Raw genomic sequence first — 125,789 nt, 5'->3', positions numbered from 1 at the left:
GCTGGCCGCCCGGCCAAACTGAGCAATCGGGGAGAAGGGCCTTTGTCAGGGAGGTGACCAAGAACCCAATGGTCATTTTGATAGAGCTCCAGAGTTCCTCTGTGGAGATGTGAGAACCTTCCAGAAGGTCAACCATCTCTGCAGCACTCCACCAATCAGGCCTTTATGGTAGAATGGCCAGACGGAATCCACTCCTCAGTAAAAGGCACATGACAGCCCACTTGGAGTTTGCCAAAAGGCACCTAAAGGTCTCTTAGACCATGAGAAACAAGATTATCTGGTCTGATGAAACCAAGATTGAACTCTTTGGCCTGAATGCCAAGCGTCATGTCTGGAGGAAACCTGGCACCATCCCTACGGTGATGCATGGTGGTGGCAGCACCATGCTGTGGGGATGTTTTTCAGCTGCAGGGACTGGGAGGCTAGTCAGGATCGAGGGAAAGTCGAGTAAAGTACAGAGAGATCTTTGATGAAAACCTGGTCTAGAGCGCTCAGGACCTCAGACTGGTGCGAAGGTTCACCTTCCAGCAGGACCCTAAGCACACAGCCAAGACAACTCAAGAGTGGCTTCGGGACAAGTCTCTGAATGTTCTTGAGTGGCCCAGCCAGAGCCAGGACTTGGACCCGATCGAACATCTCTGAAAAGACCTGAAAATAGCTGTGCAGCGACGCTCCCCATCCAACCTGGCAGAGCTTGAGAGGATCTGCAGAGAAAATAATAATAAAATATAAATTAGCAAACATTTCTACAAACCTGTTTTTGCCTTGTCATTATGGGGCATTGTGTGTAGATTGATGAGGGGAAAAAACGATTTAATACATTTTAGAATAAGGCTGTAACGTAACAAATTCTGTAAAAAGTCAAGGGGCTGAATACTTTCCATTGTTTTTGTCAAAATTGCTCAGTAAATTTGTTTGGGAGTCATTGATGGAAAGCAATATTCAAACCTTGTCTTTGATTTTCAAGCAGATATAAGTCAAGACTGAGACTGGACCATTCAGGAAGACTCAATACCTATTGGAAAGCCGTTGTGATGTGTCTTTGGCATAACATTTTTTGTTATCTCGCCGCTGAAAAATAAAACGCTATCCCAGGTTTAGGTATTCAGAAGACTGATGCAGGGTTTCATCTAACTTTTTTATCTGAGCTTTGCTCCTTTCATATTTTTGGGGATCCTAACAAACTCCCCAGTCCCTACCAGTGACAAGCATACCCAGAACATGATGCTTCCTTTACAATACTTGAAAATACAGAGGATCAACAACATTGCATTCACTCCACATTGCAGACCTGTATGACAAAGTGAAAAGAATGAAGCCTGTTTTACAAAATCCTCTCAAAATCATCAATTCTGATTGCGTCAAGGCCGTTAAGTAATATTGCAAGACAACGCGGGTAAGACATTTACTTTTTGACCTAAATTAAAAACTACAGGCTTGGGTCAAATCCAATACAACACAAAAGACTGAAACCTTCTGTATTTTAAGTATTGTGGTGGCAGCATCATGTTATGGGTATGCTTGTCACCAGCAGGGACTGGGGAGTTTGTCAGGATAAAACAAAAACATGAAAGGAGCAAAGCCCAGGTAAAAAGTAACAGATAACCTGCTTCAGTCTTCTGAAAACCTTACCCTGGCATAGAGTTTTATTTTTCAGAGGAACAATTGCACAATTTTTTATGTCAAAGACACACCGAATGGCTTTCCAAGAGGTTGAATGTTCCCGAGTGGTCCAGCCTTAGTCCTGACTTAAATTAGTTGAAAATCAGAGACAAGGTTTGAATATTGCTCTCCATCAATGACTCCCACCGTAATCTACTGAGCTTGGGCAATTTTATATTGCGCAATAAAGACATCTGAATATTTTCTGTAATTTTTCTTTAACTTTTATAATGTGGAGTAGTTTGTTAAGATACAGTTGAAGTCGTGTCACGATCGTCTATGGGTGAGAGAGAGGACCAAGGCGCAGCGTGTGAGAAATACATCTTCTTTTATTTAGAAGAGGGAAAAAACACGAAACGAACACTATACACCAATTAACAAAATGACGACCGTGAAGCTATATAAACAAATGGTGCTGACACTGACCACTACACAATGACATAGACAATTACCCACAAACACCTAAAGCCTATGGCTGCCTTAAATATGGCTCCCAATCAGAGACAACAACAAACAGCTGTCTCTAATTGAGAACCAATTCAGGCAACCATAGACTTTCCTAGACACCTACACTGAACACTACCCCATACCTACTACAAAAACCTCCTAAACAATACACACACCCTAAACTAGACAACACCCACAAACATTCCCCATGTCACACTTTTTTACTCCACCATTTTTTTACTCCATCAGTAGCTATCACAAATTCGACCAAATAAAAATATAAATAGCCACTAACCAAGAAACAACTTCATCAGATGACAGTCTGATAACATATTTATTGTATAGCATATGTTTTGTTGGAAAAATGTGCATATTTCAGGTATAAATCATAGTTTACCATTGCAGCCACTATCACAACTCTCACCAAAGCGACTAGAATAACTACAGAGACCATCGTGTATTAGCTAATTTCTCATCATAAATCATTTCTTAAAAATGCACAGCGTACAGCAGATGAAAGGCACAGATCTTGTGAATCCAGACAATATTTCAGATTTTCTAAGTGTTTTACAGCGAAAACACAATATAGCGTTATATTAGCTTACCACAATAGCAAACACCACAACAGCATTGATTCAAGGCAAAAATAGCGATAACGTATAAACCACCAAAATATATTAATTTTTTCACTAACCTTCTCAGAATTCTTCAGATGACAGTCCTATAACATCATATTACACAATGCATATAGAGTTTGTTCGAAAATGTGCATATTTAGCGGCACAAATCGTGCTTATACAATGTGATTAGTGTCCAAAACCTCAAGCAATCTGTCCGGCGCCATCTTGGAGAGGCACCTATTCTAATCGAAAACTATTCATAAACTTGACTAAAAAAATACAGGTTGGACAGCAATTGAAAGACAAATTAGTTCTTAATGCAATCGCTGGGTTACATTTTTAAAATGAACGTTACTTCAAGCATACAGCGTGCGCTAAAGCGAGACGCACCGAAATTCATGGCGGAATTATTATTTGACATTTGTCAACAGAACAACGAATTATCAGCATAAATAGTTTTACTTTTTGATGAACTCTCATCGGAATCTTGGGAAAGGTGTCCTTTGTCCAAAAGAATCGTTGCTAGGTTGGAGAACGTCCTCTTCAACGTTGCAATTAGCAGTAAACAATAGCATGAGAGAGTGAGATACCCAACCCCCTAGAACGCCAGGAAATGAAATATCCAAAAATCGCAATATACTGACATAAACGGATATAATTCGGTTTAAAATAACAAGATTATGATGTCTTTTAAGCCTATATCGAATAAAAACACAGCCGGAAATGTCTAAGATCTATAACCGATGCTTCTAGTACAATGTGCCAAGGTCCTCAGTGCGTCAGAGCGAAGTGGAAAAAGAACGATACACGTCTTTGCCAAGTCATTTATAACCTTTGAGATCTACGTAGAGACTCCATTTCAAGTCTCCCTATTCGCTAACAACCAGGGGAAGGCGTATGCAGTGCATCTCAACCAATAGAAGACAGGCATAGTTATACACAGGTCTCAGAGCAGCTTGGAAAATTTGGCATTCTCACATCCACATAGGAAAATTGATCTAAGTCCAGTTCTGTTTCACTCACAGATATAATTCAAACGGTTTTAGAAACTAGAACTAGTGTTTTCTATCCAATAGTAATAATAATATGCATATTGTACGAGTAAGAATTGAGTACGAGGCAGTTTAATTTGGGAACGTCATAATTACAAAGCGCTAACAGCTCCCCCTATTGACAAGAAGTTAATTAAAGCTCATTTTTCAACCACTCCACAAATTTCTTGCTAACAAACTATAGTTTTGACAAGTCGGTTAGGACATCTACTTTGTGCGTGACACAAGTAATTATTCCAAGAATTGTTTACAGACAGATTATTTCACTTATAATTCACTGTATCACAATTCCAGTGGGTCAGAAGTGTACATACACTAAGTTGACTGTGCCTTTAAACAGCTTGGACAATTCCAGAAAATGATGTCATGGCTTAAGAAGCTTCTGATAGGCTAATTGACATCATTTGAGTCAATTGGAGGTGTACATGTGGATGTATTTCAAGGCCTTCCTTCAAACTCAGTGCCTCTTTGCTTGACATCATGGGAAAATCAAAAGAAATTAGCCAAGACCTCAGAAAAAAAATTGTAGACCTCCACAAGTCTGGTTCATCCTTGGGAGCAATTTCCAAACGCCTGAAGGTACCACGTTCATCTGTACAAACAATAGTACGGTGTCACGCTCTGACCGTAGATTGCTTTCTATGTTTCTATTTTTTGTTTGGTCAGGGTGTGATGTGGGTGGGCATTCTATGTTTGTATGTCTAGGTTTTGTATTTCTATGTTTTGGCGGGTATGGTTCTTGTTACACTCGATGAGGATAAAGGTAAGGAGTCAGGCGCAGAGAGCAAAGGTAACGGGGAAAATCACTTTTTAATGTCCAACCAGAAATACAACTGGTAACGTCAAAAACATTGGCGATAAACTCCAACTTGAATAAAGTCCAAAACTGGAAAGTAAATCCAGTCTGTGCAAAAACCCCAATGAAAATAGCAACCTCAGAATACAAACAGAGAAACAAGCCCGCACAAACATAAACGGGCTAAACGAACTTAAATAACACCACCCTAACAACCAAACAATAAACAGGTGAAAACAATTAGACAAAACCAAACGAAAAGGAAAAAAGGATCGGTGGCAGCTAGTAGACCGGCGACGACGACCGCCGAGCGCCACTCGAACAGGAAGGAAGGCCACCTTCGGTAATACTCGTTACAGTACCCCCCTCCTGACGCGCAGCTCCCGCAGCGCGCCGACGCCGGCCTCGAGGACAACCCGGGGGCCGAGGCGCAGGGCGATCCGGATGGAGGCGATGGAACTCTCTCAGCATAGATGGATCCAATATATCCCCCACCGGGACCCAGCACCTCTCCTCCGGACCGTACCCCTCCCAGTCCACGAGGTACTGCAGGCCCCTCACCCGACGTCTGGAATCCAGAATAGACTTTATCCTGTACGCCGGGGACCCCTCTATATCCAGAGGGGGTGGAGGGACCTCCGGCACCTCACCTTCCTGCATGGGACCAGCTACCACCGGCCTGAGGAGAGACACATGAAATGAGGGGTTAATACGATAATAAGAAGGAAGTAACAATCGGTAACACACCTCATTTATTCTCCTCAGGACTTTAAAGGGCCCTACACACTGCGGACCCAGCTTCCGGCAGGGCAAGCGGAGGGGCAGGTTTCGGGTCGAGAGCCAGACCCTATCCCCCGGTGCAAACACGGGGGCCTCACTGCGGTGACGGTCAGCGCTCTTCTTCTGCCGTCTACTCGCCTGACGCAGAGACTCCTGGACGGCTCTCCAAGTCTCCTTAGAGCGCTGTACCCACTCCTCCACCGCAGGAGCCTCGGTCTGACTCTGATGCCATGGTGCCAGAACCGGCTGATACCCCAACACACACTCAAATGGTGACATGTTGGTAGAGGAGTGGCTTAGTGAGTTCTGAGCAATTTCTGCCCAAGGGATGTATCTTGACCATTCCCCTGGCCGGTCCAGGCAATACGACCGCAGAAACCTACCCACCTCCTGGTTCACTCTCTCCACCTGCCCATTACTCTCCGGGTGATACCCCGATGTAAGGCTGACCGAGACCCCCAAATGCTCCATAAACGCCTTCCATACTCTGGAAGTGAACTGGGGACCCCGATCAGAAACAATATCCTCGGGCACCCCGTAGTGCCGGAAGACATGGGTAAATAATGCCTCCGCAGTCTGCAGGGCCGTAGGGAGACCGGGCAACGGGATAAGACGGCAGGACTTAGAGAACCGATCCACAACGACCAGGATTGTAGTGTTCCCCTGAGATGGAGGTAAGTCAGTCAGAAAATCTACCGAAAGATGGGACCACGGCCGTTGTGGAACGGGGAGGGGTTGTAACTTCCCTCGAGGCAGGTGCCTAGGAGCCTTACTCTGAGCGCACACCGAACAGGAAGAGACATAGAATCGCACATCCCTCTCCAAGGTGGGCCACCAGTACTTCCCCCTAAGACCTCGCACTGTCCTCGAAATACCCGGGTGACCCGACGAGAGTATACCATGAGCCCATCGAATCAATTGATCACGAACAGCGAGCGGTACATACCTACGCCCCTCCGGGCACTGTGGAGGCGCAGGTTCCTCCCTTAACGCCCGCTCGATGTCCGCGTCCACCTCCCATACTATCGGTGCCACCAACTTGGCCGCCGGAATGATGGGAGTAGGATCGATGGACCGCTCCTCTGAGTCATAGAGGCGGGACAGCGCGTCGGCCTTAGTATTAAGGGAACCTGGTCGATACGAGATAGTAAAACGAAATCTTGTCAAATACATGGCCCACCTTGCCTGACGCGGATTCTCTTAGCTGATCGGATATACTCCAGGTTACGGTGGTCAGTCCAGATGAGGAAAGGGTGCTTAGCCCCCTCAAGCCAGTGTCTCCACACCTTCAAGGCCTTAACCATAGCCAACAACTCCCTATCCCCCACATCATAATTCCGCTCCGCTGGCCCAAGTTTTTTCGAAAAAAAGCACAAGGGCGGAGTTTTGGTGGCACACCCGAGCGCTGTGAGAGCACCGCTCCAACCCCAGCCTCGGATGCGTCCACCTCTACTATAAACGCCAAAGAAGGGTCCGGATGCGCCAACACTGGAGCCTCGGTAAACAGCACCTTCAACCTACAGAAGGCCCTGTCTGCCTCTGCCGACCACTGCAAACGCACCGGCCCCCCCTTCAGGAGTTAGGTAATAGGGGCTGCTACCTGACCAAAACCCCGGATAAACCTCCGGTAGTAATTGGCAAACCCTAAGAACCGCTGCACCTCTTTTACCGTGGTCGGAGTCGGCCAATTACGCACGGCTTTTACGCGGTCACCACCTATATCCACCCCCGAGCTGGAAATGCGGTAACCCAGGAAGGAAACGGCTTGTTTAGAAAACTCACATTTCTCCGCCTTCACGTACAAGTCATGCTCCAGCAATCGCCCAAGAACCTTGCGCACCAGAGACACATGCGCGGCGCGTGTAGCGGAGTAGATCAAAATATCGTCAATATACACCACCACACCCTGTCCGTGCAGGTCTCTGAGAATCTCGTCAACAAAGGATTGAAAGACAGCTGGAGCATTCTTTAACCCGTACGGCATGACGAGGTACTCATAATGGCCCGATGTAGTACTAAACGCGGTTTTCCACTCATCTCCCTCCCGAATACGCACCAGATTATACGCGCTCCTAAGATCCAGTTTCGTGAAGAACCGTGCTCCGTGGAATGATTCCATCGCCGTAGCGATGAGAGGTAGTGGGTAACTAAAACCCACCGTGATAGAATTTAGACCTCGATAATCAATACACGGACGCAACCCACCATCCTTTTTCTTCACAAAAAGAAACTCGAGGAGACGGGTGACATGGAGGGCCGAATGAATCCCTGTCCCAGAGCTTCCGTAACATATGTCTCCATAGCCAACGTCTCCTCCTGGGACAAAGGATACACATGACTCCTGGGAAGTGCAGCGTTTACCTGGAGGTTTATCACGCAATCCCCCTGTCGATGGGGAGGTAATTGGGTCGCCTTCTTTTTACTGAAAGCGATAGCCAAATCGGCATACTCAGCGGGAATGCGCACGGTGGAAACCTGGTCTGGACTCTCCACCGTGGTCGCACCGATGGAAACTCCTACACACCTGCCTGAACACTCCTCAGACCACCCCTGTAGAGCTCCCTGTTTCCACGAAATCGTCGGATTGTGAATAGCCAGCCAAGGAATCCCCAGCACCACCGGAAACGCAGGTGAATCGATAAGAAACAAACTAATCCATTCCTTATGATTCCCCTGCGTAATCATCTCCAAAGGAATTGTGGACTCCCTGACCAGCCCTGACCCTAACGGTCGACTATCTAAAGAGTGCACAGGAAAAGGGGGGTCTACCTTAACTAACGGAATCCTCAACCTCTGAGCGAGTCCGCGATCTATAAAATTCCCAGCTGCGCCTGAATCGACTAGCGCCTTATGCTGGAGAGAGGGAAAAAATTTAAGGAAACATATTAACAAAAACATGTGACCAACAGGAAGCTCTGGGAGAGTGTGGTGCTGACTCACCTGAGGTGACCGAGGAGTGTTCTGCCTGCCCTCTCGATTCCCAGATCGAGAGAACTCCTCCAGCACCGACCGGAAGTGTGCCCTCTTCGGCCACAACTGGTACAGGAGGAGCCTCCTCCGATCTCCCTAGATGCTGCCCCTCCTAGCTCCATCGGGATGGGAGCAGGAGGGTCAGGAGATGGAACGGACAGGACCCTTTCAGAACGTCCGCGAGCAGCTAGCAGATTGTCTAACCGGATAGACATGTCTATTAGTTCATCCAAACTTAGCGTAGTGTCCCGACAAGCCAGCTCTCTGCGGACGTCCTCTCTCAGGCTACACCTGTAATGGTCTATCAGGGCCCTGTCGTTCCACCCTGCTCCAGCAGCCAAGGTCCGGAAATCCAGCGCGAAGTCCTGCGCGCTCCTCGTCCCCTGTCGTAGATAGAACAATCTCTCACCCCTCGTCCCCTGTCGTAGATAGAACAATCTCTCACCCCCTCTCACCCCTCGCTGAGTCGGCCCCGTTCCAGACCGCATTGGCCCACTCTAGGGCTCTACCCGTCAGGCAGGAGACGAGGACACTCACGCTCTCTTCATCCGAGGAAGCTGGTCGGACGGTGGCCAGGTACAGGTCTAATTGTAGCAGGAATCACTGGCACCCCGCCGCCGCTCCATCGTACGGGCTTGGAGGCGTAATACGCAACGCGCTGGTACCGGGTCCCGCTGGAGGAGATGGTATAGTTGCTGGAGGGAGGGTAGGTGGGTTAGTAGGGAGACCACTCCTCTCCCAACGATCCATCCTCTCCATCATAAGATCCATAGCTGATCCGATGCGATGAAGGATGGACGTATGATGAAGGACTCTCTCCTCCATCGTGGGGAGAGGGGTGGTCGCTGCTCCTGCTGGCTCCATTGGAAGGTGCGGGCTTCTGTTACACTCGATGAGGATAAAGGTAAGGAGTCAGGCGCAGAGAGCAAAGGTAACGGGGAAAATCACTTTTTAATGTCCAACCAGAAATACAACTGGTAACGTCAAAAACATTGGCGATAAACTCCAACTTGAATAAAGTCCAAAACTGGAAAGTAAATCCAGTCTGTGCAAAAACCCCAATGAAAATAGCAACCTCAGAATACAAACAGAGAAACAAGCCCGCACAAACATAAACGGGCTAAACGAACTTAAATAACACCACCCTAACAACCAAACAATAAACAGGTGAAAACAATTAGACAAAACCAAACGAAAAGGAAAAAAGGATCGGTGGCAGCTAGTAGACCGGCGACGACGACCGCCGAGCGCCACTCGAACAGGAAGGAAGGCCACCTTCGGTAATACTCGTTACAGTTCTTAATCAGGGACAGCTGTCTTTCGTTGTCTCTCATTGAGAACCATACTTAGGTAGCCTGTTTCCCACTGTTAGTTGTGGGTGGTTATTTTCTGTTTAGTGTTGGTTGCACCTTGCAGAACTGTTTCGGCTATTATTTTGTTATTTTGTATTCAGTGTTCAGTCAGTTAAACAAATAAAGATGAACACGTACCCCGCTGCATTTTGGTCTGACGATTCCTCTTCTTCTTCCGATGAATGCCGTGACAGAACCACCCACCACAAACGGACCAAGCAGCGGGGTAACAGGGAGCAGAGGTTGATGGACTCATGGACATGGGAGGAGATATTGGATGACAAGGGACCCTGGAGACAGGCTGGGGAATATCGCCGCCACAAAGAAGAACTGGAGGCAGCTAAAGCTGGGGCGGCGGCGATATGAGGCAAGGCAGTGCAACAGGCACGAGAGGCAGCCCCCCAAATTTTTCTTTGGGGGGGGGGGGCACACGGGGAGATTGGCGGAGTCAGGCGAGAGACCTGAGCCAACTCCCTGTGCTTACCGGAAGCAGCGTGGTACTGGTCAGACACCGTGTTATGCGATGAAGCGCACGGTGTCGCCAGTCCCCCGCAAGTGCCATGCGAGAGTGGGCATCCAGCAAGGGCAGATTGTGCCAGCTCAGCGCGTTTGGTCTCCGGTGCGCCGGTTCCGTCCAGGGTATCCTGCGCCGGCTCTGCGTACTGTGTCTCCGGGGCGTTGGGAGGGTGCAGTTCGCCTTATGCCTGCGCTCTGCCCGTGCCGGGCGAATGTGGGCATTGAGCCTAAGGGAGAGGTGTGAGTGATATGCACCAGATCTCCAGTGCTCCCCCACAGCCTGGTTCGACCTGTGCCTGCACTCTGGAGGGTCCGGGCTAAAGTGGTCATTCAGCCTGGAGGAGTGGTGCCAAGGCTGTGCACCAGAGCTCCAGTGCTCCCCCACAGCCCGGTCCATCCGGTGCCTCCTCCATGCACCAGGCCTCCTGTAGGTCTCCCCAGCCTGGTGGGCCCTGTGGCAGCACCACGCACCAGGCTGTCTCTCCGTCTCCTCCCTCCAGGTTCTCCTTCCTGTCCGGAGCTGCCAGAGCCACCCTCCTGTCCGGAGCTGCCAGAGCCGCCCTCCTGTCCGGAGCTGCCAGAGCCGCCCTCCTGTCCGGAGGCGCCAGAGCCGCCCGTCAGTCCAGAGGCGCCACTCACTCCAAACTCGACCATCAGTCCAGTGGCGTCCTCTAGTCCGGAGCTGCCAGAGCCGCCCTCCTGTCCGGAGCAGCCAGAGCCGCCCTCCTGTCCGGAGCAGCCAGAGCCGCCCGTCAGTCCGGAGCTGCCAAAGCCGCCCGTCAGTCCAGAGGTGCCAGAGCCGCCTGTCAGTCCAGAGGCGCCAGAGCCGCCCGTCAGTCCAGAGGCGCCACTCACTCCAGACTCGACCATCAGTCCAGTGGCGTTCTCTAGTCCGGGGTCGGCGGTGAGGGTTCCCGCTCCAGAGGCATTACTAAAGTGGGCCGAGCCAGAAGTGGAGCGGTGTCCACGTCCCTCTCCAGAACCGCCACCGTGGAGTAATGCCCAGCCAGACCCTCCCCTATAGGTTCAGGTTTTGCGGCCGGAGTCCGCACCTTTGTGGAGGGGGGGAGGGGGGGGTACTGTCACGCCCTGACCGTAGATTGCTTTGTATGTTTCTATTTTTTGTTTGGTCAGGGTGTGATGTGGGTGGGCATTCTATGTTTGTATGTCTAGGTTTTGTATTTCTATGTTTTGGCCGGGTATGGTTCTTAATCAGGAACAGCTGTCTTTCGTTGTCTCTGATTGAGAACCATACTTAGGTAGCCTCTTTTCCCACTGTTAGTTGTGAGTGGTTATTTTCTGTTTAGTGTTGGGGTTTTTTAAATATTTTTTTTATTTCACCTTTATTTAACCAGGTAGGCTAGTTGAGAACATGTTCTCGTTTACAACTGCGACCTGGCCAAGATAAAGCAAAGCATGTGAACAGACAGCAACACAGAGTTACACATGGAGTAAACAATAAACAAGTCAATAACACAGTAGGAAAAAAAGAGTCTATATACATTGTGTGCAAAAGGCATGAGGTGGTAGGCAATAAATAGGCCATAGGAGCGAATAATTACAATTTAGCAGATTAACACTGGAGTGATAAATCATCAGATGATCATGTGCAAGTAGAGATACTGGTGTGCAAAAGAGAAGGAAAGTAAATAAATAAAAACAGTATGGGGATGAGGTAGGTAAATTGGTTGAGCTATTTACAGATGGACTATGTACAGCTGCAGCGATCGGTTAGCTGCTCAGATAGCAGATGTTTAAAGTTGGTGAGGGAAATAAAAGTCTCCAACTTCAGCGATTTTTGCAATTTGTTCCAGTCACAGGCAGCAGAGAACTGGAAGGAAAGGCGGCCAAATGAGGTGTTGGCTTTGGGGATGATCAGTGAGATATACCTGCTGGAGCGCGTGCTACGGGTGGGTGTTGTTATCGTGACCAGTGAACTGAGATAAGGCGGAGCTTTACCTAGCATGGACTTATAGATGACCTGGAGCCAGTGGGTCTGGCGACGAATATGTAGCGAGGGCCAGCCGACTAGAGCATACAGGTCGCAGTGGTGGGTGGTATAAGGTGATTTAGTAACAAAATGGATGACACTATGATAAACTGCATCTAGTTTGCTGAGTAGAGTATTGGAAGCTATTTTGTAGATGACATCGCCGAAGTCGAGGATCGGTAGGATGGTCAGTTTTACTAGGGTAAGTTTGGTGGCGTGAGTGAAGGAGGCTCTGTAACAGTTTGGGTCCAGGGTGTCTCCTCCTTTGAAGAGGGGGATGACCGAGGCAGCTTTCCAATCCTTGGGGATCTCAGACGATATGAAAGAGAGGTTGAACAGGCTGGTAATAGGGGTTGCGACAATGGCGGCGGATCATTTCAGAAATAGAGGGTCCAGATTGTCAAGCCCAGCTGATTTGTATGGGTCCAGGTTGCACCTTGCAGAACTGTTTCGGCTATTCTTTTTGTTATTTAGTATTCAGTGTTCAGTCAGTTAAGCGAATAAAGATGAACACGTACCTCGCTGCATTTTGGTCTGACGATTCCTCTTCTTCTTCCGATGAATGCCGTGACATACGGAAGTATAAACACCATGGGATCACGCAGCCATCATACCACTCAGGAAGGAGACGCGTTCTGTCTCCTAGTGATGAACGTACTTTGGTGCGAAAAGTGCAAATCAATCGCAGAACAACAGCAAAGGACTTTGTGAAGATGCTGGAGGAAACATGTACAAAAGTATCTATATCCACAGTAAAACGAGTCCTATATTGACATAACCTGAAAGGCCGCTCAGCAAGGAAGAAGCCACTGCTCCAAAGCCGCCATAAAAGGCCAGATTATGGTTTGCAACTGCACATGGGGACAAAGATTGTACTTTTTGAAGAAATGTCCTCTGGTCTGATGAAACAAAAATAGAACTGTTTGGTGATAATGACCATCGTTATGTTAGGAGGAAAAAGGGGCAGGCTTGCAAGCCGAAGAACACCATCCCATCCGTGAAGCACGGGGGTGGCAGCATCATGTTGTGGGGTGCTCTGCTGCAGGGGGGACTGGTGCACTTCACAAAATATATGGCATCATGAGGTAGGAAAATTATGTGGATATACTGAAGCAACATCTCAAGACATCAGTCAGGAAGTTAAAGCTTGGTCGCAAATGGGTCTTCCAAATGGACAATGACCCCAAGCATACTTCCAAAGTTGGGGCAAATGGCTTAACGACAACAAAGTCAAGGTATTGGAGTGGCCATCACAAAGCCCTGACCTCAATCCTATAGAAAATTTGTGGGCAGAACTGAAAAAGCGTGTGCGAACAAGGAGGTCTACAAACCTGACTCAGTTACACCAGCTCTGTCAGGAGGAATTAGAACACAATTCACCCAACTTATTGTGGGAAGCTTGTGGAAGGCTACCTGAAATGTTTGACCCAAGTTGAACAATTTAAAGGCAATGCTACCAAATACTAATTGAGTGTATGTTAACTTCTGACCCACTGGGAATGTGATGAAAGAAATAAAAGCTGAAATAAATATTTCTCTCTACTATTACTCTGACATTTCACATTCTTAAAATGAAGTGGTGATCCTAACTGACCTAAGGCAAGGAATTTTTACTCTGATTAAATGTCAGTTATTGTGAAAACCTGAGTGTAAATGTAATTTGCTAAGGTGTATGTAAACTTCCGACTTCAACTGTAGGTAGGAAAAGAATCCAATGTATTCCTTTTTGAGATTTAATTTTAAGGTAGCAAAATGTGAAGACCGTGAATGTTCAGGTGGGCATTTGCGCTTCAGCAAACAAAGGAAAGGAGGGGTGCTGTGAAAGGGCTGTGTAGACTTGTACTAGGGACTGAATGTCTGTTTGAACAAGTAGAGATGGTTTATTTCTGAGAACTCCAGTGGGAAAGTATGCTATCTAATTGCACGCTACAGCATTCTGCTTTCCCACATTATCCAAACACATTTCGTATGGCAGTATGCCTACTTGATAACTGTAGGCTATTTATTACTTTGCTGTTTAGTTTTTGTCACAGTCCTCAGTTTATAATGTGGAGACCATGGCAACAAACTTGTAATCTCTTATTTAATAATATTTGCACTCAGTGTGTACATGGTCGCCAAAATACTCAGATGATCCATATGGTTTTATGCCTGGACTACAACATTGCGAATACCCAGGTCGCCTTGAAACTACAGTAGTGTGCACCGTCCGTTGCCATTTATGGTTTGAGAGGTTAGCTAGGGAGTGACGTTTGTTAGGGAGTGACGTTTACAGTGCCGAACGAGGTTCATTGATGTCTTGGTTGAAGTATATTTTCGACCTAGATTCATTGAAGTCAGCAACTCCAGTGAGGCGGCGGGGAGACCAAAACACGGTGAGTAACGATTATATCTGGCCATAACAACCGTTTTGGGCTAATCAATTCTCCAATATAGATATAGGTCGGTGAAAATTTTTGAAATGTGTCAGATGGCAAAGTAGGACAGCTAACTATGGTAGTTGCTCGCTAGTCACAGCGAAAGTCTAGGCCGGATGGGAGGCTAACGTTAGCGAGCTAAAGCAGCTAAGTTAGCTAAAGCAGTTAGTTACAACAGCTAGCATAACAAGCCGAAGGGAGTTGGCTGTAGCTAGTTCGCCTTAGCTAACTAGTTATTTTGGCTAATTGGCAATTGATGGACATACCATTTAACAAGTTAGCCATTACATTGTTGGCTTACCCAGATCGTGGACTGTTAGCTAGCTGTAACTTTAAATCGGTCCAGGATGGCAAACGTAGGGGTTAGCTTAGCTAAATTGCTAGGAAGGCAACTTCGACAGCTAACTAAATAGTAACTTGGCTAGCTAAGTTAGATGCAGATTGTTACACCAGATAATGCAATTTAACCAACGATTTTTGGTATCCAATACTGGGAGTTACAGGTTAGGTACTGTTTGGTGTGATACATAGAATTTCCTACCAAGTAAAGGAATAATCCACCCCAGAAATACAATCAATTTGTTGAAAGCCTATGTTCAGTGGGTAAAAAGATTATCTCCATGATTTAACTTGTAAGTGGTCTGTTTGAAATCTTGTAGGAACTTGTCATATATATTCTTAACAAAAATATAAACACAACATGTAAAGTGTTTTATCCATGTTTCTTGAGCTGAAATAAAATATCCCAGAAATGTTTCATACGCACAAAAAGCTTTCTCTCAAATGTTGTGCCCAAATTTGTTAGTGAGTATTTCTCCTTTTCCAAGATAATCCATCCATCTGACAGGTGTGGCATATCAAGAAGCTGATCAAACAGCATGATCATTACACAGTTCCACCTTGTGCTGGGGACAATAAAAGGCCACTAAAATGTGCCGTTTTGTGACACAACACAATTCCAATGATGTCTCAAGTTTTGAGTGAGCGTGCAATTGGCATGCTGATTGCAGGAATGTCCACCAGAGCTCTTGCCATAAGCCGCCTCCAATGTCGTTTTAGAGAATTTGGCAGTACGACCAACCGGCCTCACAACTGCAGACCCAGTGTAACCAAGCCAGCCCAGGACCTCCACATCCGGCTTCTTCACCTGCGGGATCATCTTGAGACCAGCCAGCCGGACAGCTGATGAAACTGAGGAGTATTTCTGCCTGTAATAAAGCCCTTTTTGTAGGGAAAACTAATTCTGATTGGCAGGGCCTGGCTCTCCAGTGGGTGGGCCTATGCCCACCCATGGCTGCGCCCCTGCCCAGTCATGTGAAATCCATAGAATAGGACCTAATTAATTAATTTCAATTGACTGATTTCCTTCTATAAACTGTAACTCAGTAAAATTGTTGTTTTATATTTTTATTCAGAATACATGGTTCTCGTCTAGCCCAAAGGCCAGCAGAGGGCGATATTGAGTCGTTCCCATCTTACCATCAAAACGCAATGGATGCAGCCGATAATATCCCCGTGGGCGGGTTCGTATCTAAAACATTCTCTATTCATGCTGCAAAGGCATCAATTTCCTCTTGAACTATAGTTAATGGTGAGAAGGTGAAAAAAGACAGGGACAATTTGTGCTCTTTATGAAACACCATTTTCTACCACCATGCAAAAGTGGCTAATGCCTAGGAATAATAGTCCTGGATGTTGCGTATTGCGTTCAGCCAATCAGGTTGCAGCAGTCTGTTCACCCCTGGCTGAATGCAGGGTGCAACATCAGTAAGTAGCATTAGCCACTTGCATGGCAGTGGAAAATTGTGTTTCAAAAAGAAAGTATGCATATTTCCCCCCTCTCCTTCTCGCCATTAAATCTACTTAAGGATGAAATTGACGCCTTAGCAGCCTGAATGGAGAATGTTTTTAGGTACGAACCATCAATAGTACTATCTGCCGGCCTTTAGGCTAGTTCTCGTCACTGGAGATAGGGGATAACACACTATCACATTTTAATAACGCTTTTAAAACAATTACCTGCTTTTCAGACCACCAAATCAGCCAATAAAATGGTATTGGCATACTTGTCTAGAACACATCCATCCACCTATATCGTCATGACAATGTATATATTACGTTTAGATGTGCTCAGTCTAAACAGTGTAGCAAATTATTCAACACAGTTTCTCCAAGTACCATCTTTCAATGCGCCCTGTATGTCTGGGAACAGGCTGTTGTTGCCATAACAACGTACTCTTGCACTCTGGGTGAGACTCCTAAATTGATAGTGCAGTTTGTTTAGGTGATTTTACAGCTAGCTAGCTAGCTACTTCATATGCAGATATTAACTGGTATTATTGTGCATAGTTAAGTGTGTTACTTAGCTAGCCAGCCAGCCCAGTGAGAGCATTGCATTGTGGGTTTAGTAGTTGACTTGAGCTGCAACAGATTTTCACATGCTGCTACTAAACTTATAACATTTGTTCACAAAAAAATGTGTGTTCACATATGACTGTTATTTAACACTGTTAATCATAGGAATTTGTGTTTTGTGGTGGAATTATCCATTTAACTTGGTGATGCAATCTTCGTCTCGATTTGGCCAGTTGCAGGTGGTGCATTTTGAATTTAGAAAATGCTCCGTTATTACACTGAAAAAAAATATAAATGCAACATGCAACAATTTCAAAGATTTTAGGGATGCATGATTATATCGGTGAACGTATCGGAATCGGACGATATTAGCTAAAAATGCCAACATCGGTATGATGCTAGCCACAATAAGGATTAGGCACAATAGTGGAATTTGCGGTTTGCCTTCAAAATCAAAGTATGTCATTGACAGTGAATGAATAGAATTATGGCATACTTTTATTTTGAATACTAACCGCAAAGTCCACTATTGTGGCTAATCTTTATTGTAGCTAGCTTCACATAGATGGGTCCAACCACCATTAATAAAATAAGAATTGTCTTTTATAAATTAGGGTTATTTTAGATGACACCTAGCTATATAGTTAGCTACTGAAACAGATTGTTCTTCCCCAAAAACATAGCAAAATGACATTGTTTAAATCCATGAGCTAGCTAGCTTGTTTTATGACCAGCACTGTAGCACTGCGCGACAACTTTACGAGCATCATAGCATACGTATTGACGAATCGTTGTGACCTATGAAATACGAGTGATAGCGTAATCAAATGTGTAATAACTATGAAAAAATGTATGAACGCGTTAAATTATTATGTGATGTGCAGTCATATTCAGGTCCTGATTGGTCGACAAGCTTATTTGACACGTTAAATAGTATATTTTTGGACACGCAAAGACCCAGACGGTGTTCCATAGAAATCCTGGTTGAGAATGAAACCACTGAACAACGAAACAGCACAGCAAGTAAGGGAAAGAAATAGGTTTTGATTATGTTTTACTGGTCATGGGGACATACGTAAATGCGAACATAATCATTTTATAGTCTGTGCATGTGTGTAATCTTTTATTTAACTAGGCAAGTCAGTTAAGAACAAATACTTAATTACAATGACGGCCTACCCCGGCCAAACCCGGACGACGCCGGGCCAATTGTGCGCCGTCCTATGGAACTCCCAATCACTGCCGGATGTGATACAGCCTGGATTTTAACCAGTGACTGTAGTGACACCTCATGCAGTGGCTTAAACCGCTGCATCCGTGTAACTATTTAACTGTACTAGAATGCTTAAAAGCCCGCAACATTTTTTATATCGGTTATCGTTGTTGTTTTTTTTGCAAGGAAAATATTGGATATCAGTATCGGCCAAAAATGTTATATCTGTGCATCACTAGTAAATCAGTCAATTGAAATGAATTCCTTAGGCCCTAATCTATGGATTTCACATGGCTGGGAATACAGATATGCATCTGTTAGTCACAGAAACCTTTAGAAAAAAAGATAGGGGTGTGGATCATTAAACCAGTCAGTATCTGGTGTGACCACCATAATCCTCATGCAGCACGACGCATCTCCTTCGCATAGAGTTGATCAGGCTGATTTTGGCCTGTGGACTCTTGTCCCACTCCACTTCAATGGCTGTGCGAAGTTGCTGGATATTGGCGGGAACTGGAACACGCTGTCGTACTCGTCGATCCAGAGCATCCCAAACATGCTCAATGGGTGACATGTCTGGTTAGAACTGGGACATTTTCGGCTCCCAGGAATTGTTCAGATCATGGGGCTGTGCATTGTCATGCTGAAACATGATTGTGGCAGATTAATTTGCATGATAATGAGCCTCAGGATCTAGTCACGGTATCTCCATACATTCAAACTGACACGGATAAAATGCAATTGTGTTCGTTGCCTGTAGCTTATGCCTGCCCATACCATAACACCAACGCCACCATGGGGTACTCTGTTCACAACATTGACATCAGCAAACCGCTCGCCAACACAACGCCATACACTGTCATCTGCCCACTACAGTTGAAACTGGGATTAATCTGTGAAGAGCACACTTCTCCAGCATGCCAGTGGCCATCGACGGTTAGCATTTGCCCACTGAAGTCGGTTATGATGCTGAACTGCAGTCAGGTCAAGACCCTGGTGAGGATGACAAGCACGCAGATGAGCTTCCCTGAGACGTTTGTGCAGAAATTCTTTGGTTGTGCAAACCCACAGTTTTATCAGCTATCCGGGTGGCTAGTGTCAGACATTCCGCAGGTGAAGAAGCCGGATGTTGAGGTCCTGGGCTGGCGTGGTTAAATGTGGTCTGCGGTTGTGAGGCCGGTTCGACGTACTGCCAGATTCTCTAAAATGGCGGAGATGGGTTATGGTAGAGAAATTAACATTAAATTCTTTGGCATCCGCTCTGGTGGACATTCCTACAGTCAGCATGCCAATTGTGCGCTCCCTCAACTTGAGAAGTCTGTCACATTTTTTTATGACAACAGCACATTTGAGTGGCCTTTTATTGTCCCCAGCACAATGTGCAGCTATGCGATGTTCATGTTGTTTAATCAGCTTATTGATATGGCACACCTGTCAGGTGGATGGATTATCTTGGCAAAGGAGAAATACTCACTAACAGGGATGTAAACAAATTTGTGCGAAAAAATTGAGAAATATTGTTTTTACATATGGAACATTTCTGTGATATTTTATTTCAGCTCATGAAACGTGTGACTTGTTTATATTTTTATTCAGTATACAGTAATTGTTTTGCAACATGAAGTAATCCAACAATGTGTATGCCGCTATCTTGTCTATTTCAAATCTTCTCTCATAGGTTATGATCGAACGTAGCAGGCATAGAAGGATCCCTGAGCGGAGTCCCTACTTGTTTTTTTTTTATGGGAAACTGAAGTTGGGTTGAAAATACTGTATCCCTGAAAACCAGAAACATCCGCTTTCTTCCGATTCCGTGGAGAGTGCATTGATCGAGACAGGTGAGTGTCATCATGACATGCTGCACTTTGGGGTGGAACCACCTGTCTCAATCAATGAGGGGGGGAAAAATTAAATGGAGAAGATGGCGACGTACACATTGTTTGATTACTTAATGGAGCAAAATATTTCTTTGTTTTAGTAACGAAGCCTTTTCTAAATTTAAATGCACTACCTGCAACTGGACACTGACATTTTAGAAGATGCATCTTTGGCAGAATCGAGAACAAAGCTAGTATCGCCAAGTAAAGGTTGGTAAAAATGTTGTGCTACACCAAACAGTACCTAACCTGTAACTCCCAGTCATGGATAGGGCTGTTACGGTGACCGTATTACCGCCACACCGGCGGTCACGGGTAATGATGGCATTCAAATTCCACGTGTCCGTTTAGTCACGGTAATTAGGCTTCTCCAACTCTGATGCTGCTGATGGTCATTAGTAGCCTACCAAACTTGCTAACTGCCTGGTACTCAGCACTCTATTGTCCCTCATCACTCTGACATCAATGCAAATGTAATCGAAAATCTAATCAAACACTTTGAGATTTCAACATTTCTATAGGCTATGCAATTTTGTGAGAAAACAGAGTGATGGCCTCTTAAAAAGAGGATCCCATCAGCTTTCTATAGACTAGGCCTACTATATTTATTTCTCAACTTTTCTAATTATTAAGCACATTGCTTCTTTACAACACGAATATAGCTTACCTGGCTGGCATGAAAATAAACCACCAATAAACCTCCATTCGCTTTTTAAGTGTATAGATATATTTTTTTCCACCGCTTCTGTTTATAGACAAGTGCATGATAATGGTCCATTCTAAATCCAAACAAATTTCACACATTATTTACATTCAGTAAATGTATTTAGTATATGTAAAGATTAGATTAAGTCAAGAATAGTCTGCTGGGTGACAATATTAGCCTTTCACTTGTGAATGATGGCTAGTTTAAGGCAAGAAACGGCGCATGCCTTTTTTTGGTGACTTTTTAAAATCATAGTCGCACACCTTATGTAGCCTAGCGCATAGGCTTATATGTTTTGTTAAGGTTTGTATCACAACTAAAGTTGCCAAATAACTTCTTAAAATGTAGCACATAATCTGCTTTACAACGGGTGTAGACCCTAAACTGGCATACATGCGCATTGCGAGTTTCATGTTTGGAGAAGATCATTTTCACCATATAAATGTACCTTTTTTATAATAAAATAATTGCATTTGTGGTAGCTTTTGCAAATTTTTTATTTATTTTTTATTTCACCAGGTAGGCTAGTTGAGAACAAGTTCTCATTTGCAACTGCGACTTGGCCAAGATAAAGCATAGCAATTCGACACATACAACAACAGAGTTACACATGGAATAAACAAAACATACAGTCAATAATACAGTAGAAAAATAAGTCTATATACAATGTGAGCAAATGAGGTGAGATTAGGGAGGTAAAGGCAAAAAAGGCCATGGTGGCGAGGTAAATACAATATAGCAAGTAAAACACTGGAATGGTAGATTTGCAGTGGAAGAATGTGCAAAATAGAAATAATGGGGTGAAAAGGAGCAAAATAAATAAATAAATACAGTAGAGGAAGAGGTAGTTGTTTGGGCTAAATTATAGATGGGCTATGTACAGGTGCAGTAATCTGTGAGCTGCTCTGACAGCTGGTGCTTAAAGCTAGTGAGGGAGAAGTGTTTCCAGCTTCAGAGATTTTTGTAGTTCGTTCCAGTCATTGGCAGCAGAGAACTGGAAGGAAAGACGACCAAAGGAGAAATTGGCTTTGGGGGTGACCAGTGAGATATACTTGCTGGAGCGCGTGCTACGAGTGGGTGCTGCTATGGTGACCAGTGAGCTGAGATAAGGCGGGGCTTTACCTAGCAGAGACTTGTAGATAACCTGTAGCCAGTGGGTTTGGCGACAAGTATGAAGCGAGGGCCAACCAACGAGAGCGTACAGGTCGCAATGGTGGGTAGTGTATGGGGCTTTGGTGACAAAACAGATGGCACTGTGATAGACTGTTGGAGGCTATTTTATAGATGACATCACCGAAGTCGAGGATCGGTAGGATGGTCAGTTTTACGCGGGTATGTTTGGCAGCATGAGTGAAGGATGCTTTGTTGCGTTCTAGGAAGCCGATTCTAGATTTAATTTTGGATTGGAGATGCTTAATGTGAGTCTGGAAGGAGAGTTTACAGTCTAACCAGACACCTAGGTATTTGTAGTTCTCCACGTATTCTAAGTCAGAGCCGTCCAGAGTAGTGATGCTGGACGGGCGAGCAGATGCGGGCAGTGATCGGTTGAATAGCATGCATTTAGTTTTACTAGCGTTTTAAGAGCAGTTGGAGGCCACGGAAGGAGAGTTGCGGTGTGTAACGGTGTGTTCATGCTAATGGAACATTTGCGCTTATAGCCTACTGCTATGTGCGGATTGCTGTGCTCTTAATGTGAAGAAATAGCCTAATAGTTTATCAACGTTTTAAGCTAGACGTTCTGATTAGTTGCGTCAGGCTCATTGCATTAAAACAGTTTTTTTGATGCTAGTGGTCTATTTCTTTCTCGAATAGAATAGGTCAACTTTTGAACTATGGGGGATAGTAGATTAATATAGCCTCGTTATTGTTATTTTATTGTGTTTTATAATTTTTTACTTTAGTTTATTTGGTAAATATTTTCTAAACTCTTTCTTGGTTAAGGGCTTGTAAGTAAGCATTTCACGATAAGTTCTACACTTGTTGTATTCGGTGCTTGTGACAAGAAGTTTGATTTGATTTTGGATAAGGACGCACGCTGTTGCGTCCCCGATGTCTGTCTTCACTTATAGCCTTAGATAAAGATCTGATCACGTGAAGAAGAGCCATGTGAGTGAGAGGTGCTTTGCCACGCAGCCCGAAGAAGGGAATTATAATTATTATATTTAGCCCAAGGGCACAACCGCCACTGGCTGCAAAAAGCATGGATTCTTTTAGGGGGCATTATGGCCACACGAAGGGGGTGCAGCCGGGAAATTCGAGGCTTTATCAAGTGCTCGTCAAATTGTGAATGAGAGACTGATGAAATGTGTACAGCCTGTGCAAAAAACAAAGCTGAGCTCATGCCTTTTCATGCGACTTTATTCAAATCAATAGTCGCATCATGCAGTGATAGAATGTATTGACAATCAAAACATATAACCCAACATTTGTATCACAACTAAAGTTACATAACTCTAAATTAAGCATATAGGAATACCTGTTTCTTTGTTAACCGCTCAACATAGAATAGCAGCATGTGCGTACTCCCTTAAATCGTTTGAAGAAAATATCCTTTCTATTTTATTCAGTTCAATTCTATTCTTAATACTATAAAATAATGTCATGGAATTCGATGCAAATCTTATCTGCTAAATGAACTAGTGTAGACCACAGCCTTATTGTATAGCCAGATCATAGGACAACTTAAGCTCAGTGACTTTCAGCGTGGCACCGTCATAGGATGCCACCTTTCCAACAAGTCAGTTCGTCAAATTTCTGCCTGCTAGAGCTGCCATGGTTAACTGTATGTGCTGTTATTGTCAAGTGGAAAGATCACTGTGTGCAATGCCAACCGTTGGCTGGAGTGATGTAAAGCTCGCCGCCATTTGACTGTGGAGCAGTGGAAACGCGTTCTTTGGAGTGATGATTCACCCTTTGGTAGTCCAACGGACAAATCTGGGTTTGGCGGTTGCCAGGAGAATGCTAGCTGCCCCAATGCCTAGTGGCAACTGTAAAGTTTGGTGGAGGAGGAATAATGGCCTGGGGCTGGTTTTCATGGTTTGGGCTAGGCCTCTTAGTTCCAGTGAAGGGGAATCTCAATGCTACAGCATACAATGGCATTCTAGGCGATTCTGTGCTTCCAACTTTATGGCAACAGTTTGGGGAAGGCCCTTTCCTGTTTCAGCATGACCATGCCCCTGTGCACAAAGCGAGGTCCATACAGAAATGTTTTGACGAGATCGGTCTGGAAGAACTTGACTGGCCTGCACCAAGCGCTGACCTCAACCCCATTGAACACCTTGAACACCAACGCCATATTAATGCCCATGATTTTGGAATGAGATGTTCGACGAGCATGTGTCCACATACTTTGCTGGCAAAGTAGTGTATGTAAATAGCTAGTGTTGTCTTTTGAGAATTATAATTGGATGCATGACATGCCATTCAGGAGAACACCCATGTGCAATAAAAGCAAATAATTAACCACATTCCCATCAGGTGGCCCTTTGTATGCATTTAAGATTGTCAAAAAGATGTGTTATAGTTAGAGAACTCTGACATGTTTAAAGTAGCAGATGTTTTATAATCTGCCAGAAACTCTCTCACTCAGAAGTCTGAAAGAAGCCAGGAATGATTTGGCTGTCTGACTGATAAGCAAAGTCAGCTTTTATGCAGTAAATTGCACCTCAATTTTGAACAGAAATCTGAGTAAACACAGATAACCTTATGTTGCCCATTCATTGGCACATTCTGCATGGGTTTCTTTTGTAGTTCTAACAATGGTCTGGTTTTCTTATCATTTAGGCCTTTTTCAAGTTTTTATCATTTTTTATCATATAGGCCTTTTTCAACTTCACTTTAAGTGAGGATTTTGAGACCATATTGATGGTGATGAGTAGATGATTCGGCCTAATGTACGCCTACCGTTTGACAAAATGTTTCCCACTCCCTCAAAGTGCAGGCCTAAGATTATTTTCAAAAAGTGAACTGCAACTTATAAATTTCTTCTGTCTTTTTCCTATCTTTGTGGGGATTCTCTGGCATAGCCTAAATCCTTTGGCTCCCACCACAGCCACCACACCTGTGTGTCCTGGGAACTGCTAGCCTTCCCTCACCAGATGTAGTGGGGAGTTGTCGTTTCCAGCCTTGTACACGGTAGGTTATGTCCTTAAAGTGGGTGTTTTTGCTGGAAAATGGGTTTGTGCAGATACTATGCTATTAGGCTATATGCTGCTTGGGAATGATCAACTCGCATAGCGTTAGTAAAAAGAACAACAAAAAGTTGTCTAGCTACAGGTTTTCAGTCCAGTTAACACAGTAGACAGCAGTTAACTGGATCTGAACCCTCAATGACTTGGAAGATATCAAGAGGCTAGTGTTCTCACTGCCAGTGGGCATGGTGGATGTGCCAACATCCTGTCAACATGGAAACACTCTCCATATCAGCTGTGCTTTGCAGGAATTCTAAGATTGGGATTGACCATGTGAAGTTCTACAAGCATTTATTTGCTTAAGTGCTACTCCAGATGTGTTATCTCTAATCAGAAAGAGGCTGTTAAAGGCTGTGGCCACGTCAGATATAAATTAAATGCCTTTTTGAAACGTTTTTGGTAGATGCTTTGTTTAGCATTCTTACTGTGTCTGTGGGTTCTAAGTATGCTTCTAGATTGGAGCTGATATCGGAATCAAACACACGCTGCCTTTCTTGGTCTGGTCATTATTTTACATCAGTGGTCATTCTCTTACTCTAATCTCTGTTCTGTTTTCTATATGCACAACATTTTCACAAAGGGGGGGTGTATTGCAATGGCCTGAGGATTGGATGGACCTTTGTAGCATCCCTCATACCGCCCATCTGTCCATTGTAGGCTTGTGGTGCTGCTGTCCTTTGCAATTTGTTAGATTTGCGTAGTGGGTTAGGATTGTTTCTCTGCACATAAAACCAACATTTTCTCATGGAGTAGCTTTTGCCATTACCTGGTGGTTATTCCTATTTGACATAAGACATGTTGATTTATTGGGGGAAAAGATGCACGTTAAACACGTTGTTTCCAATATGGTCCCCAATGGAATAAGCACAATGCAGACAAAACAAAAATAGGTTTTGTGGTGATAATATTCTGGGGGAAGAAGTGTCTCTCTTGGCAGGTGCCTCACATTTCCATGGCTGGCTCCAAGACAGAACAGGAAATGCGAATTGAATAGGTTTGTAATATCAAGTCATAAATGCCTGACTGTTTTAAGAGTTTTATAATGTTGTGCTAATTTTACAAGCCCTACTTATCACTGTGCCAAGCTGATGGAGGTGGCGACTCCTCGCCCCACACAGCCTGCTCCTAAGCATGCTAATGAGATTAAGCTATTTGTGGTACTGCGGCTATTACCCACCAACTCCATAGAGACTGAGCTGTGTGACAATTAGCATCAGCTCTCTGCCACTTACTCAAGTGTTAAAGATGTAGTGCATAATCCCGAGGGTGGAACAAATCTCTGGGTTATTTTGGCTCTTGTCTATTTGTTTCCTTCTTTTGAAAAGGGAACATGGCCTCCTCATGTCAGCTGATATCCCTGGGTAGTGGTGGGATGGAGGGATTCTTTTTTTGGCAGAGGGAGAGGAGTTTCAGTTCCTGAATATGTGTTGTCAAAGGGATACCACAAGCAGACCGTTATGTTCAGGCTGAGCTATGTATGAGTAGTTAGATAATGGGCAAGCTGAGGGGAATGAACAACTGCAAAATGTTACGTCTAGATCTGATGAAAGCTGAAAGACATTATTGGGTTCTCATCTGTGGCTGGCAATGTGTTAAATTTAAATACATAGTGACGTAAGTAGGCCTAAACAATGCTCTCTCTCTTGTCTCTCCTCTTGCAGACCTTTGTGCTGTCTAGTGAAGTAACCCCACCATGCGTGAATACAAGCTTGTGGTGTTAGGCTCCGGCGGTGTCGGCAAATCTGCACTGGTGAGTAGTGCCTTGCCTAGGTTTCTATTAAGGCATTCTGGGTGTAAGTGATTTGAGTGGGCATTTGCTTTTGAGAATTGATATCACTTTATGTTCTTCTTTCCTTGCTTATTCTCTTCCAGACTGTCCAATTTGTACAAGGTATTTTTGTGGAAAAATATGACCCCACAATAGAAGACTCCTACAGAAAGGTAAGCTGCCCTAAAGTTACTAAGAGCTCCATTGCCACCACTTAAGTGTCAAAATAGTACTAAACTTTACTCCCTCTCCCACAGCAAGTTGAAGTGGACGGGCAGCAATGCATGCTTGAAATCCTTGACACAGCTGGAACAGTAAGTAGAACATGTCCGCGTTAGCCATTGTAACAGATAGTATGACGGCAGTAAACGTTAGCCATGGTAACAGATTGTATGACGGCAGTAAACGTTAGCCATGGTAACAGATTGTATGACGGCAGTAAATATGACCAGTATGTCATGGAGTCTTTCATCTGCTGTTTTACAGGAGCAGTTCACAGCAATGAGGGACCTGTACATGAAGAACGGTCAAGGCTTCGCTCTTGTATACTCCATCACTGCACAGTCCACGTTTAACGACCTACAGGACCTGAGGGAACAGATCCTGAGAGTAAAGGACACTGAGGATGTGAGTATTGTTGTTATTCAGGGCTCAGTCACTGTCGTTGACACTGAGGATGTGAGTATTGTAGCTATTCAGGGCTCAGTCACTGTCTTTGACACTGACACATGACCCAAACCGGCTGTGCACATGCGCCATTGTGCATAAATGTATATTGTCCCCCTACACCAAACACGATCATGACACGCAGGTTAAAATATCAAAACAAACTCTGAACCAATTACATTAATTTGGGGACAGGTTGAAAAGCATTAAACATTTATGCCAATTTAGCTAGCTAGCTTGCATTTGCTAGCTAATTTGTCCTATTTAGCTAGCTTGCTGTTGCTAGCTAATTTGTCCTGGGATATAAACATTGAGTTGTTATTTTACCTGAAATGCACAAGGTCCTCTACACCGACAATTAATCCACACATAAAACAGTCAACCGAATAGTTTCTAGTCATCTCTCCTCCTTCCAGGCTTTTTCTTCTCCTGACTTTTTCTTCTCCTGACTTTATATTGCAATTGGCAACTTTCAGAAATTAGCTGCATTACCGCCACTGACCTCGTTCGTCTCTCAGTCACCCACGTGGGTATAACCAATGAGGAGATGGCATGTGGGTACCTGCTTCTATAAACCAATGAGGAGATGGGAGAGGCAGGACTTGCAGCGCGATCTGTGTCACAAATACAACTGACTTCTATTTTACCCCTTGGCAACGCAGACGCTCATTGGCGCAATAATTTAATAATATAGACTTCTACATTTATTTTGTAACGTGGGTATAACCACGTAATAGAAGTCAGTTCTATTTGTGACGCAGATCGCGCTGCAAGTCCTGCCTCTCCCATCTCCTCATTGGTGTAGTCAGCCTGGGAGGATGTGAGTATTGTAGCTATTCAGGGCTCCGTCACTGTTGTTGATGTGCTTCCAACACTTAGGCCTTGTTGTCAATGCATTTATTACAGCTGTTATGATCACTATGATTTGTATGCAGTTATGTTCTAAAGTGCCTTCATAAATTATTCACACCCGTTTACTTTTTCCCCACATTTTGTTGTTACAGCCTGAATTTAAAATGGATTAAATTGAGATTGTGTCACTGGCCTTCACACAATACCCCATAATGTCAAAGTGGAATTATGTTTTTAGAAATGTTTACATATTAATGTAAAATCTGAAATGTGTATTCAACCTCTTTGTTATGGCAAGCCAAAACATTAAAATAAATTTGAAAAAACAACAGCATTTGCTTAACAAGTCAGAAGTTGCATGGACTCTGTGTGCAATAAGTGTTTAACATGATTTTTGAATGACTATCTCATTTCTGTATCCCACACATACTATTCTGTAAGGTCCTTCATTCGAGCAGTGAATTTCAAATGACAGATTCAACCACAACGACATGGGATGTTTTCCAATGCCTTGCAAATAAGGGCGCCTATTGGTAGATGGGTACAAATAAAGAAAGCAGACATTGAATATCCCTTTGAGCGTGTTGACGTTATTAATTACACTTTGGATGGTGTATCAATTCACCAAGTCACTACAAAGTTACAGGCGTCCTTCCTCACTCAGTTGCCGCAGAGGAAGGAAACTGCTTAGGGATTTCACTGAGGTCAATGGGGACTTTAAAACAGTTAGAGTTTAATGGCTGAGATGGAGAACTGAGGATGGATCAACATTGTAGTTACCCCACAATCAAATCAAAGTTTATTTGTCACGCCGAATACAATAGGTGTAGACCTTACAGTGAAACGCTTACTTACAGGCTCTAACCAATAGTACAAAAAAGATATTAGGTGAACAATGGGTAAGTAAAGAAATAAGAACAACATTAAAAAGACAGTGTAAAATAACAGTAGCGAGGCTATATACAGTAGTGAGGCTATAAAAGTAGTGAGGCTACATAGACACCGGTTAGTCAGGCTGATTGAGGTAGTATGTACATGTAGATATGGTTAAAGTGACTATGTAGATATGGTAAACAGAGAGTAGCAGCAGCGTAAAAGAGGGGTTGGGGGATGCACACAGTGCAAATAGTCCGGGTAGCCATTTGATTACCTGTTCAGGAGTCTTATGGCTTGGGGATAAAAACTGTTGAAGCCTTTTTGTCCTAGACTTGGCACTCTGGTACCGCTTGCCATGAGGTAGCAGAGAGAACAGTCTATGACTTGGGTGGCTGGAGTCTTTGACAAGTTTTAGGGCCTTCCTCTGACACCGCCTGGTGTAGAGGTCCTGGATGGCAGGCAGCTTAGGCCCAGTGATGTTCTGGGCCGTACGCACTACCCTCTGTAGTGCCTTGCGGTCAGAGAGAGGCCGAGCAATTGCTGTACCAAGCAGTGATGCAACCAGTCAGGATGCTCTCGATGTTGCAGCTGTAGAACCTTTTGAGGATCTCAGGACCCAGGACCCATGAGGGGAAATAGGCTTTGTTGTGCCCTCTTCACGACTGTCTTGGTGTGCTTGGACCATTCTAGTTTGTTGGTGATGTGGACACCAAGGAATTTGAAGCTCTCAACCTGCTCCACTACAGCCCCGTCGATGAGAATGAAGGCGTGCTCGGTCCTCCTTTTCCTGTAGTCCACAATCATCTCCTTAGTCTTGCTTATGTTGAGGGATAGGTTGTTATTCTGGCACCACCCGGCCAGGTTTCTGACCTCCTCCCTATAGGCTGTCTCGTCGTTGTCGGTGATCAGGCCTACCACTGTTGTCGTCTGCAAACTTAATGATGGTGTTGGAGTCGTGCCTGGCCATGCAGTCATGGGTGTACAGGAGGGGACTGAGCACGCACCCCTGGGGGGCTCCAGTGTTGAGGATCAGCGTGACATGTGTTGCTACCTACCCTCACCACCTGGGGGCGGCCCGACAAAGTCCAGGATCTAGTTGCAGAGGGAGGTGTTAAATCCCAGGATCCTTAGCTTAGTGATGAGCTTTGAGGTGTTGAACGCTGAGCTGTAGTCAATGAATAGCATTCTCACATAGGTGTTCCTTTTGTCAAGGTGGAAAAGGGCAGTGTGGAGTGCAATAGAGATTGCATCATCTGTGGATCTGTTTGGGAGGTATGCAAATTGGAGTGGGTCTAGTGTTTCTGGGATAATGTTGTTGATGTGAGCCATTACCAGCCTTTCAAAGCATTGCATGGCTACGGACATGAGTGCTGGGTCTAGTCATTTAGGCAGGTTGCCTTTGTGTTCTTGGGCACAGGGACTATGGTGGTCTGCTTCAAACAACATGTTGGTATTAGACTCAATCTGTTGAAAATGTCAGTGAAGACACCTGCCAGTTGGTCAGCACATGCCCGGAGCACACGTCCTGGTAATCCATCTGACCATGTAGCCTTGTGTATGTTGACCTGTTTAAAAGTCTTACTCACGTCGGCTACGGAGAGCGTGTTCACACAGTCGTCCGGAACAGCTGATGCTCTCCTGCATGCCTCAGTGTTGCTAACCTAAATGACAGAGTGAGAAGAAGGAATCCTGTACAGACATTGGGGGAGCATGTCAGAGAAGATGGTGGCTTTGAGATAGAAATGTCATGGCTGATGTTTGCCAGTTTCAGCCATGCTCTTATTTCTGCCTCATGCAGAGTTTGTACATGATTGATTCATTGTCACATTATGGAGACTGATATGGCTTATATTTTTGTTTTGAAAAGAATGAGGAAAGAACTGTCAACATCCCTCTATTTCTCCCTATTTTGTATCAGGTCCCCATGATCCTGGTAGGCAACAAGTGTGACCTGGAGGATGAGCGTGTGGTGGGCAAAGAGCAGGGACAGAACCTGGCCAGACAGTGGAACAACTGTGCCTTTCTAGAGTCCTCCGCTAAATCAAAGATCAACGTTAATGAGGTAAGTCCCACTGCTTTCACATCGTCACCTGGACTGAATTAAAGTGTTTTATATCTCTTATTTGAAAGGAATTGCAACACAAAAAAAGTAATTATTGTCAAGTAAACAAGTGTGATTATCTGGAGCCTATGACAGAGTTAGTTAATGCATCTCTAACTACCAGCTCCTCTGCTCCTATTTAGATTTTCTATGACCTGGTCAGACAGATCAATAGGAAAACGCCGATAGAAAAGAAGAAAGCAAAGAAGAAGTCAAATTGCACACTGCTCTAAAGTTCTTACTTGCAGCAGCTCTGAGCCAGGTGAGATCCGGAACCTATATGTATTATGTTTTTGTACTGAGTCTAATTTGATCATAATCCCATGAGTATGTACTTGCATTGATATTTTTGCTTTCTATCAGAATAACCAGTCTCACGTTCTTCAGTCACGCATTCCATGTGCAATTGCTCTCACATGGAGTGTACTCTCCCCTACGTATTCATTTGGACAGTGAAGCTAAAACCTTTAATATGGCTCTATACTCCAGAATTTCGGATTTGAGGTCAAATGTATTAGGCGACATGAAAGAATGTCACCTGTTTATTTGAGGTTATTTTCATATCTGTTTTGCAGTTATGAAATTAATGCACTTTGTTTCTAGTGCCCCCCCATTTGAAAGTGTCATAAGTATTTGGACAAAGTCACTTAGTGTATTACATTTAGTGAAAAGTTTAGTATTTGTGCCCATATTTCTAGCACGCAATGACTACATCAAGCTTGTGACAAATTTTTTGGGGGGTATGATATTTATGTCTCTAATTTTCTCACTCGTCATTATTCACAATTCATTCATGATTATCTGTAATCATGGTAGCAATGCAGCCACATTTAATGTAGAACTGTTCAGAAACATTCTTATTTACATTGACTCAAGATGACAATACATTATTTACCATTCATTTCTATTGGGCACAACATAATCTGAAACACAACCAAAACAAACTGCAAATGCATCCAACAAGTCACATGCTTGATGTAGTCATTGCGTGTTAGGAATATGGGACCAAATACGAAACTTTTGACTATATTTAATACACTAAGTGAATTTCATGACACAAAACGCTAACCTGCAAATTAAAGGTGACATTCTGTATTGTCGCCACATAAAACATTTTCTCAAATCCAAAATACTGGCGTATGGAGCAGAAATTCTAAGTTTTAGCTTCACTGTCCAAATAAATACGTAAGGGTGTGTAAATCAAAGCACCTCTGGAATATCATTCCTCTGTGTCTCTATTACCTGTAGGAAACTGAATTACACAACTGTTGCCCATTTGGAAGGTGCCAGCATTCCAAGACCTTTCAACAACGTTTGGAGAAGTTTGATAAAGGCAGACAAGTAATTATCTTCCTCACCACTCTAATAATGGAGGATTCTTCTTCTTTGATACTCTTCTCTGCTTCTTAATGGTTACAGATCTTTTTGTCTTTTTAAAATGTTGTCAATGGGTCAGCCTTGTGAGGAAGAGTTTTGCCTTTCCCCTGTTTTGGAAATTATAATTTAAAAGAAGAGACCACCATGCAGATTTGGGGAATTAGGTTGTTTTGATTGCAAAATATTGTCAGATCTTCGGCACATTTCAAATGACAAAACGTTTGCAAAATAAATCATGGGAAATGTTGGCCTTTTTCATTACCATACCCTTCTGCACTAATTGTGTCAACAGTAATGCATCAATGTCCATATGTTTTCTTTCTCCTACTACTCTTAAGTACTTTTATTCATCAAATAACATATTTCCTAAGTGACTTTGTTTTAATGGAAGCTGTAAGGCTTTCATATTTCCCATAATATATTCTGATTACTTTTTTGCATAATGCTGTGGAAAATGTATATTTTATAGAATGGGGGAAATGAAGAGACTTGATTTGTTTGTCTTGAGGCTGAAAATATATTGTACTAAAAACCAACTCTAATATTGCTTCTTGTTACCCTGTCACAAAAGATTTTCCAGCTTTTATGAATGATAAAATTTTAGTACATTTTCATTATATTTTGTCAATGCCTTTTAATTCCTCTACACAATAGTAATTAAGTCAAAAGATCAATCTGAAATTAACATGCTCTCTCAATAAAAATACATGTACAAGTGTGTAACTGCGTTACCCAAACTCAGTCCTGGGGACCCCAATGTGTGCATGTTTTGTTTTTTCCCCTAGCACTATACAGCTGATTCAAATAATCAACTCATTATTAAGCTTTGATTATTTGAATCAGCCAGCTGTGCACTGCTATGGCAAAAAACAAAATGTGCACATGTTTGGGTCCCCAGGACTGAGTTTGGGAAACACTGGTTTAAACAGGTGTGTGGTGTGAAATGGATTGTGTTTTTCAGTGTTGTGGAGTCTGGTCTCGGGACTACAGTGTCTTTGTCTCGGATCCATTTTTACACGGTCTTGGACAATGAGAACATGTAATTTATTTCGAGAGCAGATGAGATCAGGGACCTAATAAGTTCTAAATGTATGTATGGGTAATTTCTGGAAGACTGTGCACGCACAAATATTGAGATTCATAAACTTGGCGCAAGCTATACATACGCATGTTTCCCGTTATAAATCAGACCTGTTATAAAACTGTGTGAATGAGCATTATAACCACCTGAAAAACACCCATCATTCACCTTTTTATGGTGATTATGGAGCCCCACAATGCAGGTGTCATAATACCCATAACCTAGCAGTCAAACCGAAATGGTTCCAATTGTCAAAACTTGCACAAGACAGTCCACAGAATTGTCAATTGAAAGAAATGTTGCCAATTTATTAGTTACTACATTTAGCTAACAGTTAATCCAGAGATTCTTACCTTTGTCTTCCAGATATTCATGCCGTTTGTGGTTCTTTATGATAACCACATACACAGCTAATTAGCATTTCATTTTGGGTGGGGGTAAATACAGGCCATTATATATTGATAAAAAAGCACCTTGTCCTAGAGAGATTTACACGGCTATCAAAAAAACTACATGAAACACAGACCTTATTTTAAGTGTTTCTAAAATCCCCTATGGGAAAAATGGATTGTGGAAAAACGATTGGAACCATTTCCCTGTTTGACCGCTAGGTATTACAGGTATTTTGACTCATACTGTGATACTCTATAACGCCCTTCTTTGCTGTATACTTTGGAAGTATTGGAATTAGGCTGAGACATCCTAAGGGAAATAGTAATGGCAAACTTGATCAAATGTCTTTGGAGGTTGCAGAATGTTTGCGTTGCAACTAAAGTTGCTGTATCTATCTCTGAAAAAAACAAACATTTACAAATAGTTTTGGACCTGTAAACAGATCGTTTGCGTTCAATAATGTTTTGCATTTACTTTTTCCCAAGCCTAAATATACTGCACTGCCCGCGAATTCTAAAACATTTTCTACTGGGAAAAAAATGTAAACTACTACTTGCAGTGGCAGCCTACACACTTCGTTGCAAAAGATCAACTGTCTGTTCACCTGTCAAATTATACTATAGGCATGTGTTATAAACCGCTCTCCCTTTCGGCTGCATAGAGCAAAAACAAATTATAATAGTTTATCTAATAGGCCCAATTAAATATGATGCGGATAGTAATTTGTTGTATGCTACTTCGTGAATATGAACTCATCATAGTCAGAAAAGGTGAGGAATTTATTCTGCAATGGTTATGTATATTTGTGTATTATGTTTATAATTAAACACTGTCTACTCGAGAAATGTGACATTACAGTATTCAGACAGCCTACAATAAAAAAGGTGAACCGTCTGTTCTACGGTTAAACTGCACATCGCATTGCGCAAAATACTTGAAATAGCTTATCTATTAAATGAGAGCTGGGAGGAATGGTCGCCTATCCAAACTTGTTTTATAGGCATTTAAACTATTTTGCGAGTATGAAAACATCACTTTCAGAAATGAGGAGGAATGTATTCTGCAATGAAGATGGAAATAATAGGAAATAGATGCCTATTTCTAATTATTTTAGAATCCAAAGATAAAATAAATAGGCCTAGATTTGTGCTCTTCTCATCAACAGGAAATGATTGCATATTATTATATTTAGCTACCTGTTTTTTTGTTATGAATAACAGTAAATCTTAGTGGAGCAAAAAAATATATGTTATCCAAGCCAGCAATGCCACGACACAACACAACACGGCACTAAACAATACATGAATTGCACTATAACGGTGACAAACAGTGCCCACAAACTGTCGTGTGCCTACAGTCGTGGCCAAAAGTTTTGAGAATGAAACAAATATTAATTTTCACAAAGTTTGCTGCTTCAGTGTCTTTAGATATTTTTGTCAGATGTTACTATGGAATACTGAAGTATAATTACAAGCATTTCATAAGTGTCAAAGGCTTTTATTGACAATTACATGAAGCTGATGCAAAGAGTCAATATTTGCAGTGTTGACCCTTCTTTTTCAAGACCTCTGCAATCCGTCCTGGCATGCTGTCAATTAACTTCTGGGCCACATCCTGACTGATGGCAGCCCATTCTTGCATAATCAATGTTTGGAGTTTGTCAGAATTTGTGGGTTTTTGTTTGTTCATCCGCCTCTTGAGGATTGACCACAAGTTCTCAATGGGATTAAGGTCTGGGGAGTTTCCTGGCCATGGACCAAAAATATCGATGTTTTGTGCCCCGAGCCACTTAGTTATCTTATGGCAAGGTGCTCCATCATGCTGGAAAAGGCATTGTTTGTCACCAAACTGTTCCTGGATGGTTGGGAGAAGTTGCTCTCGGAGGATGTGTTGGTACCATTCTTTATTCATGGCTGTGTTCTTAGGAAAAAATGTGAGTGAGCCCACTCCCTTGACTGAGAAGCAACCCCACACATGAATGGTCTCAGGATGCTTTACTGTTGGCATGACACAGGACTGATGGTAGTGCTCACCTTGTCTTCTCCGGACAAGCTTTTTTCCGGATGCCCCAAACAATCGGAAAGGGGATTCATCAGAGAAAATGACTTTACCCCATGGTTGACAGAGGAAGAACAATAATTCCAAGCACCACCCTCCTTTTGAAGCTTCCAGTCTGTTATTCGAACTCAATCAGCATGACAGAGTGATCTCCAGCCTTGTCATCGTCAACACTCACACCTGTGTTAACGAGAGAATCACTGACATGATGTCAGCTGGTCCTTTTGTGGCAGGGCTGAAATGCAGTGGAAATATTTTGGGGGGGATTCAGTTAATTTGCATGGCAAAGAGGGACTTTGCAATTGATTGCCATTCATCTGATCACTCTTCATAACATTCTGGAGTATATGCAAATTGCCATCATACAAACTGAGGCAGCAGACTTTGTGAAAATTTATATTTGTGTCATCCTCAACTTTTGGCCACGACTGTACATAAAGCTGTCCCATTAGCAGAGCTTTCTTTTCAGCACCATTGAGAGAATCCTTACCACCGCTACACCTGGCTATCAGCGGAGCCTTGTCTGGCAGCGAAACAGTTATTATCCCTCATTTACTGCCTTTTCTAAAAACATAGCTGATATGGCTGACTTGCTTAAACAAATGTGGCTTCTACTGACTACCTAAGATGGACGTAGTCAATATAACTATTTGTTTAGCACTTTTAAAATGTACAGCGATAGAATTCAGAACATGGACCATTCTTACAGTATTCTCTCTGTACACCAAGTCAGAACCGTAGGATAAATAAAGCAGACAATGAAAGCTCTTACAATATTTGATTATGACATTTCTCTAAAACAGACTATGGGTTACATGTGCACCACCACCAACTCATGATGTTATGAGGGGGAAAGGGACCAAATTATTAGGGTGAGGCACATGGGCTACTAACAGCTTACTACACAACATACACTTAGTATTACTTTCTCAGCTACAGTATACATATCTCCATGGCATATTGCATCATTTATGCAGCAGCATACAATACATTTTTGGACTCACCTTGTTGTGCTCTGCTCACTTGAACAGGAACGTGGTGCGACGGTCCTTCTTGTGGGCAAATTTTGTCATCAAAGTATAACGTGATTTGACATAATTGTATCTGTGACCAATGACCTTGAGTCTTCTTGGATGGGCACTTCTTTTTTTTTTCAATTTAAAGTTTTATTTAGTTTTCATGTTTTTCAATCAACCAACAAAACACATTCCACGTTCACAGATGTGACAGACTTTACTTTTTTTTTTTTAAATAACAATAATTAAAAAATATATATAATAATAAACAAAAAAAACTTGCAGCAGCACTATCAAGGTCCTTATTAGCTATTTACAACCTTAGCTGAGATGACAAGCAAATAATGAGTTTTTACAGCACCTTACACAACATGTATCTGCTCATTTGCCTAATCACCCCCTTCACTCTGTCCAATTTCAAATATAGTTGAGTAGTGGAGATCAGAGTCTATCAAACTTGGGCTGTCTCTTGCTGAGGTCATAAGTGAGCTTTCCAAGAGGAAGAAAGTCAACAATCTGGTCAATCCACATTTTAAATGTATGAGAAGTATTAGAAGCCAACAATAGAAGAATACATTTCTTAGCAAAGTATGTATTAGTCATAAACAAATTTTCTCTGTCGGGATCAAGAACAAAGTCCTGCTGGGCATTAAGAAGATAGTTACATGGGGTCATATCAAACTGTACCTCTAGTATTATCTGTGCAGCAGTATGTATAGATTGCCAAAATCTGGCAATCCCTCTACAACTCAAAAATATATGCATATAGGTTCCACTTTCAGAGGTACATATTTTACAGTTAGGAGAAATGTCTGTTTTCATTCTATGGAGTCTTACCAACCCCTACTCTGTGTATTTTCCGCTGGCTGCCCCACCACAACAGAAAGCACTGAGCTAGGCTGAAACACCTGCATTTTGGAGTTGCCTTATTCAAGAAAGCAAAGAAAAAAACATGTATGTATGCAACTTTATTAACTCATTGATTACTTATTTTTTTACATTGTTTGCAAACTGATATGTGACACTTATTAATTCCTAAAAAAAATGCAAAACAGCCCACACAAAAAATATATACAGTACCAGTCAAAAGTTTGGACACACCTACTCATTCAAGGGTTATTAAACCCAATACAATGTTGAAAAACAGAACGCTTCCCACCACTAGATCAAATAACTAGATGTGAGCTGGACGTGATCCCAGCACTGCCACCAGTGTAGCAGAAGAAAGTGAAAGCTGCAACAGGGAATCTAACCAGGGCTCATGCGTGGCAAAGTGAGCGGCCATTGCCATGAAAGCTTAATAGTCCTCTGGGCAGAGGCAGTAATGCTGGCATATGCCTTGTTACAATAGCCTAAGTATATAACATGATTGACACAACCGTAACAATCATCATGAAACGGCTATAAGTGTAACCCAACAAAATGTATTATTTTACGTTAACCTGTCTAACTCGACATAGTAGGGCCTCCCAGGAGGCGCAGTGGTCTAAGGCACTGCATCGCAGAGCTAGCTGTGCCACTAGAGATCCTGGTTCGAGTCCAGGCTCTGTCGCAGCCGGCGGCGACCCGGAGACCCATGAAGCAGCTCACAATTGGCCCAGCGTTGTTCTAGTTAGGGGAGGGTTTGTCCAGCCGGGATGTCCTTGTCCGATGGCGCTCTAGTGACTCCTGTGGCGGGCCAGGCACATGCACGCTGACACGGTCGTGCCAGGTGTATGGCGTTTCCTCCGACACATTGGTCTGGCTGGCTTCTGGGTTAAGAGGGCGTTGTGTCAAGAAGCAGTGTGGCTTTGCTGGGTTGTGTTTCGGTGGATGTGCCGCTCTCGACTTCTTCCGAGTCCGTATGGGAGTTGCAACGATGGGACAAGACTGTAACTACCAATTGGGGACAAAATGGGTTATAAAATAAAAAATGTAATCTGACATAGCACCAGTATCCCAAAATATTAATGGAAAACAAACATAGAAAACAGCATTGGCATTAATGAGGCTACTATTATATTATAAATATTTCGGTGGCAACCTGGTTGATTAACAATATTGGGTTGTTAACACGTTTGCTCAAAATGCATTTCTCTAATGACTTTCAAAAGATTGTTCTGAAGTTAGTCCAAACTTCAGAATTCCTATGAATGAAGTTGCACAAAAATGTGTATTTTCCTACGAATTAAGTAACACACACAAAAAAATAATTCATACGAATTAAGCCACATAAAAACGCACAAATCTGCTGAAATAGTTTTGTGAGATTGTGTTGAGATTGTGTTGCAACATCTTATAGCCTATTAAAACCTGGGCTTTCTACTTTAGTCATAACATTACTGTCCTTTATCGTGCACTCGCTTAGGGGAGACCGTGGGAAATTATAACCTATTTTGTATTTGTATCTAGGCTATTAGAGAGACCATGGTTAGTGATAATTTACAGAGTGGCTCTCTATTTGTCCTCAGAATATAATTTTTTTCACCATTCTGGATGACTAAAGATTTCTTCTGAAATATTGACAAAGAACTTCCCGCGTGTCTGAAATACAGCAATGTTTGCAACGTTAGTAATGCGCCAACTGCTGTCCCCAATTGTCACAGTTCCTCCTCCATGTAATTCAGGCCTATTATTCATGATGATTAGCTACATTTTGAGCTCTTATTACGGTGCCGATCTGAAAAAATAAATTGGACTCGCATTGTTCTGGTCTTAACTCGCCCCGTCCAGGTCTTGACTGGGTCACAACACTGGTGTCCCCCCCCTATCCCATGGCCAGGGAGCCTCTTGAGTTTAAGGCATTTAGTGCCTTGCTCAATGCAGAAGTTTCACCTAGTCGGCTCGGGGATTCGAACTAACAACCTTTGGGTTACTGGACTAATGCTCTACTTGATAGGCTATCTGTCCTCAATTTTGCATGTTGCAAATGCAATATGTCACGGTAACGTCTCTGTGGTGACGAGAGTAAACAGAACGAATCTCATAGAATTAGAATGAGACAGTTCGTTCTATTTCCATGGAATCGGCCCTCAGCCTAACATTTATCAACTTCCCGCGTGTCTGAAATACAGCAATGTTTGCAACGTTAGTAATGCGCTAACTGCTGTCCCCAATTGTCACAGTTCATCCTCCATCTAATTCAGGCCTATTATTCATGATTATTAGACGTTCCTTTTAATTAACTTCAAATGGCTTAAAAGCCAAACGATTATCCTAGAAAATGACCGACGCACCAGCCAAGCCCTATAACGTCGTCTGCAGGAATTGGAGAAATGCGACAGCAGCGGAACTTCGTGAGATGTGCCCACAGCAAAAGGCCCGTTATTTGGCTTATGAGGAACCACCTAAGGAGGCGCAGGGTGTGATGGCTGTAGCGCGGCAGAGGGTGTGTGCCAGGCTAACAGAGTGGAAAGGCAGACAGGCCACTGTGAATGCTGCGCAACAGTCAGAAAGAGCTAGGAGAGACACAATAATCGCTCAACTGAAGGCTGCAGAGGCGCGCAACAGGGTTCGCCTTGTGAGGCTGCATCACCAGAACATTAGGGTAAGACCATAAAAGTTGCATAGACGTTTTTTCAACTTACAACAAGCCACCGACATATATGTCACTCCCATAGTACGTTTTGTTTTCTTTGCTACAGTGTATGTTCCACTGATTACATTGAATGTGAAAATATAGGCCTATACAGTATCTTTCAGTCTTCTCTTTACCTCTACCTGCTTGTTTTATTATTGCTCTCAAGACCCAAGATATAAGTCTGATGATCGCCTGTCAGCCCACTGCTCAGAGGGCTGTACGGCTGGAGCTTTTACTGCCACAAGAAGAGACAGGAGTCAATGTTCAGGATCCTTTTGACAAACTCCAGGTTAGCAAAGCCATATCTAAAGACAACGTTAACATACTGAGCTAAAGCCTGACCTCATACTAACATGACTCTTCTGCAAGAACCAGGTAAGGCACTGTGGATATGACTGTCAGAGTAAAAATATAACGAGTATGTGAATCATGGAAATTGCAACAAATAAAACACTCACCTATTCATTCAGTTCTTTCTGTATATTTTTAGAGGAAGAGGGTTGAGCAGCTACTGGATAAGAGCTGGGGAACTCTGGAAAGAAGGTGGTGATGGGATGACAATCGGAGATGAACATGCTCTCTATATAAAAAATACCCACACTGAGCCTGTCCAAGCTAATCAACTTCATTGTTCTGTCTTGCTTTGTCTCATACATCCTCTCTGCAATTTTTTATACAATAATCTTAGCCCTACTGATGAACTTTTTAGATTTTTTACAACTTGTAATATTTGTGTTGTGGAGAAATAACAAGGCAGGAGACGGGAGTACAGTTAGTTTTCCTTTAGTCAAAACCTCCTCGTGCTCTACAGTTCTCGGGCACACTCGTGCGCATGTGCATTTCCTATTAGGTGTAGTAACGTAACACTGTCGTAATAATCACTGCTTAGTAACAGCATAGTAACTAATATAAACAGATGTAGATCCCAGATACTACACAACTCTGCTTCATATTTTCACCAGTAGGTGTCAGTATAATTAGAGACTGTACCAGGATCCATAGGCGCCTGCTTTTTGATAGCCCTATGTCTGTCACATCATCATATTAAGACATTTTAAAAGTACAGTATCTTTGTGGCACATGGATCATGTAGGCCTAAATTACACCAAGGAGGAACCAGCTTCTTTATAGCAAATTACTTGTATGAAACAAAGGACTGAATGCACTTGTAAATTGACTTAATATAATATATCTTAGCAGGAAAGATATTACATTTCATATACATATTCCAATCAAATTTGTTTTTATTTTTCCCAAGGGAAATGTTCAAACAAAAAAAGAAAAAACACACACATACAGCCTCCATATAATTAATTTCATAATAAATAGTAAATTGACATTTTAACATCTGATATGTGTTCTCATAACGGCCATCTCAGTATTGTTCGGTTCGGCACTGATGGAACGTCCAACTGTTTCGTCATGGCTCCCCTACCAGTGCAAATGCAGTATTTAATAAAACCGCACAATCATTAATCTTATGATCTAGCTTGCTAAAATTTCACACTTAATTTCCGTTATATGGTAGAGCTAAATCAATCACATTTTTTTATGAAATATCGTTTTCGCTTTCTCACCTCCCTTCGCCTTTTATTCCTCCCTTCCTTTCTCCCCCACACACGCATGCATTCACACACATACGCGACCCCCTCCTCCCTTCCATAATTTCCCCATCTCCCTTACCCACACTCTTCTCTACAACAACATGGCCGCTAAATCTGATGGTGCACCAGTCTCGTTGCGAAATGACATCCTGCCCGAGTGCCTGCCCGGTTCAGATCAACGTTCGCCTCAGTGCCACCCTGATGGGAAGCGCTACTCGCTCCACGACTGCAGTTGGACGCTATGTGCCCTTTTGGTGTTCTTTTCGGACGGGGCCTCAGACCTGTGGCTGGCAGCGGATTACTACCTCAGTCGGAACTACTGGTGGTTTGCATTGACACTGGTCTTCGTGATCGTCCCATCTGTGGTGGTTCAGGTGCTGAGTTTTAGGTGGTTCGCCTATGATTATTCGGATACCAACGACAGTAGCACAGCTGCAGCAGCGGTCGCAGCATCGGGCGCCGAGAGCCATTTCACCACCAAGAACAGCGATCAACCGGGCGCTGGCCGCGATGCGGAGTTCGGGAAATTGCCTACTACGGGCACTATGGGAGGAGCCCGGGGTTGCTGCAGAGTTTTTATGTGGCTCTTTCAATGCTTCATCCATATATTTCAGCTAGCACAGGTCTGGAGGTAAGATCACCCATTCTCTCTCATATACGGATACTGTACTGGCTTGAGCGTGTGTGTGACAGGGTTTTGCGAAGATTGTGATCAAAGCATTCTAAAAGCCCTAGTAGCCCTACTAGACTGCGATGTCTGGGTTTGTTTTAACAGCTCAATCTTGACCTAATTGTTAAACGATTTTAAAAACTCATCCAGAGAGAAGGCTACTGTATTCACAATATTGCCGATTCCGATTTAGGAATTTACGCCTATCCTACACACTTCTCAGTAATTCGTATTCAGATTTACACAAGGTCCACATAGCACGTTGGGGTGGATGAAACAATGACAACGTTCACATGCACACCAATATCCCGTTATTATTAGGGATACTCAAGTATTCTGTTTTGGAGTTGGCACATGAACATCATATCCCGTTTACAATAACCCGAAAAAGGCTCGTATCTCATTTGTGAGAAACCCGTATAAAATGCCTGGGATATGCTGATTTTAGACGGGATACTGTGGCATGTAAAAATCTTATCTCCTTTACTGGATTTTTTCTGGGTCTGCACAAGCTCAGTTTCGCATATCATTGGTGTTGTGTGATGATGTTTTCATCTGATTGTCAAACAAATCACTTCAAAAAGTAGGCTACCTGCACAGTTGGATCCACCATAATTCCATAATAATTTTATTTTCCTGATACTCCGTACTGGACAGTATAGCCCGCTGGCTACTTTCCCCCTTAATTCAGACAACTTTCTGCTTATAATTTCCGACATTTGGTAGGCCATTTGTTTGTCAACTATAGTTAGATACATGCAGCTTCTCGTTTGTCATAACTTCTTGCACCAGAAGACTAAATAAAGTAGTTCTCACCAGAATAATGTTTTACATTGATATAATTAATAGATTAGTAATGTAATTAACACCAGTAAAGTTGTATATTTCGTTTAGGGACTGGGGAGAAAACTCACTAACTCCAAAACAGTGGAAAGATTGGTCCTGTGCAAAATGTCATCAGTTTGAATGGTTTTAGGGAAATGAAAAGCTGAGAAAACAATTAAACATGTTTCTGGTAAGACTTCAGTTTGTTTTAGGTGCATATTTGGGGTTGAAATAGTGTCTGCTTGCATAACAGTGTCTAAGATAACACATTACACTTGCATTTTCTCAAGAGATGCTGAAATAAATTAATATTTCTCCACTCCTGTTCCCAAGACAAAATTAACATTTATTGTATAATTTCACTGCAAGAAATAAATAATTCTGCAGGAGTTAATATGATATTATGCTACATGTGAGGTTATAGGCCGACAGTCAGTTTCCATATTTCAGTTACTATTCCATTTAACCCATATGAATTTAATTGAGGAATATTCAGTTCATTCATTGATACAGGGATACTCCTGAGCGGGATATCAAAGGTAAATGGGTCACGAGATCCTCAAGAGGTTCTACAGCTGCAACATCGAGAGCATCCTGACTGGTTGCATCACTGCCTGGTACGGCAATTGCTCAGCCTCTGACCGCAAGGCACTACAGAGGGTAGTGGGTACGGCCCAGTACATCACTGGGACTTAGCTGCCTGCCATCCAGGACCTCTACACCAGATGGTGTCAGAGGAAGCCCCTAAAAATTGTCAAAGACCCCAGCCACCCCAGTCATAGACTGTTCTCTCTGCTACCGCATGGCAAGCGGCACCGGAGTGCCAAGTCTAGGACAAAAAGGCTTCTCAACAGTTTTTACCCCCAAGCCATAAGACTCCTGAACAGGTAATCAAAGGGCTACCTGGACTATTTGCATTGTGTGCCCCCCCAACCCCTCTTTTTACACTGCTGCTACTCTCTGTTTACCATATATGCATAGTCACTTTAACTATACATTTATGTACATACTACCTCAATTGGTCTGACCAACAAGTGCTCCCGCACATTGGCTAACTGGGCTATCTGCATTGTGTCCCGCCATCCCCTCTTTTACGCTACTGCTACTCTCTGTTCATCATATACGCATAGTCACTTTAACCAAATCTACATGTACATACTACCTCAATCAGCCTGAATAACCGGTGTCTGTATGTAGCCTCGCTACTTTTATAGCCTCACTACTGTATATAGCCTGTCTTTTTACTGTTGTTTTATTTCTATACTTACCTATTGTTCACCTAATACCTTTTTTGCACTATTGGTTAGAGCCTGTAAGTAAGCATTTCACTGTAAGGTGACCTGTTGTATTCGGCGCATGTGAGAAATAAACTTTGATTTGAAACAGCTTATCCCGAATAAGACCTTAAGTGGGATATGAGCCACTATCCGGAATAATGTGCGCATGTAAACGTGGTCATTGGAAGCCCATACATTTTTTATGAAGGAAGCAAAGTGGGCGGGAGACCATTGGACGATGCAAGCATGGGTGAGGGATGTGAAACGGCAGAACCAAAGTTGTGTCTCTGTACACATACAGATGGAAGCCTGGCTTCCCTTGGCATCCATGAATACACGCCACTGCATGTCCCAAATTATAGCACAACGTTAGTCTAATATGATCCACTAATAATAAGACCCTCAGGAACTGTTTAAACGGTATTGACAGAGGAAATAAATAGAAATGGAATAGAATGATGCAAAATGTAAGCTACTCATTGAAGAAAACTAACACCAAAGTGGCAGTTATAAATATATATGGGTATTACTTAGCTTGGATGTCAACATTTCATCCATGCAAATTATCTAATTAAATGTAATCAAAAATGTAATCTATGTAATCCCCAAAAGTAATTATTGATCATAAACAATAACTACTAATGCTGTATACTCAAAGAAAAGGTTAAAAATCTCACCTTTTTGGTAAAAATAGTTATAAATTGCTGAGGTTTAGTCACTATTGAGGACACAAGCTCAAGTACACAGTACAAATATGATAAAAATATGAAATATTTGATATGATGTATTTCCTATTCAACAAAATGTATGAATAAGGCTTGAAATGACTTATATACTTTCTAAATATAGCATAATCAAATTATAAAATGACTAACTATAAGATTTCACCTGCCTTATAAATGTAAATACATATTTGTATGTTTAGTGTTAGAGAAAATGTGCATATTTTCTAAAGGTCTCTCTTGATCAAAACTTCTGCCCCTATCTTTGTGAACATATCACAGAGCTCTAGGAACTCACCTTTCATCTCATGTTAGTATTGTCCGTCTGTGCCAAACAGAAAGGGTTTGTTTCAAATCAATTAATTATTTTTGATAAATGACTATAAATCGATCTCTGAATGTGCTATCATGATGAAACCACTCTCTCCTGCTGCACTACGACCTAATGCTTGCAGGCAATTGTCAGTGGCTGTGATGTAGGGTTCAGCCAGGAGTTGATGGACAGTCGGAGGAGCGAATTAAATGGTAGGAGGGACATCCCAGCTTCAAGTGGTTTCAGATTTCACATCATACGTCACACGGGCTCACAAAAAATACGACTGTGTACGTGGGAACCAGGGCTATCGCTCAATGCAAGCCATTTGTCACGGCTGTTGTAAGAACGGGACCAAGGCGTAGCGGATGTTGAGTTCCACATATTTAAATCAAAGAGAAACTTAAACAAAACAAAATATATCAATAAACGAACAACTAAACGTGACTACGTGGTGCACAAACACAAAACAATACCCAACAAACACAGGTGGGAAAAATAGCTACATAAATATGATCCCCAATTAGAGACAACGATACCAGCTTCCTCTAATTGGGAATCATACAAAACACAAACATAGAAAAAATAAACTAGAACACAACATAGAAATGATAAACTAGAATACCCCCTTAGTCACGCCCTGACCTACTACACCATAGAGAAACAAGGGCTCTCTATGGTCAGGGCGTGACACTATTTCGATATCCACTACGGTATCCACAGATCAATTTATAAGCAAAAATGTCAGACAGAACCGGTACCAGAACCACACAGGTCCGCTAAAAAGGGACCTTACATCTAAGAGGTTTTAAGAGGGCACACAATTAAAATTCGGAATAATGGCACGGCTCTAGACCGTATTCATGGTTTCCTCACACATACAGTTGAAGTTGGAAGTTTACATACACCTTAGCCAAATACATTTAAACTCAGTTTTTCCACAATTCCTGACATTCAATTCCTGGACTTTGCTGTCCTTAAGCCATTTTGCCACAACTTTGGAAGTATGCTTGGGGTCATTGTCCATTTGGAAGAGCTATTTACGACCAAGCTTTAACTTCCTGACTGACATCTTGAGATGTTACTTCAATATATCTACATAATCTCCCGCCTCATGATGCCATCTATTTTGTGAAGTGCACCAGTCCCTCCTGCAGCAAAGCACCTCCACAACATGATGCTGCCACCCCCGTGCTTCACGGTTGGGATGGTGTTCTTCGGCTTGCGAGCATCCCCCTTTTCCCTCCAAACATAACAGTGGTCATTATGGCCAAACAGTTCTATTTTTATTTCATCAGACCAGAGGACATTTCTCCAAAAAGTACGATCTTTCTCCCCATGTGCAGTTGTAAACCGTTGTCTGGCTTTTTTAATGGCGGTTTTGGAGCAATGGCTTCTTCCTTGCTGAGCGGCCTTTCAGGTTATGTCGATATAGATATAGATACTTTTGTACATGTTTCCTCCAGCATCTTCACAAGGTCCTTTGCTGCTGTTCTGGGATTGATTTGCACTTTTTTCACCAACGTACGTTCATCTCTAGGAGACAGAATGCGTCTCCTTCCTGAGCAGTATGACAGCTGCGTGGTCCCATGGTGTTTATACTTGCGTACTATTGTTTGTACAGATGAACGTGGTACCTTCAGGCGTTTGGAAATTGCTCTCAAGGATGAACCAGACTTGTGGAGGTCTACAAAATCTACAAAAGAGGTCTTGGCTGATATCTTTTGAATTTCCCATGATGTCAAGCAAAGAGGCACTGAGTTTGAAGGTAGGATTTGAAATACATCCACAGGTACACCTCCAATTGACTCAAATGTTGTCAATTAGCCTATCAGAAGCTTCTAAAGTCATGACATCATTTTCTGGAATTTTCCAAGCTTTTTAAAGGCACCGTCAACTTAGTGTATGTACACTTCTGACCCACTGGAATTGTGATAAAGTGAATTATAAGTGAAATATTGTTTGAAATTGTTGGAAAAATTACTTGTGTCATGCACAAAGTAGATGTCCTAACCGACTTGCCAAAACTATAGTTTTTTAATAAGAAATTTGTGGAGTGGTTGAAAAATGAGTTTTTATGACTCCAACCTAAGTGAATGTAAACTTCCGACTTCAACTGTAAATGTGGTGGAATTATTAGGGAGAAGTTGAAAATGTCAATAAGACACTTGCCAGTTGGTCCGAGCATGCTCCGAGTACACGTCCTGGAAATCCATCTGGCCCTGCGGCCTTGTGATGTTTAAAGGTCTTGCTCACAATGGCAATGGAGAGCGTGATCACACAGTCGCTCCAAACAGCTGGTGCTCTCATGCATGCTTCAGTGTTGCTTGCCTCGAAGCAAGCATAAAAAGGCATTTAGCTCATCTGGTAGCCTCGCGTCACTGGGCAGCTCCTGGCTGGGTTTCCCTTTGTAGTCCGTAATAGTTTGCAAGCCCTGCCACATCCGACGAGTGTCAGAGCCGGTGTAGTAGGATTCAATCTTAGTCTTGTATTGATGCTTTGCCTGTTTGATAGTTCATCTGAGGGCATAGCAGGATTTCTTATAAGCGTCCGGATTAGTGTCTCGCTCCTTGAAAGCGGCTGCTCTAGCCTTTAGTTCGGTGCGGATGATGCCTGTAATCCATGGCTTCTGGTTGGGATATGTACGTACGGTAGTGCAGTGGTACGTACATATTCCAGTCTGTGCTAGCAAAACAGTCCTGTTGCCTAGCATCCGCATCATCTGACCACTTCCGTATTGAGCAAGACACTGGTACTTCCTGCTTTAATTTTAGCTTGTAAGCAGGAATCAGGAGGATAGAATTATGGTCAGATTTGCCAAATGGAGGGTGAGGGAGAGCCTTGTATGTGTCTCTGTGTGTGGGGAAAAGGTGGTATAGAGTTTCTTTCCCCTCTGGTTGCACGTGACATGCTGGTAGAAATTAGGTAAATGGATTTAAGTATGCCTGCATTAAAGTCCCCGACCACTAGGAGTGCTGCTTCTGGATGAGCATTTTCTTGTTTGCTTATGGCCTTATACAGTTCGTTGAGTGTGGTCCGAGTGCCAGTATCGGTTTGTGGTGGTAAATAGGCGACTACGAATAATATAGATGAGAACTCTCTCGGTAGATAGTGTGGTCTACAGTTTATCATGAGGTACGCTACCTCAGACGAGCAACACCGAGACTTCTTTAATATTATACACCGCGCACCAGTAGTTATTGACAAATAGACACACCCCCGCCCCTCGTTTTACCAGACGTAGCTGCTCTGTCCTGCTGATGCACAGAAAACCCAGCCAGTTCTATTTTATCCGTGTCGTCGTTCAGCCACGACTCGTAAAACATAAGATATTACAGTTTTTAATGTCCCGTTGGTAGGATAGTCTTGATCATAGATCATCCAGTTTATTTTCCAGTGAAAACGTTGGCCAATAGGACAGATGGTAGTGGCGGTTTACCCACTTGCCAATTAATTCTCACAAGGCACCCCGACCTCCGCCCCCGGTATCTCAGTCTTTTCTTCACGCAAATGACAGGGATTTGGGCCTGGTCTCGGGAAAGAAGTATAACCTTCGCGTCGGACTCATTAAAGAAAAAATCTTCATCCAGTTCGAGGTGAGTAATCGCTGTTCTGATGTCCAGAAGCTCTTTTCGGGTGGCCTCCCGAGTGGTGCAGTGGTCTAAGGCACTGCGTCGCAGTGCTAGCTGTGCCACTAGAGCTCCTGGTTCGAGTCCAGGCTCTGTCACAGCCGGCCACGACCGGGAGACCCATGGGGCGGCGCACAATTGGCCCAGGGTCTTCTGGGTTAGGGGAGGGTTTGGCCGGCAGGGATGCTTTTTTCCCATTAGCGACTCCTGTGGCTGGCCGGGCGCAATGCATGCTGACACGGTCGCCAGGTGTACAGTGTTTCCTCCGATACATTGGTGCACCTGGCTTCCCGGTTAAGCGGGCGTCGTGTCAAGAAGCAGTGCAGCTTGGCTGGAAGGACGCACGGCTCTCGACCTTCGTCTCTCCCGAGTCCGTACGGGAGTTGCAGCGATGAGACAAGACTAACTACCAATTGGATACCCTGAAATTGGGGTGAAAAAGGGGTAAAAGTTAAATATATATAAAATAAAATAAATAAGCTATTTTTGGTCATAAGAGACGGTAGCAGCAACATTATGTACAAAATAAGTTTTAAAAAAAGAGCACAGTTGGTTAGGAGTCACAGAACAGGATGCTTTTGGATTACTTTGAATGAGCATAATCATCAGTGGGCAACTATAGCATGCAATTATGTGTGTACTGTGTGTATATGACATCCCCAGGCAGAGGAAACCAGAACAAAAAAGTGTTATACTAACTCCTTGTTCACTGGGCTCATTGAGATACTGTAGTGTAGAGCTCTCTTCTGTCCCATGATCCCATCATCCCTCTAGCCATCACAGAGAAACACTTCTCTTTCACAAAATCAGTCGGTGGTAATAAAGTGACAAAAACAGTCCCTGCATTTCACTACATTTAGAGAGGTCAAATGAGAAAGTATAATTTTATATTGTCAAAGCAATCACTTCTGTAGCCTGGAGAGGAAAGGATGAAGTGACCAGACCAGCTCAGTGGCACTCTACCAAGAGATGACATACCATTACCAGTTATTCTGTCTGGATGGAGTGACAGCTCCCAGGCTGTCTGGAGAGTTTGATGTTCAGTTGCTAGAATAAGGCTGAACTGAGGCTGCAATGAGCCATCTGTCTTGGGATGGTGCTGGCATGTGGATGAAACAGATTGATATGGAGCGTCTCTCGATAGCTGGAGATTCTTCTCTCGCACAAATGATGACATAATTCTAATATCATACTCATGCCTTTCCCTCTCTGTCCCCATCCCCCCCCTCCCCTTTGATGTTCCACAGGTATGTCCATGCCCTGTACTTGGGGGTGCAGAGTCGCTGGCGTGGGGACCACGAGAGACGTCACTTCTACTGGCGCATGATGTTTGAGAGTGCTGACATCAGCATGCTGCGTCTGCTGGAGTCGTTCCTGAAGAGCGCCCCCCAGCTGGTCCTGCAGCTAAGCATAATGGTCCAGGCCAGCCAGGTCCTCCCGTTGCAGGGTGAGTCACGGTCTGAACACAAATACTGACCTGAACCTTAATAATTACTAGTGACATCACCATCTCAAACTGCCCCATACAATCCACTGTGACTTTCACATTGATGGCAGGCATCGTAGCGGTTAAGAGCATTGGGCCATTACCCGAAAGGTCGCTGGTTTGAATCCGTGAGCCGACTAGGTGAAAAATGTGATGTGTCATTGAGCAAGGCACTTAACACCAATTGCTCCTGTTATTCCTTTACCTTTTCACTCACTAATGATATCACCCTCTCAAACTCCCCCATATAATGACCTCTGGCAGTCACAACTGCCAGATTTTCAATCCACGCAGTTAGTCACCATTCTTAATATAACAACAACAAAAAATCCCTTCACACAGAGCCACTAAGGATGAGTTCATATTTTTTGTGGCCCCCACCCCCATCAAAGTTGCCCATCCCTGCTCTAAAGAATTCATTAACCTACAATAGAGCCTTCTGATTCACACAGACTCAGCAGCGTTCTCATGATAGTCAGCACATTTTACCCTGCTCAATCTTAATTATTCTTTCTCCCTCCCTCTCCCCGTCTCTCTCCCTCTTTCTCCAGGCCTCTCAGCCTCTGCCTCGCTGGTGTCCCTGTCCTGGATGATCGCCTCCTACCAGAAGGTTCTAAGGGACTCCCGGGACGATAAGCTGCCCATGTCCTACAAGGCCGTCAGTGTGCAAATCCTGTGGCACCTGTTTACCATCGGAGCCCGTACGATTGCCTTCGCCCTGTTCGCCTCCGTATTCCAGCTCTACTTCGGTATCTTCATCGTGGCCCATTGGTGCATCATGACATTCTGGATCATTCAAGGCGAAACAGACTTCTGCATGTCCAAATGGGAGGAGGTCATCTATAACATGATGGTCGGCATAGTGTATGTTTTCTGTTGGTTCAGCGTGAGGGAGGGGCGCACACGCTGCCGTATGCTCATCTACAGTGTGGTTGTATTCATTGAGAATGTGGCACTCACCACATTCTGGTATGTGTACCGTGGACAACATACCTCTGACTTCAATGCCCTGATCATAGTGTGTATGGTGGCCAGTAGCTACGCTCTGGGCATCTTCTTTATGTTAGTCTACTACTGCCTGCTGCACCCTGACGGTCCTATCTCAGGGTGGGGATGGGGGGTACCAGAGGAGGTAGCAATGGAGTCCTGCCTTTCCCCAGCTTCCTCTCTCCCTCCAGATGTAGTAGCGAGCCCCCCCAGGACTCTGCAGAGGACTAAAGGGGGAGAACGTGAGCAGATGGGAGGGGCTAATGCAGACGTGTTTCTGGTACGAACACTTAAAAGAGGAGCCAAGCCAAATCTCCCACCCCTCGCCCCTAGGACAGAAGGGCCAGTCATCCGTATAGACTTGCCCAGGAAGAAGTACCCTGCCTGGGATGCCCACTTTATCGACCGCCGGCTGCGCAAAACCATCCTGGTGCTCGAGGGTGCTGCTCCGGTCACACCAAGGATCCAGTACCGCTGTATGGGCTCAGCCACAGAGGTGATGGAGTATGAGACCACAGTGTGAACCGCTTAGAGTACAGTTACTCAACTGGCTATCATCCAGCCGGCAAAGCCCCACAGTGGCACACAGCTGACTAACTCTCTCTGAGGATCAGTTCTGCTCTAGTCCCGCTCTGTGCTGTAAAGCATCAAGAATACACTGGCTGGGAGAGGGGGAGTGCGTGCAAAGGTTTTCACATCAAATGTCTGGGATAGAAAGACAATGTCTGATGTGGCCTAAGTAGGTGACTACTTGAGGTTTGTATTTTGGTGCCGTGTCAGTATCATTTCTCTGGTTAGGGGGATGGTACAGGGAGAGTTATGGGCCAGGGGTCAGAGGTTAGGGATCAGTGAAAGTGCAGAAGGACAGAAAGAGGAGCTGGATAGCTGTCAGAGGGAAACCATCCTCAATGAACGTGCTCCAAAATAATGTCCTCTCAAGCCAAGGCAAATACCATCAGAGACAATACCTAAACATTTATGAATACCTATGACAATATCTCTGTTAATTTATTATGATTATACACCATAACAGTAGATAAGTCACATGGTTAATACATACCCGTCTAATTGAGCTACTGGAACAGGACATTTTGACTTGAAGATGACAGTGGAAGATCTTACTGCTGTGTGTGATTTGTCATAGCTATTTATGCATGTTTAAGTAATCTCAAAGCCTTAATAAGTGGTCTAAAATCCATAGCACAATTTCTAAAGAGAGAGAAATTGAGAAGATGTATTGGGATGAATGTTCAATACACTTTGTTGTCATACAGTTAGTGTGGTATTATGACAACATTCGTGAAGTACAATAAACATGAGGCTGGATACTGAATGTGCAGGATTGCAGTACCATGGATTGCTGTATTATGTCTAACTTGTCTGGACTCGGGTTGCCCTGTAGAAAATAGTTTAGATATCTTTCAATCTTCATGATGATGATGCAGTGTGTGCTTTGTGTGTATCTAGGTGGTCATTGCTCCATAAAGAAATTTTCTATCTGTCTAACACTAAAAATGGAGAGCATTGTATCAACTTTAAATCCAGAAGAACAAGACAGAAACCTTATGTGGCTGAGAAGTGGAAACAAGGTTGAAACTGGGAGCATTTGTATATGAGGTGTGTTCATGCACATTTGTATGTTGTACATTGGGGTTCATATGATATTGTGTTGTAGAAATATGTTCTTAAATGCTGTCCAGGTAACTCAATTATCCCGCTAGCACTAAGATGAATACAATATCTCCACACAGAACCATCAACACAGCCACAGAACTATGAAGCCACGGCTCCACGTTGGTGCTAACTGTTGAGTCTGTTTATAAACACCACAACTTACCTTATACAGTGGTCTGGATTCATCCATCAAACCATACTGGTTTGGGTGGGCTGTAACTCAAATACACATACCAGAATGAAAGCCTTAAACTGGTCAAGCCAGACTGTTGCTGGTGACTGCAGGAAAAAAGAACAAAGACTTTCATTATGTTGTTGTTGGGAAAATAAAGAGCAATGTGTTTACCTTCTCCATGACCAATTCATTCTTTCAATGGGTGGTTTTCAGAAACCAAATGCAACCACAGTTATCCAAAATATGGCTAATTATCCAAAACATAAATCCAGATTTCAAGTCAGGTAAATGCAGTTATCCAAATACAATAGAATAGTTTAAATGTGAAGCAGACAATCAAACAGATAGGGAGAGACAGACAGATCGATCTAATCATTCTGCTAAAGTGACAGATTATTCTGATTAGACTGTCTCATATAGAAGTAGATCAGTGGATTATGAAACACCACCCCGCTGGCTGCTGGCACCTGAGCTCAGGCAGAGGTCATTGGGTCAGGTGAGGCTGTCTACACAAAAGTATTACATTTTTATCATCATAATTTTCAACTGAAAGTGGTTCACTTAACAGCCATTCCCATATCATATACACTCCCATCTGTATTAATTTGGACAGTGAAGCAAAAATGTGTACATTTGGTTCTAAACTCCAGCATTTTGTATTTGAAATAAAATGTTTCATATGAAGTGACAGTACGGAATGACACCTTTTATGTGAGGGTATTTTCATACACACCGGTTTTACTGTTTAGAAATGAAAGCACTTTATGTCTCTAGTCCCCCTCAAAAAATGCTAACCTCACCATTACCAATAACAGGGGAGGTTAGCATTTCTAACTCATCATTATTCAGGATTCATTCATGATTATCCATAATCATGGGAGCATCCACATTAATGTAGAAGTGTTCAGAAACATCTTCTATTCTTATTTCAAATAAAAGTGACTCCAAAATGACACAATACATTATTTACCATTCAGTTCCTACTGGGCAAGACATTATCCGAAACACAACCAAAACAAACTGCAAATGCTTCCAACAAGAGTTTGTAGAGTCACAAGCTTGACGTAGTCATTGCGTGCTAGGAATATGGGACCAAATACTCAATGACTATTTTAATATACTATAATTTCATTGTTCCAAATAAAACGTATTCAAAATGGGGGTCTAGATACATGAAGTGATATCTAAACAGTAAAACAGATATATGAAACATTTGATCTCATATCCAATATTCTGGAGTATAGGGCCAAATGTACACATTTTTGCTTATCTGCAGTACAATGTTATTCAATATAAATCACCAACCTTCTGGGTAAAGCAGGCTATTAAGAAACAGATCCCTATTCTATAAATTGGTGATTAGGCTGAAATTAGTAGGACCATAGTTAATAGAAAAATCTATTAAAATATGCCCAAAGTCTTGCTGATTAAATGCATAGGGTCGAATGTATTACAATACCTTGACTATTATGCATCTATTCGTTACAATGTATTATTATCCGTTGTTACATTGGTGGAGTTCGTTTTGCATGGCCCGGTGCCCCGGGTGGGTGGCTATTTCGCTTAAGGACCAATGGAATGGTTAACAACTCCGCTAACCAGGGGCACCAGGCCACGCAAAACGAACAGAACAATGTGTCTATCAGTTGTTACAATGCATCGCCATCAACTCACAGCCAATCCCCTAAAACCAAACCGTACTTATTTCAATAATGATACGTTTGAACCAATCAGCTTATGGTGGGCGTGGAGAGGTCCTCTCGCCGGCTAAATTCATTCCTCGTCGAGCACAATCGTTCTATTATACTAGAATGGCGACTGCTGTTTTCGGTCGTCAATGTACAACAGGCAGTATTACTGCAAAATCACACAAAGAACACCTGCGAAAAGGTAAGGATTCACGACGGAGACAGGCGGCTCTTTTGTTCCTCAACAACATATCTTTAGACGGAAGGCCTTTGTATCATCTCAGCAATGGAAACCACGGTCAAAGGGAGGCCGCCGAGCTCCGAAATCGAGACGCCACCGGGGCACAGGCGACTGGACACCCTCTTTTCTCATCGAGTATCTACGGAACTGTCTCCCTTGTGGCACCGTCCTTGGCCGGTGGCGCTGCTCCTACTGTGGCGGGGATCAGTGGACTGAGCCCAGTCCCTCCTAATTTGGGCATGTCTACAGACACGGGCTCAAGTACTGCTGTGCGGTGCAGTGAGGTGTTTTTTGAGGGTGTTGACCCCATGGTTCCACCAGATACCCCTCTGTGCCCCACCTCTGGACCTCAGACATTCAATCCAAGTGCCAAATCATCATTTGTGCTCCAGACTCAGAATTCCGTTCCGGGAGATACACAAAGGTGGGAAATATTATCTAGCTACTACGTTTGTATTATAGGGTGGTAAACAATAAGGGATTAATCTGTCATAATAACCATCAGTCACGACTAGGTGTTACTCACTCTGCTTTTGTATTCATTGTAACCAACATTGGCTGTTTCAAAGTTTGACAGAATAGGCCTGATTTATCAATGTGGTCTATTTACTTCCGCATATCTCATTTCAATATAGAAATCTACGGTAACTCAAATGGTCACAGTCTAGACCTTACGTCGAAATTGTAGTTATTTAAATCTATTTCTCAAAACAATCATTAGAACGTCTTAATTGTCAGCTGCCACATGGAAAAAAATCGTATTTCCCTGCAGTCCTTTAAAAAAAAACTCTGCAGCGACAAATGTAGCTGAGGAACGCTCAACTCTGTTCTAGTATAAAGGCGGAGTAGAGTTTTGATTCAATAAGTTGTGCAACACTTGTAGCTGAGGAACGCTTAGCTCCTTTTAGCAAAGCTAGTATCTTACACACTAGCAATGTTAGGAATTAGCTTGTATAAAAAAAGATAATAGCCCGTCAAAGGCGAGAAGTTAAATACAATTCAATTTCAATATACTCCGAGTCTGCCCTGCAGATTGTCCATAGGGTTGGTCCTCATGCAGGGGGAAATTGGTCGCGCGATTTACTAGCAACACCCTTTACCATCGGTCGATATGTACAAATGTCAATTCTGAAAACGCTTACCTGTACCCGTTTGTTATGTACAACCGCGTTCCTTCCGCGGGATCCGAAATTCACACGTTTTAATAAACCCGTATCAAATACAACCACCGACCTTTTCCTAATTTGTGTTGCTCAACTCAGCGCGAATGCGCATGTGCCAATTGTATCTTGGCTTACATCAAGGACGCTACGTGAGCAACACAAATGTGAGAAAAAGTAGGTATTGTTTAGGTTTTTATAAAATAAATAGGAATTTTAGCACAGCGCGGAAGGACCACGGTTGTACAGGACAAACATACGTACTGTAGGCCTACAGGTAAGCGTTTTCAGGATGGAACTTTTTTCAAGTCTTGACTGCTGGGAACTCAATGTTGTTACTATCAAATCGGCGCCCAGTTATAAACACTCAACCCTGCCTTGATAAAAGAGAACAGTTGGACGATCGCTTAGCTGCTTATAGCAACGCTAGTATTTACACACTGGGGTTGCTGGAAATTGGCTTGCAAAAAAACGGAATAGTCCGCCAGAAGTTAAAATATTCTGTCCATTGTCTGTATAGTTGGTCCTTATGCAGAGGGAAATTTGAGAAAAAAACACAATGGAACTTAAAATGAAACTTTCCACACCTGGGTCTGTTGTAGACCTATGAAGTTCCTCTCCTTACTCGTGTCAAAATAAAAGTCCCCTACAAGTTCTTGCTTTTTTTGTGCAGGTATGGCGCACGTGCTGGACTTTTATTTTGACATGAGGGTATCAGAGAGGAAGTAGGTCTAAAAAGATGTTTGAGAAATCTGTTTAATTTTTGTTCTATTAGATTTTTTTTCTTCTCAATTTCCCCCTGCATGAGGACCAACCCTATGGGCAATCGGCAGGGGAGACTCGGGAGTAGGTTGAAATTGAATTTTATTTAACCTCTCGCTTCTGAGGACTATTCGTTTTTTACAAGCTAATTCCTAGCAATGCTAGTGTGTAAGATACTAACAATCAAATTGTATTGGTCACATACGGGTATTTAGCAGATGTTTCTAAAAACAGCTAAGCCTTCCTCAGCTACAAGTGCTGCACAACTCATCACTAAATTAATCTACAGTTTCATACAATTATCTGATAGTTCTTACATATTTAGTTGATATTGGTTTGTTTATTTTAACATTCTTTGTAATGCTGTGCTTTGTGTAAACATTACATTAATTGTTGTCAGACCTTCTGTGTTATCATCTCACCTTCTCCTCCTGCCACCACATCTGTCTTGCTCTGCATCTTACCTCTCCGTCATTCTCTTTGAACATGTTTAGAAAAACAAACATATAACTTCAACTCCCTCTCACACAACATTGTGATTTTGGCATTATTATTCAGACATGTGTAACAGTATAACTTTAAACCGTCCCCTCGCCCCGACACGGGCGCGAACCAGGGACCCTCTGCACACATCAACAACAGTCACCCACGAAGCGTCGTTACCCGTCGCTCCACAAAAGCCGCGGCCCTTGCAGAGCAAGGGGCAACACTACATCTAGGTTTCAGAGCAAGTGACGTAACTGATTGAAACGCTACTAGCGCGTACCCGCTAACTAGCTAGCCATTTCACATCCGTTACACATGTCATGTAAATTAATCTTTAAGGTCTTCCTTAGTTTATTATTTCAAGAAAATGGTTCATTCTTCCTCCATATTTGTTTACCTCCATATTTTAAAACTCACTGACAAATTATATGGTACTGTTGCGACCTGTTGGTCCAGACATTACACATTACTAATGTTGATGTTTAATTGACAAATATGTGTTCTCCATTTTGTCTTAGATCACGGAATCATTCGGACTCTCCAAAACCTGCAAGGGTGGGCAAGAAGGTCCACTTTATCAAGAATATGAGGCAGTACGACACAAGAGGCAGCAGGTGAGTTTAAGTAGTAGATTAGGGGGTGCAGGAGATGTGTGGAGTAAACTGTGTATTCTAATGAAGTGAACAACCAAAACAAAATGTATAAAGCATTCTTCTATAGGCTCAACAAGTGGTATCAAAAAAAGTAATTCTAAATGGCATTTTAGTGACCCATGACATACAGGAAATGAATTGCATTCATAAGCATAGCCTTTATAGAGAAGAGGGAAGAAGATAACAGAACGACTGTGTGGATTGCAACAGTGCATTTAATCAAATCAAAACACCAAAAAGGTGTACCGTGGAATTATAACCCTCCCTGTCATTAATAGTAAAATACCCCTTATGTAAAATGGGACTGAACTATCACGCTCAAGCTGCACTCAACCTATTCTCACTCTGTTTAACTTAGTCTCTTACTCAATGTGTTTTTTATGAATGAGGAACCTGGGTGAGGCCTATAGGGCTACAGCCTAGTCAGGTTGTCTTAGAAAGAAAAGTTTCCCTGGATACACAAAGATAAGACACACATTTTTCTAAACAGTTTAAACTCTAAACTGTTTCAACAAGGCAAACAGTTTTAGAAGCCTTCTCATTTTTCCCTACCTGAAAATGATTTAATCATAGACAATATCACGTCCATAGTCGTTTTTGCATGTTTTCCTGAACTTAGTGAAAAATGCAAATACAGTATCACACGTTGCTGGCATGTTGTAAGATGTTTTGCAATAACCAGAGCCATGTATATAGAGAGATGGGACATTGAGGTTTCTGTATCATGATGCATTTACGTGGCACTGCAGCCATGTTGGCGCAAAATTAACATTACATGCGGAATATAATGTCTAGAAAGAGCATTATGGTGCATTTACATGACACTTAAAAATTAAATGGCAGTCCTGTTAGCGCTCCAGTAAAGATGGTATCCGCAGTAGGGGAAACTGCGCCACTGACCACCCAACAGCCGTAGTTATTGTTTCTGTTTTGTTAACAAAGCAGAGCTGGGAGCGGCGCGGATTTGGTAAAAAAAAAGTTATTTTTTTGGGGTTTTGGGTTATTTACCCAAAAAAATATGGGGGAATGGAAATGATGCAGACAATTACATTGGAAGCAACATTCTTTCCGCAATACTAAGCTGATCCACCCCCCCAAAAAAAGAAAAAGAAAAAAAAGAAAAGAAAAAAAAAAAAAAAAAGTTAAAAAGTGAATTGCATATGCTGCTGTTCTATCGCGTGTGCAATGATGTCCGAGGGGGAAACAAATGTGTTCGTTGTTTGCAGTAACTTCTTGGTTGTTGTAATATTGCAAACGGACTGTACCATGGAATTGGTACATCAAAAATCTATTCCCAACTATTTTGCAATCTGTATGGCACAGTTGTCAACATCCTGTTCCTCAAATGAAACTGGTATACATTCCTATTTATGCTATTTTTATTCCTCCGCCAGTTTTGATCGTTTATATTGGGCAGACAGACCAGTTCCCTACCGCCTCCCGCTGCCACCCGCCTCCTCCATTTTTGGGGCAATGCTATAATCAATTGGTTGTACTCTTGGATTGAGCAGACCTTCCCGTACAATTCTGATAACTCCATGAAGGACATAACTCTACCATTACAATATCATTTAAGAACAAAATACCCTTTTCAAACATCTTTCCCATAAATACAGGTATTTTATCAACCAGCACATTTGAGTTCAGCCATAATATGTTGTAATATTTGTTCTATCTTTCCAGGGGGATGAAATTGAAATTGTAGCCAGTTCTGCAATGCTTGTTTGAAAAAGACAGATACTTTTTTTTAAAAGTATTATTTTCAATTAATCGAAAATGAGACATGGCAATCTGCAAAAAGGCAGTTTTTAAACAATGGATGAGCATCTCTTATTAATCTACTTGAGAACCATTTAGGGTTCAAATAAAACTTTTGAATGAGTGAACCTTTTAGAGAGTTTAGTGCTTTTATATTTAATAATCTCAACCCACCCAATTCATATTCATTATATAGGTATGCTCATTTTATTTTGTCTGGTTTAGCGTCCCAAATAAAGCAAAATATTTTTTGCTCATATGATTTGAAAAACAAATCATCAGGAGTAGGCAGCGCCATAATTAAGTGAGTAAACTGAGATATGACTAAGGAGTTAATCAGGGCAATTTTTCCATAAATAGACCGGTATTTACCTCTCCATGGTTGCAGGATCTTGTCTATTTTCACAAGTTTTCTATTGAAATTCATTTTGGAGAGCTTATTTATATATTTTGTGATATGAATACCGAGTATGTCTACTTCACCATCAGCCCATTTTATAGGTAAGCTGCAAGGTAATGTAAAAGTTGTATTTTTGAAGGGTCTGATATGTAATATTGTACAGTTATCATAATTAGGTTTTAGTACAGAGAGTACAGAAAAGTTATTTTTAATGAGACATTGCAGGGATCTTTAATCCATTTAATAATAAGGCTGTAACGTAACATTGTTTTGAAAAGTCAAGGGGTCTGAATATTTTCCGAAAGCACTGTACACATTGTACTAATAAGTGCATTACTAATGCTGTAGTTAACTGTAGTTTGGGTCGTTCTTGAATTGCGGTGGCATTTGGGCACTACATTAAAAAATGTAATTAAAGGCGTTCCATTCTAAATCAACTAATATGCTTTTTCTTTTTACATTAGGATAACGTGCCACCAGTAGGAGTAGTAACACCAATGAGACATTTTTGGTTATTCAGGATTTTCTTAACCGTAGGCCAGATACTCAAATCTAAGGTCATTAAATTTTTTTATTTAAGTGATATGGTTAGGGCTGCCATACAGTATGTACCTTTTTGGGCGACCCGACCCGTTTAGTAGTATGTGACTGTAGCTGTTGTTTGTGTAGACTGACACTGCGGATGTTCTGTGTGCCTGTACTTGCTATCTGTGTCCTGCAGGATCATGATGATTTGTGCCAAGCGGTCTCTCTGTGCTGCTTTCTCAGTGCTGCCCTATGGAGAGCGTATTCACCTCAGGTACAGACACATAGCCCTAACCAACTAGAGCCCACCTCTATCCCTCTGTCTCACTATATGACCCAGCCATCCTCTCGTGTGTCCTGAATCGCCATCAGGAAAGGTTTTGTGTTATGATGATCACAGGTTTTAATGTGGAGCTGCATAATAATTATATAATGTATGCCATTTAGCAGACACTTTTATCCAAGTGACTTAGTCATGCATTCATACATTTTATGATGCATGATGGTGACATGAGTAGATTCTCTTTCTGCACACCCAGTGACCCAAAGTTGGAGGCGCACAAACTACAGCTGTCCTCTGGGGTGGCATCTGACCTGTTCCCTGGCCTGGAGGGCCTGGTGGTGGAGCTTGGTGCATATGGAAAGGTAAGGTTGCACTGGAGAGTAACTGCACACTGTCTGTGCTTTGTGTTCGTAAATGTCTCTATTTCCTCTTCAGACGGTATCGTACGCCCAGTTCCTTTTCCCCACTAATGCCCTGGTGAGACCGAAGAGCAGTGGAGCACTAGAGCCCAGCACAACACAGACCCCCCTGTCATGTAACCAATGCAATGGCCAGAAGAACTACACCACCCCGTCTCGACTCAACAACACCATAGGACAGGACCTGAGTACGCTCCACTTCACTAGAATACAGGTTACATGCACTCTCTCTTTAGCAAATTGTTTTTGCAAGTATTACTGTCTTCTCATTTAATATCATTTTTACAGATATAGAAGACCTGGCAGACTATGATCCCTACCTACTCAGTGACCCTCAGTGGCCTTGCGGGAGACACAAGAGAGTTCTTATATTCTCATCATATGTGGTAGGCATTCATATAACATTATACATGTTACATACACCTCACCACATTACTTTGTGACTAGACAATACATCACACGACACACTGCAGTCCAGAATGCTCTGATTTTGTTCAGTAGCACCATTATGAACTTAAAATCCCTTACGATATGGATTATTTTATGACAAGTAAACTTTACTGGACATAGTAAACAGCATCATAATGCAATCTCTATGAATAGGATGAAAGCAAAGTTCTCATTTATTTTGTTCCCTGTCTTCCAGACGACTGTTATTGAGTATGTGAAGCCGTCGGACCTGAAGAAAGACATGAATGAGACGTTCAAGGAGAAGTTCCCCTATATTAAACTGACCCTCAGCAAGATAAGAAGGTGCACGGTGCATGAACACGTTGTGCATTTTTGTCTACTGTCTGTTTCAATCTCTGAAAGTAACATTTGTATCTTTGTCTCCAAACCATGCATTTACATATGCAAATCCTGCATATCTGCCTACCATACACACCCATGTGTAACCTCCCTCCTGTTTGACAGCCTGAAGTGGGAGATACGCGCGGTGGGAGAGGAGTGCAGTTTGCAGCCGGTCACAGTGGCTATGGCATTTGTGTACTTTGAGAAACTGGTGCTGCAGGGCCGCCTGAACAAGCAGAATAGGAAGTTGGTGTCTGCAGCCTGCGTCCTACTGGCAGCCAAGATCAGCAGTGACCTGAAGAAGCAGGAGGTCCGACAGCTGATTGACGTAAGTGAAGTCGTTTTTTTACATGTACAGTTGAAGTCGTAAGTTTACATACACTTAGGTTGGAGTCATTAACTAGTTTTTCAACCACTCTACAAATGTCTTGTTAACAAACTATAGTTTTGGCACGTCGGTTAGGACATCTACTTTGTGCATGACACAAGTAATTTTTCCAACAATTGTTTAGACAGATTATTTCACTAATAATTCACTGTATCACAATTCCAGTGGGTCAGAAGTTTACATACACTAAGTTGACTGTGCCTTTAAACAGCTTGGAAAATTACAGAAAAGTATGTCATGGCTTTAGAAGCTTCTGATAGGTTAATTGACATCATTTGAGTCAATTGGAGGTGTACCTGTGGATGTATTTCAAGGCCTACCTTCAAACTCAGTGCCTCTTTGCTTGACATCATGGGAAAATTAAAAGAAATCAGCCAAGTGGAGGTCTACAAATTGTAGACCTCCACAAGTCTGGTTGATCCTTGGGTGCAATTTCCAAACACCTGAAGGTACCACGTTCATCTGTATTAACACCATGAGACCACGCAGTCGTCATACCACTCAGGAAGGAGACGCGTTCTGTCTCCTAGAGATGAACGTACTTTGGTGCGAAAAGTGCAAATCAATCCCAGAATAACAGCAAAGGACCTTGTGAAGATGCTGGAGGAAACGGGTACAAAAGTATCTATAGCCACAGTGAAACGAGTCCTATATTGACATAACCTGAAAGGCCGCCCAGCAAGGAAGAAGCCATTGCTCCAAAACCGCCATTAAAAAAGCCTGACTACGTTTTGCAACTGCACATGGGGGCAAAGATTGTACTTTTTGGAGAAATTTCCTCTGGTCTGATGAAACAAAAATAGAATTGTTTGGCTATATTGACCCTCGTTATGTTTGGAGGAAAAAGGGTGAGGATTGCATGCCGAAGAACATCATCCCAACTGTGAAGCACGGGGGTGGCAGCATCATGTTGTGGGGGTGCTTTGCTGCAGGTGGGACTGGTACACTTCACAAAATAGATGGCTTCATGAGGGAGGAAAATTGTGTGGATATATTGAAGCAACATCTCAAGACAGCAGTCAGAAAGTTAAAGCTTGGTTGCAAATGGGTCTTCCAAAAGGACAATGACCCCAAGCATACTTCCAAAGTTGTGGCAAAATGGCTTAAGGACAACAAAGTCAAGGTATTGGAGTGGCCATCACCAAGCCCTGACCTCAATCCTATAGAGAATTTGTGGGCAGAACTGAAAAAGCGTGTGCGCGCAAGGAGGCCTACAAACCTGACTCAGTTACACCAGCTCTGTCAGGAGGAATGGGCCAAAATTCACCCAACTGATTGTGGGACGCTTTTGGAAGGCTACCCAAAATGTTTGACCCAAGTTAAACAATTTAAAGGCAATGCTACCAAATACTAATTGAGTGTATGTAAACTTCTGACCCACTGGTAATGTGATGAAAGAAATCAAAGCTTAAATAAATCATTCTCTACTATTCTGATAATTCACATTCTTAAAATAAAGTGGTGATCTTAACTGACCTAAGACAGGGAATTTTGACTGATTAAATGTCAGGAATTGTGAAAAACTGAGTTTAAATGTATTTGGCTAAGGTGTATGTAAACTTCCGACTTAAACTGTACATATTGGTCATTTAGCAGACGCTCTTATCCAGAGCAACTTACAATCAAGTAGCACTCCTAACATGCAATTATATTATTCAACCTACCCATTTAAGCATTGCATACATTTTTTAAGAATTGAAAATACAGTACCTTGTGTGTTTAAAATGTATGGATAATTTTGCTCACGTCAGGATCACTTTAATGAATTGAATTGTTACGGTGATCAGAGCATTGGGCAGTATTGTAGGAGGTTGTCTTCTCGTTCTTAGCCCCCCTTATCTTTCTCTCTCCATGGTTGAGCAGAAGCTGGAGGAGCGTTTTCGTATAAACAGCCGGGAGTTGATTCCATTGGAATTCCCTGTCCTGGTTGCCTTGGAAATGGGGCTCTACCTCCCTGACAGCAAGGTCATGCCGCACTACCGCAGGCTGGTGCAGCAGGGCTAAGCTGGAGCTTGGAGGTGGCCCGGAGAACTGGCCTGTGCCAGTTTTGATATTTAAGTCCTGATGATATTGATTGGAAATGCTGATCCTGAATCAGCATCTTGAGAGATGCACCTTCTGCCCTAGAATCTGTTCAGGTGTAGCAGGCCAGCCCAGCCTACACGCTCCTTATAAAAATAAATATAACTGTTTAGGTACTCTATTTATTTGATTGAATGCAATCCAATATCTTGATAACTTGATATGATAATATATTGGTAATAGAATGAAGGATTTTAAAGAATATTTTCTGCAAAGCTGTTGGACTGTTTTTTTTCATGTTTTGATTCTTGTTGAGTCAGCTTGTACTGAACTTTCTGGGTGGTATATCAATCAATTTCAATCAATTTTATTTTATATAGCCCTTCGTACATCAGATAATATCTCGAAGTGCTGTACAGAAACCCAGCCTAAAACCCCAAACAGCTAGAATGCAGGTGTAGAAGCATATGGCATTCTGATGTGAATATTTTTTTCATAGAAGGGTTCAAAACCATGTTTATTTGTACAAACAGTACACCTTAAATATTTGCTAAGAAATTGCTAAAAAACTGAGTGTAGGATGGCAACCTGATGGGGGTGTCTGTAAGAACACACAGAGGACTTTTACTATTCTCTAGTTTATCTCTTTCAGTCCTAAAGGCATTGGTCCTCGGATGAGTGGCAATGATGGGTTACATGTGATCAGATGACAGATGTAGATGGTTTTAGTTGTCAGTACACGCATCTATTTGTGTCCATTGTTCTGGTTTGGTTGCTTGTGAGAAGAGGGCTAACGACTGCAGATGAGAGCATATGTGGTTGTTATGGAGGTTATGCATGCTGCTTGATGGAGGTGTGTGGCGACTAATGGGGGGCAAGCTAGGCCATGGTGAGTTAGATTTTTTGTTGTTGATTTCTATAATAAAAAATGCTTTATTGAAGAGATGATAGTGTTGGAAAGTCGGAAGGGGTTATATTTGTCCTATTTCACACATTGGGCCGGATTTGAGCCCATACCCACTCTGGCATACATGTGTGCCGGGTCAGCGGCTGTAACCGCAGGACCACACAGGCCACCGAAGTATGAGTTTTTACATTTGGTCTGCATCTATAAGCAGCCAAAAGGCATCTCCCGAGGGTTGACTTGTTGTTCAAAGGTTTAGTTATTATTATTTTTTAAATTAATAAACCAGATTAAGACTTGCAGTGCATTCAAAACGCATGACAGCGCTCTGTTATAAGATGTCACAGATCACGTTAAAGGTGGTGATTGTTCCTTCTAATCCTCTGTACGTTCATTTCGAGCTGTGGGAAGAAGTCTTAACTTACTCTATTTAAAGGATGTGTCTGATAAGGTCCGCATAATGTGATGTTGATGGTTGCCATATCAGTTTGAAATAATTTAGCCGCCCTGAAGTATTTCCCCGTCCAAAGGTACAGATTTTATTTTATTTTTTGTGTAAATGGTGCCTGGTATTGGTATCTTTGCTCATTGTAGCTTGTGTTGATCTTACTATTTATTCACTCACTTTGAAAATGACACATCAGCCATTGGACTTAAAAGGCCTCAAATGTGATTGAAATGACACTCTGGCCAGCCCAGAACTCTCATCCTCACAAACTATACTGTAGAACCATCAGCTTTTCAGTTTTTATTGTATAATTCGTTTAAAACTTGGCTTATAAGGTATTTTATTACCCTTTTCTTGAGTTGGAGTCAACAGTTTTGATCATGTCAGTACTGTAGCTAGCAATCAGTCTAATTGTGTAGACTTTAAATCACCACTGTGCAATCAACTGCCTCTTTGATGTTGGCGTTATCAATCTTCTATTACACAAATTACTTTTCTGCTGTGAATGGTTTTGTTAAGTTGCATGGTTAATGTTCAATCAAACCTCATATCAGTACCTGGTTGGTATTGTATATCAACACTCAGGTATAGGATTTGCAATAAGTATTCTTACCATATTGTTCAAAGTGCTGGATCATCCACAAGCCAGTTGTCCTATTTTTTTTTTTTAGCTCTCAGGAAATATCTTTGAATTAAAGCTTTTTTTTCCCGCTGATCATTCTGGGATCATGGGATTTATCAAACAGAAAAACTCTGGAATGAGAGCAGGTAGAAAACAGTTATTTGTGTGTGTCCTAAAAAGTGGATTTATTTACAGTATTGTGTATTTCTCTTCATTTGCGTTGTATTATGCCACTTGACAAAACCGTAAGTGCCTAAAACCACCATGAGTTGAATGATGTATCAGTCCTATCCAGATATTATTCCCTCTTGTATTTCACTCTTATTGCTGTTGGGGTGTTGTTTCACCGTACCTGTGAATATCATGGAAAATTGGACTGCATAATGTGAAGCTCATTGTTCTCTGAGTGATCTTGGAAAAAACATTTTGTACAGTAATGTGCAGATGTCTGCTGTGGTGTGACTGGATGTCTTTGTTTTGCAAATGTATGATTAAAGAATTACCTCATGTAATTTGTTTAGAATGTGAAATGATAGAACTTCTGAAAATGTTGTAATCATGGATGTTGTCAATTTTGTAAAAGTATATATATTTTTTAAATCAGAATCTTTTTAAACATTATCTAACCATTAAGACCACATGACTGGAGTGTTTTTTTTTTTAGGCCAGGAAGCTACGGGGCACATGTAGCTGTCACTAGTTTACCAAGGGCCAAATCCTAAACTGTCACAATATTCTGGTTTGCAATATATCAGGGAACACATTTAATGTTATGTTGATTCAAGCTCTGAGGATTTGAGCATGTGTGCATCAATTTGTTATAAATTTAACACCCAATTGAGAGGGTAGGTGTCTTACATTCCATTAAATATATATTCTGTTAGGAAATGGTAGACAGCTTCAGTGCTCTAAATAACAAATCAGCTAGTAAATTGTTTTAATAAAATATTTAGTGAAACTGGACTAACACAGGTACTAATCCAAACTCATATCTTTGTCATCATCCTTGTCTTTGGAATCATTGTTCTCATGGTCAGACTTGCTGTCTGTCTCCATGGCTTTAGCAAAGGCCTCAATGTCTGGAATGGAGGAAAGCGCAATTAGAATTTCACTAATGAAAACAGCAGGTCATAAACTCTTATGGAAATCTTATTCAAAATGGTAGACACTAATGTTATGTAGGATTATCTGCACAGGCAGACCTGCATGTTATGTGTTCTCTATACAATATATACAAACAAGGTCCCTGGGTTCATGTTTTGTGGGCAGATACAGGACACTGACCTCCTTTGTTAACTACATCCACAGCTTCTGTTGGCAGCCCAAACTGGTTTATTAGAGGCCCCAACTGCCCTGAAGCCAGGGCACTACTGAACAGACCCATGGCCTACAAAGAGAATAATCACTGCTTTACATCATATATACTCATACTGTAGTATATGAAATTTAGCACTCAAGTGGTAACTAAAAGAAAGACCAGGATCACTTTATCATACTATAGTAAGTGTTCTAAGAAAACACTGCTACTCAAGTGTGCTCTATAGAGAAAGGAAGAGCACTGCTCAAAACATACTCAGAGCAGTTTGTGTGTGTGGTATACCTGCTGAAACTGTGGGGAGGTGAGTATGTGGTGGAGCTTGTCGGTGCTCTGAGGCAGGGCCTCTCCTGATGGCAGGAAAGGCAGCAGCCTCTCCTGGACCTCAGCATTGGCCAGGATAGGAGCCATGATTTCAGGGGTAACAACACTGGCCAGGTTCACTTTAGAGAGAACAAACAGTCATTTATATTTCATACAGACATCAGACAGGTGATAAATACAGAGGGCCATTCTCAACTTCAGTCATGGATCTACTGCTGCAAGGTTTTATTTCACTGGTAACAGCATGATTACAGTCCCTTATTTCATTGTAAATGTCTTCAAGAGACTCCTTATTGCTCTGTCCACTGTTCTAAACTGTTGAGCTGTGTTGTGAGCTGCTCTATAATTTAGTTTAGTCCCTCACCTCCCTGCCCGGCTGCAGGTACATTTACGGTTGCTAGGATACTCTGCAGGTCACTCAGCTGGATTGGCTGGGTGGGGCTGGCTGCCCCGGCTGTGAGGGAGGGGGAAACAGGGGTGGCGGGTGAGGCCATGGGTGACACTGCACTGGTGGCAGATGGGGTGATGGGTGTGGTTGGCACCTGGGAGGAGCCCAGCTGGGTGACAGCAGGAGACTGAGCGGGAGAGAGACCGAGAGACTAGCTAAATTCACAGGGGTTGTAATAAATGTAGAATAAGCTATCTGTAAAAGTTGGCTAAGTATTGAGTGTGTAGTCTAAGCTGAAGAGAGACAAGTGTATAAATGTACTAAATTCATTAATTTAGTAGTGAAGTAGTCTGTTGGCTTGTGGTACCTTGAAGAGGAGTTGCGGGCTGCAGGACCTCCACTACTTAGCAGGCTGGCCAGGCCCGGTTCAGCCAGAGCCCCAAGACCTCCTACAGACAGACACATGACAGAAATAGGGAGCGGATTATTAATTTGTCTCCCAAAGAATCCTGTTATGATAGACATTGTTGCAATTAATGACAACCCAATAGTCAGGCACTCCAGAACACATTCTCAGTCAATCCAGCTATCGTCTGTTTAAAGCACATTGCTACGAGTGGTAAAAAAAGACTGTACACTAAACAATAGCCACTTACCAAGACCTCCCAGTCCAGTAGGTCCAATGAGCTGCATGAGCTGGTTGTGACTCATGTTACCGAGGAGACTGCAGTCCATCCTTGCCTATGTAACGGATGTGAAATGGCTAGCTAGTTAGCGGGTACGCGCTAGTAGCATTTCAATCAGTTACGTCACTTGCTCTGAGACTTAAGTAGTGTTGCCCCTTGCTTTGCAAGGGCCGTGGCTTTTGTGGAGCGATGGGTAACGCTGCTTCGTGGGTGACTGTTGTCGATGTGTGCAGAGGGTCCCTGGTTCGCGCCCGTGTCGGGGCGAGGGGACGGTTTAAAGTTATATGTTACATTGATGCTGTTGACCCGGATCACTGGTTGCTGCGGAAAAAGGAGGAGGTTGAAAGGGGGGTGAGTGTAACGGATGTGAAATGGCTAGCTAGTTAGCGGGTGCGCGCTAGTAGCATTTCAATCAGTTACGTCACTTGCTCTGAGACTTAAGTAGTGTTGCCCCTTGCTTTGCAAGGGCCGTGGCTTTTGTGGAGCGATGGGTAACGCTGCTTCGTGGGCGACCGTTGTCGATGTGTGCAGAGGGTCCCTGGTTCGCGCCCGGGTCGGGGCGAGGGGATGGTTTAAAGTTATACTGTTACACCTAGGACAGGAGGAAGAATGCAAAATGTTCCCAAACGGATCAACACATCATGCACAAGGAGAGGCTGAGTGGGGAAGGAACTATTGTCTCTGAGTATGCATTGCTTCCTGTGTCAACATGCCACAGTACATTTGCACTCTGTTTATGAGTGTGTGCACTGTACCCTTCTTTAATCCTTACCACTCAGAGCAGACAGTTCATGCCCGCTGCTGCCTCCACTGTCCAGGGCTCCAGGCATAGGAGGGTTGTTAAGATACTCATTCACATTACGGCAGTACTCCTCATCCTTATCAGCCTCGGACTCCTATAACAGAGAAACACTTTATTACACCAGGAACTTATTTTTCTCATACAATTGGCAGCTGATAACATTACCTTCCTCTCCAGATAAATATACAAAGGAGGCAGATTATATACAATATACAAAGGCGGCAGGCGTGTTGTTGGGTGTGTTTAGACAGGCTGCCCAATTCTGATAATTTTTCACGAATAGGTATTTTGACCAATCAGATCAGCTCTGAAAATGATCTGATGTTAAAATATCTGATGTGATTTGTCAAAAGACCAATTAGTGGGGGAAAATATCAGAATTGGGCTGCCTGTGTAAACACAGCCATAGGATCTTCATCATTGCCATACACACCTGCATCCAGAAGAACAGTCTCTTGGAGCCAGCCTTGAACTTCAGAACAAACACCCGACCAGTAGTGCACTGGTTCACTCTTGAACTCACAATCTTCGGGGAAGATGATCAGGTCCTGAATAGGGACAATAATATTAATCACAGAGGTTAGTTAACCATGACAACACAAAGGACAGAGAGCGAGAAAAGTGCCACTGACATCCACGTTTCCAGAGGTCCGATCCTTCCAACAGAAATGAATGAGGGAGTCGTCAGTCTGAACATAGAATTGTCCCTTGCGCTTGTCTGGAGTCACTGTGCTACCCTTCATGGTCATCTTCCCTGCCCGAAACTCAACCAGGAATTTGCTGGAGGAGCCGCGGGACCCTGACACCACACTGGGAAACAGAGCTCCCGACATGATGATCTGGTGTTGGGCAACGATGATAAACAATGACAAAAGTTAGCTTGCTAGCCTAGCTAACGTTAGCCATCGAGTCAGCTAGCTTCCGAATTTTAGCTAGCTAGCTACTGGTATATCAACAATGTAGCAATCTAACCTTTAATTGCATTATCCTGAATTCAACATGTATCTAGCTACTTAAGTAATAGTGCCAATAGATACATATTTTTTAAAACACAAATTTACATTTTACTTTGAGATAGAAGATGCCAGATGGCCTTGGAATCAGATTACGACACTGGCTAGAGGAGAACGCAGCAATTTGATAGGTGAAGTGTCGTTTCCTAATCAACGGCTCCTTTTGGTGAACGCTGGGAACCGAATTGCATCGGTGAAAGAGCCAATTCATTTGTCTCTCTGGTTTAATGAATGGCTAGAGGAGAACGCAGCAATTTGATAGGTGAAGTGTCGTTTCCTAATCAACGGCTCCTTTTGGTGAACGCTGGGAACCGAATTGCATCGGTGAAAGAGCCAATTCATTTGTCTCTCTGGTTTAATGAATGAACAAAATGAACAGAATAATGAACAAAATAGGCTGAATCCTCACTGCAGAAACAATAAATAGTGGGGAGAGCGTGGTCCACGATACTTTTTGCAGTGTAAAAAAAATATATATCAGGTGATCTAATAATAATAATTAGGCCAGGTTAAAATGTATTTGAACCGCATTTCATAATGGTAGCCTACTTTTGGGCTTCTACATTGGATATTTTTTTTCTTCTTCACGATTCTTATTTCTTAGTCAAATGTTAAAATTACTTAACACCCATCCCGGATCCGGGAGCATCCTCATCAGTAAAAGCTGACTAGCATAGCCTAGCATAGCGCCACAAGTAAATAATAGCATATAAATATCATGAAATCACAAGTCCAATACGGCAAATGAAAGATAAACATCTTGTGAATCCAGCCATCATTTCCGATTTTTAAAATGTTTTACAGCGAAAACACTATGTATTTCTATTAGCTAACCACAATAGCCAAAAACTCAACCGCATATTTTCACCATGTTTCTACCGCATAGGTAGCTATCACAAAACTGACCAAAATAGAGATATAATTAGTCACTAACCAAGAAACAACTTAATCAGATGACAGTCTTATAACATATTATACAATAAATTTATGTTTTGTTCGAAAATGTGCATATTTGAGGTATAAATCATAGTTTTACATTGCAGCTACCATCAAAAATATCACAAAAGCAGCCAGAATAATTACAGAGAGCAACGTGAAATAACTAAATACTCATCATAAAACATTTATGAAAAATACATGGTTTACAGCAAACGAAAGATAAACATCTTGTGAATCCAGCCAATATTTCAGATTTTTTTAAGTGTTTTACAGCGAAAACACAATATAGAAATATATTAGCTTACCACAATAGCCAAACACACAACCGCATTTATTCACCGCATAGATAGCATTCGCAAAAACCAGCAAAAGATATAAAATTAATCACTAACCTTGACCAACTTCATCAGATGACAGTCTTATAACATCAGGTTATACAATACACTTATGTTTTATTTCGAAAATGTGCATATTTAGAGCTGCAAACCGTGGTTATACATTGTGAATATGTAGCATCGATTCACCAGAATGTCCGGAGCTATTTTGGACACTCACCTAATCTGACCAAAGAACTCATCATAAACTTTACATAAAAATACTTGTTGTATGGCAAATGAAAGATACACTGGTTCTTAATGCAACCGCCGTGTTAGATTTTTAAAAATAACTTTACCATAACAAACAGCTTGCGTTATTGCGAGACAGCACCCGCCAAAACGGCAGAGAATAGGAATCAACATTTTCCACAGAAATACGAAATAACATCATAAATTGTTCTTACTTTTGCTGAGCTTCCATCAGAATCTTGTACAAGGAGTCCTAGGTCCAGAATAAATCGTTGTTTGGTTTTAGAATGTCCTTTTCTCCTGTCGAATTAGCAACCTTAGCTAGCCATGTGGCGCGAACATGCCCATCTTCTCTATACGCAAAGAACGGAAAATTCCAAAAGTCCCAATAAACGTTGAATAAACTGATACAACTCGGTTGAAAAAAACGACTTTATGATGTTATTATCACATGTATCAAATAAAATCAGAGCCGGAGATATCCACCGTGTATACCGAACGCTTTTCAGAAGCCAATGTCGACGTACTTCGCGCGCCAGAGAAGACAAAGAAATTTCCAGACCTGTCACTCCAAAAGCTCTTGTTCGGCCTCAGATCAAGCTAGACACCCCATTCCACCTTCCACTGCGTGTTGACATCTAGTGGAAGGCGTATGAAGTGCATGCATATCGATAAATATTAGGCAATTGAATAGGCAGGCCCTGGAACAGAGCATCGTTTTCAGATTTTTCACTTCCTGTATGGAAGTTTGCTGCAAAATGAGTTCTGTTTTACTCACAGATATAATTCAAACAGTTTTAGAAACTTGAGAGTGTTTTCTATCCAATAGTAATAATAATATGCGTATTGTACGATCTAGAATAGAGTACGAGGCAGTTTAATTTGGGCACAATTTTTTCCAAAGTGAAAACAGCGCCCCCCTATTGACAAGAAGTTTTTAAGCATTTTGAACGAAGAGCCGTTTGATGAGAAAAGACTCGGAATGCCCATCACTAATAGGAGGGTGAAACCACTGTACCAAATATTTTTTATAGCTAACCTAAAACAGACCACAGCCTGTCGCCCAATGGGAGCATATTAACCATAGTGGGCAGAACAAGCAAGGAGTAGAGCCAAGCACGAACTAGAAAGATCCTATTGGTGCGTTCTACCATATATTTCCATATTTCCGTTAGGAACACATACTCTGGGATGTGCGAGTGCAATAACTACATTTGCTCTTGCGTTCCTTCTAAACAATACAATTTTTTGAAACTTTGGCAAAGGGTAAAGTCTACAAAACTTTGTCCATTCTGTTCGTAACAGATTGTAGTTTTGGGAACAGAAAACTGTATTGAGATCAAATGTTTCATCGATGAGAAAATTTGAAGAATGTCGGACAAAATCCATCTCGCTCCATCTTCTCCCACTGCCGTCGATTGGGATGTCTCTCATCACCATACAGTGCATTCAGAAAGTATTCGGACCCCTTGACTTTTTCCACATTTTGTTATGTTACAGGCTTATTCTAAAATAGTTTTTTTTATTTTTTTATAAAAAAATCCCACAGGTTTAGACATTTTTGCAAATGTATAAAAAATAAATGAAATATCACATTTACATAAATATTCAGATCCTTTACTCAGTACTTTGTTGAAGCACCTTAGACAGTGATTACAGCCTTGAGTCTTCTTGGGTATGATGCTACAAGCTTGGCACACCTGTATTTGGTGAGTTTCTCTCATTCTATTCTGCAAATCCTTGTCCTGTTGGAAGGTGAACCTTCAGCCGTCTGAGGTCCTGAGTGCCCTGGAGCAGGTTTTCATCAAGGATCTCTGTACTTTGCTCTGTTCATCTTTCCCTTGATCCTGACTAGTCTCTCAGTCCCTGCTGCTGAAAAACATGACCACAGCATGATGCTGCCACCACCATGCTTCACTGTAGGGATGGTGCCAGGTTTCCTCCAGACCTGACACTTCGCATTCAGGCCAAAGAGTTCAATCTTGATTTCACCAGACCAGAGAATGTTGTTTTTCATGGTCTGAGTAATTTAGGTACCTTTTGGCAAACTCCAAGTGGGCTGTCATGTGCCTTTTACTGAGGAGTGGCTTCCGTCTGGCCGCTCTGCAGAGATTGTTGTCCTTCTGGAAGATTTTCCCATCTTCACAGAGGAACTCTAGAGCTCTGTCAGAGTGACCATGGGGTTTTTGGTCACCTCCCTGACCAAGGCCCTTCTCCCCCGATTGGTCAGTTTGGCGGGGCGGCCAGCTCTAGGAAGAGTCTTTGTGGTTCCAAACTTCTTCCATTTAAGAATGATGGAGGCCACTGTGTTATTGGGGACCTTCAATGCTGCAGACATTTTTGGTACCCTTTCCACAGACCTGTGATTCGACACAATCCTGTCTTGTAATTCCTTCGACCTCATGCCTTAGTTTTTGCTCTGACATGCACTGTCAACTGTGGGACCTTATATAGACAGGCGTGTGCCTTTCCAAATCACGTCCAATCAATTTAATTTAGCACAGGTGGACACCAATCAAGTTGTAGAAACATCTCAAAGATGATCAATGGAAACAGGATGCACCAGAGCTCAATTTTGAGTCTCAAAGCAAAGGGTCTGAATACGTATGTAAATAATCCATTTTAGAATATGGCTGTAATGTAGCAAAATGTGGAAAAAGTCACGGGGTCTGAAAACTTTCCCGAATGCACTGTATTTGGTGGTGAGTGGAAATGCCAAATCGACGCTTCAGATTTATACATCCGGTGAAACATCTGGCTCATTGTTCTATCTGTGACTGTACTGTTGGTATGACTGTTGTTGTTGTTCTTCTTCTTCTTCTTCTGTGGTTGTCACGATAGTCATAATGAGCGGACCAAGGCGCAGCGTGAGTATAGTTCCACATATTTTTAATCTCTGTGAAACAAACAAAACAATAAAGAAACAACGAAACGTGAAGTCATGACGTGCACACAGGCAACTAAACACAAACAATATCCCACAAAACACAGGTGGGGAAATGGCTAGCTAAATATGATCCCCAATCAGAGGCAACGATAAACAGCTGCCTTTAATTGGGAACCATATTAGCACCAACATAGAACTAGACATACTAGAACACCCCCTAGTCACGCCCTGACCTACTACACCATAGAGAACCAAGGGCTCTCTATGGTCAGGGCGTGACAGTGGTTTTTATATGACAGTGGGCAACCAACTTTAAGGTCCATTACCGCCACCAACCGGACTGGAGTGTGTTCCAGAGACAGGAAAAATCTAAATCCTACTTGTTATTCTCATCTCGAAGAACTAGGACATGTTCCACTCTCTCCATCTCCTCCTGACAGTGATTACACCTCCCAGTGAGATGTTTTCCTAACGAAACCACCTGTAAAGTAAAAAATAAAATGGTACAGAAATATGTTTTAGAGAAATAATTGAATTCAAATTGGAATATATTAACATGACAATACATTCACATTTCCGGGCATACTTATTATTGTTGCATAGTGAACACACCTGGTTGACCACTCTTCTCCATCCTTGGAAGGTTATTTGCGGGCAGCTCTCTGTTTTTCCTCTAGTCTGTCCTTTTCTACACTTGCTGCGTCTGCAATTTATAAAACCACCTCATTTATAAAACAAACCCATGTGCTCCATTTTGTGTGTTTATCAATGAATCTAGAATGTTGTTATGGAATCGTGTGTAAGTATCTGTGTTCCAATGTGAGTCAATACCCAGGTCTCCATTCTCCATGGCTCTGACGTCAGGTCTTAGATGGCATTCTTACGCTGCCAATAGCCTCACCATGCCAGGCTCCAGCTCATTCAGAGTCATGGTGAAATGATCTATACCACAGAGAGAGAGAGCAAGGATCAGAGTCAGGGTTAATTAGAAACACAGGAGAGACAGAAAGAAACACAGATATACATCATGGCTCCCTCTGTGTGTGTGTGTGTGTGTGTGTGTGTGTGTGTGTGTGTGTGTGTGTGTGTGTGTGTGTGTGTGTGTGTGTGTGTGTTACCTCTTCTGAATGTGCAGGTCATGGAGTTATTCTCCACAGTTAGACACTTCCTGGTATCACAGAGACGGTCTCTTGAACCTCAGGCATATCCTCAGTCTCCTTTTCTCCAGCACTTTGCTAATACATACAATACACATTAGCCTATTACAATCTACAGACAGTTGCATTCACACAAACTTTAAAGCAACATATATAGCCATAATAACTAGAGCTGCTGTAGCACACTATGCCAACAGTACCTACAAATAGACTTATACCATACCTTCACCTAAAGCCACTGCATGTTTATGTGAAAGGAAGAAACACTGTTTAATAAAAAATAAAAATAAATTGTTGCCATTGTTTAAAAACAATTGGACAAATCACAGGTCTGTGTGCTCCCCTGTTAATTTTTCTTAGTATCCCCCCTCCTCTGACTTTTTGTTGGCTTCATACACTTTAGGCTCCACACTGTACATACACTCTGTTCCCTTCCCATACAGCACACGGCGCCATACAGTTACCGATATCTGATATTATAAAACACCCCCAAAAATGTATTATCCGGTGAAATAATTCAGTTTACGCTGTGCTGTGGTTTTTGGTTCGTTAACTTCACAATTAATTTTTCTAAGCTGTGCTCGCATTATACATGGTGTATTTCTTTATATTTTTTCCTATGGAGGGGGTAGGCATGCATCGACACGGCCTTCCAGGATGCAATCAAAGGCACTAGACTAGATCTAAGTAAGAGGACTCTATTCTTCTCTCACCTCTTAATCTGAATGTGGCCTTCCACTTTGTTCAGCTTTCACAAACATGCCACACAGCTTGAAGTTCAACACACACTTGTCCCCCGTGCTGACCAATCAGAAGAGGCAGGAGGTAGAACATTAACATAGTAAATACAAATAAATAATAATAAGCGTTGGTTGTGAACAAAGAATAAAGGTTTGGTCTTTTCTGTCTTACTTGTGGTTGACTATTTCCACAGTTCCATATTGCTCAATCCAGAGTTTTCCCATGATGATATGTACACAGCAGAGGGTTTGTCCATGTATACGCCTCTATGTCTGCAACAAAACAAGTCATTAATAAGTCACTAGCTGTTGATGTGAGAAAGAGAGTCTGTATATGTGCTTAGTACACACAGATGTCAACATACATACACTTTCTTACACACACTCAATCAAATCACAAGCAGCTCCAGTGTCATAGTGCTTTTAGGCTCCACCTCCACGCTCTTGCCCCAGAACTTGAGTTTGGGGTAGAGGGAGCTGTGGAACTCAAACTCCTGCTTCAGAGACTGGGCATGGAAGGTACTACTAATAGGTGGATGGTGGCTCACTTGTTCTGAGATCAACCTGTACCCCTCGTCCTCACACAGACATACAAGAAGCAAACTTTAAAAAGTGCTTAATCCGACACTTAAAAAATAAATAGATTATCCAAATAGAATCGACTTATTTAAAGAGAGCGATAACACAGGAGAAAACAAAGTATGTCATTGTGTGAGCCTCATCTTCAGTTCCCGGTAAGAACAGGTACATTAATAGGCTTTTTGAGTGGAGGGTATCAGTATATCCTATCTGTTTTGTTTAACCTGCATGCGGTCTATGGAATCTGACAGGATGCAGGCTTTGTGGATGAGGTGAGTATGTTCCATGTACTCTGACATTCTCTGGAGGAAACTCAGGGGCTTGTTGAACATGATGGGCATTGTTATCTTGGACAGCTCCTGTATAAATGCAGCAAAGGACCACAAAAATATAGAGCGATTATTAGATATTAGCTTGTTTATTCCATGTAGCCTAAAGCTCTGTGGCTAAAACAGAACGTCATCCATTTTGTATCTTTGTTATGATTTCTGTTTGTGCGTCTGTATAGCAAATGGTTTTTGGGGCATAGAATTGTTGAAGACATCTTAAACTTGTTATTACATCTATATCCTCACCATGCCAATGCATTTCTTCAGTATGCCCAATACACTGTAGTCACATCTGGACACTATGGACACAGAATACACATGCAAACGGTGATACTGCAGGACATAGATATTTCCTTTGGATTCTCACCTGCGCTCCCACACTCCATTTCCTGTTGTGTACTGGCATTGGATGACTGCTTGCTGTCATACACTAGGGCATCTTTAAAACTGACCTCAGAGGAGTCATCTGGTTCCAAACCTGAGATACAATAAAAAGGGTCACAATAATCCAGTGGTTTCCAACCAGGGTACTGGGACCCTGGGGGGTACTTGGCCTATATACAGAGGATACTAGAGAAGAGACCATAGGGGCCTACTGGTAAAATGCACAGGGGGTACTTAAGAGGTACTCCCAGCAGAGCAAAACCAAAAAAGGTTGGAAGCTCTGCATTAAGTAAATACAGTTACCGATGTCTGATATTATAAAACACCCCCAAAAACGTATTATCCGGTGAAATAATTCAGTTTACGCTGTGCTGTGGTTTTTGGTTCGTTAACTTCACAATTAATTTTTCTAAGCTGTGCTCGCATTATACACGGTGTATTTCTTTATATTTTTTCCTATGGAGGGGGTAGGCATGCATCGACACGGCCTTCCAGGATGCAATCAAAGGCACTAGACTAGATCTAAGTAAGAGGACTCTTAGTCCTGACACAATAGAAGTCTCTGGGCAAAAACTGGCAAGGTTTTTGTCAATTGTGTCCTCCATTTTTGTTACCATCACCCTCAGCAGATGAGATGGCTCTACCAGTCTAGTGTCCTCAGTGTAGCACTTCCTGTTGATAAAGGTTGTTGCATCAGAAGATCCTTTAGCATAGTTATGCTCAGAACCCATGTGGACCAGCAGCCTCTCGCATGCCTTGCAGTCATGGAGGATTTGCTCTTTCTGCACCTCATATGTGCAAGCCATCCGCTTATATAGCTCAGGATCTCATCCATCAAACAATCACCATCATAGTGACACCTCTAGCACTGAGATGCAGTGTCTTAGACTGCTGCGCCACTCGGGAGCCCAGTAGGTTGTCATCTGGATCTATCTGGCAATTTGTGTTACTAGTACAGGCAGAGTGGTTGAATCTGTGACCACCTTTCCCCATAATAACTGAGAACAGATTTTAGAAAAAAAAAAATACAACTGAAACATTAGGATAAATGTTTGAAATACCCTCTGATCTTTCATCTCCTTATTTCCTTTTATGTTGTCATCTGAAGGTGAATGCAGGAGATGAAGGCAGAAGAGGAAGGCCCAAGAAAACATGGCAGAGAACATTGGAGACTGATCACCAACAACAACTAGCACAATGGGCGAGTGATTCAATGTAGAGGGCTGCGGGTCCCGACAGAAATCATTGTGGCGTGGTCAGCATCTTTCATGCTGCGGGTGGGAGCGAGTGGTCAGACAGACTACCTTGGGTTTACATTTTTTTTATTGTCCCATAGATTATTTGGAAACGATCGTCTTTCTGCTTTGTATGCGTTAGCCTAGGCCTACATATATTTGACGACGGCTGGGTTTGGGACCTCTAATTCAATGTAAGACTCATGATTACCCTACATAAACAGACATGATATTACATTACAACTCACAATTTACCTCTAAGCTGTCCTGATTAAGTTTGGCTGTGATAGCCATTTTAAAGCACTTTCCTCTGCTTCATTCATTATTTTTAGGACACTCCGTAGGGTTAGTTTAAAGCCTCGCTGGCATGGTGGAGTAGTTCCTGACCTAAAAAGAAATTGGTGAATATTTTTTATGATCCTGTTTTGTATGTATTATACTCTGTCAAATACACAGGAGGTTGGTGGTACCTTAGTTGGTGAGGACGGACTTGTGGTAATGGTTGGAGTGAAATAAGTGAAATGGTGTCAGATACATTAAACACATGGTTTCTATGGGACGTACTAAAGTTATACTGTTACATTGGTGCAGTGACCCGGATCACTGGTTGCTGCGGAAAAGGAGGAGGTTGAAAGGGGGGTGATGGCTAGCTAGTTAGCGGGTACGCGCTAGTAGCGTTTCAATCAGTTACGTCACTTGCTCTGAAACCCCCCTTGCTCTGCAAGGGCCGCGGCTTTTGTGGAGCGATGGGTAACGGCGCTTCGTGGGTTTCAGAGCAAGTGACGTAACTGATTGAAACGCTACTAGCGCGTACCCGCTAACTAGCTAGCCATTTCACATCCGTTACATGAACATACCTTGAGTTCAGAACATCAAACAACTTGTTCATTTTTTCCAGGAACAGGGCTGTGCATTCTGCCTCCTTAGGCAGTTTCCTAGCTGCCACATAGTTTGCATTCCTCAAATATATGAAGTATTCCTTATTACTACTACATCATGTTTTATGATGTTCCATCTTTTCATGCCAACATGTATTAATATTGGTATAGTTATGTGGTAGTACAGTACTTTCAAGCAATAACAGGTTAGTGTAGAGTCTTGAATGTATAGTGTATGAATTTGTAAATTATTGTCGATATTTATGTTCATGTGCTTCTTTACCTGCAGAGACAGTGTGGCTAAACACCTGCGTTGCCAGTTTCACTCGCATGTTTGTGAAGGGTGGCAGATTAATGTGTTTGTCCGTCAGTTTTTGTACCATCCTGATTGGGTGCTCTTCGTCCAGCTTGTGACGTCAGGAACCATGGTAGCCCACCAAAAGCGTTGTCGCACAAAGGCCAGGGTCCAAAGGGAGCCCGGGTTGGGGACAAGCTTGGAGGAGTGGTAGCAGTTCTTCACCGTGATGTCGTTGAGACCACGGTCGTCGATGCACGTCCTTCTGTCTCCCCCGCCGGTGCAGGGTTCTTCTTTGTGGAGAGGGAGGCAGAAGGACAGGTGAACCCTGCAGCTAGGGAGTCCTCAATGTAGGTCTCCATAGCCTTGGTCTCCAGACCCGACAGAGTACAGTCGTCCCCGGGGTGGAGTGGTGCCTGCGAGAAGGTCGATCCCGAAGTCATAGGGTCGGTGCGGCGGAAGTGAAGTGGCCTGGGCCTCACTGAACACCTCCCGGAGGTCCTGGTACTCCGCGGGAATGGCGGAGGTCCGGGGAAACTTCCGAGCCCCCAGGAATACGTCCCGGGGCAGGCTGCGCTGACGTCAGGCAATGAGTGTGGTAGAACGTTCTCCAGCCCATGATGGCACCAGCAGACTAGTCAATAAGGAGGTTGTGTCGCTGGAGCCAAGAGAATCCAGATACCACGGGAACCTGAGGAGACTTAATAAGCAGGAATTGGATCATCTCGCTGTGGTTCCCTGACACACGTAGGTTGATGGGGATGGTATTGTGAAACGCAAAACGGATGCTTCACATTTATACACCCGGTGAAATATCTGTCTCGTTGTTCTGTGTTACTACACTCCAATGTCTTTGGATTTTTCGACAGCCGCGCGCTAAACGGGTGCTGAATCACAGATTCAAACGGCTAGCATACGTCAGCTAACGACTGAAAATACAATTTAAATAATTTAAGGAATGTAATACATTTTATTTATCAGTGGGCGGAGAACAAACCCCTCTTCACATTGTTTAAGATAGAAGTGAAATATTATTTTGTAATGATCAGTAAGTGTAAAAACAAAAAAGCAATACGTACCATAAAACTTTTTGACAAATTGAATATATATATATCGATATGTAATACCGCTGTCTGTTAGGTTTATGTACTCTTGTTTGTATATTTCTGTACTCTTGTTTGTATATTTCTGTTTTGTATTTGTTTTATTCATAATTTAAAAAATGATGGACTACGGTGTCGCTCCGAGGACAAAGCACTGATAAACGAGTTGTCACTAGTTACTACAGCCACAAAGTCAAAAAATTTGTCTTTTGGTCCTAATTTAAGGTTAGGGTTGGAATAACGTTAGCAGTGTGGCTAAGGTTAGGTTTAAAAGCAGAGTTTAAGAAGAGAAATTTGACATAATTACGACTTTGTGGATGTGGTAACTAGTGACGACCAGAATAACGGGTGCTATAATACATCACCTCATCTGATAGTCTCAGTGGCAGCGTTGCAAGAGTTGTAATTTCTATTTTCTGGCCACTTGAGGGAGTCATTTATCAAAAAAGAACATGGGTGCACTGGGGACACCCGGAACCTCAGCCGCCCAGAACTGAATTGAGTACACCCATTGGATGGGCTGTTTCATTTTCCCATAAGTTTGTCTAGAAATAATAAGATGTTTGCATGGCAAAATGTAGCCCATCACAGCAATAGAATAAATGAAAATTGGGATTTCAATATAACATTCCATTATATTCTATTTTGGAATGAAATTGAGGAATAACTGGAACCGCCTTTATAGCAATTCAACGTCTATTCCACGTTGGTTCAACATCAACAAATGTTGATTCAACAAGTGTGTGTCCAGTGGGTAGCCTCATAGTTAATTAGGCTATTACTCCAGACATTAGGCTATTACTCCACGACTTTCTTTTTGTGATGTGTGTTTTGTCCTATATTGTTATTTATTTTTAATTCCAAACCCTGTCCCCGCCGGAGGCCTTTTGCCTTTTGGTAGGCCGTCATTGTAAATAAGAAGTTGTTCTTAACTGACTTGCCCTGTTAAATAAAGGTTCAATTAAATTAAATAAACAGTATGAACCAGGGCCGCAACTTTCACTGGGGGTGGGGGGACATGTCCCCTTCACATTCTGAAATGTACTTTTTTATCCCCCCCAGTTGTATAATTGGAATGTGATACAAAACGAGGCAACGGTGTTCATTCGACTTGATTAAAAAATAAAATAATAATTATGTCCCCCCACTTCTAAAACCAAAGTTGCGCCCATGATATTAACATATGACCAATAGACCGTAGCCTATAATGTTGCGTTATGCTCAGTGCAGAATGCATGATGTGCAAAGCCCATAATTTGCCACAGTGCGCGCGCGAAAGATGGGCGGGGTATGCTTACATTTCTTGTCCGGTTTAAATCAAGCAATGTGACAGCACACACTTGACCGACCGACCGAAGGATGAACTGAAGTGCGCTGGTCTCTCCTTCCTTCTGTCAGTCACTTCTACAGAAAATTCTGGAAATTCTGTTATAACTCATTCCGTTTATTTTGTTGGACTCAACAAATAATAATAGACTGTATTAATTAATTAAGGACAATTCTTCATTTTATGCACTAGGCTATATATTAAGAAAAACGGAAAAGAAATGAACAGCAGAGATGTTGACAGTCCGGTGCCAAGACAGGCGCACATGGGACAAAGACAGCCCAAGGCGCAACAGGGTGTCAGCATGAAGAAAAAGCGAACCCCATCGAATGCGCCGCCCAAACATGCCCCAGGCTCATCCAGGTCAACAGGGAATGTCCGGCGCATCATGGACAAAGGGAAAGAGATTAAACTGGAGAAAGGGAAGCGCACAGGAAGGGGCGCACCATCCGTTACCGAGTGCCAAAAAAATCTAAGCACACCGAGAAAACGATATGAAGCTAGCAATGCTTCGAAGGATTTGAGCAAGGATTCAGGTTGTGTGTCAGGGAAGCTATCCTACTCGGACAGAAGTTCTGACTGGACGGAGGGATTTCTGACTGCATCGGCGGGAAACCAACTTTCTGCGGACACTCCGTCTCCAAGCTGCGAGACTGGCCCAAGTGGTGGAGAAAGACAGGCAAATAGAGACAGGTCGAGTGGGAATGCACAAATCAGTATACGCGATATGAGTACTGGAGGCAGCGCATTCAAACGTCTAGGCCTATTACAGGACAATTCTATCATGCATTCTGTCGGGGATGGAAACTATTCTCCTGGATGCGGAGGGTCCGTTTTTGCTTCCCTTCTCTCGCTGAATGTCAGCGGAGCATCCATAGTTTATTCAGAACCGACCCGGGAGCTCGTGGACGAGACGCACGAGGATCTTGTCAGAGAAAACGACGATTTGAGATCGGAAAATGAGTATTTGAAAGTAAGATGATTCATTAAATGTACATGTCATTACGCGTAAAATGGGGAATTTTATTATTTCACACATTGCCTCAAGTCTAGGGGCTTGGTCCCTCTTATTATAAAGAATAGTTGAATATCGACTGATTTGAATATAGATTAATACTGAAGGATTGAAACCAGAACGCAGCCACGCACATGACATCAGTTGTTGTCAAGGTTAGACAGACAGACTTTCCTTAGCAGAGCAGCTTAGATACTTTCTGTAATTGGCCATGTCACCTTAATTACTAGCATGCAGGAGCCGCAGCAAGCACAAGGATCATCAAAAGGCATCACTCACAGTGGGAAAAATTATCATTATCTGGCTAATTAATTGGGGCCTCAAAAAAATGTTTTGCCATGTGTTAGAAATGCCAGAGTCGATTTTTGGTTCCATTCCTCCCCTACATAGTACACACACACACACACACACACACACACACACACACACACACACACACACACACACACACAATGATGCTGTTGATGATGATGATGATTGTTGGTTGTCCTGTCCAGGATGAGATGGAGGAGATGCGCTGTGAGATGCTGGAGATGCGGGATCTGTTCCTGGAGGATGAGGTGTGTCAGCTTCAGGAGCTGCGGCTGCAGCTGGAGCAGGCCAACAAGTTGTGTCGCATCCTGCAGTACCGCCTCCGCAAGGCCGAGCGCCGCAGCCTCAGGGTGGCCCAGACTGGCCAGGTGGAAGGGGAACTGGTCCGCTCCCTGGAGCATGACGTCAAGGTGAGGGGTCTGTGTGTTTATGTGTGTGGAGTACTCACTCAAAGCAACTTTTCATTTTCAGGCATCTTTGTCCTGTAGGGACTGTACTGTAATCCCTCCTTCTCTTGCTCTGTTGCATAGTGTTATCAACAGGGTCGAGTGATTCATTATGATTCCAGTCAATGTACCAAACCCAGAAAAAATCCCTTTGAATGGCTGTACATTCCACTCTACTGTTTCATGAGTTCAGGGTGTTTTACATCAACTGCACTGCTCACATCCTATGACTCAGTTTTTTAAGTGCACATTAAACTGTTATTACAGTATTTAACAATGTTTTATGCCTCAGCTTACTGTTACATCCTGTCAGATGTGCTTCAAGAAATGTGAAGTATGTCTGTTTAATATATCTGTGAGTGTGTGCGCTTTTGTTTGGGTTTTGTTGTGGTGGAGTGTCATTTTTGTGGTTGCCACTTGCTGTGAACTGCCCAATTAAAGACATTAAAGAGATATTATGACAAATACAATTACTCTGACCGACCAGCCTCAATGGCTGAGTGGGTAGATCACTGTGGAAAGTTTACTGGCATGTGGGCTGATTCCTCTGTTGGAGGCTGCAATGCTGCAATGTTTCTTTGCTCAGCTGTGTGTGGTGATAGAATGCCCACCGGTAGCATGGCAGAGAATCTGGTACTTTTGGCTTCCCCCTTACCCCCTCTTCCCCTCTTCACATTCTAACACGGAGATGTTCTGTCTTTTTGTATTACTGCCAAAAGATGTAAAAATACAGATACAGTATAGTTTCTCTTGGAGAGTAAATAGCACAATATAATAATGTGCTGAACACCACCTTACAATCACATGCACCATCTGGACCTGCCCTAGGTTGCTCCTCGAGGGATGTTTCATTCACCTTATTACAATGCAGAAAACACAGGGCTGTTGTTTTGAAGGCTGATATCTGGAAAATTATCTTGAAATTTTCTATGACAAAGCCACAAAATTATTGTTATCTAATGCACTATTACGTCAAAAACAACCTCTAATTCCCTCCAACAAAGACAGTTGTCTGTTAGTGTTTTATAGTATTTAAAGTTTGTTGTGGTTGACTTCTGTTCACAGGTAGCAAAGAGTGTATCCCTCCGCCTGCACAATGAGTTGGAGTCCGTGCAACAGAAGAACTCCCGGCTGGAGTGGGAGAACGAGGCGCTTCGGGAGAGGCAACAGGAGCTGGAGGTGGCAAAGCAAGTTCAACAGGACGAGATGGAGAAAGCCAGAGAAGTACTGCTTTTACACACCACCATCAACTACTACTATCCACCACCAACTGTATTAGTTTAATTAGCATATACCCTGCCCATTCCTCTCCCCAAAGACCAATTTGTGCCACACATAATTGAGAAATCTACATGCCAAGTATAGACCATATATTGTGTTCCCTACAGATGATAGGAAAGAGCAGAAGCGCTGAACTATCCATTCAGATCCCAGTCCCACCTACAGGTTATTGAAAATGTGTTCTTTTAGTATTACTCCAATGGGTTTCCTCAAGGAAAAAACCTGCACTCTATGTCAAAAATAATAAAACAAAAAAACTATAGTAAATACCAGTAATTTCTGCAAAAACACTACAGTGTATACTACAATCCACAACGACATGCATTAATTACTTTAGTATATACTACAGTTTTATTTTACGACAGTATTTATACAATATTTACCTGTAAATGTTATAGTATAGTACAGTAAATACTACATTATTCACTACAGTGAATACTATAGTAAAGTCCACAAAAACATAGTCTGGGTAGCCATTTGATTAGATGTAAAGGAGGCTGAACTTGGGGGACACAGTTGACATATTTCTCACCAGGGTCTACAGAAAGAGAGAAAGAGGGACCAAAATAGGTAAATAGTTATATCTCTCTCTCCTCTGGTTCTATTAAGCATGGGTAAATCTGGGTCAGGAGGATGTATTACAGCATCAAAAAGGCTGTGGCTTAGGTACTGGCATACTGCCATACTATCACTTAATTCCATGTCATCAACTGGTGGCCATGGAGTCACCCATGCAGGTCTTTCTTAATGACAGTGCAGTGCAGTGCAGTCCAGCTACGCGTGTTTAAATTTAATCCAGGATTCGGTACTTTGTCGTCAACTCAGCCTCGTCTGCTCATCTGAGACAGCTGCTACTCCTTTTGATCCTGACTAGGAAATCCACTTAGATTACCTAATCTGGGTAGACTATTACCAGGGAACCTAGTCAACATCAGTGTAAAGGAAGATTTTAACGAACACCACGGTTACTGCAATATGCCTGTCTTGGTTGCTGCCTTGCTTTGAGACAGACCTTAAGGGTGGTGATAATAATATCATATTGGTTGTCACAGTGCTGTTTATTGTTGTTCTTTTAACGCCAGACTCATCCACTGTTCACTGCCTCGGAGTCTATTTATTACAGACCAAGTTTTGACGGGGCTATTCCTACTGCAAAACCTCAGTAAGATTATTATTTTTAGTACTTTAACCCCAGTGATCCCTGCTTGAGACATGAGAAAGACAGAGACTGACACGGTGACACCAACCTACATTCCTCTCATACTCTGCTGTGCAAACATACACAACTCATACAGGAAGTTCATGTTGGGACGTTATAAGACATAGACAAACAGTGTGTTTGTAATGGAACAAATTAATTTGTGTACACATGTACTTTGACTCTCTTGGTTTGTTTCTCTTGGACATTAAATGCTGTGTGTAAACATTGATATCCTGTAAGAATCTCAAAGAATATTCGGAGATACCGACAGGAGTGACAGACAGGAAGGAGACAGGGGAGGAAAGCTGAAAGAAAGTTGGTTTATTAGGATGATATCTATATCTTCTCCTCCTCTGTCATGTTTTCATAGCGTGGTAACTATGCCGTTAATGATACTGTTGAATCATCAGAATTCTTTGACATTTGTTTTACTTTACTTCTCAGAGTTCTCTGAAGAGGAAAAATGTCAGATCACCAACCAGCAAGACTGAGAAGAAGCTGTCTCCCCAGGTAAAGATCTAATATAATATTTTCATATAAGTGACTTCATTAGAGTACATTTTAAGTAATCTTTAATCACATTGTTGTGCCATTTGACTTCTCAGGATGACAGTGCTGATCTGAAGTGCCAGCTTCACTTTGCCAAGGAGGAATCAACTCTCATGTGCAAGAAGCTGACCAAGATGGTGTCGGAAAGTGAGTGCATGCGTGAGGTTCTGTCAAAGTACCGCTCGGCCTATGGAGACGTAGATGCTGCTGCCCACTCCTCTGAGGGTGGTACTGCCAAGTCCCCCCACACCAGGGAGGCAGAGGTCAAGGTTCACCTGCGGCTGGTGGAGGAGGAAGCGACGCTGCTGAGCCACCGTATTGTAGAGCTGGAGGTGGAGAACCATGGCCTCCGGGCGGAGATGAGCGACATGAGGGAGAGAGTATTAGGAGGAGGAGGAGAGGAGGAAGAGGAGCAGCCACAGAAGGGGGCCAGGGACAATGGGGATCTACCACCGCTTTATGTGAGGGATGTAGAGGATTGTCAACAGAGCTTGAGGATGGAGTGTATGCAGTTTGAGCAGGAGAAGAGGGAAGAACAGAGAAGGAGTGTGATTGAGTGTTCTCAGGAGGAGGTGATGGAAATACAGCGTAGAGACCAACCTCAGACGGAGAGATTGAGTCCCCTCAGTCAGATCCCTCTCGAGGGATCTGTAGGTGGGGAATGGGAGCCCCTGGACAACCAGCAGAGTTATACACGCAGAGACAGTGTTGCCCATGCCTTGAATGTGAAAGACCATGAGGCCCTCCTTGCCTTGCGAGATCATGTCTGCCTTGTGACCTCAGCTATCCAGCTTTTTGTCTCACTGGCCAAGAATGGCTACAGCTCCCCTCCCTTATCTCCCCACATCGCCCGGGCAAAGTCTTACCCTCAGGGTAAAGCCCATCCTCTGGCTCTGGACCCACTCATGCAAGAACACCTGTATGAGGCTCTGGAGCTTCTGCAGGCAATGCTGTTAGCCTTAATGGGGAGGGTGGAGTTATTGGTGACACAAGGAGGAGAGTTGAGGGTTGAAGGAAATTGGGATCCCACCGCAATCCCATCCCTGGCTGATCAGGACACACAAAACAACACAGAGGTCTCAGCCAAGAAGGAAACAGGTGAAGGCCTGCGCACAGCAGTGGTGAAGGAGAGAGTAAGACGAGCAACACAGTCAGACCACCTCGACAGCTGCAGGGACCCCATGATGAAGCTCACTTTGAAGGTGCTCTGGGTCCTCCACCAGCGCGGTGTGAGGAAGAGATCTGGCCTGGAGGGCAAAGAGGTATGAGGGAAAGGGAATGTAGGGGAACATGAATTGCAACATACTGTGACTGAGATTTTCATAAATCCCTTTATTTCAGTAAGTAACAATGAAAGCCAAGATTTTAAGTATGTTAAACTTTTATCTTTTTTTACAGAGCAGAGATCTTACGACTATGTCTATACTACACGGGTTGCTGCAGTACTTGGGCACAGAGCTGCAGGACTCAGAGGACAGCATGGCAGGACAGGATGCGAAGGCCACATGGGCATCAGACTGGAAAGGTTTAGTCTCCAAGGTGAGCTAATGCCACTGTCCCGCTGTGGGCTCAGCCTATGAAGTCACTGTCCAATTACATAAGTTGATACTTAAGATCATTATCCCTTACAATGAGGGATACACCACTATTACGTTCTAAGGCAAGTGGATCAGACAGATATCCTGATTCAGAGAAATCATCACAGACTGTAATACCTCACTCTTTCTTTTCATAACTCAGATGGAGTGCAGCACATGTAAGACTGATGCACATGAGTATCCAGACCAGCCAGGCCATCCTAGAGGCATACAGAGAGAAATAACTGAGGTAAGGAAGTATTTTATTTTCTGTTTCCTCCAGCCACCAGGCTCCCATGTTTATATGTCCTGTGTTGTGTTGTGTTGTGTTTGGAAGCATGTGATTGGATGTGATTCAGCAGTAAGCCCAGCTGATGTCTTCTATCTGGCAGGGGTTCTCCCTAGCCTGCCTGCACGCAGTACAGACACCATGAGATCAACGGTGCCACAGTATTTAGGCTAAGCTCTTGTGGGGGCTACTGCCAAAAGCAGAACTAACATGTGCATCCACTGCATTACAACACCCACACAATCCCAGAGAGGAAATATGTGAGAGGGAGGAAGTGAGCAATGAAGAGAAAAAGAAAGAGCCAGAGAGAGAGAAAGGGGAGAGAGAAAGGTAGAGTGTGGAGGAGAGAAAGTTGGAATGAAGTCTGGGTTTGTGTGGATAGAAAAGAAAGCGCACTGAACTCATGACTGACTGGCTCGTGGTCGGTGTGTCATTGTTCAAAAACAATTAGTAGGCTACATTTCGAGTGTAAAACATTCACTTTGTTTATAGTACATCTACGTGTCTTCATCATATCCCGTTGTTTCAAAACAGGGAAGTGGTTTTCTTCCACATGTTGAACAATAAACAGGTTTGTGGTTACCATGATCACATTTTAATGTAAAGAAGATTATTTTTCTGGCAAACAGAATAGCAATTTAAATCAAAAAGACCAATTGCAAATATTTCAGCTGTTGACAGGAGACAGACAGAAATACGAGACGACTAGCTAGCTACTAGCCCGTGGTGTTGCTTGGACCAGTGAGCCTTTGAATTGGGAAGAGCAGATGTATTTCTTTACATGGCTGTTTCCCCTGGGTTTCTGTGCTCTTTCCACCACAATATGAAGATACTCTTATTTCCCCACAGACAAGAAATAAGACCAAACCAGACCGCTCTACATTAGGGTCCAAGAAGAAGAACTGGTGTTACCTCAGCCAAGAGACTGCCCAGCTAGACCGAGAAGACCCCTTTAAGACCTGGGACCACCCCATCATGCCTCCTAGCTTCCCTAATCTAAACTTGGACCAGTTGACCCTGGACAGTAGCCGCACTGCCCCAGAGAAGACTGTCCTCCGCATCTACTACAGTCCCCCGTCTGCACGGAGAGTCCATCTAGCTCATCTGAGGCACATTACCAACACTGATAGAAATTCTACTACCAGTGTAATCTCTGCCAGGCTTAGTACGTCCCAAAGCTCTCTCACTCCCTTATGTCTGAGGCTCTCCGCTAACTTGAGCGACGACATGAAGGAGATGACAGCTAGCTTACGACAGCCAGTTCACTCCAGTTCGCCGGAGAGGAGGAAGGGGAGGGTGATCGTGAGTGGGGGATGGACAGTGGACGTGGCCACCACAGGGACTCAGACCCAGATGCACCCACAGATGGTGAGTGTGGGTCTACAGACGGATGGGCCCTACAGTGTAAGTGCAGTGAGAGGCAACCCTTTACGCCTCTCTACCCGCACTCAACAGATCTCGACTTCCCTTGAGAGGCTCCCAGGGAGAACCGAGAGGTCCAAGTCAGGCTCCACCTCCCCAAAAATGTACCGCAGATACTCTGCCTCTGCTTCATCTTCATCGTCCATCTCCCCTTCCTCCACAACTGGTTTCACCACCACCTCCAACTCCTCCACCTCCTCTGCCACTCCTGGCAGGGAGGGTGTTTTGTGGAGCCTTTCCCATCGGGGTCCTGCTGGGCCAACCTGGGCCCGCCCCATCAATCCCAGAGCTGGTCCAAGGCTTATTCACCATAGCACAATAAACAGTGAATTGAGCAGTGGAGGGAACAACACTAAACCCACCAGAAAACCTGGTGGTGCCAACCGGTACGGCCTAGTCACAGAGTTCCTGCGCAAAATGAGTGGTCGAGCAGACAAGCCAGCACAAGCAACAGCACCGTGCGGGGGGCAGAAGGGGAAATGCAGTCCAACTCATAAAACCCTGGAGGTTGTGCCCACTCGCCCCCCTGCTGCACCAGTACACAGGAACGACAGTGTCGCCAGGATTGGGAACCAGAGGTTCATGAAGCAGAGAGAGGAAGCGTGCCGCGGCCAGAAGGAGGATAACTGCCCCAGTCAGGCCCACAGTCAGAACCAGGCTCTCAGAAGAGACCTGAGCCGGGAGAGTAAATTGACACTGGAGGTGAGTACTGTAGGCCTATCCAACACAGGATCCACACACTGAACACATACTGTACCTTACGTATATTCAACTTATTGGCTAGTGGCTCATGTCTGTCCACACATACTAGTTAGCATGCTTGGTTTTGAGAAGGATCCACAAACTAAACAAATACTGTACTCACTGTACTGAGCCTCACTCTCATATTCAACTTACTGGCTAATGTATGTTATTCCTCTGTCTCTCCCTCCCCCTCTCTCTCACTCCATCCATCTCTCTCTCAGGATGGGAACTATGACTGTAGCAGTTCCAAGTCCTTGTCCTTCTGCTTTGCCCGATCATCTCGCCTTGGCCCTGACCAAGCTACAGCATAATAGATATTCCTCCGCTGTAAACGGTTGTGGGTCAGGAGAGCCCAACTCCAACTGTGAATAAGGGGGTGGAGCAGTATCACATTGACACCACTGGACAGCTGATAAAGATTACAAGGGACATGGAGAATCCAAGGCCTGTGTTCTGGAATTCTGCTTTCAGTCATCAGGATGAATGGATAGAGGGAAGTACTTCAGAACCCATTATGATAGGGGGTATAGTTATTTGAGATACATACATGCCTATTATCTGCCTGTAGCATGTCCTTTTTGAAAGAGAAGGAGTTATGTAAGAAATTCTGTGCTAGATCATCTTTTTTCTTCTTTCAGTTCAGCCCATGGCACTTCACCCTTTTACAATATGCAACAACCTTTTTGGACACACCAAGGCACTTACAATTGCCAGTACTCATTGATTTTGTATTATCTTATAGAACTAAATAATATTTTGTAAATCTGTAAGAATATTGTCGGAATGAATAAACTACTATATTATGCAATTCTGTACTGTAATTAATGCTGTCCATACTTGTACTGTACGTACAGTGCTGTTCGGAAAAGTATTCAGACCCCTTGACTTTTTCCACATTTTGTTACGTTACAGCCTTATTCTAGAATTGATTAAATGATGTGTTTCTCATCAATCTACACACAATACCCCATCATGACAAAGTGAAAACTGTTGTTTTTTTACAAATATATTAAAGTCAAAAAACAGAAATACCTTATTTACATAAGTATTCAGACCCTTTGCTATGAGATTTGAAATTGAGCTCAGGTGCATCCTGTTTCCATTGAGCATCCTTGAGATGTTTCTACAACTTGATTGGAGTCCACCTATGGTAAATTCAATTGATTGGACATGATTTGGAAAGGCACACACCTGTCTATATAAGGTTCCACAGTTGACTGTGCATGTCAGAGCAAAAGCCAAGCCATGAGGTCGAAGGAATTGTCCGGACAGCCCCGAGACAGGATTGTGTCGAGGCACAGATCTGGGGAAGGGTACCAAAAAATGTCTGCAGCATTGAAGGTCCCCAAAAACACAGTGGCCTCCATCATTCTTAAATGGAAGAAGTTGGGAACCACCAAGACTCTTCCTAGAGCTGGCCACCCGGCCAAACTGACCAATCGGTGAAGAAGGGCCTTGGTCAGGGAGGTGACCAAGAACCCGATGGTCACTCTGACAGAGTTCCTCTGTGGAGATGGGAGAACCTTCCAGATGGACAACCATCTCTGCAGCACTCTACCAATTAGGCCTTGATGGTAGAGATCGGCCAGACGGAAGCCACTCCTTAGTAAAAGGCACATGACAGCCCGCTTGGAGTTTGCCAAAAGGCACCTAAAGACTCAGACCATGAGAAACTAGATTCTCTGGTCTGATAAAAACAAGATTGAACTCTTTGCCCTAAATGCCAAGTGTCACGTCTGGAGGAAACCTGACACCATCCCTACTGTGAAGCATGGTGGTGGCAGCATCCTGCTGTGGGGATGTTTTTCAGTGGCAGGGACTGGGAGACTAGTCGGGATCGAGACAAAGATGAACGGAGCAAAGTACAGAGAGATCCTTGATGAAAACCTGCTCCAGAGCGCTCAGGACCTCAGACTGGGGTGAAGGTTCACCTTCCAACAGGACAACAACCCTAAACACACTGCCAGGACAACGCAGGAGCGGCTTCAGGAAAAGTCTCTGAATGTCATTGAGTGGCCGATCCAGAACCCGGACTTGAACCTAATCGAACATCTCTGGAGAGACCTGAAAATAGCTCCCCATCCAACCTGATAGAGTTTGAGAAGATCTGCAGTGAAGAATGGGAGGAACTCCCCAAATACAGGTGTCAAGCCAGTAGCGTCATACCCAAAAAGACTTGAGGCTGTAATCGCTGCCAAATGTGCTTCAACAAAGTACTGAGTAAAGGGTCTGAATACTGTCATATCCGTTCTTTATTTTTAGTGAAATAGCAAAAGAAATCTAAAAAACAGTTCTTGCTTTGACCCCACAATTATTGGGTATTGTGTGTAGATTGATGAGGGGGAAGAAAAAAACTATTTAATCAATTTTAGAGTAACCTAACAAAATGTGGAAAAAGTCAAGGGGTCTGAATACTTTCCGAAGGCACTGTATATGTACTATAACCATGTGGCTGTCTGTTAGTACTCTGTTGGTTGAGCACGTCTGACCAGTGTTACAAAGTAATAACCTACTGGCCCTGGTTCTGATCAGTGGCCTGAGCAGGTTATAAGAGCAAAGTTGACAGCTCACTTTGAGACGTACCTCAGCCACAGAAATGTGGGTCTTAGAAGGGGTGAGGAGGATAGGGTATATGGCCAGCTGTTCATAGTGTGTCACATGCACACAAACAAAGCGGAAATCACACTAAGCAGTTAATGAGATCAGATGTCCTGTCACTGTAGTCAGGGAAGACTTACAGTTCCTCCCTCCCGCTCTACATTCCTCTCTGACTTTCACCCCTGATTTCAACAACAGTTTTCCCAGATATTATCCAATTGCATAGTGCAGTAAACAAGAGCTTCATCATAGAAAGATCATCCCCGTCTGCTGAGTGGAGGACTATGTAAAACTATGTATTTGATACCATTCCACTGATTTCGCTCCAGCCATTACCACAAGCCCGTCCTCCCCAATTGAGGTGCCACCAACCTCCTGTGGTACACAGACAAGATTTACTTGGGTCCCAGCCCATGTGGGGTGGAGGGGAATGTGGCAGCTGATGTACTGGCTAAACAAGCACTTTCCTCCTTGTCGCTGGCCCACACTCCAGGATAGTAGGTGGCGGTAATGCACCATAACGTTGACGGCCAAATGCCGATGAACCCCCACCGAAGAAGACATATTTTCTTTCAGTTGGACAAGAAAACATCTTACAGATACATACGGTGTAGTAGATTAAAGTATATATTTGCATATTTCAATACATGTATCAGCTTCATGAGCGACAATAACATTCTACGCGTGAAATGGAGTCTGCTTACAGTCGGTTCGATTCATATGACTTCGAGGTGGATCCGAATTTCCAGAGTGGTTTGAAAAATCTTCAGGCTTCCAGCGAGGAAACTGTTTTGGGGATTAAATTATTATTTTACAATCGGTACGTGTTGCTGACATCATATTTTACCAATCATATACATGAGCACTAAATGGTGAATAAATAGTAGTATATTTGTTTATTATCAAAGAGTGCGCTCAATAACTCAATTGTTTACATTTTTGTTGATGGGGCATAAAACTGATTCGGCGCCGACAAATGTCACATCGATAGCTAAAATGCCGGCAACTGTAAATAAAAGCACACCTGCAGAATATTTATGTTTATTCATGGTTTTCGCCAGACCCGTTCAGAATGTAGTAGAGGATAAACGCCGTTTAAGCACCTTTTTATGTGTGAAATAGCTTTTACTCGCCTTTTTATTTAGTTAATTATATTTTAACCGCGTATTATTGCGTCACTCATCTCTCTGTCCAACGGGAAACTGCCTACGAACTACCTTAGGCCAGACCTATAGTGTGACAAGTGCGTGAGAGGTCGCTGACAGTGGGATTTTTTTCAACATCCATTGATTCCTGGGGTGTCAACAGACATCCCCCAAACAAAAACCCCCTGACTCTCGGAGAATGAGTGTACAACTAGTAAAAGTCGTTGATATTTCAGTCAGATGTCTAGTTAGCTATGTAGCTCAAGGGCTCTATGGCTATAAAGATGGACTACTATAAATTCTCATAACAAAATACCTTTTCTTAACAGTGAGTAGTGAGACAGACAGTGGTGAGTCAGGCTGCAATGAAGGATGCAAAGGAGATACACAGCAAGAGGTAGCATTGAAGCAAGTAGTGAGAGAGGTTAGTAGTACAGTGCTTCTCAAATTTGGGCTCCAGGACCCATGTGTGGTCTCCTAAAATGTAAATAGTGTCCCCTGAGAGAATCTTTAATCTTAATAAAACACATTAATAACTTGTTTCTCTTCAAATGGGTAAGGAATACAACATTTTAGAATGAACTAAGGGCCTTTCACACTGTCAGAATTTCCTTTCATGTCATGATGTGTTGGGACAGCCTGTGTAAGCTAAAATCTAGTGAAATATAAAGAGCATTGAAATATAAAGACAATCTATTATGTACTCGGAACAAAAATATAAACGCAACATTTTTCAGTATTGACTTAACACTCATATATGTAGTAAATAAGTAGTGAAACATATTATTGAGTAGAACATCTAACACCATTCCCAGACTGAACGTGCACCATTGTGTGCAAATTGATTTTGTCCCCCCACACCAAACGCGATCACGACACACAGGTTGGAATATCAAAACAAACTCTGAACCAATTATATTAATTTGGGAACAGGTCGAAAAGCATTAAACATTGATAGCAATTTAGCACGCTAGCTAATTTGTCCTATTTAGCTAGCTTGCTGTTGCCTAGCTAATTTGTCCTGGGCTATAAAATGTTGAGTTGTTATTTTACCCGAAATGCACAAGGTCCTCTACTACGACAATTAACCCATACATAAAACGGTCAACCGAATCCTTTCTAGTCAACTCTCCTCCTTCCAGACCTTGTCTTCTCTGCACTTTATATGGGGATTGGCATCTAACTTTCATAGTATTACCACGATGACCGTCCGACCTCAGTTCATCTTTCAATCACCCACGTGGGTATAACCAAGGAGGAGATGGCACGTGGGTATCTGCTTCTATAGTCCAAAGAGGAGTTGGGAGAGGCAGGACTTGCGGACTTCAGCATCACAAATAGAACTGACTTTTATTTTGGCGCTTGGCAAGGCAGACACTCGTTGGCGCGCGCGAGCAGTGTTGGTGCAATGATTGAATAACATGTATGTGTAAATTTATTTTGTAATGCACGCGACGTAAGCGGTGTGGTCAGAATGTAAGCTAGTGATCAATAGCATTTTTTTTCATTAGGTTTTTGCAATATACTGCCATCTCGTGGCGACTAAACAATTGCATATAGGAACTATTACAAAGCGATGGTCCTTGAAAATAAATATTAGTACTTGAAAAAGTACTTGAAAGTCCTTGAATTTGACTTGCCACTGTCTGACTGAACCCTGTAATGGGATATTTCATTAGAGCAAATGTACTTTTTATTTCCAAGAGGATCATTTGTTTACAAGTCTCCCAATAGTAGATCCTAAGTTTTTCTGTTGACAAAAGCAAAACAGTTGTATTCTCCTCTGTAAGCCATTTTCTTCGAAAACCATGAGGTATTGAAATGACCATGGCTATATGTAACTGATGTGAAATGGCTAGCTAGTTAGCGGTGGTGCGCGCTAATAGCCTTTCAAGCGGTGACGTCACTCGCTTTGAGACCTTGAAGTAGTGGTTCCCCTTGCAGTTCCCCTTGCCGCGGCCTTTGTGGAGCGATGGGTAACGATGCTTTGTGGGTGACTGTTGTTGATGTGTGCAGAGGGTCCCTGGTTCGCGCCCGGGTCGGGGCGAGGGGACGGTCTAAAGTTAAACTGTTACATATACATCTTCAAGATTGTGACTATTTGTTTGTTTTTCACATTCTTCATTGTATTTATCCTTGCTAGATTCGTCGAGCCCATTGACTTGGATGGGTACAAACAATGGCGTGTAAGTTCTACTGCCCTGTCCTCGACATCCTCCATGGGTGACAACATTGAACAGTTGGAGAAGTTTGACCACTTGACTATTGCAGATTCAAATTCTGATATTTGTGAAAGTACCACTGGTGGAACCTCAGCGAACACAGATGCAGCCCTTTCATTCGAGGAAGTGTTCCGGCTAGTCCAAGCAGGAGAGGAGGTCCCAGGCCTGTCAAAGCTGGACATAAAACCTAATAACCAAACTCCAACTCCCTCGCAGATGGAGAGGAGGACAAAACCCTGGGAGAAGTCTAAGACACACATGTGACTTGTACACATTACCTTTCCCCTCACTGTCCACCTTTGAAGAAAAGTTCATTTTGACCAGCTGTTAATATCCTCTAAACTTGCAATAAAAACATTTTTTGTTGTTGCTTTTCACCATTTGATCAAATAAGATAAATATCGTCATTGCATTGCATTGTTCCTGTAGAACTTTCTCGATCTGATCTGTCTAAAACAACTACACCAAACATGTTAAATAGTTCCAGTTTGACTCCTTTTATTTCTGAGGATAGTGTATTAAGCGAGGGTGATATTAGCACCTTGGAGTTGCTGGTTGTGGAGGAGCAGCCATGTAGTGTGATTGGGGCCAGCGCTTAGTGTTCATCTTCTGCTTGGTGTCAGTGTCTGTCCTCGTGACCTGTGCTGATGGTCCTTCAGAAGCTCTGGGATGGGGGGGCTGGGTGATGGGGAGCAGAATGCTGTAGGGCATGGCCTTGTAAACTGTCAACTACAGAGAGACAAAGACACAAAATAAATAAACAGGCACATCCTTATCCCTTTTGATTTTGAACAACAGAGATGGTGACTAATACTTTCTACAAAATGACAGAGCACTACACATCTGAGGCCAGGAAACAGTCCCATAGAGTCAGTTAGGGCTTTACTATATGTCGTCTTACCTGCTCTTGACTGCTGAAGGTTGGAGGTCAGAGGCACAGGGCGGAAGGTGATGTCTCACTTTCTGTTTGTATGCTTGTCCTGAAATGCTGCTGGTCTGAGGGAAGGACCGTTAAGGCAACACTCAATTGTTAGGCAAAGTAACCACACAAGAAAATGTGAGTTGCAGTCAGTACTTTAATGTGATGTGTGTAGACAACTGGTGAGTGTGGTTGGAATGTGTCTGGTGGAAAAAGTACCCAATTGTCATACTTGAGTAAAACTAAAGATATCTTAATAGTGACTCAAGGAAAAGTGAGTCACCCAGTAAAATACTACTTGAGAAAAAGTATTTGGTTTTAAATATACTTTAGTATCGAAAGGAAATGTAATTGTTAAAATATACTTAACCCTTGTGTGGTGTTCATGTTTTTGTTATTCACCCAATGTTTGCGGGTCTGATGGACCTACAACATTATTGTTAAAAAAATATATACAGCCATTACAATTTACATAAAAAGACTTAATGAATACTTAGATGTTGACATATCAATTACAAGCAGTATAGACAGCATACATGGTTAATATTTGCCATTTACCTCTGCTAGATCACAGTTGTCAATAAAGCACTATTAGTTTTATAAAATTAGATTTTTTGGTAACAAAAATCTATTATAATCACGACATGGGTGGAATAATCATGTTTATCTTGAACACATATAAATTAAACAAGGTTTTTATCACTATTGATGTTTATTGCTTTGAACTGAACAAATTGGAAGGACAAATTTTACATACAGTATTTTATGGAAATTATAAATGAGCCCCATTGAAAACAAATGAAGGCTGGTCTACACACCACATGAGGGACAGAGTTTTACTGTGTGTGTGTTGCAAATGTATTTCTTGCACTTGATGCATGTGTACTGTGTCTTCCTGTCTTTCTTGGGTTCACACACATTGTAGCGGTTTTTCTTGTTGCTACCGGCTGCAATCTAGAATGATGAAAACACTTACTCACTCACTCATTCACATATATAGTTACAGTAGGCCAAGGTAGGAGAGTCAGACACGCACACATGAAACAACATCACTCACACTTACTTCCGGTATTGGAGTTGTTGGTTCTGTGGGTCGGGCGGATGGGGCATCCTCATCCTGAATCCTCCTCACAATGGCTGCAGAAGCTGAGGTCCTTGGGATATGTTGCCTCCTTTGGATTCAAGGTCTCACCAATGCCTTGCCCAGCTCCTCAAGAAAGAGCCATCTCATCTGGAGCTTCCCTCTGTTCCAATCTGGGTTCAACGCCATCCAGATGACAAACACGTTGTACTCCGAGATGTCCAAGATGTTGAAGAATTTTACAAGTGGCCAGCATAGGGTTCTTCTTTTGCAAGTAGCCAGTCACCAGCTTGTCTAAATTGTCCACCCCTCCTTTTGTGGCATTGTAATCCATTATGATTTCTGTTTTTTGATGTTCCTGGCCACAGATTCTCCCATCCCTGTGCAGCGTACTCATGAGTACCACATTTTTGCCTTTCTTTGGCACGTACGACACTAGAGACAAGTCGGCCGTGAACACAAACTTAGAGTAATTGATTGGCCTGTTCCGTGTATTCAACAGCTGAGGTGGGAGCTCTGGCTTGTTTTTTCGTACTGTTCCTACCATCGTCAGCTTCCTCTTGAGGAGCTCCTGTCCCAGCGTGTGTGAAGTACAAAAGTTATTGCATGTGATGTTGAGTCCCTGTGTCACGTCCAGGACAACCTGCATCCCTTGGTTCTTCTCAGGGGCTCCTCCATCTGGCTTCCCCGTATACACTTGCAAGTTCCACGCATATGATGAAGCAGCATCACAGGCAGCCCAGATCTTGATTCCATATCTTGCAGGTTTAGATGGTATGTACTGCTTGAAGGTGCAGAGGCCCCTAAATGGCATAAGCTACTCATCAACAGTAACGTTGGGCCCAGGGTTGTAAAACAGGGGAAAGCAGTCCACCCACTTGTCTCACACTGACCTGATTGCAGCTAGCTTGTGTCTCTGCCGCCGAGTTGGTCTGGTGTCTCGGTTATCGAAGCGGATAATCCTTGAAATAATGTGGATGTTTTGCAGAAACATTGTTGCACGGAAAAGTTCTCTGCCAGTTTCTGCATCCCGCAGTGATTCTGTGGGATGTGGAAACAGCAGCAAGGATACGAACCTCAAAGTATGTATGTAAATGAGTTTTATCCATCTCCCCATTCTCTCCAAAAACACGCATTGCCTCCAAATTAGTGCAGTGCAGAATGATTTTCTGGATGGTGTCTGGGATGAACAGTTCAAAAGAAGACTTTACATCCTGCACATGAGTAACTGCCATCCGCGTCGGCCCTAGTTGCATCCTTATCACATTGGCAGCCATGCGGGGTGGCTCATTCCTTGGGCAAGAAGACCATTCAATTTCACAATTTTTTTATATCCATATTTCTCCTCCTGCTGGCTGCTGACGGGCAGGTCCTGGGGCTGGCTGAGGGTCAATATTATCCTCTTCTTCTAACTCACTGTCAGACTCATGATCCTCATCTTCTGAAAATTCTTAATCTTCCAAAGTGGAAGACGTTCCTTCCACACTAACTTCTCTCTCTGTAAAAATTATTTCTAAGGCCTTCTGAGCAGAGATAATTTTTGCCATACTGATTGATTGTGGTAAGGAGCCACACATGCAAAGCTATTTATTTGTTGTGTCCCTCCCCCAATTTGCACCTTGCTGGGGTAGAGTGTGGGAAAATACAGAATTTTGTACAATGTATCGAAAGAATGTATTGTAATAATATTGTGCAGGTTCCCACAATACATTGTGTAGTTTCACACACTACAAAGGGTAAAGAGTGCAAGAAAACCGGGAGACAGGCAGACAGACAGGGAGACAGACAGGTTCTTGGTGCTATGTTGAAACAGCAGGCCCAGGGAGGAGGAAGACAGAGTGAAGGCACACAGCAAACATTTTTGTTTCATTTTTACTTGTTTTCACCTACACACACACTCTTCCACACTTCTATTACCCTCGGGTCCAGTGGACCCGAACACCACATATGTAATATAAATGTGTAGGTGGGTGCACAATGTGCACTCAATGAAAATGTGTTATTTTACATGTTCTTCACAGAAAATGAGCCAAGTCCAATGAGTCTCAGGTTGAAAAGATCATTAATTGTATAATTTTTCTTTTCGTAAACATTGAAAATGGGTTCCACAGACCCAAACAGCCCACTATAAGGAGTTGCTAGAGCGCGATGAGCCAAGTAAAGCCCCACCGGCCAAACCTTCCCCTAACCCAGACAACTGTGCGCCGTCCTATGGGACTCCCAGCCACGGACGGTTGTGGCACAGCCTGGGAATGAACCCAGTTCTGTAGTAATGCCTCTAGCCCGTTCTGTAAGCTTGTGTGGCCTATGACTTCGCGGCTGAGCCGTTGTTGCTCCTTGATGTTTCCACTTCACAATAACAGCACTTACAGTTGACCGGGGCAGTTCTAGCAGGGCAGAAATTTGACGAACTGACTTGTTGGAATGGTGGCATCCTCTGACGGTGCCAGGTTGAAAGTCACTGAGCTCTTCAGTAAGGCCATTCTACTACCAATGTTTGTTTATGGAGATTGCATGGCTGTGTGCTTGATTCTATACACCTGTCAGCAACGGTATGACTGAAGTAGCCGAATCCACTAATTTGAAGGGGTGTCGGCATACTTTTGTATATATAGTGCAGGGATCATCAACTAGATTCATGCGCGCCATTTTTTTCTTGAGTGGATGGTCGGGGGACTGGAACATAATTACAAATTATTTGTAGACTGCAAATTGCCCACAAGAAACCCAAACAGATACAATATAATAAGTTCAAACCTTGCTTACATTTGTATTTGATCAGGTGTCTTTCTGTTATGTGTGGAAATACTTAAGAACAGGTTTCCCAAATTAAAAACACTTGGAGCTGATTTCCTGGTCTTTTTACATGTTTTTTATGTCCAACAATGAAAAGCCATATACATTTATATATATATATTAAACCAGTTAAATAAAACCAGCTGCAGGCCAAAATCGGGGAACCCTGATATAGTGTATCATACTAAGTGTCTCAGATTTACAGTATGTACAGAATAATACGAAATGCTCTGAGACCAGGTTGGTTCCAAAGGCCCAGACCATAATGACTGACCATAGCCACAGCAAATGTTTTAAAACGTTGTCTCCTGCTGAACGCGCCTGAGAACGGCAGCGTGGAGGAGAAGAGTCAGGATGAACAGGGATGAAACATCGGCTGTCGTGGTTCCGAAATACAAAACTATGTTGAAAGGATATAAGATATATTTCATGAACCAAAACAATATTATAAAAATATTAATGTGCATTTTGTTATAGAGTGGGTAATCGGCGTCTTGAAGGGGAGGTTCCATATTCTTGATGGGCTACTTCCTTTTCAGTTTGTGAAAATAGGGAGGTGTTTTCAACTTTGATAAATATGTCAACAAATGTGGTATTCAACAATAACATGTTGGGGGATGGGTAGTGTCCAGACTCCTAATTCAAGAGCTCAAATTAAAGTAAAATCTTAACATGAAAATCAAAGCAGTATACCTGGTCAACCTAGTCAATTAAGCCAAATCATCTGTTATTGTTAGCTCATTAGACACATTCCTTAGTGTTGATATGATTGACTTAATACATGTCCCAGCATCTACCTTACTGAACTGCTCTCCACCCTGCACTGTCTGTGTGAAAAGGAAATGCAACAATGCTCTCCTTCAACGTGAGCAAGACAAAGGAGATGATCGTGGTCTACAGGAAAAGGAGGGCCAAACACGCCCCCATTCACATCGACGGGGCTGTAGTGGAGCGGGTCAAGAGTTTCAAGTTCCTTGGTGTCCACATCACCAACAAACTGTCATGGTCCAAACACACCAAGAAAGTCGTGAAGAGGGCACGACAAAGCCTTTTCCCCCTCAGACTGAAAATATTTGGCATGGGTCCCCAGATCCTCAAAAAGTTCAACAGCTGCACCATCGAGAGCATCCTGACCAGTTGCATCACCACCTGGTATGGCAACTGCTCGGCATTTGACCGTAAAGCGCTAGAGAGGGTAGTGCATACGGCCCAGTACATCACTGGAGCCAAGCTTCCTGCCATCCAGGACCTACAGTGGGGAGAATAAGTATTTGAGACACTGCCGATTTTGCAGGTTTTCCTACTTACAAAGCATGTAGAGGTCTGTAATTTTTATCATAGGTACACTTCAACTGTGAGAGACAAAAATCCAGAAAATCACATTGTATGATTTTTAAGTAATTAATTTGCATTTTATTGCATGACATAAGTATTTGATACATCAGAAAAGCAGAACTTAATATTTGGTACAGAAACCTTTGTTTGCAATTACAGAGATCATACGTTTCCTGTAGTTCTTGACCAGGTTTGCACACACTGCAGCAGGGATTTTGGCCCACTCCTCCATACAGACCTTCTCCAGAATCTTCAGGTTTCGGGGCTGTCGCTGGGCAATATGGACTTTCAGCTCCCTCCATAGATTTTCTATTGGGTTCAGGTCTGGAGACTGGCTAGGCCACTCCAGGACCTTGAGATGCTTCTTACGGAGCCACTCCTTAGTTGCCCTGGCTGTGTGTTTCGGGTTGTTGTCATGCTGGAAGACCCAGCCACGACCCATCTTCAATGCTCTTACTGAGGGAAGGAGGTTGTTGGCCAAGATCTCGCGATACATGGCCCCATCCATCCTCCCCTCAATATGGTGCAGTCGTCCTGTCCCCTTTGCAGAAAAACATCCCCAAAGAATGATGTTTCCACCTCCATGCTTCAAGGTTGGGATGGTGTTCTTGGCGTTGTACTCATCCTTCTTCTTCCTCCAAACACGGTGAGTGGAGTTCAGACCAAAAATCTATATTTTTGTCTCATCAGACCACATGACCTTCTCCCATTCCTCCTCTGGATCATCCAGATGGTCATTGGCAAACTTCAGACGGGCCTGGACATGCGCTGGCTTGAGCAGGGGGACCTTGCGTGCGCTGCAGGATTTTAATCCATGACGGCGTAATGTGTTACTAATGGTTTTCTTTGAGACTGTGGTCCCAGCTCTCTTCAGGTCATTGACCAGGTCCTGCCGTGTAGTTCTGGGCTGATCCCTCACCTTTGTCATGATCATTGATGCCCCACGAGGTGAGATCTTGCATGGAGCCCCAGACCGAGGGTGATTGACCGTCATCTTGAACTTCTTCCATTTTCTAACAATTGCGCCAACAGTTGTTGCCTTCTCACCAAGCTGCTTGCCTATTGTCCTGTAGCCCATCCCAGCCTTGTGCAGGTCTACAATTTTATCCCTGATGTCCTTACACAGCTCTCTGGTCTTGGCCATTGTGGAGAGGTTGGAGTCTGTTTGATTGAGTGTGTGGACAGGTGTCTTTTATACAGGTAACGAGTTCAAACAGGTGCAGTTAATACAGGTAATGAGTGGAGAACAGGAGGGCTTCTTAAAGAAAAACTAACAGGTCTGTGAGAGCCGGAATTCTTACTGGTTGGTAGGTGATCAAATACTTATGTCATGCAATAAAATGCAAATTAATTACTTTAAAATCCTACAATGTGATTTTCTGGATTTTTGTTTTAGATTCCGTCTCTCACAGTTGAAGTGTACCTATGATAAAAAATTACAGACCTCTACATGCTTTGTAAGTAGGAAAACCTGCAAATTCGGCAGTGTATCAAATACCTGTTCTCCCCACTGTATATACTAGGCGGTGTCAGAGGAAGGCCCAAAAAATTGTCAAAGACTCCAGTCACAGTCTCTCTGCCACCGCCCGGCAAGCGGTACTGGAGCGCCAAGTCTAGGTCCAAAAGGCTCCTTAACAGCTTCTACCCCCAAGCCATAAGACTGCTGAACAATGAATCAAATAGCCACCTGGACTATTTACATTGACCCCCCCCCCCCCACCACCCCTACCTACTGTACATGTACAAATTACCTCGCCTAATCTGTACCCCCGCACATTGACTCGGTACCGTGTACAGTTGAAGTCGGAAGTTTACAGAAACTTAGGTTGGAGTACTCCAGACATTTCTTGTTAACAAGCTTTAGTTTTGGCAAGTCGGTTAGGACATCTACTTTATACATGACACAAGTAATTTTGCCAACAATTGTTTAAAGACAGATTATTTCACTTATAACTCACTGTATCACAATTCCAGTGGGTCAGAAGTTTAAATACACTAAGTTGACTGTGCCTTTTAACAGCTTGGACAATTCCAGAAAATGATGTCATGGCTTAAGAAGCTTCTGATAGGCTAATTGTCATCATTTGAGTCAATTGGAGGTGTACCTGTGGATGTATTTCAAGACCTACCTTCAAACTCAGTGCCTCTTTGCTTGACATCATGGGGAAATCAAAATAAATCAGCCAAGACCTCAGAAAAATAATTGTAGACCTCCACAAGGAGGAAAGGCTGCTCAGCAAGGAAGAAGCAACTACTCCAAAACCGCCATAAAAAAAAACAGACTACGGTTTGCAACTGCAAATGTGGACAAAGATCGTACTTTTTGGAGAAATGTCCTCTGGCCTAATGAAACAAAAATAGAACTGTTTGGCCATAATGACCATCGTTATGTTTGGAGGAAAAAGGGGGATGCTTGCAAGCCGAAGAACACCATCCCAACCGTGAAGCACGGGGGTGGCAGTATCATGTTGTGGGGGTGCTTTGCTGCAGGAGGGACTGGTGCACTTCACAAAATAGATGGCATCATGAGGTAGGAAAATGATGTGGATATATTGAAGCAACATCTCAAGGCATCAGTCAGGAAGTTAAAGCTTGGTCGCAAATAGCTCTTCCAAACGGACAATGACCCCAAGCGTACTTCCAAAGTTGTGGCAAAATGGCTTAAGGACAACAAAGTCAAGGTATTAGAGTGGCCATCACCAAGCCCTGACCTCAATCCTATGGAAAATTTGTGGACAGAACTGAAAAAGCATGTGCGAGCAAGGAGGCCTAGAAACCTGACTCAGCTACACCAGCTCTATCAGGAGGAATGGGCCAAAATCCACCCAACTTATTGTGGGAAGCTTGTGGAAGGCTACCCGAAACGTTTGACCCAAGTTAAACAATTTAAAGGCAATGCTACCAAATACTAATTGAGTGTATGTAAACTTCTGACCCACTAGGTATGTGATGAAAGAAAAAGCTGAAATAAATCATTCTCTACACCATTATTCTGACATTTCACATTCTAAAATGAAGTGGTGATCCTAACTGACCTAAGACAGGGAATTTTTACTAGGATTAAATGTCAGGAATTGTGGAAAACTGAGTTTAAATGTACTTGGCTAAGGTGTATGTAAACTTCCGACTTCAACTGTATATAACCTTGTTATTGTTATTTTATTGTGTTACTTTTTATTTGATTTAGTACTTTAGTTTATTTTGTAAATATTTTCTTAACTCTATTTCTTGAACTGCATTGTTAGTTAAGGGCTTGTAAGTAAGCATTTCATGGTAAGGTCTACCTACACTTGTTGTATTAGGCGCATGTGATAAAATTAGATTTTTGTAGACTCTGCTTCTATCTCCTGAGAATGCAAAACATGAATTGTGACATCATTTATTATGTTATTTGTCATGTGATTCAGACAAAACAATGAATTTCAATAAAAACCTAATAACGTTTTACCTTAGTTATACATTTTCTATTTATACAGAATAGTCTTTTAATTAACCACAATGTGTTTTACCTGAACCTCCTTGTTCATCTCTTGTGCTGAAGTTCCAACAAGCCGAGGGTAAATGTGGCCTTGCACAGAATCTGCTGATGGTGTCCACTGCCTTAATGATAAAATCCTCATATCGTGGGACACGGAAAATGAAACTTTGCTGGGGAATCCAGGTGATAAAATCAGCATGACAGACAAACATCTGCAGCTGCATCTGTGAAAACAAATGGGAAAAAGTAGCATGCACCTCAGCCCCATCCTCAGCCCCATGACAGCCTAACAGTATAGGCTCTATCATGGGGATGACCTTCAGGCTGGTGTAATTCTACATAATTCTATATGATGCTTTCACACTGACGTATAATGGTAATAAGATTAAAATTGCACAGTGACCATACCTGAGTGTAGAAGGAGGAAAATAAAGTATTGAGATGTTGTTACGGGATTTTTGTGTTTAATGACTAAAATATATATACATTTGACTTAGAATTATAACTAAACAGAATACTACTATATTACTGTAAGAAGGAATCTTATTATAATCATAAATGTTGAATGTTATGTGTTCCTTGTTAGAAAGAATGGGTTTATCTTCAGACAGGCTAGAATGATGTCTCTACCCAGGGAGGGGAAAGACCATGGGTTGGTTGTAGATAGTTTAACAGGTGGCAGACAGTAATGAGAACTCGAACTATACTGCCATTGTATCCGAGAGGAGGATGGACATTAAAACCTATGACATCATCTTTATTATATAACCTGATGTAAAATGTATTATGATCAGTACTCTCGAGAATAAACGCTATTGATTGATTGATTTTAAGACTGGTATCTGTCCATTTTATGCTGATAATTATCTTACAAATTCTTATTTATGGGCAGAGTGTTTTAATTGAATTGGTTAATAAACACAGGAATGAAATTCCTTTAACAGATGTCCCCTGTTGTCTTCTGTCCAGTGGTCAGTTGAGTGGTCATTAGGGAAACTTTGACTCAAGTACTCCTTTGCCCAGTGGCGTGCCGTGGGCCTGGGGCCTGGGCCTTCAGTGAGGTCCTACACAGTCCCACCCGAATTAATCCACCTCTTATTACCATCATTATGATGCCATGGCTCTAGACACTATACATTTAGACAGAAACGCAGTATAACCAGGCGTTGCGTCACCTTGAAATTGACATTTTTATTCAGAGAATTGCAGGGGAAGAGTACAATACAGTACAGTTCAACTAATAGGCAAGAACATAGTCGAGTGCAACAGAGTTATATTAATATTCTTCTTCTATCCATTTCTGGTCCACAAACTTTGAGCTTTAAGTCCCCCCCCCAAAAAATACAGTGTGTTCACTAAACAGCGCATTGTCGCACCCAAAGCAGTTTCACCATGATGATAAAGACACATAACTATTCACTGAAAATAAAAGAAAGAAAACAAATAATTTGCAACATAGGCTATTTGCCAATTTATTTTGTTAATATATAGGCTATTTAATATTAATAAAATAAAATGCGAAACATACATACACATTTAATTAAAAATAAAATGCATTGTATTCCTACTCACCAAAGACTGATTATTTGAACACAAAATCCTTCCTCCTTTCTTTCCTCAAGAAGACTTCAATGACTCTGTTGTACAGTCTATCTGTGCGTTTTAGTTCCACCAATAAGTCATTTTCTATCGACATGGAGGCTAATGCTGAAAGCCGAGTCTGTCCAGTAGCATTTCTGGAATTCGTTTTGATTCGCTTTAAGGCCGAGAATGACCGCTCGACAGAAGCCGTGGACACAGGGATAGTCACTGTCACACATGCCAATGTGTAAAGTTGCCCCATGTCCTCGTTAAGATTTTTCTGCTTAAAACCTTTTCTCAATAGGGGGTGCTGTTTGCACTTTGTAAAAATTTCGTTCCCAAATTAAACTGCCTCGTACTCAATTCTTGCTCGTACAATATGCATATTATTATTACTATTGGATAGAAAACACTCTCTAGTTTCTAAAACCGTTTGAATTATATCTGTGAGTAAAACAGAACTCGAGTTGGAGCAATTTTCCTGTCAGCAAGTGAGAAATCTGAAATCAGCCAGGCTGTTCTGAGGTCGGTTTATTAATTTGCATGTCTTCTATTGGTTGAGATGCACTGCATACGCCTTCCCCTGGATGTCAGCAAATAGTGAGAATTGGAATGGAGTTGCTAGGCAGATCTGAGGCCATATAAATGGACTGGCAACGTGGGGTCCTCTCTTTCCTTCATTCGCCATGACGCAAGACAGACCTCAGGATGGCGTTCTAGAAAGCTCCCGTTATAGCCCTTAGATATATCCAGCTCTGATTTTATTTGATATAGGTGTTAAAGACATCATAATGTTGTTATTTTAAACCGAGTTATATCAGTTCATATCAGTATATTGCGATTTTCGGATATTTCTTTGTGCTGCGTTCTAGTGAGTTGGGCACGTCTGGGCCACATGGCTAATGTTTACTGCTAATTCCAAAGTTGAAGGCGACAATCTACAACCGAGCAATGATTCTTTTGGAAAAAGGACAACTTGCCCAAGATTCTGATGGGAGCTCATCAAAAAGTAAGAACTATTTATGATGTTAATTCGTTGTTCTGTTGAAAAATGTAAAACTCATATTTCGCCATTAATTTCGGTGCGGTCTCGCTTTAACGCACGCTGTATGTCGTAGTAACGTTAATTTTAAAAATCTAACACAGCGATTGCATTAAGAACTAATGTATCTTTCATTTGCTGTCCAACCTGTATTTTTTAGTCAAGTTTATGATTAGTTACTGATTAGATTAGGTGCCTCTCCCAAGATTTCTCCCGACATATTGTTGGCAGCTTGGCTACTATTCTCATTGTATAACCACGATTTGTGCCGCTAAATATGCACATTTTCGAACAAACTCTATATGTATTGTGTAATATGATGTTATAGGACTGTCATCTGAAGAAGTTTGAGAAGGTTAGTGAAAAAATTTATATCTTTTGCTGGTTTATTCGTTATCGCTATTGTCGGCTTGAATCAATGCTGTTGTGTGGTTGGCTATTGTAGTAAGCTAATATAATGCTATATTGTGTTTTCGCTGTAAAACACTTAAAAAAATCTGAAATATTGGCTGGATTCACAAGATCTTTGTCTTTCATTTGCTGTACGCTGTGTATTTTTCATAAATGTTTTATGATGAGTATTTAGGTAATTCACGTTGGTCTCTGTAGTTATTCTAATTGCTTTGGTGAGAGTTGTGATGGTGGCTGCAAAGGTAAACTATGATTTATACCTGAAATATGCACATTTTTCTAACAAAACATATGCTATACAATAAATATGTTATCAGACTGTCATCTGATGAAGTTGTTTCTTGGTTAGGGGCTATTTATATCTTTATTTGGTCGAAATTGTGATAGCTACCTATGCAGGAAAAAAATGGTGGAGAAAAAAAAGTTGTGTCTTTTGCTATCGTGGTTAGCTAATAGATTTACATATTGTGTCTTCCCTGTAAAACATTTTAAAAATCAGAAATGATGGCTGGATTCACAAGATGTGTATCTTTCATCTGGTGTCTTGGACTTGTGATTTAATGATATTTAGATGCTAGTATTTACTTGTGACGCTATGCTAGGCTATGCTAGTCAGCTTTTTTACTGATGGGGGTGCTCCCGGATCCGGGATTGTGATGAAGTAGAAGTTAAGGAAATCAAGGAGATCAGAGGGACTTTTCCCTTCAAAATCAGTCATAGCATACATTACAGTCAGTTCTGTTTTTAGCTTGGATAGGTCAAACAGTGTTCCGTGACTCTCTGTTAAGCTGGAGAAGGCTGTTTGCGGGAATTTTTTCCGGTAGGTCTGAAAGTGCTGGGGGTCCAGGAGGGAGAGAAACATTAATTTTTCGTGGTCTTGAAACCTGTTTCGTATCTGGCAAAGAATGTTGTCCAGAATATTGCTGTGGAGTTGTTGGTAGTATGTGCGAGGGTCTCCTTGTGCTGGGCCTCTGCGTGCGCTGGGTGAACTTGAGATGCGCGCTGTTTCATCGTAGCCTCTCTCGCTCAATTGTGTCACAAAACTCGTTCACCCTTGTCAGGCAGAATTGTACATCCAAAGTTTGTTTCTGTAGAATTCCAAAAAGCACATCCGAATAATAAAAAATCCCATTGAATGTTTCAAGCAAAAAACAAAACTCAAAATCATCCAAACGTGCATTAAATCCATCAGCCATAAGCACAGTATCCCCGTCATGTTCCAGTAAGTGGTTAAACAGCTCCTTTAGGGCAACTCTCTTTTCAAAGACTGCATTGACCAATCTAGATGTATATTGCCACCTCGTTGGTGCAACCTTAGGAAGACGACGCTTGCAGATGTCATCCAGCAGTTGCGTGCGCTTAGGTGATTGTGAGAAAAATGCTGCAAGGCCATTGAGGTTGGCAAAGAAGACCTTGCATTCTTTAAGCTTTGAGGCTCCTTGAGTCAGTACTAAATTTAGTCGATGTGCATAGCAGTGAATGAATAAGGCCATCGGTCCCCTCTCCTTAACTTTAGCCTGCACCCCATTGAGTCCAGATGCCATGACTGCTACGCCATCAAAACACTGTGCCACAACTTTATCCAGACTACATTCATTTCCCTCCAAGAAACGGAAAATAAGAGCGGCAATGTCTTCAGCTCGCTTGCCGCTTGTCACATCTTCAAATCGGATAAATCGCTCCTTGACTCCTGTGTCTGTCACATAACTCAGGACGAGTGAGAGCTGTGCTGCATTTCCCACATCTGTTGTCTCGTCCACCATAACAGCAACAAAGGGAGCTTTTTTAATCTCCATTTTGATCTCTTCTCCCATCACTTCAGCAATAGCATAAATTAGGTAATTTTGTATTTTGCCTGACATCCCAATGAACACTTTGTTAGTGGACAGGTGGTATTGTAAATCTGTGTTGCTTTCAGAAAGAAAAGAAAGAAGCTCCACGTAGTTCCCTTTGTTTGTGGAGTCAGCACTTTCATCGTGTCCCCTAAATGAAAGTTCCTGTTTACCCAAAAACATGACACAATCAATGAGTCTTTTCAATATGTCCCTATTTTTCTTCACCTTTTCATTGTGCAGCTCCGTTGCCCTGCGCGCTTGTTCGTTGAGCTGTAGATCCACTCGGGTGTCCCCATAAGTTTTCAATAGCTAATAAATGCCCAGCCGTATTTTGGTGTCTCGTTGCTGCCTTGGTTAGACAACTCAAGTTTGCAAAGCCAGTGTGGCTCCAAACACCGAGCCGATCACTTGCAAATAATAGGCATTCCCAGCAGTACAGTTTGCAGTGCTTCTCGGAGCCTGTGAGCCATTGATAGCGCTCGTAGTTGGAACTTTGAAAGTGGCGGACGAACCCCTTTCCCGCCTGTGACAGGCTTTGTAGCGTCCGCGTCGGGCGACCTCTCCTTACAATGTCTAACTTTTCTTGAAAAGTTCGTCTTGAGAATGGCGTTATAAGTATATCCTCGACCAAATCGATATCTTCTCCTCCTTCCGCCATTGTGGGTTGAAAAAACAGCTTAGTAGTACGCAAATTAATTTGTTTATCAAATTCAGTTTCCTAGTTCTGAGGTTCTGCATAGACCTGCCCATAGGACCTGCCTCTCAATATTGGTAATCCAATCAAAAGACGTGCACGCACTACGCCTGCTAGCTAGCCAGCAGGCGTACAATAGCCAACTCTAAAGCTGATTGGTTGACACTACATTTTCATTTCCATTCACTTTAAGCTACAAGCGCCCACACTGTTGATTCTGAAGGCCTGAGGGCAGATTTTAGACCCCTGGCAACACATGATGGCTGAATATGATTGGATAAAAGATCTAACATAAAGACCAGCCCTCCAAATCTTAACCTGGGTCTGGAAGCAGTGCAACCAAGAGGAAAGCTATGAAATGAAGAGTATAACTCTTACTCTGGGGAATAATTTAATACATATTTGTGGGAAAATATTTTAACAAATATATATATATTCTGATGATGTTTAGGCCCACCACTGCCTTTGCCACAGCACTCACATGATATGTATCCATCACAAGAAAAGTCTATATATGGCATGTCTTTAAAATTCTACAGCTTGCCTTTTCTGCTTTCAAGTTAAAATGCACCCAGAAATATTCTTCAAAAGACAAGGGAGATCTCTGCTGGGCAACCCAGCTTTCCATCTTCGACCAATCTATCGAAGCGTAGCTCAGAGTAAATATATTTCTTGCATTTTCCTTTTCCAAATGGGCGGTTATGTAGATTGCATATAATTCTGTATTTACGATAGCATAGATTCATAAGGTCCGATAGAGACCCAATCCTTTTGTTCCTCAGTCTTCCCACTCTTTCATTCAAACCCAACCCCCTTTCTTTGTGTAACCAGCCATCATATCGATTTTTGTCCACTAGAGACGTTTTCTTTTATGACATAAGTAGTAATCAATGTATGATCCATCCTGTGTATATGTAATTCTGTATGACTATTTAGGTATTTAGTAAATAAATATTTAAACCAAATGTATTGCTGATTCAACTTGTTAGCCAGGGTTCGTGAAGATGACCAATAATTTTACGACGTTCAGATGAGACTGTATAAGGTGACGATTAATAATTGACTGCTATTGATATAAAAGATTACCAGGTCTTTAAGGGTTTATTTGGAAGACAACAGCTCTATAAACATTCTTCCGTGGTGCCCTGACTTCCTAGTTAATTATATTTACATGATTAGTTTCATCAGGTAATATTAATTATAGAGAATTGATTTTATAAAATAGCATGTCATATCCTTTAATCCATAGTAAAGACATGACAGTATTGAACCAGGGTTTGGTTGTGAAAACATCAGCATGGTCCTTGAATGGTCCCTTATCAATGAGAGCATCTGGAGCAGCTGCTTTTCCTGTGAAGTTAAAGCTTTGGGGATGGGTCTCCTTTCCCTACCTCTTCTGTGGTGGTTAATTTCTTTACTATCAAATGAGGAGAGACAAACTTATCACACAAGTCAGAGTTATACTTAAACTAAATCTTTAATCACTTATTAATAAGGGAGCAGGTCAATACAACACACACATATAAAGTGAATTGATTGAGTGCTCTACGATAATGATGGCTGGTCGACGATTCACGCTCAGATGATTTGTTGAGAGCCCCGAGACAAAAGTACAAAGGTCTTTTATAGCCAAGATACACCCCTTTCAACCTATATGACGAACAACAGATATATAGAATGGGTCACAAGGTTAAGATCTGAATGAAAGATAGCTATAATACATAGCAGACAGTATCTGCTGTGTCAACAGTTTTCATTGTGTCTGGCCCTCCGACTCCAAACTGGAACCATCTCTTCCTGGTACAGTATAGAACAGAAACATTAACTCATGCTCTGGAATGCTCTTTAGGTTTTATCACCCAAAGACATTGTGCATCTCCTGTCAGTGTTGTCTTCCAGAGGCCCATCCTCAGTAGAACACACACACACAATAGTTAAGAGAATACTCTATTATGTTACATAAAACAACCATTTGATGTAATAAAAGTATTATAACAGTCTTGAAATTTTCCACCATACTTCCTAGTTTATTTTTTATTTATTTTTCACTGTATAATTCAATATCTTTAATCATCGTTGGTTCTACTGTTTAGGTGGATACCAGGCACAGGCGATGCTAGTACATGCCACGCTTGTGTAACCCAGGCAGACAGAGGCTTCCAACTTGAACAGGAGAGCAGCAACATTTGAACAGCTTTCACCTATTCTAAAGAATAAATGAAGGCAGTCAGTTATGCTACCAATTCCATTTAATTTCCACCAATCCAGATTCCAATGCTGAAAAAGTACTGCTCTTTCAGGAAGTACATTTTTGGAATTTAAATGGAATTGACCCCCAACATGAAGTCAGCTTTGAATATTTTCTGAATTTAAGTGCACTTTAAAGGTATGTAGTTACTGCTTTTTGCTTACCCTCCCATGCTGTCACAGTGAGCAGCTTTTATCTTCCCATCATATTTAACAGCCAGCCAGGTGTTGTGAGGCTTGTCAGTAACCCTCGAGGATGGTTTGACCTTGGTCTTGAAAATAGTCCTGTCAGAAGCTTCAGATTTTACATGGTAAATCACGTGCTCATCCACAGAGATCTGTAGTTCATTTTATTTGCTGTGTAAATGTCTATTCATGAAAATAAAAATGAAACTATTAATAACTATTCCAAGTGAAAATGTACAGATGCACTAACAACTTTAGAGTTTGAATTCAAGTAGCATCAAACTGTAAAAACAACAAAAATGTATTCCATTTGGTTGACAAGGCCTTGTCAACCAAGGTCTTGTCAAGCTAAATGGTTTATACAGCCCACTGTTAAATCAAGCAGCCATCCACACTCAAGTTAGAAGCATCAGTAAACGTAGGACTGCTAACCAAACCTGAAAAATCAAACATCTCACTGACAGATATATTATTATTTTAGTTATAGGCCTTTCGCGCTGACATCCAAGTTGGAGGTTGATGGAAAAGATGATAGTGAGTAGGATGATGTATTTATTGGAAGTTATGGGTTTGATGAGGGTAGCACAGAGTGGGTTCAGAAAAGGGAGGTCTGCCATGGATGCCCTGGTAACAGTTAGTAAAGAGATAGCAAAGGCCCTGACAATAAAAGAGGTGATGAGTGTTGTGTATTTTGACATTGAGAAAGCTTACGATACCATGTGGATGGAAGGGTTGTTGATCATGTTGATTGCATTGGGGGCGGTCTGTATAACTGGATCATGGACTTCCTGTTTGTTCGAGTCATACGGGTGAGGGTGGGGTCAGAATTGTCAATGTGGTTTGAAGTGGACAATGGTACTCCTCAGGGAAGTGGTTAGTCTGGTGTTGTTCACCCTGATGATAGATCACATATTTAAGGAGGTGGGACAGGGAGTGGGTGTGGCCTTGTATGGTGATGATGGGGCTGTATGGAAGAGAGGTGGGAATGTGAAATATGTGATGAGGAAGATGCAAGAAGCTGTTGGAGTTGTGGAAGATTGGTCTCTAACACGGGGGTTTAGGATGTCTGTGGCCAAGTTCTGCTTTATGGTGTTTTCTAGGAGGAAGGTTAAAGATGTTAGGTTGCAAAAATACAGTCAGGATATAGGTAGGGTGTGTGAGTTGAAGTATTTAGGTATGTGGTTTGATGACAGGCTTACGTGGAAGCGACATATTGAGTATATTGAAATTAAGGATATGAAGATGCTGAACCTCATGAGAGCCGTGGCAGGATATGATTGGGGGTCGGATAGACAAACACTTATATATGTATCAGGCATTGATCAGGTCATCTGTGGATTATGGGTGCTTTGTATATGGATCTGCGGCCAAAACAGTACTCCAGCACCTGGATACTATACAGTCAAGGGTCCTGAGATTGTGTGTGGGTGCCTTCAGGACAACACCTGTTGAGGCATTGTAGGTGGATAGTGGGGAACTGCCACTGAGGATAAAGCGGGCCAAACTTGCATTGGCATACTGGGCAAGGTTGAAAGGGAGTTCAGAAGGACATCCTGCGGTCACGGCAACTGGGGAATGCTGGGAGCGAGGAGTGGGTAAGCAGGGTGGACAATCGGACAGAATGTGGTAGAATATGGACTGGGGAGAGAAAGATAGGGCCTTCAATTGCATTGGAGAACGTTCCACCCTGGCTGTTTCCGAAACAAGGTGTAGATGTGGATATGATTGAGGGTAGGAGAGAATGGGGTGAGGACGTGAGATGGTGTGTGTGTAGAGATATATAGATAACCATTTTATTTTTAAGTATATAAATAGATGGTTCAAAGGCTCCAGTCAGTGGTAGGATGGGGGCAGGGGTGTATATCCCAGATTTCAGAGTATGTAAGTAGTTAACCGATGTGTCAGTGTATGCGGCCGAGTTGATGGCCATGATTACAGGTTTGAGATGGGTGGAGGAGGTGAAAACACTCAGTGGTGATCTACTCTGATTCGGCTGCAGTGTTGAGCAGTGTGAAGACGGGCAGGTCAGATAGGGGAGACTTGTTTGTGGAGATGATGGTACTGTTAATGGGATTGGAGAGGATGGGAGTGGTGATAAGCTTTTGCTGGGCCTGTCATGCCAAATAATGTCCCCCTCTACGTCACAATGGGATTCGATAAACTATTAGCGTCCGTGCTATATCAATGGTATGATGACCTTGGAGGTCATTACAGCTGCAGCTTAACTTGGTATTTCTTTGTAGAATTTGACCATATGCAGTGTTGTATTACTCAAGACCGGACTCAGACCATACTCAAGACCAGACTCTGGTCTCGAGTCCGGTCTTGAGTCCACATTGTGAGTTTCTCGGTCTTGTCTCAGTATTGGATACATTTGTACTTGGTCTTGACTGGGTGTCTAGGACTCCTAATTTCTTCCGGAGACTAGCCGAGACCAGTGGAGTTAAAACAAATAATTATCAGCTTCCATTCAGAAAGCACATTAAAACCGCTTCACCAGGCCAAATATATACACTCCTTTCTTGAAACATTAATACCTGCAAACTTTATATCTATTATAGACATCTTTGCTCAGTGGAGAACCTATTGAACCTAGGCCTTCAATGTGTGACAGGTTTGTGATGCTGAAAGGACAACAACGGTAATACCAGCGCACTCATGTAGGAGAGTGCACTTTTTGTAAAATACAAAGGGCCAGTGCCATAGTGGAGGCTATATGCAGGTATGCCTCCCCCATGCACAAAGTAGCTTACACAATCGCAAAGTGTGTGAAATATATTCAAATGCGCGCTGCACACATAGCTTAGTTTCAGCAGAATATCATTTGCAGGCAGCAATACCAGCAGCTCTCAACTGGTTTTGGCATGGAGCAGCTCACAGAAGAATGACATTGGTAGGCGGTAGGGTAGGTAGAAAAGACCTACCAAACTTATGACATCTACCAGTAAATGCTAACTAAGACAACAATGGGTATGCAAACCAGGTATTGAAAACGTTTGGTCCGAAGTCTTTGTTAGTAGGCTTTTTGTGATGCCCAATTCAGTCATGATGCCCTGTTTGTATCAGGGGCGTAGGAAGATTGAGCAAAAACAAAAAATAATACATTATTATTACAAAAATACTCCTCAGCAACAATGTTTCACACAAGTTATTTTCAAAGACATGGATAACAACAGCAAGCAAGCTCCAATAAAAAAAACACAGTACCACTCACCAGATGATGATAATTTGAAACATAACTTCTTGTTGAAATTTAGGAGAAATTAGACACAACATCCTCTTCAATAACACCTGCTGCAGCCGCTGCAAACTAGCCTACAACAAAAGATAGCTAGCTAGACCTTGGGAAAACTACTGCTCGCTGTTGTGCAGTGACCTGTTTGGCCTTTGAGAAGGCAGAAATTTCCACGTTTTTTGTAAAAACGGTCCCACCCATTTTAAGTAAAAATGTAATTGGTTGATTACACTGACACTCCAAAATGTTGCCCTAATACAGTTGAATGGCAGATGCCTTCTATCTAGCTTCTGATGGCCTAGCCAACCAAGCGGTTTCTGTTTTCTTTCTTCCCAAAACAGACTGCAACTCTTTGTTAAGGGTTTCAGTGACTTCCTTAGCGGTGGTTGCTGATGTGCATATGGTTGAATCATCAGCGTACATGGACACACATGCTTTGTTTAATGCCAGAGGCAGGTCATTGGTAAAATAGAAAAGAGTAGAGGGTCCAGAGAGCTGCTGCGGTACATCACACTTTATATGTTTTACATTAAAAAAACTTCCATTAAATAAAACCCTCTGAGTTATATTAGATAGAAAGCTCTGAATTCACAATATAACAGAGGTTGAAAAGCCATAACACTGACGTTTTCTCAACAACAGGTTATGGTAAATAATATCAAAATCTGCATTGAAATCTAACAGTACCACTCCCATAATTGTATTATCACTGTCTTTCAGCCAATCATCAGTCATTTGTGTCAGTGCAGTACATGTTGAGTGCCCTTCTCTATAAGCATGCTGAAAGTCAGTTGTTAATTTGTTTACAAAGAAATAACACTGTATTATGTAAAACACAATTTTTTCCAACAGTTTGCTAAGAGCTGGCAGCAAGCTGATAGGTCTGCTGTTAGAACCAGTAAAGGCTGGTTCTAACAGCAGACCTATCAGCTACTCTTGGGTAGCGGAATGACTTTGACCTAGGCCTGAAATCCGAAGAGGCTCAGCAAAGGCTAGTTTCAATTCATTTGCTATGGCCTCGCACTAGTGTTCCAACTCAGCTAATGCTCTTTGGCCATTTTTCAGATTTGGGTGAATTTTGACTCCTTATATTGTTCCGTTTACTATTAGTGATGACATCGGCTGTAGCTGAGCTAGTTAAATCCAACTCTTTTTTCGAATCCTCTTCGCTATATTCCGTTTGAAACATATATGGTTGAATGTCACCATGTAGCTAAAAAACTGCTCCATCTTCAAATTCGTGTTGAATCATTTGAAGCCATTGTGATAAACCTCCTGACATTGACAACTTAGATGGAAAGCTACTGAGAATGGTAGCTGACTCTATTACCACTCTTATTTGGTATCTTTAATCTGAGCCTAGAGGAAAGTCTTTGTCGTCAGGCCGATGCTTAGAATTCAATTTTCTCTAAATGGCACCAAAAAATGTGTACCTTCATATTTTATCACTAGAATCCGTTTTTAGGACGAAACGGAAAAATAAAACTTGTGTAGAAAGTAAACATCCACACCTCGGTGTCAAGTATTATGTCTGCGTAATGAGGAAGTAGGAAAAAATGGTAACTTCTGACTATTTCGGATCTAGCGATCGATGACAGCAGAGTACGCTGCCCAAACTTGTCATAAGAAAGAGATTATCCTGAATAAAATTGTGTAGAACTTCAAAACATAAAAATACATACATTTTGAGATATTTTGCAAAATAGACAGACATGTCCCTATTTCCCCAAAACAATGGCAGTCTGAAAGTTCCAAGAGCAGTTATTTAACCAGCTTATCATTTATCTGCTACCATTTGCCTTTTAGTGTTTAAATTTGTAGTTTGAACTAGGCCTCAATGTGAGTGTGGCAATAACTTATTAATTTTTCATTATTCACAAATCTACTCCTCTGATGGCAGGCAGGCAGCACACTTCTGAAAACGAACTGCTCAGCAAAGCAAAGGCTTTTTTGAGAGCTACCAGATTTATTTTAAAAGCTCATTTTCAATGTCTGTGTCCAGTGTCTATGTGTTTATATGTTAAGGGGGTAATACTTGTTATGTTATCCATGTAAAGAAATATAAACATTTTTATGATTAAATGTATGGTGTTTTCCGTTTATGCGCATAGCCAGTCAGTTTCATTGTTATGCTATACATTGTTATATTATGGTTTGTAAACGATAAAATCAAGTAATTACTACTTCAGTAAGGATATACACTTTATTCAGTGACTTTAAGTTTGAAACCTTTTGATCTGATCGACAGTTCCAAAAAATGTATGAAGTGCAATTGCTAAATAATTCCAATAGATGGCAGCATAAGACCACGAATGACATTTCTCCCTAGATAAACCATTGTCCCCCGTCATCAGCAGCCAGCTTGCGGTCACAGGAAATCGCCCGTGTATGCTTTTTTTCTGTCCATTTCCACACCGCTAACGCAATATGAAGGACTTGAAAAAGTAACAGATTACTGTGACTGGTCCTATCTGGCCGGACCGCAAGCAGGTCCCATCTGGCCATCAGACCCTATCCGGACCTACCTACATGGCCGGCCGGACTAATCTTTGGAATTAATAAGAAATATACACTTGATTTCTCAGATGCCTCTCCAATGTCTTTATGGTCTGCTATGAAATAATAACTTTTAATTGCTAAATACTTCCAATAGATGGCATACATAAGACAACGAAGCATCAGTTATAGGCTACAAGCAGCAATATGATTGACATAAAATAGCATGCAACCAAAGACTATATGCCCCATGATTTTCTGAAAATGATTACTCATTCCTTTACAGTATATACACTACAGTTCAAAAGTTTGGGGTCACTTAGAAATGTCCTTGCAGACCTTTGGCATTCAATTTGTTGAGGTAATCTGAAGAGGTTTCACCCCATGCTTCCTGAAGCACCTCCCACAAATTGGATTGGCTTGATGGGCACTTACTACCATATGGTCAAGTTGCTCCCACAACAGCTCAATAGGGTTGAGATCCGGTGACTGTGCTGGCCACTCCATTATGGACAGAAGCAGCTGACTGCTTCTTCCCTAAATAGTTATTGCATAGTTTGGAGCTGTGCTTTGGGTCATTGTCCTGTTGTAGGAGGAAATTGGCTCCAATTAAGCGCCATCCACAGGGTATGGAATGGCGTTGCAAAATGGAGTGATAGCCTTCCTTCTTCAAGATCCCTTTTACCCTGTACAAATATCCCACTTTACCACCACCAAAGCACTCCCAAACCATCACATTGCCTCCACCATGCTTGACAGATGGCGTCAAGCACTCCTCAAGCATCTTTCCATTTTTTCTGCGTCTCACAAATGTTCTTCTTTGTGATCCGAACACCTCAAATTTAGATTTGTCTGTCCATAACACCTTTTTTCCCCAATCTTCCTCTGTCCAGTGTCTGTGTTATTTTGCCCATCTTAATCTTTTATTGGCCAGTCTGAGATATGTATTTTTCTTTGCAACTCTGCCAAGAAGGCATCCCAGTCGCCTCTTTACTGTTGACGTTGAAACTGGTGTTTTGCGAGTACTATTTAATGAAGCTGCCAGTTGAGGACTTGTGAGCCGTCTGTTTCTCAAACTAGTCACTCTAATGTACTTGTCCTCTCGCTCAGTTGTGCACCGGGGCCTCCCACTCCTCTTTCTATTCTGGTTAGAGCCAGTTTGCGCTGATCTGTGAAGGGAGTAGTACACAGCGCTGCACGAGATCTTCAGTTTCTTGGCAATTTCTCGCATGGAATAGTCTTCATTTCTCAGAACAAGAATATACTGACGAGTTTCAGAAGAAAGTACTTTGTTTCTGGCCATTTTGAGCCTGTAATCGAACCCACAAATGCTGATGCTCCAGATACTCAACTAGTCTAAAGGCCAGTTTTATTGCTTTTATAAATCAGAACAACAGTTTTCAGCTGTGCAAACATAATTGCAAAAGGGTTTTCTAATTATCAAGTAGCCTTTTAAAATTATTAACTTGGATTAGCTAAAACAAAGTGCCATTGGAACACAGGAGTGATGGTTGCTGATAATGGGCCTCTGTATGCCTATGTAGATATTCCATTTAAAAAATTGTCTGTTTCCACCTACAATAGTCATTAACAATGTCTACACTTTATTTCTGATCAATTTGATGTTATTTTAGTGGACAAAAAATGTGCTTTTCTTTCAAAAACAAGGACAATTTTAAGTGACTCCAAACTTTTGAACGGTAGTACAGTGGGGCAAAAAAGTATTTAGTCAGCCACCAATTGTGCAAGTTCTCCCACTTAAAAAGATGAGAGAGGCCTGTAATTTTCATCATAGGTACACTTCAACTATGACAGACAAAATTAGAAAAAAAATCCAGATAATCACATTGTAGGATTTTTAATGAATTTATTTGCAAATTATGGTGGAAAATAAGTATTTGGTCAATAACAAAAGTTTATCTCAATACTTTGTTATATACCCTTTGTTGGCAATGACAGAGGTCAAAGTCTTCACAAGGTTTTCACACACTGTGCTGGTATTTTGGCCCTTTCCTCCATGCAGATCTCCTCTAGAGCAGTGATGTTTTGGAGCTGTTGCTGGGCAACACGGACTTTCAACTCCCTCCAAAGATTTTCTATGGGGTTGAGATCTGGAGACTGGCTAGGCCACTCCAGGACCTTGAAATGCTTCTTACGAAGCCACTCCTTCGTTGCCCGGGCGGTGTATTTGGGATCATTGTCATGCTGAAAGACCCAGCCACGTTTCATCTTCAATGCCCTTGCTGATGGAAGGAGGTTTTCACTCAAAATGGCCCCATTCATTCTTTCCTTTACACGGATCAGTCGTCCTGGTCCCTTTGCAGAAAAACAGCCCCAAAGCATGATGTTTCTACCCCCATGCTTCACAGTAGGTATGGTGTTCTTTGGATGCAACTCAGCATTCTTTGTCCTCCAAACACAACGAGTTGAGTTTTTAACCAAAAAGTTATATTTTGGTTTCATCTGACCATATGACATTCTCCCAATCTTCTTCTGGATCATCCAAATGCTCTCTAGCAAACTTCAGACGGGCCTGGACATGTACTGGCTTAAGCAGGGGGACACGTCTTGCACTGCAGGATTTGAGTCCCTGGCGGCGTAGTGTGTTACTGATGGTAGGTTTTGTTACTTTGGTCCCAGCTCTCTGCAGGTCATTCACTAGGTTCCCCCCGTGTGGTTCTGGGATTTTTGCTCACCGTTCTTGTGATCATTTTGACCCCACGGGGTGAGATCTTGCGTGGAGCCCCAGATCGAGGGAGATTATCAGTGGTCTTGTATGTCTTCCATTTCCTAATAATTGCTCCCACAGTTGATTTCTTCAAACCAAGCTGCTTACCTATTGCAGATTCAGTCTTCCCAGCCTGGTGCAGGTCTACAATTTTGTTTCTGGTGTCCTTTGACAGCTCTTTGGTCTTGGCCACAGTGGCGTTTGGAGTGTGACTGTTTGAGGTTGTGGACAGGTGTCTTTTATACTGATAACAAGTTCAAACAGGTGCCATTAATACAGGTAACGAGTGGAGGACAGAGGAGCCTCTTAAAGAAGAAGTTACAGGTCTGTGAGAGCCAGAAATCTTCCTTGTTTGTAGGTGACCAAATACTTAT

The 125,789-nt window shown here is 42.5% G+C and overlaps 4 protein-coding genes, 2 long non-coding RNA genes and 1 pseudogene across 12 annotated transcripts; 4 read left to right on the top strand and 3 right to left on the bottom strand.

Moving 5' to 3' along the window:
• Positions 1–14,359: 14,359 nt before the first annotated feature.
• On the top strand, positions 14,360–33,200 carry LOC129829893 (ras-related protein Rap-1A-like). 6 transcript variants are annotated; one of them, XM_055891887.1, is made up of 10 exons: positions 14,362–14,560; positions 19,849–20,008; positions 24,779–24,887; positions 26,605–26,693; positions 26,816–26,884; positions 26,969–27,025; positions 27,198–27,338; positions 31,024–31,167; positions 31,350–31,468; positions 32,455–33,200. In XM_055891887.1, the coding sequence occupies exons 4-9, from the start codon at positions 26,637–26,639 to the stop codon at positions 31,437–31,439; spliced, it is 558 nt and encodes a 185-aa protein (XP_055747862.1). In that variant the 5' UTR covers positions 14,362–14,560; positions 19,849–20,008; positions 24,779–24,887; positions 26,605–26,636; the 3' UTR covers positions 31,440–31,468; positions 32,455–33,200. The 6 variants fall into 6 exon arrangements, with proteins under 6 accessions (XP_055747865.1, XP_055747862.1, XP_055747861.1 ...); XM_055891886.1 differs by lacking the exon at positions 19,849–20,008 and adding an exon at positions 15,662–15,812; XM_055891885.1 differs by lacking the exon at positions 19,849–20,008.
• A 4,879-nt stretch (positions 33,201–38,079) lies between these two features.
• LOC129829892 (uncharacterized) lies at positions 38,080–41,237 on the bottom strand. The gene is made up of 2 exons (XR_008755467.1): positions 41,149–41,237; positions 38,080–39,006 (listed from the first exon to the last, which is right to left on the bottom strand). It is a non-coding gene; the product is annotated as an uncharacterized LOC129829892 (long non-coding RNA).
• A 1,065-nt stretch (positions 41,238–42,302) lies between these two features.
• On the top strand, positions 42,303–54,227 carry LOC129829889 (XK-related protein 7-like). The gene is made up of 3 exons (XM_055891883.1): positions 42,303–42,925; positions 50,978–51,177; positions 51,768–54,227. The coding sequence occupies exons 1-3, from the start codon at positions 42,396–42,398 to the stop codon at positions 52,724–52,726; spliced, it is 1,689 nt and encodes a 562-aa protein (XP_055747858.1). The 5' UTR covers positions 42,303–42,395; the 3' UTR covers positions 52,727–54,227.
• Positions 54,228–55,671: 1,444 nt separating this feature from the next.
• On the top strand, positions 55,672–68,236 carry LOC129829890 (CDK5 and ABL1 enzyme substrate 2-like). Its single transcript, XM_055891884.1, has 9 exons — positions 55,672–56,405; positions 58,908–59,003; positions 61,922–61,999; positions 62,265–62,370; positions 62,444–62,615; positions 62,716–62,813; positions 63,074–63,180; positions 63,343–63,547; positions 65,471–68,236. The coding sequence occupies exons 1-9, from the start codon at positions 55,765–55,767 to the stop codon at positions 65,609–65,611; spliced, it is 1,644 nt and encodes a 547-aa protein (XP_055747859.1). The 5' UTR covers positions 55,672–55,764; the 3' UTR covers positions 65,612–68,236.
• On the bottom strand, positions 65,981–71,987 carry LOC129829891 (proteasomal ubiquitin receptor ADRM1-like; annotated as a pseudogene).
• A 10,207-nt stretch (positions 71,988–82,194) lies between these two features.
• Positions 82,195–94,194, top strand: LOC129829888 (protein SOGA1-like). Of its 2 annotated transcripts, none has more exons than XM_055891880.1 (9): positions 82,195–85,523; positions 86,063–86,287; positions 87,389–87,547; positions 89,250–89,315; positions 89,411–90,616; positions 90,753–90,893; positions 91,095–91,181; positions 92,070–93,344; positions 93,608–94,194. In XM_055891880.1, the coding sequence occupies exons 1-9, from the start codon at positions 84,771–84,773 to the stop codon at positions 93,695–93,697; spliced, it is 4,002 nt and encodes a 1,333-aa protein (XP_055747855.1). In that variant the 5' UTR covers positions 82,195–84,770; the 3' UTR covers positions 93,698–94,194. The 2 variants fall into 2 exon arrangements, with proteins under 2 accessions (XP_055747855.1, XP_055747856.1); XM_055891881.1 differs by having other exon boundaries at positions 82,198–82,867.
• Positions 94,195–99,867: 5,673 nt separating this feature from the next.
• Positions 99,868–120,261, bottom strand: LOC129829887 (uncharacterized). The gene is made up of 4 exons (XR_008755466.1): positions 120,171–120,261; positions 108,992–109,184; positions 100,253–100,347; positions 99,868–100,080 (listed from the first exon to the last, which is right to left on the bottom strand). It is a non-coding gene; the product is annotated as an uncharacterized LOC129829887 (long non-coding RNA).
• Between the last annotated feature and the right edge of the window lie 5,528 nt (positions 120,262–125,789).

Source organism: Salvelinus fontinalis, chromosome 31, assembly GCF_029448725.1.
Source record: "Salvelinus fontinalis isolate EN_2023a chromosome 31, ASM2944872v1, whole genome shotgun sequence".
In the NCBI taxonomy this organism is placed as follows: Eukaryota; Metazoa; Chordata; class Actinopteri; order Salmoniformes; family Salmonidae; genus Salvelinus; species Salvelinus fontinalis.
The sequence above is the reverse complement of the archived record's forward strand: the minus strand, read 5'-3'. Positions and strand labels throughout refer to the sequence as shown.

What these genes read in the sequence shown, in the direction of transcription:
- LOC129829890 (XM_055891884.1), top strand. Translation starts at nt 55,765, where the DNA reads ATGATACGTTTGAACCAATCAGCTTATGGTGGGCGTGGAGAGGTCCTC. An exon ending in TACGACACAAGAGGCAGCAG is followed by an intron (nt 59,004 to 61,921) that starts GTGAGTTTAAGT and finishes TGTGTCCTGCAG; the next exon opens with GATCATGATGATTTGTGCCA. An exon ending in GGAGAGCGTATTCACCTCAG is followed by an intron (nt 62,000 to 62,264) that starts GTACAGACACAT and finishes CTGCACACCCAG; the next exon opens with TGACCCAAAGTTGGAGGCGC.
- LOC129829888 (XM_055891880.1), top strand. Translation starts at nt 84,771, where the DNA reads ATGAACAGCAGAGATGTTGACAGTCCGGTGCCAAGACAGGCGCACATG. An exon ending in CGGAAAATGAGTATTTGAAA is followed by an intron (nt 85,524 to 86,062) that starts GTAAGATGATTC and finishes TGTCCTGTCCAG; the next exon opens with GATGAGATGGAGGAGATGCG. An exon ending in AGAAGAAGCTGTCTCCCCAG is followed by an intron (nt 89,316 to 89,410) that starts GTAAAGATCTAA and finishes TTGACTTCTCAG; the next exon opens with GATGACAGTGCTGATCTGAA.
- LOC129829889 (XM_055891883.1), top strand. Translation starts at nt 42,396, where the DNA reads ATGGCCGCTAAATCTGATGGTGCACCAGTCTCGTTGCGAAATGACATC. An exon ending in CAGCTAGCACAGGTCTGGAG is followed by an intron (nt 42,926 to 50,977) that starts GTAAGATCACCC and finishes GATGTTCCACAG; the next exon opens with GTATGTCCATGCCCTGTACT. An exon ending in CCAGGTCCTCCCGTTGCAGG is followed by an intron (nt 51,178 to 51,767) that starts GTGAGTCACGGT and finishes CTCTTTCTCCAG; the next exon opens with GCCTCTCAGCCTCTGCCTCG.
- LOC129829893 (XM_055891890.1), top strand. Translation starts at nt 26,637, where the DNA reads ATGCGTGAATACAAGCTTGTGGTGTTAGGCTCCGGCGGTGTCGGCAAA. An exon ending in TCCTTGACACAGCTGGAACA is followed by an intron (nt 27,026 to 27,197) that starts GTAAGTAGAACA and finishes GCTGTTTTACAG; the next exon opens with GAGCAGTTCACAGCAATGAG. An exon ending in GAGTAAAGGACACTGAGGAT is followed by an intron (nt 27,339 to 31,023) that starts GTGAGTATTGTT and finishes ATTTTGTATCAG; the next exon opens with GTCCCCATGATCCTGGTAGG.